The sequence below is a fragment of the Lepeophtheirus salmonis genome, chromosome 5, assembly GCF_016086655.4.
Source record: "Lepeophtheirus salmonis chromosome 5, UVic_Lsal_1.4, whole genome shotgun sequence".
In the NCBI taxonomy this organism is placed as follows: Eukaryota; Metazoa; Arthropoda; class Copepoda; order Siphonostomatoida; family Caligidae; genus Lepeophtheirus; species Lepeophtheirus salmonis.
The window spans coordinates 67799625-67943803 of NC_052135.2; the positions used below are offsets into that span (position 1 = coordinate 67799625).

The 144179-nt window shown below is 30.5% G+C and overlaps 4 protein-coding genes and 2 long non-coding RNA genes across 7 annotated transcripts; 3 read left to right on the forward strand and 3 right to left on the reverse strand.

Annotated features, from left to right (window-relative positions):
* Positions 1–16997: 16997 nt before the first annotated feature.
* Positions 16998–49554, forward strand: LOC121117608 (uncharacterized). The gene is made up of 5 exons (XM_040712050.2): positions 16998–17141; positions 26358–26395; positions 41620–41836; positions 42221–49159; positions 49234–49554. Exons 1-4 carry the CDS (start codon positions 17123–17125, stop codon positions 46297–46299), a joined length of 4353 nt encoding a protein of 1450 aa, XP_040567984.1. The 5' UTR covers positions 16998–17122; the 3' UTR covers positions 46300–49159; positions 49234–49554.
* A 7884-nt stretch (positions 49555–57438) lies between these two features.
* On the forward strand, positions 57439–59753 carry LOC121117951 (zinc finger CCCH domain-containing protein 15-like). The gene is given in 8 exon segments (XM_040712491.2): positions 57439–57612; positions 57614–57652; positions 58220–58433; positions 58496–58728; positions 58790–58912; positions 58982–59251; positions 59312–59471; positions 59532–59753. Coding segments are annotated over 8 exon segments (1161 nt in total). The 5' UTR covers positions 57439–57576; the 3' UTR covers positions 59618–59753.
* Cyt-c1 (Cytochrome c1) lies at positions 59700–61139 on the reverse strand. The gene is made up of 5 exons (XM_040712492.2): positions 60854–61139; positions 60632–60768; positions 60182–60577; positions 60000–60119; positions 59700–59946 (listed from the first exon to the last, which is right to left on the reverse strand). The coding sequence occupies exons 1-5, from the start codon at positions 60921–60923 to the stop codon at positions 59839–59841; spliced, it is 831 nt and encodes a 276-aa protein (XP_040568426.1). The 5' UTR covers positions 60924–61139; the 3' UTR covers positions 59700–59838.
* A 1893-nt stretch (positions 61140–63032) lies between these two features.
* Positions 63033–70571, forward strand: LOC121117953 (peptidyl-prolyl cis-trans isomerase E). 2 transcript variants are annotated; one of them, XM_040712493.2, is made up of 7 exons: positions 63033–63567; positions 63817–64057; positions 64112–64251; positions 69047–69487; positions 69558–69767; positions 69840–70289; positions 70357–70571. In XM_040712493.2, the coding sequence occupies exons 4-7, from the start codon at positions 69281–69283 to the stop codon at positions 70423–70425; spliced, it is 936 nt and encodes a 311-aa protein (XP_040568427.1). In that variant the 5' UTR covers positions 63033–63567; positions 63817–64057; positions 64112–64251; positions 69047–69280; the 3' UTR covers positions 70426–70571. The 2 variants fall into 2 exon arrangements, with proteins under 2 accessions (XP_040568427.1, XP_071745022.1); XM_071888921.1 differs by lacking the exons at positions 63033–63567; positions 63817–64057; positions 64112–64251 and having other exon boundaries at positions 69183–69487; positions 69558–70289.
* LOC121117954 (uncharacterized) lies at positions 66272–66883 on the reverse strand. The gene is made up of 2 exons (XR_005864286.2): positions 66701–66883; positions 66272–66636 (listed from the first exon to the last, which is right to left on the reverse strand). It is a non-coding gene; the product is annotated as an uncharacterized lncRNA (long non-coding RNA).
* On the reverse strand, positions 67380–68011 carry LOC139905522 (uncharacterized). Its single transcript, XR_011780367.1, has 2 exons — positions 67875–68011; positions 67380–67821 (listed from the first exon to the last, which is right to left on the reverse strand). It is a non-coding gene; the product is annotated as an uncharacterized lncRNA (long non-coding RNA).
* Positions 70572–144179: the final 73608 nt, after the last annotated feature.

The window sequence follows — 144179 nt, forward strand, 5'->3', positions numbered from 1 at the left end:
ATTTATACAATTGACTGCATCCAATAACTTTTTATATTATTAGACAGATTATATTGACTCACGTAGAAATGTTTCCTTATTATTGAACAATCAAAGGGATTACCATATGTTACCAAGTTCATCTCATATTATAAGAATATACCAATTAGTGTTGTTCGTAATATTCGTACGATCGTTGTACCAAGGTACTGATGCATTCATAACGGGGTTGAATTAAATAAAATAGACTTTGCCTAGCTAACCTCCACCCGAAAAAATACTCTGAGGAAAACCATGTACATATGTGGATGTCAATTATCCTCGGCCACAATATTCATAGTTTTTTAGTCTAAAAAATATCAAATAGTACTGAATACAAATACCTATATTAGCATCTTGATAAGACTGTTACCATTCAAGGCCCATACATTGTTGACATGGACACAAATGCTGAGACTCGGTAGGGACCGATTTTTTGGATTTGTGTTGTAAGTTATATATTCTACATAGATCCATAAGTTAATCATTCCCCAACTGTAAACTATTTTTCATTGGTCTTAGACTTTGGATCAAAAATTTTATTGGACTCATGTCGAAATGAGTTTCTTCCTATGACGTCATATAATTAATGTTTGCTTATTTAAAATTAAGAGGGAAGTTTTTCTCAAAGACGGGTCCAGCCCCTTGGTATTTTTATTGTAACTCACAACCTTCCCAACGAAAAGATGGATAAATATACTGTATGTCAAGAAATTGATATCCTCTTTTTCAAATACACATAAATGAAATGTAAATTTAACATTGCGGCATAATTTTAATTCCCAACATATCCCTCCTTAAGGTATATACATTTTTAATGTATTTGGGTATACAGGCAATTAAATTATCCAAAGTCTTATCTAAAATTTACGACCAGGCAAATTTTTCATTTTGCATGACACTGCATGACCATTTAACCTCATACTCCTTATTTCTGCAAGATTTGGCCTTTTTTTGTTAGACTTTTGGTGATGGTTATTTTTGCAACTCTCGAAAGTTGTTTTCTTCCTTCCACGTCCACCCTTGTTGTAAATGCTCTCCCAGGAAAGGTGACAGTTACGCCACCTTTGAATAGTTCGGACCGAATCGCCAAGGTCCCAAGCGACCTCACCGGTCTTTCCAGTATTCAAGTTGGCATTTGGCCTTGCTTCCCGTGCTTAAGGAGTGTTCCTTCACCTTTCCGTGACATCATATTTTTCAATAGTCATGTGTAAATTTCAATTTAGAAAAAAATGCATAAATGTCGTTTCCTTACCTTAAATTTGGGACCAATTAGATTTTAAAAGTCTCTAAGTCCACATGGTTTTTTTTGTTCTCCCCCTCTTCTTCTTCTTTAGAGAAGTGGCAAATTAAAGAAAGAGGACATCTTTTATTGACATATTGTAGGCTCAAAATCAGTTGATAGTTAGAAATTTCTTCCACATAGTGGAGTTAATCTATTTTTATCATGTTTCTTTAATTGGTCAGATGGAGTTCCCTGATCAAATACAAATACACATTACTGTATTAAAATTACTACACTTGAACAAGGAATTGCCTTTGTCCATTTCACTACGTCGCTCCACATCTTCATTTGATATTAAAAAGTTGTTTTAAGCTTAACAAAAGTTGTTTAAGTATAATCATTAACTTTCAGAACGTTAATAAGACGGGGATCGAGAAAATACAATGTAAGTTCTTATGTTTGTAAACACCATGGCCTAGGATCCAATTAAATTGATCAACATCAGAATATAGCAGCTTTGGTCTGGTCCAGAATTTTCGAACTGAATCACATCCTTAATATACGTATTAACATACAAATTTACAATGTATTTTCTTTCAGCTGTCAATTTATCTGCTTCTTTTCACCTTATCAGCGTTCTGAACGTTGATTGGTTGAATTTAAAGTAGCTCTTGTGAAGGTGATGTGATAATTACCAGCAATTATTTAGTAATAATTATTGTTTTAGAAGAATTGACCAACTACTAACTAATTTGAAGGTTTTTTTCTGTTTCTTTTGGATGAGAGGTTGTGATATACAATAAGGGTAAAGAAGTTATATGTACTTATAAACACAACTAGATTTTTATACCCTCTCAACCTCGACTGTCAAAAGGGATTTGAAAAAAAAGTATGATATCATCTTGCCTTTTGTATTGTTCTAGTTGTCCAATGTTAATAATTATTTAGAGAATAGTTATTAATTATTACATCTATTTAATTGATAATTGTATCAAAATAAATAAGTTTACATAAATTAAGAAAATAACCAAATCCTATGTCAAACACTTTTTGAGTTCATAATACGAAAAGTCAGCTGCTTACAACATACAAGGGTCAACTCATCAAAATGAATGAAAATAGTTGAAAGGAAAGTACACTGCATTTTTGTTTATTTCAAAAAGCTGGTCGTCATTGACCGTGATAGTACAAATCATATCATATCAAGTTTCATTATTATAAAGCTGTACGCAATATGAAAAAGTTAAATATGAATATCCACATGTAATCTTTTTACGCAGAATATTATGTATACATGAATGATCTATATGAATATGTATGCTTGAAGGTATCTATGAGTACGTGTGCACAAAGGAAGTACCTAAACTCGCCCAAAAGTTGGTAAGTAAGTAAGTATTGCATACTTACATATCCTACATCTCACAAATAAAGAAAGTTATTAATAATACAATAATTCAAGGTTATCTTGGTGATTTCATTTTAGAAAATGACTTGGTAACAAAATATACAAACCTAGTAGGGTTTATCATTTCCCGGGAGATACTATTAAATTTCGGGATCCTGGCAAATATAGGAATCCCATTAGTTAATAATCAAAACTATGAAATTCCTGTACAAAGTGGGTATTTTAAATCCAGAAAACTTAAGACCTCAATATCATGGCAACCCTGAAATCAAAGTATACGAAGTGTGCTCGTCAGGTTAAGCTAACAAAACTATATAAGAAAAAATACAAAACTATGAAATATCCTCCGAATACGAAGGATACGAATGATTGAGTTTCCAAAGCTGCCCTAATCAACTTTTTACGATGCTGCCAAGGCTTTCAAGGAGTCTGATGGCTCGAAAACATCTGCAAGAAAGACTCAGGATCGTTCTGAGAGCAAAAAACGCACTCAAAACTTCCTGAAGCCAAAGAACAAAGGAATTGTGGCCTCCTAGCTTGCCGAGTCAGAGCCTCTTGGACTACTATGTGTGGAGCATCTTGGAGAGAGAGTCCAATAAACGCACATAACACTGTTTACTCCATGAAGTCTTCCTTTCTCCTGGAAGTGGCCATTATTGACAAGGAGATCCTCATTAATACAAATGTCAGGTTCAGGGCCAGATTGGAGGCTTTAGTTGAAGCTAGAGTTGGTTGGTTTGAGTTAATGACTTCTCTATGGATCCCCTAATTCTAAGAGCAAAAGATTTTTGAATTGCTGTATTAATTTTGGAAAATAAATAGACATATCCATTATCCTTAAATTATCCAGATTTAAAATCCCCAGCCTGCATATCTCTTTATACTTTAAAAAGAAAGAATTCATTTTATTCTGAATATATTCTCAATGTATCATTATAACTAAAGGACTCAAGGGAAAGAGTGGACACTCCGTAGAAGAAGAACATGTTTTTTCCTTCTCTTTGCTGATTGGCTTAAAACTGTCAGCTGCCATAAGGTCAATTTTAGAGGGCTTGAAGGCAATTTATGAATTACTTGGTGGGCTTAATTTAATTATTTATTATAATTAGGCAATACTTATTAACTGCTATATATTTTTAATAATGGTACCGTGTAGGGCAGTGTATTTGAATAATAGATCAACTTCGAGTATAAAGTCTCCAGGGATTTCGACCATGGAAATGTTTAATTTTCTAAAAGACATCAGTCGAAGGAAATTGTCGATCAATGCCAACAAACGTCTGAATTGGACTCCCGCCAGAGGATCAAGAGTTTGTCAAGTAATATAATCAAATGGGTTGTTTATAAGGAAGTCACTGGACTCCAAATTCTAATTAATAATACTTAACGTGACGTTTGATAGAAAAATGATACAAAATTCCGACTTTATTTGAATATTCTAAGATAAAAAACAAACAAAACCTCCTGTTTAACCGAAACAAAAAAAAAGTGAAATTATACATGAAATTGTGCAACACAAATCTTGATTATTGGCCGTATTTAATTATAATTAATTATTTAAATGTATTATTTCCTGTTTATAGTGTAAAATTCACTTAAGTATTTTTATTTAAAAATAAAAGAAAGTTCTTTTTTAACTTTATATTTATTTTTAAAATTGAATATTTAATTGAATTCTTTAATAAAGATAATAAAACAAAATATTAAAAACTATTTTTTTTAAAATAACCCTATTAAATCATGAACGATGAGAGAAAAACAACTTTATATCAGTCGGTGCAATAGCTGTAGGTAAAGACCTTATATATTTTCCCCGTATTTTTGATGTTTATGTAGATTTTTTGCCTATTAACTCTTTCCCCGAGTCCTTTAATTATACCTAATAGTGTTCAGGTTGGTTTTGAGAGACAATGGCTCCTGTTTTTTGAAATTTTGTAACCCATTCTGACCCACAAGAAGACTTTACTTTAAATTTGGGTGAAAAAAGGGCCAGGAACGTATAAGATTGTTGTACTAGTCAAGCTTCATCAATCAAAACCTATTCTGGCTTCGTTGGGGGAAAATTTGCAAAACATAAATCGTAGAAAAATTTATTTAAAGGAATTATATATCAATAAATTATTCTTATATTATATAATGATTAAATGCAGAATTTGCCGGAAGAATAAATATTTCCCGGAAAGATCTAAAACCCTTTGAAATTCCGGGAAAGTGGGATCCTATGAAAAAAAAACTCTTCTACCTTAAATACAGTGTCCCACAAATATAAAAGTAATTTTTTTTTTAAATGCATACCCCTATTTCATTCTATTTGAAAAAAAAAAAAATATTTTTTTATGACAAGGACAACAAGTTCCGACTAGAGCTTAAACTGTAACTATGATTTTAGTGTAGGGGACACTGATATATTTCATACTTCAATGCAAATTACAGAAAAATTAATTATCAGAGGTGTTATTTAATTAATATGTATTTTAGTAAATAAATATAATTTTCTTGTATAAAAGCTTGGAACAATTTAATCAGAATGATATTCAATTAGTTGAACAAAACCTAAAGAGTTTCATTGAGTCATAACTTCCTTACAGTAATATAAAGAAGGGGTATTCTTTTTATTCATTATTATTTGGATTTCATCAAGATCTCAATTTGAGATACTGTTTGAGTATCGGAGTTTCCTATATTCGAAAGATTGGACTAAGTATATTTCTTTAAGACGATGTGTTGTATTAGAGCATTAATTACCTTTGAAATTTTGAAACTTATTGTTATTTGTTTGATTTTTACTTAGAAAACAACTTCTTGAATGGATTCTACGAATTTTAAAATCACCAATACTTTAAACATTGATTGAACTAATGCCAATGGAGCTATTACATAGCTTGAGAAAATTTGAATGAAAAATTCAGATATTGGCCTTTTGTAGTCATATTTATGAAGTTGTGTAACAGTTTACAGTTCCATTAATTCAACCAATGCGTAAAGATGAAGTAGTTGGGATTTGTATTCTAAAATTGCCCTCCCTACAGCTTAAGACTGGATTTTTTTCTGGTGAAATGATATAAGCCTCAAAATAGAAATAACTCGTTGGTTGTCATAATTACCTCCGAGAACAAATTTGAACGGAGGGCTTGTTTTCAACTGGGGTTGTTTGCTCGTTTGTAAGCAGGGTTACGGAAAAACTTATAGACCAATTTTAGTAAAACTTTTTTTGAAGGTTATATATGTTACAATAGAATAACATTACATTTTGAGATGTCATAGGTAAAATGTTATAACGCTTAATCATTCTTAATTGTGTGGAAATGATTTGATGTGAAGGTTTTGATTCTAACAACTGCCCATTCTAGTTTTTAAATTGCAATAAATAAATTTCTGTTGAATTGAGTTGATGAATCAATTTTTAAAGTCACTTTTGAAGTTCAAATCAAACAAGTATCAATATGTACCAACATTTCATTATTTTAAATTATATAAAATAATTAGTTGATACAACATCAATGTATATAAAATATATTCATTCCAGTCTTTTGAATATTGAAATAATCTAATATTCCAACAATTTGTGAGTTGGAAGTCTTGTTAAAATGCCATCACAATTCAATATATTTACTTAATAATACTTTAAGACAGTCATCATCAATTGAAATTCTTCACGTTTTGTACAACAAATCGAAAATTATTCAAATTGAACATATCAATTTTCTATGAAAAAATTTACATTCATTTACTAGAAGACAAATTAATTAAATTACATTTGTGAAAAGTAATTTTAGTGTAATTAAAGTATTAAATAAGTATTAAATCTTCTTCCGTCCCCTCTACTCTCAAACTATAACTAATGTTTAAGCTCAAATTGGTATCTGTTTTCCTTGTTTTAGAGGGTGAAATATCACATCTATGCAGCTCAAATCAAATACATTTTAGACTTTGAAGACAAAAAATTACTTCATATGTATTGGGACAGCCTAACAACCTTCTTATCTGAGTAAGTTGTGTTAAATCACTTAGTGATATTCTAATTATATTTAGTAAAAAAAGTAAGGTAAATGGAAAAAAAATGGGGAGTAGATGACTATATGGGGTGTGTCAACATAAAAACGATCTTGAACAAAAATCAAGGAAGGGAAAAAATCCCAATTTATTATTATACTTTATATATGCATACAACCCAATATTTAATATACATATTTGAGTCAATTATAGGCTTTTTAGAATTTGTGGGATGAGTTAAGATAGCCAAGAATATTAGCTAGAGTTTAAAGCCTTTACTTGATTTAAAATATTTATATGGTAAGTGTGAATCATTTGCTTAAAATATACAAATGTGCAAATAAAATTATATTATTTTTTAGCATTCCTATGTGCTCAATTTTGACAATATAGAAGAAGATTTTTGTTTATATTGAACCCTCCTTGAACACTTCGAGTCGTAGCTAGGAAACGCCCGTATCCATAATGTCAATGGGTAAAATTATACTAACCATAAAGTATAGTTTTAGACAAAGAGAGTGTATACAATTCTGTATCCAAGTGACAGATTTTCTAAGACATGGTTCGGGTAACTTTTTTTAGCATTACCCAGACGGAACTTGTAGTAGAATTAATTTATCCCAAACTAATGGCATTATCATTTATTTGTTTATTTCATTTTTGCTTCCCTCACTTAAAACATCCACTCCCATTATTCCAAAAAAATCTAAATTACCTCAAATGGGACAATTTGAAAACTCTGAACATAAATGACTACAAGTTTGAGTCTATATCGTTCTGAGTCAAGAAAAAGTTCCCATTCTCCGAGTCAAAGTCAATTCTGAGCCAATATGAATCAACCTCTACTTGATTATGAGTCCCCTAAAAATACTCAAACTGGACTCTAGAACGACATCTTTCGTACTGACTTTATAAATTTGAAAAATGGCCGTGTTCGATCAAAACTGTTCATTTTTGTCAACTATACCCCATAGAAAATTTTTGTCAAATCTGTTTCCTCGTGAAAATTTCTCATGAATGACCCATCTATAAAGTGATTTTTAATGGACGTGTATAAAGAAAGTCTAAGTTACCCCTCTTCTCCACACACGCACACCAACTAAGAACTAGTGGTTGTGATCTACTAAAATATAGGGTATCCTGTATAAGTTGGCCCGCACGTCATCTTTCTACCTTGAAGTTGGAGACAGCGACAGAGGAAAGATAAAATAAAGTTATCGCAACCTTTTAATAATAAATAAATAACTTCGGTACGTCAAGCGAAGGAACGAAAAGTGAAGAATATTTTACTATAACTTTGTGGATCCATTAACTGGAGCTCATATTCAGACGATTGAGTTTTTCTGGAGTCATTTCAAGGATATATCCAGAAAGTTAGGAGTAATGAATACCTCTAAAGAGTATATGGGGAAGAAGTGTCTTAAGGATATTAGTTCTTTTTATAGAATTTTTGACGACATTATAAGTCAATGTCCGATATGAGGTTCTTTCATATTTTTCATTAAGTTTTTTTTTTAAATTCTCGAATAAAATAACTCGAAAAAGGAGGGATCCTTCGCTACATCCGTTTAAGATATCTAAGATGCCTTCCATGAGTTCTTTAAAAAAATATATCCTTTTAAGGGTAAAATAAATTTAAAAAAACTCTTGAAAATATTATATTTAGTGCCCTTTATTAATGTGTACTAATTAAGAGAACACATAATTTGATCGATAACTAAAAAACCCATGAACATACAAATGAGTAAAAAATTGAGACACCCTTAGATATCTATTGGAGATTGATCCATATTTAACCTCTTTAAAATTATTTCATTATAGTCGATAGAGGGTTAAACAAAACACAAATTTGTGTTTACGAAATCCTTTTTTGAGAAATAAATTGTCAAAATATTCCATTAACTATACATATTTGTTATCAAAAATAGTTAAACTTTTTCATTACACAAACTGTTTTAATGAAAAATAAGATGGTTAATATAAATTGGTTAATAATACTTAATATCATTTAACTAAATATGTAAACTATTTAATTTAAAGGTTGTAGAATATATATAGTATACATTAAGCTTATTTAAATTATTATGTAATAAATGTTTCAATATTTGGTCTATCAACAAAATATATGGTTTACAATAGTTTCTAGAATGATTTCATACAAGTTTCTTAATGATAGAAAACTAACGTTAAACAATACCTGTAAGAGTACATAAAGATTAAGTTTCATTTTAATATCTCTTATTAAAATCTACCATTTATATAACGCATGTTTTGTACCTTGAACTGTCTGAAAAACAAACAATCAAAATCAACCTTTAAACAGTCTGAATTCAAACAATACCCTAGAATGTATAATATATTCTGTGCATAATAATGAAGTTGAAGGAATTTTGAATTGTCATGAAAAATTGTATAAAAAAGAAATAAGAAATTTCAAAAGATACTATTTAAAGAACGTTCTAGGCATTTCAGAATCAATTGAATGCTAAAAATGGTACAATCAATTCAACAAATATATAAGACACTCAAACTTGAGAGATTTATTGATGAGGCTTCTTAAGAGTTCCAAATTGAATTAACCTATTTATAGTATGTAGAAGAAGATTTTATAAATATTATCTCTATGTTACATAGATTATGTTTTCTAAGATTCATAGTATGGAATTAAATTACATTTTTCTTTTTATAAATGGAAAAAAACAAGGATAAATGATTTGAAAATAATACTTATAGATAATAAATCCCGTGAGTCTATATTTAAAACGTTTTGTTCCCTAGAATGCTTACTAAAGTTTGACACATCATTGTCCATTTCTTTACAATAAGAAATAATTTGATAAAGCTTTTGAGACATCTATAAACAAACAAATTGATATGGAGACAATTGATGCTTTTTTTTAAACTTGAAAGCTTGTCGGAGTCAAAGTTGAATAAGTTTGTCAAGAACTATTGAAAAAATTCCACATTTTAGAATCTACAAAAGAATTAAAGATAATTTAGCTTGTATAATAAATTTATTTAAAATAAAATAATTACTCATAACTTCATAAATAGCATCCTTGCAGCCTCCAGGTAAGATATGCCGACATCCCTGTACTGATTTGGGAATAAAACCCCTAAAGCAGAACAATATTTGATGAAAGCATAATTATGAAAATGGATTGAATGTATCATAATAATATTATGATTGACGTTATGAGGTCGTGTCATGAGAAAATCTATAAACTATGTAGACCCAAGAGATGGAAGTAACAAAGTTAGAGAAGAGCGTAATAGTCGTCTAATAGGTCAAAAATCAATTCATATTTCATCTATCTTGAAGGTACATATGTGGTGTGTCAACATAGAAATAACCTTTAATATGCTAATATTAATTTTTATTATAGAAATTAACAATAATTCGTCAAAAATACAAATGTAATCTAGGATCCATTTTGAGAAGAATCATTCTAGCTGGGTTTTGTATTGACGAGTCACATATGTCTTGCACTAATTCAAATAGAAGCATGAACTAAAATCAAAAAAATGCCCAATATATCATTAACAGAGACACTCTTATCAATTAAAGACTCTATATTCAAATTCCTTAGATGGATTAAGAGATATTTCAGAATGCTCCTTTCATTTAAATGATACTTTATTTTGCTCCTATTTGGCCTTTGAAATAAAATCTATCATATATTTTTCTATTTGTGTGTCCGTGGATAGTTACACTATTAAAGTACCATTTTCTTTTCCTCCAGAGAACTTATCAGAATAGTTTAAAAAAGAAATGAAACATAATTAATTGAAAATACATGTTGTTAATTTAAACTACATATTTTAATAAATGCTAATATTTAGGTCAAATGAATATAATGTATTAATTAAAATATAGATTTACTCTCAGTTTCGACAAAAAAAAACTTATGTTTGCTTAGCCATGATACCACCATTATGTCTTTATTCTAATATAACAATGAGAATATATTCATGTCTGTCATATGAACGCATTTTTTTATGATATATTTTTAATGAGATTCAAAAAATAATAAGCGACATATTTTAGCTACGGTTAAAATGAGTTATAGAGCCCCTTTCTACAACCATTATTTCATATGAATTCCTATGAGTAGGAGGTAAAAAACTTGTCATACTAATTTTAGATCTTGCAGGAGGGGGAGGGGGGATATTTATATAGCAGCATATTTCAAATATACCTATATTTTGACTCAGTTTAAGAGGGACTTTTTCAAAAAGAGTTTTGACCTTGAACTTAATGAAAATCTGCAGGAAATATAAAGCTATTAAAAAAGTTTTTTTGGGGAAGTTTTTTATACAAAGATCTTATTTCTTATGAAGGAGAGTATTTTTTTAATAGTTGGGATCTCATCTTTTATTAGATGAATCATGTGACGTCATGTGACAAAAATGTATCTATTATATTGAAATAAAATTTAAAAAGAAAAATATAAGGAAAAAATCCCTTATCTTGCCTCAAATTTAAAAAAAAAACGATAACTATTTTATAATAATGGAAAAATAACTGGTTAAGATGTGAAATAGCATAGATATCTACTTAAGCTTTTATTATAATATTATATTATTTCCCCTAATCCATCCATCAAGATTATATTGAAAGCGCACTGGATAAGTAAAAATTGTTGCATCTACTTTTTTTTTTTTCAATAATAACAATCTCTTTTGTTCATTATAATACTTATTATCATTTATAAGATACTAAAAAGCATGATAAAAACCTTCACTTCAAGGGAATCCGTCTTATTTTTCTTTATATAATTTTTTTTGATGAAGATATATGCAAAAAGGCGACTATCGTCATTCAATAAAAGTATCACTCTATGGTTCATTAAATACAAAAAAAATCCGTTATCATTTCTTATATAGAAATAAAGCTTATATTGTTTTACTACTTTCAGTTTTCTTTAAAAATTAACCCCATCCTCCATTTTGTTTCTGTCAAATTAGATATGTATAAAAAAAAACTCGAAGAATTTTTTTAGTTTCAGAACAGCTCTCCCCCAACCAAAAAATAATTTTCCTCCTGACACCCCTGAAAATTCAATAACCTTTTTCCTAAATAAGAAATTATGGATTAGCAAGTCTGTAGTAATCCTTGCAAAATGAGGTAAAGTGTTTTACTAATTTTTCTTTTCATCTTTATATGTATTTATGAAGCTTTTTATTACCTCAATGAAGTACATTTATTTATGATAATTTCCCTTGGGACATATTAGGTGTAAAAAAAGACTTTTTTTATGAAGTAGTTTAGTATCTTTATATACTTAAAATTAGGTTGCTTTAATAGGACTATTTTCCTGCCTTGATTTTTGATTTTTTATGATATTCAGAACTTATCCGTGCTAATTATCTAATCCAAGTTCTAATATATTATACAACAAACACTATTTACAAATATTTTTCACTGACTTCGATGAAGTTAGAAGTTTAAGCTTAACTAGAAGATACAACCCACCTATCGGATTCTTTTCTTTTTAAAACTTCACCACAAGTTGTGTTGGGGATGAGCTCCGATCCTCTTATTTATATGATGGTCTTTATTATCAAAATAACTTGTCCCTCCAGGACAAGGCAATAAAAAAGTTAGTATTACATTTTATCAAGACCTTTAGATATAATTCACTGTTATTGATGATCATGTTTTTAAAGAAAAGCACTTATAGAGAAGTGATGAATGAAATCAAATATATAATAAAGTTTACGAACCACTTCCAGCTTGGTAGCAACTTTCCACCTACGCTCAAAAATGTTATGAATTGAAGTAGGGATCTTTGTATCTGCAATAGTTGTCAACAAAATATTATGAAGGCTTATAACAAGAAAGAGTATTCTAGAATGACTTTTATAGTGAAATGGTTCATTAAAAAGTGACTATCCTTAATGAAACAAGTGGCATATGATTTCTTGTTTGTCATTTGACTATATAATGACAATTCATATGACACATTTCACTTATTGTGGTTATGTAGGACTTTCAAATAAAAAATGGTAAAAAAGATATTCTTGTTTTTTAAATGTTGCCCTCAACATTTACCTTTAGGCTGGTAAATGTAGAAAATATTTGAAGTAGATAGCTTCATTTTTGAAAGATATTTTTGAAACATATATTGATCATTAAAAAACTACATATTATATTTTTTCATCTCTTAATGAACATCCAATGTCCAAATTACAACATATAAAAAGTATGATAAAATTCTTTAAAAAATCATGTAATTATGAAATTTTATCAATCTAACGAAGCCTATCGTTATTATATGAGCACATCAATACCTACAGGTTAGGGCAACAAAACGTAGATTGTTAATTAAAGATTATTTTCTGATTACTATCAAAAGGTTTAGTGATTATTTTTTGATATTCTGTTTCCACCGTCTTTTTTACATAAACAAACTATACTAATCAGCAGGTCCAAGAGAATTTGGGTAAAATCGAACTAAGGAAAGAGATGATGTGATATCATGTATGAGTATCAACATGTAAATAGGAAGTATGTCTAATTATGTGTTAATACGTGAAATAAAGATTTTTTTTTTCCTCAACTAGGTCTTTATTTATTCACACATGGACACACATACACAACAAAAAAATTAAATATGTACAGATTTGTAAAATGAATTAAAGAAAATTTGTTTTTAGAAAAAAACATAAATAAACATTATAGTCTAAAAATAATTGTCTCTGTAGACCTCTAAAATCTTACAGATACAACAATTATACATAAAAACACCTCAAGAGATATGAGAAGACATAGTAACTAACATAAACTATTACAAAATGATAATTAAAAGGCCTCATAGTGAGACAAAGTATTACAACAAAAAATCCCAACTTTTCAGCCTGCGATGTTCTGACCGTGTCTGTTGTACATATTGATGATGGTCCTTAAAGTAGTTTCATATCTAATTGAAGAAGATGGGTAATATATTAAAAGATCCAAATCATAATTCCAGGAAGTACTATGCAGTGGGGGAATCTTCAAAGGAAAAGTTGCATATCTAGCAGAAGCATAAATTAAAATAGCTCCCAGATCCATCACCTCAATCACTTTATCCTCCGTAATACGTTGAGTTTTGAAAGCTTTACAGTTTCCAAAAGCACCACTGATGTCTTTTTATTCTTCCAACCGACGCGAATGGTGAGTAGGAATACCAAACAGAAAAAAAGCCTTTGCAAAATTTGGTTCAAAATCTCTGATGTAGCTATGGTTAAGTAAAATAATATTCCAAACTACAGTCAACGTAGGGAAGTCAAAAAAGGCGTCCATAACATTATCATATATTCCTTCACAGTTTCTGTAGGGTAGTCAGAATTTTATTATGCCAGTAGATATATAAAACTGGGATGTAAACTTTTTCACAACATTAATAAATAGATTTGTCTACTCGAAGTGCTTAAGGTGAATTTCTGGATGATGATCGAAAAATAATATTAACTTCATAAGAAATAGTACATTGATAAATGGTCTTATAAAACCTACTACGAAACTACAGGCATCCAATATAAGAATTTGGACATTGATAAAGGGTGTTGTAAACACTAGTGCGAAACTACAATCATACAGTATAAAAAATGTCCCAAAAAATTGAATATATTCCATGTATATATTATTGAAGTGCATAATTATCCTAAAAGTAACTAACTAAATTAGGATAATACATTTTTGGAAATAAATTGATTTTTCGTTGTACTAATAAATTTTCTGATAGAAGGAATTGATAAATTATAATGTGGTCTGGGAAAAATGACGTACAGAATATAGGTGAAGTTCTATATATAAAGATAAAAATGACACTTTTTTCGTCAAAATTAGCCAATTTCAGACATCTTGTACACTCCTAATTTTAAAAACATGTGCCAAATATGGTTGAAGATTTTTGTTCCACAGGTCTAAATCTACAATTAACAACCAAAAATTAAATGGTATTATGATTTTAAGAATATAAAGTGTTACATGTGTTGAATTGAAACAGTTTTTTACTTTTATAGACTCATATAAAATAAAAAACACATTTCAACATTTTGCCACATTTTGCCAGTAACAGGGAAAAATGGAATGATGGAACTTGAAATTTTGAAAACCGTCTTTGTCATACCCGCCAGCAAAATATTTCATAGTGTAGTTAAAGACTATTTATATCCAAAAAACAAGACACACTAATATTCAAAACATCAATGGAACTAACTTTATTCTTTAATGCCTATAGTACAACTTTAAAAACAAATTTTGTTTTTACAAACTATAGTAGGGCAACCATAATTTAATTTAATGCGATTAAAATGATTTTTTTAATATAAAAGACAATGAATTTATCCCTTAATTAACCACACATACAATTTTGGGACATTCTGTTAATTGAATTATAATTTTTTTAGATAAATATTATTATTCAAAAGACTTTTCATAATATTCTTTCTCATGAAATTTAATATTTTGCTAATTTTCGTATTATGGAATGCCATTACTATATATATATTTTGTTATAAAAGAGCTCCTTTTATATCGTTTTTTAATAAATATGCTTCTGTTTGAACAAATAGAGAAAAAAATTACCCAGTATTGTTTTTGTGAGTCATTACAATAGAAAGAATAAGTAGTGGACACCGGAGACAGTTGCGATAGTCCCCTTTTCTCTAATATTAAAAAAACTGCAACATAAAATTTACATCACAATAGTATAAAATAATGTCGACTATAAAAGGACATTCCATATCGCAACCATTCTCGGCTACAAAGACATTCGCAATATTCGAACATTTGCATCAAATTTGTCGTACAAATATTGGTTATTATAAGCTTTAAATATTTTTTTTTTATTATTTGACTATTCTAAGTCAAACCAACTTTGAAGAAATTGAACCCAAGGTCAAAAGTGTTGCAAGTGATCCGGTCTTCCCTACATTGTTTGGAATAATTGGACATTTATATTCTTATATAAATGGAGCATCTTTCATAAGAAAAACTATGATTCATATATATATATGGGGCATTCATTCTATGCAAACTACTATAACTATTTGACAATATGTATTTCAAAACCTGATCAAATTATATTTTACATAAGTAGTAAAAAAACCCAATGCACAAAAATGATGACAAAGGTATCAACTATTGCATTTGAAATAAACTTTAAATTAACTAAAACCAAGGTCATTCCTCTTGAAAATAGAGTCTAAAAATAAAATGTGTTAAGGTATGTGCGATGAGGATGATAGTTCATATTAAAACTCTGCAATAAAAGAATATTATACCTAATATATCTTCCAACTAAACAACTCTTTCTCCCTTAATTTAATAGACTATTCATATAAAAATTTGCCATTAAAAATGGTTTATGAGTTACTTATAAAAAAGGATTGGGAATCAGTAATAGGCTTCATTTTCAATTTTTTTTTTTATTTTTATTTTGAGGCAATTAGAGGCACGTCTTTTTAACAGAGCAATAATATCCCTCCGTTTTTAAATACTTCTTATAGTGTTCGGAATTTACATAAATCCCTACAGATAATATTTCAATTCTAGAGCCTTTTAATCATCAAATTCATAATTTACTGATACTGCGTACTTTTTAAGGGACTTTCAATCATAAAATAGCTCGATTTGGGATCTAAGACAACAAAAATGTATTGAATGAAAATAACACATAATTATTAATTTGAATCCGGATCCTCACTCACATCGATTAACCCCCTCCCCCCTTCCGGCCTTGAAAGTCCCATACTAATATATCAACCCTGGGCACGATTTACAGATAGTTTACTCACTGAATTTGTCCCATGTACCTTATTGCATGGAAATCAACAATTTGTTCCCCTAAAAGTTCGTCCTACCCTCCATGTTTTTGGTTTTTTGAACCTCTTGATGGTGTAGTGCTTTTGTACAATGTTCCTACATTTATAATTTTAATTTTCTTGAATTTAACAGCCAAAAATTACATTGCTAGACCGAACTTTTGCTTATTATTAAACTATTTAGTACAATAAAAACTTTTTTCATTGATATCAAACAGAATCTAAAATGGATATTGTTATTATATTTTAAGTACCTATGGCTAAGTATAATTTCCATGCTGAAGGACAAAACTTTTCTATATACACATTATAATAAAATTTACAGATTATGAAAAAAACGTTAAGTATATAAGAGTGTTCTAGTATTTGCCAGCCTAAAAATATGAAAAGCCGGTCTCATGATGCTTTTTGGGAGGTAAAAAAAGAATAAGTATATGAAAAGCAGGCCCTCAAAGGTCAATTATCCTTTTTCATCACTTCGTCTTCTTCTTTTTTTTTTTTTTTAAAAAAAACCAAGTATTTACTTATAATAGGACACTAACAACGCGTACTTCATTTTTATGGATATTATTTCAATCGGCGTAAGATCTTTTTAGCTAATTCTTCTTCCTGCGAATTCTTCAAAAAATTTGGTTGTTCATATTTGTGTTTGACCCAGAAGAAAGAGGATGATCCTCAATAGTATCGGTAGGATTTTTGAAGTTAATTTTAAGTTCTTTATTAATATATAAGTTTGATATTGTGTTTGTTTTGTTATATTGTATATATGTACGAGTATGGTATATTTGTTAAGTAGTTTGGAATTGCTTTAAAATACTTCAAGTATTTTTAAATTTAATGGAGCCTTAAATTCTTTTTTGAAGATTGTTTTAACTCAATTACACAATAAAAGTTAAAATAAAATGTACTATTCCTTCATCTGCATTTTCCTCCATGTCTGTAAAATTAATTATTAATTTAGGAAATCTTCATTTCTATGTATATTTTGAAATAAATGTCATGAAATGAAGCAGTTGTTGACCTTCCAGAAAAGTAGTCGCATTAAAGTTTGATTTTTAATTAGCTACCTATGTATGTGCCACATATGCTTTTCATTTCTAAAAGTAGAATCGGCCTTTTTGTATTGATTTTTTGTCTATTGATTTTACATCTGCAAATTATATGTACACATAAATATTCTAATAATATTCGTGAACAAATGGTAAATTGCTCCCTTTTTTTCTTCTTTGTTTATGAATTATCAAAATGTGAAATATTCCTATGTGGTGAGTTATCACAAAAACAATCTAGAACACAAATCAATACAAAAATATATATTCACCCTTTCTTTTTTTACATCCTACATAACATACCCCTACAGTCCACTAAGCCATATTTTGCTCAATTATATAGTTTGTATTCAATTTTCTGGGATGAATTGAGTTATTCAAGAATATGTACTACAGGATTTAACCTTTTTTAGTTTGAGAAGCATATATTAGTCCGGATATAGCCCCTTCCAAATATATAAAATATATCAATTTCGAATCTTTTGTTTGTGAGAATGTATTTTTGATAATTTAAGTGCAATTTGTGACGTCTCCTAAGGATTAATGCAAATCATTAGTTGAAAAAAACAATTCAAGCTTGTTTTTGTGTTAACGTGCTACATATGTAGTTTGTACACATGTCTCTAAGGTTGGGCATACCTATATTTCTATGAAATAATATTTCCTGAATTATGAAGAAGATTTCAAGGTTGTAGACGGTGAGTTTGAATGGATGATGCACTTATTCATACCTATGTATACACATACATAGCATATACCTATGTATGTAGTCCTCTGTTGACTTGTAGTTTGATTCGAAGGGCCTTTTGATCTTTTCAAAAAGTAGCAATATAATCTTAAGATATAAAATTTATAAGAAGGTCTCAATTTGAATTAAAGTTTCATTTACAAACCACATAATGTTTAAACGTTCATTAGTAATTTGTACTTAAAAATTATTGTATATCGATTTTTTATACAAAAATAATTGGCTTTGCCTTGTAGTTGGTTAGTGTTGATGTGATGTCTATCATGTTGCATGTTGTCAAACTCTTTATATGTATTGGAGGTGGTTGAATATCCGAATTTGATCAATCGATGATGGGGTCTATAGGGAAATGAACGACTATTTATTTGAGATTTTCAGGAAATATGAACTTTATTGTTAAATATTTTGTTAATTTTTAAGTATCTCCCATTTTTAACAATTATGGTGAGAAATATGAATCTTGGAGAAGCTTGATTGGTATTTTTAACTTAATATAATCAAATGGCTCAAGTTTTATGCCTATTGGAAAAAAATAATTTGGTTAAACAAATCAAATCTCGTATTGTAATATTTATGCATCAAGAGCGAAACAATAAAATTTATACTTTTTCCACCATAATCATTTTTAATAATCACAGGGACGTTCCCAGGATTATATATATATATATATATAGTTTTTTTTAGGTTAGGGAGGCTTGTTTTTCTTTAAATTAAAAAAAAATGATAGAATGAATTTTTTTTGGAAAAATTTTCAAATATAAAATTTTTTGAAAAAAAAAATTCAAAAATTCGTGGCTTTTCATAGAAAATTTAATTTCTTGGGAAAAAAATTTGAAAAATTAAATTACTTTTCAAATATTAATTTTCTTGGATAAAAATTAGAAAAATTAAATTAATTTTCAAATATTAAATTTTCTAGTAAAAAGCAAAATTTTCTTTGTTCGGGGGTGAGCTACAGCCCTCCAGCTCACCCCCTTGGAAGCCCCTGAATCATCAATACTTAATAAATAGTAACTCTTAATAAAAATTGTAAGGTTGATTTTGTCTCTCGGATAGTGTGAAGGGCGTTAATCATCCTCACAAAGAAATCAGTAATAAGACAAAAAATGTATTATATATATTGGGAAACAATTTCCAAATTATTTTCATAATTCTACACAATTTTTACAGATACTCCACTCTCAAAATTTGAAAAAGTTGAGCGAGGCCCCTCAAAACGGCCCCCTCTATGTACATAATGCAATTAACAACAAGTACCTAAATTTAAATGTATGTAATAACCAAAGATGTGAAAATGAGCGCAATTTTTACACGTGGTAGGTCATAATTATAGCTGGTTCAAGTTATTATATATATATGTATATCTGTCGTAACTTGTACAAGCAAACAGTACAATTGAATCAACAAACGCTTAAAACCCGTGCATTTTCACTTATCTAGTTATAACAAATAAATAAAAAACTGTCAGATATAATTTATTACATTTATAAAAAGCTGCAATATTTTTAAGAGTAACGAAAGTATCATTTTTATGGCTACAGAATGCTCAAAAATACCTAAATATGAGCACAGTAGTGAAAACTCAATTTCCACCTACTTTAGGGTTTATTTAGTTTACTATTGTGTTTCAATTATAGGATTTTTTACATAATAAGAATATAATAAAACAAAGGTATAATTTCTAATATAAATGTTAAACCAACTGTTAATGAAAAAAAGTATTTTTACTTTTTTTTTTTAAATAATAAATTATAAGGTGTTTTATTAGATTTATTACCGGTAGTTTGAAATATACATGTTTGTAATCTCTGGACCATAAATGATCAAATAGTGTTCAAAAATCATGCAAATTATAGCAGTTATTTTGCTAAGTAATTACATGGACCTTAAACTACATAGTTTTTAAGGGATAAAGACATTACTTCAGGGTAAAAAAGTAAGGATGAATTTAGAAAATGGCTACGGCTGGCATGTTTAGGTTTTATAAGTGTTAAATAGACGTTGCATATTTCTTTTTCAAAATTGGTATTCTTCATTTTACGAAAAAAATAATTTGATCTTGTTTTTAGGGGAGTGGAAATATGGGTAATAATCGGCAACTTTGGTCAATAAATTATTATTTTTAAACTCCCTAAAGACACCCGATCTACTTATCAATATATAATGTATACGTCATAACTTCTTTGTACACTTTTTACTTTATTAGAAAGAAAGAGAACACTAGGCTTAATATTAATGATACAAAAAAATTATTAAAAAGGAGAGGAAGGATATTTTAATCTCTATTATTTTTTTAAATACAGAAATATTCCGCAATACAAAGCTCCAGGCGGGTTCGTAACTTACGAAAGACTTTCCTGTGTGTGACTGCCAGAATGTTGGCCCATTCTTCTACCACCTTGGCTTTCACACTGCTATGGTAGTGAGCGTTGGTCTTCTTATTTACGGCGCTCCATATGAAGGGGTCAGTTGGGATCAGGTTGGGGGGAGTTGGGAACCCACATCTTTTTGGACCAAAATCCATCTGTCCCTAATTTGTTGATAAAATACTTTTGGGTGATCTTGGAAGTGTGGCGCGGTGCTCCATCCCGTGTCCATACCCAATTTCCAATGCCGTAAGTTACGTTAAAGGCGGGAAACACCTTCTTGGCCAATATAATTTTATAATCATAGGCCTTCAAGTTCCCTTTTATCCACACCGGTGGAAACACCTTACCGTCTGAACCAATGACATGTTTATGTCCAAAAGGATGAAAACTTTCCTGTTAGGTTTCATAAACTTATTAAGGATGATTTTCGATCGTTCCAGCCTCGTTTGTCTGTGTAAAGCTGTTAAACCCTCAACTTTTGTAACTGCCCTAGACTTGAAGCCCAAATCCTCTTTAATGATACACCGGACAGCCGTTTCGTGAACCATGAGGTCCTTGTCCATTTGCAGGATGTTGTTCTATCTGTCTTCCCCTTCACACTAGTTTATGAGGCTCTCTGTACGGACCGATTTTGGTCTTCCTGTCCTATGACGATCGACAAAGGATTCGGTTTCGTTGTAGAGCTTCTTGGGGTTGTATACAGTGGTCTTACTGATCCAGAAGTTACGTGCAATCACCGATTTTTTGACGAAGTTTCTCTATTACTATATTTTGGAACTCCTGAAAGACCTAAAGCTGATTTTATTTTTTTCAATAAACACCTACCACTTGTTATTTCTCCCTTTTTATGAAATGCGAAAAATTTAAACGTTATCATTTGTATAAAAAGTGTAAAAAACTTATGGTTCATACGGTAAGCCAAAGATCTTGTAAACAAGTTATTTTACATGCAGGAGTTATTCAACTTATAACTCCTAACATAGTGATTCAAAGACGATCCCTATCCTTTAAACATGTATAAATAAGTGCATTTTTCCGATTCTTTCAAATGGGCTTGTCTAATCTACAAGATACATATCTTATCGAATTTAACTTTAAATGAACTTATAGTTCATATTTATGCATACAATTTTAATATAGTACCCAAATAACTCGAATACAGATATTTATAAGCTAACCTTTCCACTAATGTATTTTTATAAATTCGGCTCGTCAACACAAAAACAATTGGGAATGTTTTCTCTCAAATTGAGTGTGGATTGCATTTGTACTCTTCAACGAATTATCATCAATTTTTATCAACAAATTATTATTATTAACCTTTTGGAAACGCAAAAATTGCACTTAAAAATAAATTTATTTAAAAGGCTATATTGGGGACAATATAAGTTTCTTAAATAGAATAATGGTTTTATATTATATTATGTTCAAGATTGTTTTTATATTGGTACATCACAAATATTCATTTACATCATTTTTTTTCTTATAACTTATTTGTTTTGTCATCCTGGTATTTTTTTCCTGCTGTCCAGTCAATTGCAATACAGAAAATTGTTTTATTATAAATCTGATAATTCGGTTTTTATCAATTATTTGATAATTTTATTGAATAAAAAGAGCCTTTTTTATAATACTTTATACCTGTTTGTCATCTCTGAACCTTAAAGGATCAAATAATGTGGTACTGTACAAATCAAAGAAAAGATTTGAAAGTTAAGAAATTATAAATTTTACCTTTAACATAGCGGGTTTTTTTTTTTTGGGGGGGGGGATATTTGGAGATGTTACACTTTAACATAATAAAAGTGAGACATAGTACATTTGGCCAGTGCTAGGTATTTTCTTTGGGGGGATTATGTTCAAATTGTTCAACTCTAATGAGAAGATTTGTATCGTTTCATTTTCCCCCAAAATAATAAAAGACCTTATTCATTTTTAATCAAATAACAGTTTTTAGAGAATAATGTGTTAATTTGTTTTTTATGACATTTTTTAGAAAAAAGTCAATCCTTTTTTGTGTCCCTTTCCCTAGACTCCCTAAACTGTGTCACTATTTAGTTTCATACAACCAACCCACGTGGATCTGCCTGTGCATGGTATATAATTAGTGTTGTATAAGTACTCATTTATTCGGTTCAGTCTAGTCTTAGGACTAAGACTGTCGGTCCTTTGTCAATACTAGAACTGTTTAAAAAAAGAATAATTAAAGTTAAGTGACATCATTAAGGACCAAACTTTATAAGTTTTTATGACAGTACGTAGGACTGAACTGGATTGAGCTGAAAGTGAACTTGACAGAACTGCAGTTTACAGTCCTAAATGAGGACTGGCATAACGATATATATAATATAAATAAAAAATCCCTGCATTTTTTATTTGCTTCCAGTCCTGCAACAATGTAAAAGGAAATCAGATAAACTTATTCGATGTGATCTATGAATATTGTTTTTATAGTTTTCTAAGTCAATAAATTAGTTTATAATATACATACATATTGAAAACGTATAAGGAATTGTGTATATTTAATTCAATGGGCACTCAGTCAATCTGTTGTTGTTTTTCTAGTGTTTTTTTGTATTTTTTCATTGGGTTGAAGGAAAAATATTTTTATGTGTTGTTTTTTATTTAGAGGGGGGGGGGCGATGAGGAAGCAACATCGATAGGTCGTATCTTTCTTATTCAATACAAAGGAAAAAACATTATTATTTTCATGAAAAATATGAGCATTTCCATATATATTATTCATATATTCAAAATAAATTAAAAATTTCCTTAAGGCCTATCTATGTACTCTTGAAAATATGGACATAATGTGTGTTTAATATCCTATATGGCATTTATAACGTTAGCTCAAATATCTGTAATTTATATATATATTTTTTTTATTATAAACAAGTCGTATATCTTATAATTTAATTAAACTGTACAAACATATTTTATGTACCTATAATTGCTAATATATAGTAAGGAATTGTTGAAAATATTGTATCCTTTATATGGAATTTGTTTCATACTGTTGATGTACGGTATATTGGTACTACCACGATGCTGGTTGGTGATGCATTAATGCTGTACTATACAAATTAGTATTAGAACCAGGTTTCTGCGACATTATGTTATAAAAATTGTCATCAAATATATTTATTTATTTTTCCGCCAAAATCTTTGAGAACCCATAAAAATGTAGATGTAACTCCCTCCTCATTTCAACAAAAATTTTACGAACCTCTTTGTAAGTGAATGTTCTTAATGACATTTTTTTAACATTTTAGCTGAAATAGTATCTAAAATTATGGAAATGCCAATAGCAATTTTAGTACCGGAACTGGTAAAAAAAATATTGGTATTGTAGGGCCCCAAGAGCCAGGGGGTCATGTAATTTTAAATATGTCATAAAATTAAAAAGTTTTCAAAGTTAAAAAAATCCTAGTCCCAAATATATATATTATATTTGTTAATTAATTTTATCAGTAGTATGTATTTATTGGTTTATTAATGTGAGTCACGCATAGTCCGTCTAACCAGATATCCCCACCAATTATCAGTTTATAGATATTCTTACAACTTTGAATAAAAAAATGTCAATTGGGATTTTATATTATGTAGGAATTACACATTAGGTTTGGTTTTAAGAAAAAAGACTATTACTTAGAAATGATTACTCAGTAACAAAAAAAACCATTCATTTCATATCTAATTTCCTTATTTTTACACGGAAAATTTTAGAAATGAAGGCGTCATGAACTCATGACTTAATTGAAGGCATTAATTGCCTTTTTTTAAGCTAAGTAGGTTTACTTATGTAACTGCCTTAAAAGTTAATTTTAGTATGTACTTAGAAAAGGAATATAAATGGATTATTATTGATTATCTTATAAACTACAGAGCAAGGAAATAAAGTAGAGACTATTTGAAAATAAGTTAATCCACAAAAATTTGTAATGAAGACTTCCAAACTCTTACTCAAATTTATGAGCATTTGTGACTTTTGGTTCTCGTGAGCCTTAGATGTGCGGATTTTGGACTATTTTTGTTGTTGTTTGCGTAGCGCTATTAAGGACAAATATTCAAATAATCATTATATATATATATATATATATATTCTAAAAAGTTAAAATAATATTGTTATTCAAATTAAAAATGTATTAACGGGTCGATATCATTTGATTTTGTCGATTAAGGTAAAATCAAATACTGACACTTTTTTTCAATATGAGTACAATATTATTAAAATTTATGACACATCTATATTGCCGTTCTTAAACATATTGAGCGCCCTGTAATGTTTTACAATTATTCGTTAAAAGCAGATATTCAATGTATGTTAATGAACTTTTATAGGATTAAAAGTTAAGATGCATTTTTTTAATGGATACCTACGTAATTATTAATAATGTATAATATTATTTAAATTCCAATGTCTTGTCGATAAAGCTATTATTAATTATTGTTCTTCTTGAATAATTAATTATATTATTCAAGAAAATGTATGCAAGACTCGTAATTACTTATGGAAAATCATCAATATATGAACTATTCTATACGTCATATATAATTGATGTAAAGACCGTATATAAATACAAAAACTTGGTACATTAAATGATTAACGACGTGATCTTTATTTTATTTATCAACCTATCCTCCAAAGAAATATAAGAAAATCCCCCACAGTTATTAGTTGGCTAATTCTTCCAACTACTATTCTTTTTCATTTTAGAGTAGGGAATCGGTCATTTGAATTAACATGGAACCAATGAACGCTTAGAAAATTAATATATAAGCCCGCAAATTCTAAGTATTTTATTGCTTGTAATATTTTTTACAGTTGACAATCTGAACAGTGTTTTTTATTTCACAAAACTTACAAAACTGTTCTCAACATATTTTAATTATTACAGAGAGAACATCTAAGAATAAAGGAACTACTTGTGCTCGTTTGCTCCTGAAAGATGGAGAGTCACATTTTTTATTTGTTGGGGAATTAGAAGTAGAAGTTCTTGTTAGATTCAAGGATCGATATCCTAGTAATTTCTGCATATATACTCGCTATATACGGAGTGGGATTTGGGCTTGTTTCCTTCCTCTAATAATTACTTGTAGATAATTTAATGAAACGTCATCACAGCTAAGTTTCTTTTTCACAAACATATTTCAAATTATCAGGGTTTCCATGTTCATTTTTTGTTTCTTTTTTTATATCAAATTTAGAAATAAAGCGCAATAGTAATAAAAAAAAATTAGTTAAGAAAAATATATCTATTATGAATTTATATGTTAGTAGGATAATAGTCTGGATTAGTAGTTTGTGAGGATAAAAAATGAAATTTTTAATTTTATTTATAAAATTGTGTAGGTCAATTAATTGTTTTTTATATACATACTATTGCCAGAGATGTGGAAAAGATGATTTACTCTTACAAGTTATTATATCACAAATGTAAATTGTACAATTTTATTCTCTCAAGCTTAAAGTACATTTACTCATAATATAAATAACTTATTTGATGCAAGTCAAAATATAAGCAATTGTAAATATATAAAGAGTCGTACAAAACAACAGGTTAAATAAATTTTATTTAAATATATAATATATAAGCAAACCTAAGGATCACATCAAGTACATATGGATGTAATCAATCATTCATATGGGAAACATGTTTTTCTTTAATGTGGGCAACATTTGTTTAATAAATATGAATTATGAATCCTTAATTATATATTTCAATTTCTATTCTAGCTTTCGGGTTATTTTGTTACCTCGCGGTTGTAGCCAAGGTAAGTTAAATGTCTTTTATTTATTCATTTGTACCGAAATTTCACAATCCTTTAAAAAATACTTTTTAATTAAGCTTCCAATGTAATATTTATGTATATACAAGGTATTTTATTTATGAAAGTCATTCTCTTGGACGACATGGCTTAACGAGTGTTCAGATAATTATACTAGATCTCACAATATGTATATGAGATTAATCAACAGAAAACCAATTTGGATGACACTTTTAATAATGATTATATGTATATGATTTATTCAACACTAATTATATTCATTTTTATTAAGAAGATATTATAATTAGATGCCACAAATTAGATCTTAAAGCCCCCAGTCACATTTGAAGAAATGTAACAATAGATTTTTTTTTATATTTGAACGGCACTTTAGAGCAGTATAAGCCACATAAATTAAATAAAGGATCTAGAGAAGTGGTGACCAAAATATGACTACTTGTGGAACGGAAAATACTTTTTGAGACATTTAAATTCAATCATCGTCACGGCACAACACAGTCCCTCCTCTGTAAATCCAATATCCTTTATATCTGGAGCAGATGTCGCCATGATAACCAAAACTTCACAAAAGTTTGTTGATACAACAAATTTTCTGCCAGCAAAAAAGAGACAGTATATAGACTTCAAAGACAATTTCTATGTCAGATGGAGTAATTGTAATACTACAATGTTTGCTTATACTCGATCAACTCTATCCAATTAAAGAAACATTTAAAAAAAGTCCATAATTGATCCGGATTATAATATGCTAATAAAATACTGAAGTGATTATATGTATAAAGTAAATAATATATTTAAAATCTTTCTTTTTTTTTGTAGTATATCGTTTAACTATTTGAAGAAAAATGACATTCAAAATACCCTCATAATTCACAAAAAAAGATGTAAAACTTTCCTAAGAACGTGTTCAATTATTTGTGGATATCCATATTAGTATTGCTTAATTTTTATAAAAGCCAATGTCAGACTTACGAAATAGTTAACCTTTACTTAGCTACATTCATTATGCAAAGCTGTAACTAATTGTATTTATATGTGCATTTATAAAGGAGGATTTATTGCAAGAGTTGTTAGTGTGGCTTCGTATAGTTTAACTGGGATATATGTATATATATATATTTCACTGATGTCTTCAGATATTAAATAATCTACCGAAAGCGGGATAATATAATATATATTTTATTTAATACTTGACTTTTTGGGATGTACATTCCGATAGAGAAGCCCTAGTAAAGACGTCCTTTGGAATATTAAATAAATAAAATCCCTTATCATTGAGGTATTACAAGTTATTTGCACTTAGAGATACGTATTATTTATTCATGCATTGAAGAAGATGAACAATATTTTTTAGAAGTAGAAACACCCACAAGGAAATCATAAGTTTGGCAACATTATAAATATATAAATGTACATGGGGCTGGCAGGATGGCTCTTAACAAAAACAGTATGTATCAATTTTACATATGTTGTACTAAACATTGAAGAAGTATTTTTTCTTTAATTTTTTGGCTATCATTCTTTAAAAATGCAAATATACTTTGAAGGACGTCAAAATAAATATTTAGATCCATTGGATTTGAAGGTCATTTTTCTTACTACAGAAATAAAAAGACAATTATTCAAAAAAGAAACACTCAGATATTTTGTACATATGTGATCTTTCAATACAAAAGTAAGCTTGAATGAACTTGATTTTATTTTTATTCTTCAAATAATCAATGTCCATAAATATTAATAAATGATTCCGATTAATCCTTTGTAGATACTTCAAAAATGTTATGATAGATTATTCTATTAAAAAAAGTCAATCAGAAAAAAACTTTGTTCTACATCAGTGGTTCTCAAACTATAATACTTACTATAACTTAAGAGATAGGTCTTAGATTTGGGATTTGAATAAAGAGTAAGACTATTAGGAACCATTAAACACACCATTATTTACATTATTGACACTCACTAATATAGAAATGTATACACAAAACCTTTGAGCGCATTTATACTTTATGCACTCAGAGTGTTAACATCAAAAACCTTAACTTTCTTATTTTTCCTAAAACCTAGTCATGTTTGGTATCAAATTAAGGGTCGTGATTTGAATAACACAGATATAAACATATTATGGAACAATACATGACTACTCAAATGGCAGACTTCAGTCTGAATCCAACCCTTTTGAGTGTATAGTTGGGCACAGGCACAAGAGGAGCTAAAAAGGGCATTTTTTAAATTGCAGGACCCCCGGAAATAACGGGAATAAGTACAGTAATAATTAAATAATAATACTATAAAAAATACAGTGAAATTAAATAATCTTTTTTATACTTAATAGAAAAAAGATACATTTGAGTCTAGTTTTAACTCCTTATCTTCTTTATTTTATCATTATCACGAATAAAGCACAGGTTGATGTTTAAGAGCCATTTAGGAATTATGTTATCCGGAACAAAAAAAAAACCTATATAGTAACTGATGAAGCTAATTTTTGGGGTTGTATTATTGTAAAATACACAATGCGACACGCTGGTTAAAAATCACCTCTGTATATGCAGGCAAACCTAGTTTAACGCCCACAGGTTTTGAAACGTGTCACTGCAATAAGTGGACATATCCAGTTTTAAAAATTATACTGGTTACAAAATATAAAAACTTGATTTAAGAGGACAACTCCATTGAGAGATAACTTTTTCAGTTTCCCTTGCCTGACAGCTTAATACAGTTTAAAGAGTATAATTATAATAATTAAATATCTTAAATTATGAAATTATTAATGCAAGATTTACTATAGGTGTGGAACTCATATAAATCTTGGGTAAAGGGTTTCCCGAGAGATAAACCCTATATAATACATAGGCATTTATTCAACGCTTTAATGAGTGTATGAACAATGAAATACACATTTCATACATAATATTATGAAATTGCACAAGAAAATTAACATCACGTTTCACAGCTATGCCTACACTGTAAATAAGCACTTAAATAAAAAATACTTAAAATATATTAATATTTCTTAATTTAAAAATATTAACTAAGTAGAACTGTTTAGTAGTCATTTCATAGCAGAGGGTTGTTATAACCTTGAAGGCAAAAATGCATGTGTCAAATATTGACACATGTAATTCTTTGTATGTAAGTACTAGGTTTATCATTTTCCAAGAATAAAAAAGTTTAAATTACGGAATCCCCATAGTAAATAATAAATACTGTGAAATTTAAGTATAGGTTTTATGATATTTTGGAGATGTTAGATATTTACATTTATTTTGGAGTTGCAAAATACGTCTTCTTGAGAAGGAAGAATTGAAATTATATTTTTGAAAGGATCTATATAATATGCAATAGGGAACTTTTAAAATAGACTCAAGGTTACTCTACTCTTGGACATTCTTCCTTGTACACATTTAAGATTACATGTCAATTACATGTCAAATTTGAAACCGATAGATTGATGTTTAAGTAGTGTTGTATTTTTAACTGAAGATTTAAAACGCGGAGTACCTAAGACATACAATACCCATTGGAATAGGTTTTTTTAAACTATCTTATCTAAAAAGTTATTTTTTTATAGTTAAAATATCAAGTTATTCCGCATCAAAGCTAATCACTTCACTACTCATTGTATCATAGACACAGTTCACATTGGGGACTCAAGCAAACAAAAATTAAAAATGGTAACTCTACTATGTAAAAATTTGCGTTATTCCACTTACATACAAATGTGTCAATTTTTCTGACTCTTATCGGCTCATCAGAGTTTAAAAATTGATTGCTTGAATGTGAATTATACTATGGTAAGTTGTAAACAATTACCAACTTTTATATAATAATTCCATAAATCACAGATGCAATAAATTGGCTAACTACAATCAACTTTTTTTTGGCCTCTTTTTAGAGGATAAGTCGCGATATATATAACAGAGGTAAAGACTTGCCTTAATCATTAGAAAATCTTGCGCGACAAATGTTAGTTTTCTAAATATCATCAGTTAAATGAGATATGAGTACTGTTTTGAAGTTTAGTTTTCTTGTAAAAGTATAATAATTCGTTAAAAGATCAATATGACAGAGTAAATGTGCCTGAAATTTGGCGTTGATGTTTATTATTAATGTACATTAATTTTGCCTGGAAAGTGTAAACACATGAATATATTTTTTTCAGTACATTCTCCTTGAATTGTACATTATTCATCAGGTCCGGTTTTTCCGTGAATAAGGCTCGAAAAAAAGATAAAATGCAGGGTCCTTAGACTAGAATTTTTCATTTGGGATAACTACTTCATAATTTTTGTTTATTGAAATTTAGAATGACTACTTTAAAATGTTTAATAAAAAATTTGACATTTTTTGATAAACTTGATATTTTGTAATAATGTTCTGATTTTTTTTTATAAATGTCGTATTTTTTATTCCTATATTATGTACAAAAAAAACCTTTAACAAGTTATTATTTTCATTTTTTAACATTTAGTATAGTATGCAAAAGCATTTCGAATTTTGACGAAAAAAATTTGTATGAGATCCTATATTTTATGTTAAAGCGTGGGACACAGGACAAGTATCCTGTGGCCTCCGAATTAAGACTATGCATAATTCCAGTCAATTACTATTGTTCTATGTAACCTAGCATTGCTTGTATATTCACTAGATAGAGTTTGATCAATTTTCTCGAGTTTTGAAATCAGGATATACAGAAAATATAATAAGTATAGTTATATAAATTGTATAGATATTATTGATGCATGAATATGATAATAACACAATATTTAACAGAAAACAAAATTTGAAATATTTGATTATAATAGTTTAAAAATACCAGTCAAGTTTCTTCAGGAATCAAATCTCTGATCAAATCGGTAATAATATATTAATATAAATATTTATATAAAACAAAAAATATTTGTATATAAAGTTTCAACTGAATTGGGGAACCCCCAACATTAATTGTCCTTTAATTTGACATGTAATAGTCTTTCAAGGTATAACCAGTTTTCCAATGCCTTTACATCATCGGTCTCTCAAATTCTGATTTTCAACCAACTCTAATATTCACCTTGATGAATGAAATATTTTTTTCCAACGCATTAATAACTATTTTATTTGAGATACAACAATGAAATATAACGTCCTTCAATTGTAATGTAAAAATTTGCTTGAATGAGTGGCGTGTTGGCCTTTAGTTAAAAAACTAATATATATGTCTTTCATTTAAAATATGTGACTCCTTTTTCCCCCTTTAATTGTTCCAGTGGAATTACACTGATCAAATATAAATAAACATTATAGTATTACAATTACTCCATTTGATCTAGAAATTGTCTCTAAAGTCCATATACATATTGTATATTTTCATCGTCTAGGAGTGAGCGAGAATCAAATACATTGTGTAAAGAATTTCATTTCTTCAGAGCGAGTAGTTCATTGAGCTACATATACTTTTTTACATATTGTACATCTATTTAGCCAATCAACACAAAAGTTTGTATTCTATGACAAATATTGTGAATTTGTAACATCAAATTATTCTTTTTAAACCTCTGGAGGCAATGGAAACTGTATTTTAATTAGTTAAATTTATTTTATTTATAAGATCATATTGAGGGCAATATAAGTTTTTAAATCAAATATATGTTTCAAACTATGGTTAGCAGTCTTGGGTATCTTAACTTATCCCACAAATTTGAATACAAAGCTTATAATTGCATCAAATATTTCTATAAAATATTGACCTATATGTGTATATATGAAGTAAAAAATAAAAGGATTTTCTCCTTATATTTTTTATGTTCAAGATTGGTTTTATGTTGATACACCACATATGTAAGTATGTACGTACTTTTCATGTGCAAATTTCAAGGACAGTCATAAAATTTATATTCCATCCCCTACCTAGATATATTCTTTATTTGCTATTTTATAATATTATATAGAGGTCAACAACATAAACCCATCTCTGGTGTCTCAAATTACATTTTATGAGAAAAGAAGGTAGATTTATCTATCGGTTGATTGCGATTACGACTTCCTTGTAAATAACATATTGTAGACATATACTCTGCAAAATGATTAAAGATGAGTCGACCATCCTCATATTATTATTTTATTTCCGTAAAAAAGCATTTGTTCATTATTATTATTCCTGTTAAAATATTTAAGAAATATTTGTTCACTGTAAACTCATTAGCATCGGGAAGAACAATATTTATTGTTATTGATTCAGCACATTTTGTAGGTACATACATAATCATGAAATAGTTGGCCAAATCCTTATATTTAATTCTTGGAACCAAGAGGAAGTTTAATAATAATATTATTGTAGAGACTATGTGGAGTAAAATGAATCCAGGAAGCTATACGCATTTATTTTTTTTGAATGGATAATAAAGTTAATTTTTAAGGATGGACTTCTTCTTCTTCATTTTTGCAATGACCATAAATATTTAATATCACATACGTCTCTTTGGACTATTTATGCGTAATAAATTAGATGTAGATACATTGTATCAACATAATGGAAATATATATCTCATTTATCTTAATACAGGGGCTTCAGAATTAGAGTCCCATTACTTTAACATGATTAAATTAAGAGTATGGAGATTTCATTACAGCCGTTAGAAATATTGCAACAATTCAAGCCTAGTATGGTCAAGGGAAGGTCAAGTCATTTCCAGGCTAAGCGAGGACTTCCTGATGGAAGATGTTGTGCGTACTAGCTGCAAGTCAGTGACAATGCATCTCCACCAAGTTGTTCTGAAACAGGGCAAGCACATTGAGATGTATAGAGTTGTAAATTGTAAGCATTTTGGTATGTAAAAAAACAGCACTGAAAATTAACATGCTTACCCTGATAATTTGAAGACTGTTTGGGAGTAGAGCAGCTTAGCTGGTATGACGTTTACCTGGATTAACTACAAACAGCTATGAAAAGAAAGGAAATAAAAACAAATTCCAATTCATATCAAGGAAGGACATTGGCTGGAAGTACTCCGATGTCGATCTTAATCCTACTCTGAGTCTAACATGAACTTACACATATAATTCTGCAACAAATCACCAATATTATTCTACATCTTTCATGTTCACACCTGTAATTACTTTATACTTAGCTCTTTTCTCCTCAGAAATTAAATAATATTGATAACAGCTTTAGAAAAATAAAAGTAAAACCCTTTTGAGGTTGCCAACGACAATGAAAAACTAACACGATGAAAAATCCTAAGATTTACAACTCTAGAGATTTATGAATATATTAAACATGTAAAAATAAGTTATTAAATATTTCGATACAAAGCATAATCTTTGAGTAATTTAATATTTTTGATGGCACTCGAATTCATGATCAGCATATTCTACATGCATACAATATGCAAATACACCAAATAATTCAAATGATCATAAAAAGGATTTAAAAAAATATGCCAAATAATATGTAATAATGTTTTACCTAGGTGTAAGATGTAGGTTGATATTTTTTTTTTTTGAGTAACAATTATATCAATAACAATTATCAATATAACTTATAAATTGTTAAACCTCTTCTCTAATAGAAAATTAACTATAACCAGGCTTGGAAGACAAGCACTGCTCATTTTTTATCCCCAAAAAGACGGAAAATTTAAAACATTAGAAGTAAAAAACAAACAAATATCCAAATTAAATTCACCAATGAATGTGCTGCCTCTCCTAAAAAATGACATTGACTAGGGATGGGACTTTTAGTAGAGCGCCTGGAGAATAAAACAGTAACTTTTCTATACAAAATTCAACTCTTAACAAGGACGTGATACAAAAAATATTCTTGATTTAAAACCACAATCATAAGTTAGAGTTATAATTTTTTTCTCATAGAAAATGCTTGAACCTCTTTCCTTCGAGGCTCTTTAAAAGAAAGTGGTGAAACGGGGATATATTTTAGTTGGCTACGAGCATAATTTTTTTCCACTATGGAACTCTCATGAGTATCTCTATAACTTACTACGCAACGTCCATGAATTCACAAGTTGAATATTTGTATAAAAAGAAGAAAAATTGCATTAGTCACGAATAAAAACGATAAAGTTACGTCATTTGCTGTTTCAAGTCACCTTGTTCCGAGTCCAAAATCAAGTACTACTACTCTGAGTAGATAAAAATTAATAAAATAAACGTCCTTTCCTAAATTTCTCACAACATTTCTTTCTTAAAATCAGAGTTATTCAAAAACAACTTTGATTAAGATTGGTATTTATCATCTGTATTATTTAGTACTGATATATTGCGAGTGTTATCATATTAATATGTGCTTATGAGAGTATTTAATGCACATTCTCCTTAGATGTCAGTAGGACTTCACTTGCAGTTAAAGATAGTCCAATAAAGCCTTATTCTAGGTTACAACAATTTATGGGACTATCTTTTTAAAATTATAGATATTAAAACAGAAATAGAAAAATTACTTCATCCAGACCGATTTGACGGAGATCCGAACTCTCTAGATACGGACAAGCATTGGAATTAATAGAAGTTTACTTCTATGCCCCTTTTCTTGAGTCCTTACCAGAGGCACCAAAAGAGACCAAATTAATACTAATGAAACACACTATGAATTATGAATTTATTGAAGCACCTGGGTAACAAATCATGTGAAAAAAATTTAAAAAAAGTATCAGAAGGTTCAAGCCCGAATATAGGAGATCATTCTTCAATGCGTTTACACTGTACAAATTATCAAATATTAAACGAATATATATTATTTTTTTAAGAAAACAACATAAATTGGAAGTATCAATCATCACATCTGACCATCACTTAATTACATATACTTATATATGTAATTAATGAGAAACAATACATTTTTAAATGATGATGAAACGAATGATTTACATAAGTAGTACGTGCACATGTTTCCTGCAAGGAATTAACGTTGAAATTGACCTCGTAACATTGGGTGGTATCTATGTAGATATGTAAAAGTAGAAGTGGGAAGAGGAGCACTGAACTGAAAAATATTTAGGTCAATGCCATTAGTCTTACATACATACATTAGGCATATTGTCTGTGTCGGCATACAAAATATGTATAGGTAGATATAAAAGGATTAAACATTATATGGATATAAAGAGATTAGATCCGGGTTGACTGTTGAAGTGAGTATGTACTAAACTGTCCCGTTTTCAAGTTAATATTTTGCTGTCCCAAGATTTTTTCTACTGAGGATAATCAAAAAATGTACTTTAGCGAAGTTTAAGGACTCTCAGATCATTTTTGGCGTAGGCCATTGCGATTTTATAAAATAATTTTTGTGGGATGGGGTCAATATTAGACCTCTTCTACCGTCCCATATATAATACTATGAGAAAAAGAATTTACTTTTATATTTTTGACAATAGGGACTGTTTAATTTGATGTAAAAAAGTAGCCAATAGGGCGTCCTATATCCAATCAAAATTTGACAGGATCTGAAATTTTAGACACTAAGAGGAATTCAAATTTATGTCCAAAAATTCAAATTATACCGTGGTATCATTTTCTTGTGATATAAACTTTGCATTGAGTAGGGATTTTTCAGATTTCATTAAGTTTTCAATTCTATTGAGTTTTTCTGCAATATCTGCGGGGTTTTGCTGTCCGTCCACAGACGTCTGCAAAAGTTAAATTATTCTTATTCAGTGTGTCAGTTAAAAATATTGTGGACCTGGTGTTTAATCATTTAAGGGGTATAAGCTGTGCTGAATAATGTGCGAATTCCTTCTTTTACCAAACATAATAGAAGTTTTTACCTTTTCGTTTAACAACTATCACTTCAACTAGAGTTGGATATTGATATGTTATACTTGATATAACTGGGCACATCTGATATATATGATGTGACTAAAGCAAGATGTAACTCATAGAATATTGTTATATATCAATAAAAAAACTAATAAAAGCTGAAAATTTCTTGGGAACATTTACACGATTAATAAAACTTTTAAAAAAATAACTGAAATATGTATAATTTCAACCTTGAGTTATATGGCCCTAGTTTACTAATACTACAAATCGATGAATGCAAAAATACATAAATAACCAATTGTTTAGAGGGGTATGTTTGTGATATAATATGCAGATATTTATAAACAAATTAAAGATAAATTGCTTAAAAAGGAAAAAATAAATTAACAAGAGCTTATTAAAGTTTCACCTATCACACGGTGTTCTCTCATTTACATAGAAATGTGCTTTGTATTTGGCTTTTAGCTGTCAATTATCCTGCATACTTCTTTTCAAGTTAGTATTTTGAACGTTAATTAGTTGAATTTGAATTACTTCTTATTGAGCTGTGAGTAATAACAAAAAAATGTAATTAAGACATGGATGAAGATTTGGCCCAGATTTTATTGTAAAAAAAGTGTGGAAAAAATATTAAGAGTAGAAAATAAAGAATGAGCATTGCTTAATAAGTATTTTCTAATGTAAAAATGTCGGTAGATTATGTTTTTTTTTAAATTTAAATCCTGTATTTTGTGTTGTTTAGCGAAGAAATTTGAATGTGTGACCAATTTTCACCAAAAGTGAAAGTTTCTGCGTGACAAAAATTTTAAAATCCCAATTTTGTAGACTTATAAAATCTACAATGTGCATTAAAAAAACAATTATTTATGTTCAAATGGTAGATAATGACCAGAACTTTAGAATAAAACTGTTTGTATAATTGTTTCTTCCATAGCGTTTGTGCCGTGGACATTAAAAAAATATGTCTCAAGTTATAAACAGAATCAAAAATTCACACTTTTAGATAAGTTCCTGGCATTAAGTAGCCAAATCTACTGATAAAAAAGGACCACAGGCTTGATTTACATATCATTTTATTGGAAATTTAGTAAGCTTTAAATTGATACCTAACTTAAACTATCAACTGATTTTAAAGCTTTGTTCTGATATAAAATAAAAGTAACAACGTTATAGAAACAAGGGGATGGAATGATGATGTCAAGTGAAAATGCTTTAGGACTGTGTTTAGATCCAAAATTATGCACAATTTATAATTTTTATGTGATATAATATTCGTAGTAATAGCTGTAATTGAGCTCAAACTTGGACATTTTGTATAATATGCATAGAATTATACATATATTTAAATAAAATATTTATTAAATAATGCTCTTGGTCGAAGCATTGATATATGATACTACCATTGAATGTGTTTCATTAATCATGAATACTCATTTTAAAATAAATACCTGTAACTTCATTTTTTTAATTATAACATACTTGTATATTTGAATATGGTTACATTTGGATTCGTAAATTTCAGGGTAAAAATAATATTTTTTTTATATTTTCATTATGAAAGTCGGCCATCTTGAAAAGTCATAAACAACCAAATTAATTAGGAATTATGTCCTTTGCTCTTATACCTACAACAACAATTTAATTTCTTAACCCTTTATTACTTTATGAAGCTGTTTAGAACTCCCAATTTTTGTAAGCAACGTGTGTATTTTCTTATTCCAACTAACATTCCTGGGTTTTCTTCATTATTAAGGGAATATGTCTTGTTTGTCCTAGTTTTTCTCAAATATTCTCGGAGTTATTATAAACTCTTAATTGTTTTCATTCCTTCTGATTGAGGTTTTGTGAAAAAAAAAATTGGAAGTGTTAAATTATAAGGAACCTTTGATGTTGAAATTTAAGAAAGAGTCCAGCCAAAGAAGTATGGAGAACAAAATACTAGAAGGAGGACATAGTCCTTATACTATAAGTTTAAAGTCATTGCACACAAGTCCAAGTCCTTAAATGTTATATTTTCATAGGGTCTAGTTCGAGTACTTAGATTTATTTGAATTAACTTCAAGCCCATAATTATTAGAGGTTTGTTGTTCCCAAAACTTTCTCGCTTCATCCTAAATTTTAAGAACGGGTTGCAATCGAACCAAAGAGTTGTCCTTCAACAATACAGTGACGTCACCAAAACTCAATATTCTTTCAATTTTAATAAGCTGAATTTTGAGTTTAATTGTATCTAAATGAAGTATAATGGCAAACTTTTCTCGTGCATGATAAATATTTAAAGTTTTACTGAACTAAAACTATAATTAAAAATTATTAAAAATAAGAACTTTAAAATTTTGTACCTTTTCTAATAACCAATAAAAAGGACAGAGGAAGACTAGACTGGACGTGGGACGGGATAGATTTTAAGTACCAAATTAAGAACCGATTCTAATCATTATAATTAGGGGCTGCATCGTTAAGGTCTTTCTTAAGTTTAACTTCCAAGTCCAATTCAAGTCGTCAGTCTTAACCATTTCCTACAAGTTCAGTTTCTGATAACAAAGTCATTTTTTATATCATTTAAATATGTATAATCATACATTGCGTAAAAAGTTTGTTCTGGCTTGACCAATTGACCAAATACTCCATTGATAATTTCAAAATATAATTGTTTTGATCTGAAGACTGACGTAATGTCGATTAATTTAATATAAAAGAATAATTGCATCAAATGAACCTTAAATTTACATCATTGAATAATTTTAATAATGATCATCCATTTATTAATATTAATTGAACTAATGAAGATCCAAAAAAAAACTAAGAAATATATACCAAATTAAATACTCGTATATCTAACTAAGTATGTCAAGAGTCCTTTTAAAAAATGAAACTAATTCCCTATTATGATTGGTGTTGAAACATGTATTTATACTTTTTTACAGGTTTAATACACAATCCAAATGCAATATTTTTTTAAATGACATGCATTTGTCCTACTTATTGTATTTCGATTTTTAACCATTATAATTTAATGTAAACAATTATTTAACGAAAATGTAAATAAAAATATGTAAAGCCAACCAAGAAATAAGAGCATCATAACTTAAAACATGGAGCAACGCAAGATGAAATTCCGGAGCTATCCACACGTGGAAATTCACACTCAGAGATCTCTAAAGTGCTGGGCTGTAACTGTTGCACTTGTATTGGGTGACCACGAGAGGCACACCAAACGCTTCCACAGGGTCCAGATCAAGGGTAAAGAGACCAAAAATAATTGGTTGAGGCAGTTAAAGGTACTATTGAAGGCAGAAGGGCAATGTAATAGTCAATGGCCTTGCTTGGGAATTTGACAGCAGCTACACCACCATGTGCCACTTGGTGAAGCAAAAATTGAAAATTAACCCCTACAAGATAACTCCTCTTCAGGGTTTGAAACTTTTGGATCGAGGAGAGTGTGTAACACGGTGCAAAATTTTCTTCAATATGCTGATGAAGAAACCTTTTGTCCTTCCCAAAGCCCCGACTATTCTCCTCTGGACTTTGGCCTTTTTGGCACCTCAAGTGGAAGCTATCAAGAGTCCAATACACAACAAATGACCAGCTAAAGGCCACCGTAATCAGTGATTGAACCAACCTAGAGTCGAGCTTTGTAAAGAACTGCTGTGCAAAGTTATGCACATGGCTTCAACTGGCTATTCAGGCAAAAGGAGGCTATATAGGTTTTTATGAATTAAATTTTCCAAATTTGATGAGATTTTTTCAAATATATATATTTTTGCAAAAAGTGCTTCACTTTAGACGGAGGAGCCGGTATTGAAAAATTTCTCAGTCAATGTGATTGCCCTTGTTCTTTACTACTTGATGTGCAGCTAGTACACACAACAACTTTCAAGTTATTTTGCATACGTGATCTCCGCGACTGCCATTAGGAAGACTTGCTGACCCTGAAAACTGCATTGGCCATATATGATCTCTTTATTACAAATTCAAAAGAGATAATATCAGGTGAAAATGCTGACCAAAAGTGCTCAAAATTGTCTTTGCATCATTCTTGCACTTCATTTCCAGTTTGTACTGCGTCGCATGTCCTGTTGTAATATTTATATCTTTGGTAACAAAATCTCTACAAAGCAGTAGGTTAAAGTTAATGGTAATCTAATTCAGGGCCACTCTATCATCACTGTTACACAGGAATATATTTTTAAACTACTTGGTTGCTACTAAGTAGTCATATGTCTTAAATTTAAGTCATGTTGGTACAAACTAGCCTAAGAGTATGATTTTTAATAATGAAGAATTACTGGAGAAATACGATTCAATAAAATACATCTACTTACTTATAATACAAAGCTCTCATAAAGATAGTGTACAGAGTCTATTTAGTTATCATCAAAGCTATAAAACAAATTGACGGAAGCCGAGGTGGCTACAAAAGATTTTATGAACTATGAAAAAACTTTACACCCTTGCATGATGTCGCTTTTGAGATACTACAGATGACATTACTTAATCGCTTTTCTTCGTAACGTATGCATTTTTTTTTCTTTTACAGAGTGCACCTTTCTAATTCAATTTAAGCAGTGAATTTATAGAGATAACATAGTGAGTTATAGAGTAACATTCATAACACGCTCAGCGCCCATTACCAAAAGTATTCTATCGTTGCCTCGTCCTAATGAAGTCTCGAGTATCTTTGCTTCGTAATAAAACTCCCCAGCTCTAATTCAGTAATCCTCAATATTATAATTAAATCATAAGAAAATATTTAATTGTGCATTGAAAATGATAAGGATAATTTAATTTGAACATAGGGATGTTTGTGAGTGCTTCAAGTGTGAATCTTTTTACTTCTAATCCGAGTCGAGTTTGAAATCGTATTTTATTTATCTAAAATGCAACTTGAGTACGCTTTTTCACATCTCACATCATAAGTTTAATCATATCATATTGAATATATTATGGGTACCATAGCTTTGGGTAAATAAGCTCGAAATAAAAGTGTCCTACAGGGATTTTTGTTGACACTACTTTATAATTACCTTACATATTCACACAATAAGTTACAAGAATGGGGGAATGAAAAAAGAGTTATTGCTACCACGCACTCTGTTTTCTAATTGGGTTTCTATTAACGTAAAAAGCTGAAAGACAGATGATCGTAAGGAGGATATAAAGTTTTTTTCCTTTTATGGTAATCTATTTTAAATATATATTTTTCCTCATAATTGATTTCATCATGCGACTAAATAAATCACAAAGCAAAAAATATGAAAGGATAACCTTCAAGAAACAATTAAACATGAATCAATTTATTGAATTTTTAATTGAATAGAAGGATATTGTGTAAACTAATGCATAATATTCAGGTTTTAAAAAAATTTGAATTTTAATGATCCCAATGATTTACGCAAAGTAGAAAGAATGCAAAGTCATTTCATTCAAGTAATTTTTTTTTAATATTTTAGGCACAACTTCCATCTTATGGTGCACCAAATTTACCAAATGAAATTGATCAAAGTTTAGCTGGATCTGCTCAAGCACCAACTCAAGTCCAACCTATTGGAGGCAAAAACAGCGTTAATACTCCAACTAATGATGGCGGAGCTTCACATGATGATCAGGGACATGATCATCATCACCATCATGGCAATCCACTCGATTGGTTAAGAGACTCTGTTCCAGGTGATTAATCATAAATAATAATTGTCTTTTATATGCTTTTGAGTAATTTTCATGAGAAAAGGAATGTCTTATTTTCTCGGAAGTTTATACTAACTATTTCATAAAAGGAAAATAATATTTTGCTGGAATGATGATTATATTAATATTATTCTTCAATATCACATCAAATTATTTCCCAGACCTTTAAGTTTTACTTTAAAAAATCACATTTTTTCTATGAATCTTTTAGATCAATATTTATAAAAGCACAAATTAGGGATTGAATAACACAATGCTTGATTTTTTATTATATTGTGAAAATATTTTGGGTTCTAATAATCACAAAAATATTGTGGAACTTAAGTTTATTAAAAATTATATCTATATATTTATTTTTTTAAATAGGTGAACCAGGTGTTGATTATCCAATATTTGGAATTGTTCCACAAACTTCTTTTACTTGCCAAGATAGAATTGATGGACTCTATGCAGATATTGAAGCAAGATGCCAACCTTGGCATACATGTTTTGATGGTCAAATTTGGTCATTTCTTTGTCCTAATGGAACCATTTTTGATCAACAAATTTTTACTTGTGTCTGGTGGTATAATTTTGACTGTGATTCAGCAGAACAATATTATAGTTTAAATGAAGGTATATACATTGAGGGTGTTAATGAAGGAAATATTCGAGATCAAATAACAAATCCATCTAATGTTCTTAACACTCGTCCTAAAACACCTCTGCCATCAGGCCAACAATTTTCTAAGTCTTTACCTCAATTTATAACCCCTAACAATCAACCTCAGCCCCAACCCCCTTTGCAGACTCGACCAATTCCTGCTCAACAACCACAACCAACAAGAAAACCTAGACCTACAACAGTAAGGCAGCCACAGCCAACAACTGCAAGGCAACCTAGACCTACAACAGTAAGGCAGCCACAGCCAACAACTGCAAGGCAACCTAGACCTACACCATCAAGACAGCCTAGACCTACACCAGTAAGACAGCCGCAGCCTACACCAGTAAGACAGCCGCAGCCAACACCAACAAGGCAACCTAGTCCTACACCTTCAAGACAGCCTCAGCCAATACCCGTAAAGCCGAAACAACCTACCTTTGGTTCTGAATTTGATAATAGCCTTCCAGGATATGGAAAACCAGCTATTAACTTTTTGCAAAAGTCACAAACTCGTTTTCCTCCACGTGAACCAAACATTGGAATTGTAAATGCAGGAACATCTGGTCAAAAAAATGAACAAATTTCTGTTCAGCAGTCCAATGTTCAATCATCAGGACCATTAACTGGCTCTTCATTTACTTCCTCCTCTTCAAAAAGCTTTTCTACTACAACACAGGCATTTAAGTCAGGATCTTCAACTACCAAAGGTCAGTACAAGGTCAGTAGTACACCTGCTCGTCCATTTGTGAGCTCTTCACCATCAACTAGAGAACCTTTAACATCTTCAAGACCGATTTCTACCGTTTCAACTAGTAGATTACCAGTAATTTCAACAACTACAGCTCAATCTCCACAAATTTCCTTTACAACTCCTACCCCAATAACTAGTTTCCAACCAAGTCTATCAACAAATTATCAAAAAACAAACCAAAGGCCTTCGCCCACTCGAAAAACTTCTACATCCAACTTTAGCAATAGCAAAAATGGATTAAAAAAAGAACAGACCGTCCAGTTCACTGTCTCAACAATAGATACATCAAATCCATCAACATCATTTCAAGCTGATACTGGAGATGACCTTCCAGCATATGGTTCCAAAAATAGCTATGATTCACCAAGCGAATTAAAAAAGTTCAGTGACGCTCAGCAAAATAACTTTCAAAATTTCAGTGGATCTCAAAAATTAACAAGTCAATACTCTCAAAAATCAGTAGCTCAAAACCAAAAATTGAACTTTGGTCAAGCACCATCTAATCTTGGACTAGGAAAGGAAAGTTCTATCACTTCATTAAAAAGTAAAGCACAAATAAATTTAGGAAATAAAAATGGAATTCAAATTACTGGTTCCAAATTAACAAGAGTACCAACAAGTCTTTTTGAAAATAAAGGATCTAACAAGCAATCATCCTTCTATAGTACTTATTCCCAAATATCTCCAGGAAACAATGCTGAAGTAGCAAAATCTCAACAAGCATCTTTTAATAATTTTAGAGGTCAAGCAACAAAAAATCAAGCAGGTTCTCAAATAACAAGAGACCAAGAAAATGAATCTAATAAACAATCATCCTCCTACAGTACCTACACACAAACATCCGAAGGAAATCATGCTGGAGGGTCAAACTCTCAGCAAGCATCCTCTAACGGTTTCAGAGGTCAAGTTGGGTCTAAAGACACAACAATTGCCCATGATATAAAAACTTCCACTTTTATTCAAACATCAAATGAAAAAAATGCTGGAGCATCTAAATCTCATCAAGCATCTTCTAATGGTTTTATAGGACAAACAGGTTTTCAAGGACTAACAGGACAGGCAAGCGGATATAACAAACAATCTTCCACATACAGTCAATCATCAAAAGGAAACAGTGCTGTAGCATCTAAATATCAGGAAGAATCTACCAATGCCTTTGGAGCACAAGCTAGCGGGTCCAACAAACAATCTTCTAGTGGCTTCAGGGGTCAAGATGGCTCTCAGTCTACAAGAGGACAGGCCAATGGATCAAAAACTTCATCTTTCAGTACTTTTACACAAACAACTCAAGGAAGTAATGCTGGAGCGTCCGGATCACAGAAAGCATCTGCCAATGCCTTTGGAGCACAAGCTAGTGGATCCAACAAACAGTCTTCCTCCTACAATACTGACGCTCAATCATCATTAAGAAATAGTGATGAGAAAAATGAGTTTCAACAAGGATTTTCTAATGGTTTCAGAGGACAAAGTGTCTCTCAAGGAACAACAGGACAAGCAAGTGATTCTAACAAACAATCTTCTTCCTACAGTACTTACACTCAATCGTCACTTGGAAACAATGCTGGAGGATATAAATCACAGAAAGCATCTTCCAGTGGCTATAGAGGTCAAGATAGTTCTCAGTCTACAAGAGGACAAGCCAATGGCTCAAACACTTCATCTTTTAGTACTTATTCTGAAACAACACAAGGAAGCAATGATGGAGCGTCTGAATCACAAAAAGCATCTGCCAATGGCTTGAGAGCACAAGCAAATGGATCCAACCAACAGTCTTCTTCCTACAGTACCAACACTGAATCATCAAAAGAAATTAATGCTGGGGGATCCCAATCTCAAAAATCATCATCTAATGGGTTTAGAGGTCAAGATGGCTCTCAGTCTACAAGAGGACAGGCCAATGGCTCAAAAACTTCATCTTTCAATACTTTTACTCAAACAACTCAAGGAAGTAATGCTGGAGCGTCCGGATCACAAAAAGCATCAGCCAATGCCTTTGGAGCACAAGCTAGTGGCTCCAACAAACAGTCTTCCTCCTACAGTACTGACGCTCAATCATCATTAAGAAATAGTGATGAGGAAAATAAGTTTCAACAAGGATTTTCTAATGGTTTCAGAGGACAAGGTGTCTCTCAAGGAACAACAGGACAAGCAAGTGATTCTAACAAACAATCTTCTTCCTACAGTACTTACACTCAATCGTCACTTGGAAACAATGCTGGAGGATTTAAATCACAGAAGGCATCTTCCAGTGGCTATAGAGGTCAAGATAGTTCTCAGTCTACAAGAGGACAAGCCAATGGCTCAAACACTTCATCTTTTAGTACTTATTCTAAAACAACACAAGGAAGCAATGATGGAGCGTCTGAATCACAAAAAGCATCTGCCAATGGCTTGAGAGCACAAGCAAATGGATCCAACCAAAAGTCTTCTTCCTACAGTACCAACACTGAATCATCAAAAGAAATTAATGCTGGGGGATCTCAATCTCAAAAAGCATCATCTAATGGGTTTAGAGGTCAAGATGGCTCTCAGTCTACAAGAGGACAGGCCAATGGCTCAAAAACTTCATCTTTCAATACTTTTACTCAAACAACTCAAGGAAGTAATGCTGGAGCGTCCGGATCACAAAAAGCATCAGCCAATTCCTTTGGAGCACAAGCTAGTGGCTCCAACAAACAGTCTTCCTCCTACAGTACTGACGCTCAATCATCATTAAGAAATAGTGATGAGGAAAATAAGTTTCAACAAGGATTTTCTAATGGGTTCAGAGGACAAGGTGTCTCTCAAGGAACAACAGGACAAGCAAGTGATTCTAACAAACAATCTTCTTCCTACAGTACTTACACTCAATCGTCACTTGGAAATAATGCTGGAGGATTTAAATCACAGAAGGCATCTTCCAGTGGCTATAGAGGTCAAGATAGTTCTCAGTCTACAAGGGACAAGCCAACGGCTCGAAAGCATCATCTTTTAGTACTTATTCTGAAACAACAAAAGGAAGCAATGATGGAGCGTCTGAATTCAAAAAAGTATCTGCCAATGGCTTGAGAGCACAAGCAAATGGATCCAACCAACAGTCTTCTTCCTACAGTACCAACACTGAATCATCAAAAGAAATTAATGCTGGGGGATCCCAATCTCAAAAATCCTCATCTAATGGTTTTAGAAGTCAAGATGGCTCTCAGTCTACAAGAGGACAGGCCAATGGCTCAAAAACTTCATCTTTCAGTACTTTTACACAAACAACTCAAGGAAGTAATGCTGGAGCGTCCGGATCACAAAAAGCATCAGCCAATTCCTTTGGAGCACAAGCTAGTGGCTCCAACAAACAGTCTTCCTCCTACAATACTGACGCTCAATCATCATTAAGAAATAGTGATGAGGAAAATAAGTTTCAACAAGGATTTTCTAATGGGTTCAGAGGACAAGGTGTCTCTCAAGGAACAACAGGACAAGCAAGTGATTCTAACAAACAATCTTCTTCCTACAGTACTTACACTCAATCGTCACTTGGAAACAATGCTGGAGGATTTAAATCACAAAAAGCATCTTCCAGTGGCTTTAGAGGTCAAGATAATTCTCAGTCTACAAGAGGACAAGCCAATGGCTCAAAAACATCATCTTTTAGTACTTATTCTGAAACAAGACAAGGAAGTAATGATGGAGCGTCTGAATCACAAAAAGCATCTGCCAATGGCTTGAGAGCACAAGCAAACGGATCCAACCAACAGTCTTCTTCCTACAGTACCAACACTGAATCATCAAAAGAAATCAATGCTAAGGGATCTCAATCTCAAAAAGCATCATCTAATGGTTTAAGAGGTCGAGATGGCTCTCAGTCTACAAGAGGACAGACCAATGGCTCAAAAACATCATCTTTCAATACTTTTACTCAAACAGCACAAGGAAACAATGCTGGATTATCTCAATCTAAAAAAGCATCATCTAATAGTTTCAGAGGTCAAACAGCCTCTCAGACTTCAAGAGGACAAACAAATGGATCAATTAAACAGTCTAACTCCTACAGTACCTACGCTGAATCATCACTAGGAGACAATGCTGGATCATCTAAATTTCAGAAGGCATCTTCCATTACCTTTAGAGGTCAAGCTGGCTCTCAAGGAAGTAGAGAACATGCAAATGGTTCAAAAACTTCATCTGTTAATACCTTTACGCAAACATCAAAAGGGAACCATGCAGGAGCATCTAAGTCACATCAAACATCATCTAATCTTTCTAGAGGACAAGCAGCCTCTCAAGCAACAAGAGAACAAGGAGATGGATCTGGCAAACAGTCTTTCTCCTACAGTACCTATACTCAATCATCACAAGGAAGCAATGTTGGATCTTCGAACTCTCAGAAAGCATCTTCCATCGACTTTAGAGGTCAAATTGGCTCTCAAAAAACTAGAGGACAGGCCAATGGTTCAAAAACTTCATCTTTCACAACTTTTACTCAATCATCATTAGGAAACAATAGTGGATCATCTAAATCTCAGCAAGCATCATCTAATGTTTTCAAAGTGCAAGCAGGCTCTCAGGCTTCAAGAGGACAAACAAGTGGATCAAATAAACAGTCTTCTTCCTACAGTACTTATTCTCAAACTTCACAGGAAAATGAAGGAAGGTTAGATTCTCAAAAAACAGCTGTTTTTGACAATACACATTTATCTCGTGTTCAAAAGTTGAAAAAAGTAGGGATTAATAGAAACGTTGTCAAAAATACTCAAAAAATATCAAATTCTAGAGTTACCTCTAGAAAAAAGAATCGTACAGCTCATAAAAAAAATAAAGATTTTTTAAACAATTTTGAATTCGGTAAAAGGATAAAAATTAAAAATATTGCCAGAAAAACTACATCAGGATACAGTCATATAAGAAGTAGACCCACAATTCTCAGAAATAAACCCATAAGAAAATCTAATATCAAAACCAGCTTATCAAACAGAAATAAAATAAAAAGTCAAACCCAGCGTTTTAATCATCAGTCAAAAGATGGAAGTAATACAAAACAATCTATTATTACCTTTTTTTCGGAGTCAAGCCCATCATCAACAACAAAATCCAAATCTGGACGAATTTCATTTGAAAGAGTTCATGTTAAAGATGGAAATGTTGGAGGTAGAGAATCAGATGGTACGCCATTTTCTTCTTCCACTTCATCTTCATTTAACAGTGAATCCTTTTCTGAATTTTCTTCAACAGACGGAAATGCAAAATCTGCTCCAAGTCTCTATCTTGGACCTCAATCATTAATATCCTTTGAAAGAGAAAATACAGACGGTTTTGCAGAAGCATTTGGGCCTATCCCTACAAGTTTTTCATCCAGTGAACATAGTACTTTAGAATTTACAAAAGGTATACCAGATACAATTGAATTCATTCCAACAACAAGTCAACGCCCTATCTTGTCAACTACCTTTGGTCCAAGTTTTCCCTCCTCTGTTCGCCCCTCTACGCAAATCATTAGCATCTTCTTTTCAATCGGAAAATGTACTTACTGAGTCCAAAGGAGACATTGGTCACAACTCACCTTTTGGCGACCATAGAGGCAACAGTATTGAGACCTCAACCCTAACTTCCTCCTCTGCCTCAAATTCTTACTCATACTCATCAAGTGGAAAGAAGACACAATTAAAGCCAACTGCTTCTGCTGCAATATTAACCCTCGAAAGTCAAATCAACGAAAAAGGTTATAGTTATCCAGAGCCACCAAAAGATATACAGTTGACTTTGAGTCCCAAACCAACTAAGGAGACTGAGGAAGAAGGTTATGAATACCCTGTTCCTCCAATCGATAAACAACTACAGTTAAATTTCTCTGAAAAAACTAGTTCTTCTAATATAGACGAAGTCGCCGAATCTGCACTTCCACTCTACGGAGCACCAAGATTTTGAAATGATTTAGGTATACAAAATATAACCATATTTATTATGAGATTTTCATCTTTTTATATCTAATATTTTTTTCATTGTTTTCAGATCCGAAGAATGGATTATAGAAATCAACGTTAATAGTCTTTTAAAATATGTGTTTATCAAATTGTTTTTAATATTATTAATTTATGCAACGCAAACTTCAAGATATTCTTGATATTAAAACTTTGTTTAGGAGGTTATTTGAACATTTTAGCCGCAATACATTATTTTTTTATTAAATTATAATAATTTATATCCAATGATGTCCTTAGAAACCCGAGAAACTGGATCGCCATTTATATTTTCATTATTCATTGTTACTTAAATATAATTTATTCATGTCCTTTTTAATATTGATAAACAATAAAGTCATATCACTACACACTTAACTATTTTATTATTTTCAACTCAAATCAATATTGTCTTACTTATAATTATGTTCATAAATAGAATTATAAATCCTACGCATTTTTAGCAAGCGAGATTTTTTGTAGTTGCCAACCCGAATAGTATTTTTTCCTAAGCTGTTATCATTTTTTTTTATTATTGCTGAGACAACTTCGTATTCATCTACACAAGTATATAATATAACACAAAATGTATTCTTCTACACGCCGTTGTCTTTATTATATCACACAACCTTACCTTCAAAAAGAAACAGAAAAAGGCCAAAAATCATCTAGTAGTAAGCCAAATCAGTCAGTCGTACCAACCGCTATTTATATCTTATTAACTCGCAGACTATCACTGTCATATTATTTCTGGACCATTTTTAAAATAAATTATATATTATTAAAATCTTTATAGTATTTTATTTGATCCTACATTATAATATTGCTTAGTGATCTTTACTTAAAAGAGTAGTTATGATTAGTTTTTATATTATTTCTATGACGAAATAGCCTAAATTCCTACATAGAACAAATTTTGATTCACTAAAAATCATCGAAAGAACGAATCATTAAAAGAATTGATTCGCTAAAAGAACAAAAGAACTGAATCCTTTACAGATTATTAGTATCTTATACATTAAGGTAGGAGTTCACATAAGTCTACTCAAACTATTCAATGAAAAAATTAGTCAACAGCCGCTTCCCTGAGCATCATAAATCCCATATAATATCCAAAAATACCATCTAGTCCAGGAGATGTACAGGTAGAGTACTGAGCCTAATATAGTTTAAACTCCACCGCCGCAGTGTTTCTAAGCATCAAGGATATCTTTTAATATGTCATAACACACCTCGGTCTACGGTATGTGCATGTGAACTTCTGGATCCGAGACAGGGTGAATTCCCCAGATGCTGCTTCCTTGAGCATCAAAGACCTCTTGTAATATCCGAAAATACATCCCTGCCACGGGAACGCTTACATCAATAATGGGTTAACTAGAGGACAAGTTAAAGATGTTATATCATTATTCATGCTCACACGTACAGATGGGATTTGTTTAAGAGGGCGAGAAGAAGGTAGGAGTGATACATATGGTGTTACTGAATTAAGACCATTATTAATAATAGCTGCCTGTTATATGATTGGGGGGGGGGAGAAAATTAAAAAAGAAAAGAGGAGAACCTTCGACATTTAATATATCATTAGTGTAGAGAAAATGTTTTAATTATATTTAAATTCATATATATTTATTTTATTATGCATTTTTTAATCAATTTATACAAAAGATAAGCGAGAATTCTTCTTTTAGAGGAGATGTTAACACCCCAACGACTTATTAAATAATAAACAAAAAATATCAAGAAGCACACGCATCAACCATTTTCCTTTTCTAATCGATATAACACGCAACATATACATATTATATATTTATAAATGTCTGGCTCCAAGCAAGCGCTATTGGCAAAATCACGATAGTAGCACCCCCAACCGTTCAGTTGGGTATCCGCAAGACAGATAAGTAAATATATCGTCAAAAAATTGCATATTTCAAAAAACATTAATAATGCAAGTTGGTTACAATAAACTTTAAGCCCCCAAAAAAAAAAGACACTTTAATATCCCTTAGACATTTTAATAGCTTGATAAAGCATTTCTCTACTTCGTCAGTACTATATCAATAATCATGATATCCCTATCAGTAATGCTCTTGTATTCTATGTCTGGGATAATAAAGAGGGATGAAGTACGCCAATCGACCTATATAATTAATAACTGGATACTCAATAGGTAAAGAAAAGGACAGTCAAGCGTCAGCTGTCGGCAGACATCTTAGATACCTATAGTTTGTATATGAAGATATATAGGAGACTTCTCTCTCACTTCGAACATAGGAGGCACAAGGCTTAAGATAAGGATAATATTCAAGTTCTTCTCCTTGGCCTTTTAATCCAAATTCATTTATCGTCATATGTCGTCTGTTAATGCCTATCATCGGAATCCTTCTATTAGTTAAAGCACTCTTACACTTTCAACGTTCAGCTCCTACACTCACTTACATCTTGCTCCGTGACCTTATCCTTCTCATTGATAACAAATGTTATACAATGAAGTCAGTGTTCTTTGAGAAACCATGTTGCATCAGAACCAACAATAAACTAGAATCATTTTATTACAACAATCTTTGCTACTATTTATTTTTAGAAAATACAAATATAATATACATATGATATTTAAGACCTTTGAATCATTGATTCTGGAAAAGAATTTGTTTCCAAAGAGACTTTTGTATAAATTATATGACTTCTGATTCGGTCCTGTTGTTCTTTGATGTTGTGAAGAGTGTAACAGTATCATCGAATCTTATGCAATTGCCTCCGCCGTCGGAAATATGATGTCTGACTAATAGCCGCTTATAAATGGAGGAAAACATTGGACAAGTTGGTTATTATTATTCCCTAAATGCGATCGTATGGCACAGAAGAATAATTCGATATGATCCTGAAAAATAATTAGGAATAAATATGGTTTAAAGTGAAATCAATATGTATAAATAGGATGAGCCGACCGTACCGGGTATTATAAAAACGAAAATGTATTTAATTTAAATACCGGAACGAACCGAACCAATAAAACAGCGCTGGTGATAGGGACTAACCAAACCGGGTACCCGGCTGGCTCCTGATAGATATCTACCTGATATAGTTTGTTTGTTAAAAGATGCTTCATCATCTTCGATTTTACAAGGGAATCGAATATGCCACTAATTGAAGTTATGGATGCCATGAATCCAACAAAAGCTGTTCTTTTCTTCGTTTTCACCAAAGGATTTCCAGATTCATCTTTCAAATCGTTAATATACGATAGCATTTCCTCAATGATTGGTTTCCAAAAGACTTCATTCCCAGTACAAAGAGGAGATTTGAATCCTTTGGTCAAAGGATTTTGGCTGTCGGTGAAATCAATAGTCGATCAAATCTTTGAATGAAGTCAACAGTTCCTTCCAAATTTTTGAATTCTGTCAATTGAAGGTCTTTATCGCAAAATTTTATCGTATCTACTACAGACGAGCTGAGAAGTTGAGTAGCCAAGTTTACCTAATAAAAAGTTAAAAAATACATGTTTATATATATTTTTTTAAATACATCATGTTTTCATATTATGGAAGTTAATCTGTGTATGTTAATGTAGTCTGACCTTATCTAAGAAAAGAACCCATAAGGCAAAGAAGTATATCTTAAGGGTCATATGTTGGGACATTGTTACTAAATGATGATGGAATTATGGAAGTGGATAAATGTTATTTTTTTTTAAATCCGTTCTGTTCATTGCACGCAGGTCCCATGGAACACCGATCAATTTTGCGCTCCATGAAATAAAATATTGTTCATTCATTAGCCAAATATAATGCTTTTATAGTATAGTGGATAATAATGGCCCCTTTCGTAATTGGTTGTTCTTGCCGGTCTGTAGTTCTAGTGTTAAATAATGTTTAATAGGAGAGCAGATTAGCTGTAAGGACGTTTTAATTGATCAGCTAGTAGAAGTCTTGACGAGAGGAGAGAAATAAATAAATAATAACATAGTGTAGAATTACTCTGATTTTGATCTTCAATTCTACTTTAAGTCCAACAGGGTGCAGGGGTGTCTGTAGGGGGAGGCTGTACCCTCCCACCTAAACTAAAGATTTTTTTGGTTCTATCTAGAAAATTTAATATTAAATATATTTTTTTAAATTTAACATTTGAAAATAATTAAATTTTTCAAATTTTTTCCCAAAAAATTTAATTGTCTTTAACTATGGATTCTCAAATTTTCCTACGAAAAATTTAATATAATTTTTTTTTTTCAAAATTTTTATATTTGAAGCTAACTTGAAACTTGAACTTCTTCGGTTACTCTGAGCGATTAAGCCTTCATTCCTTCCCTCTTTCATTTAGCTTTGCTTCAATCACCTCTCTTGGAGACAGTCTAGAATGTGGGAAGGGAGATTTAACTTTAGATAGTGAATTCACTCCCTCTTGATTCCCGAGATTCGAGAGGCACGATTGGCTGCAGAGTGTTGAAAGTGGGTCGTAGATAAAGAAAGAGCGGAGAAGATAAAAAAGAAAAATGAGGAATAGAATAGCCCAAAACTAAAGGGAGTAGCCAGTAGCAGTAGACAGCAAGAATGGCTTGTGTTACTAAAAAAAGGTAGCAGTTATATTTCGTAGAAGATATTTTATTTTTTTACTTCCAACGCGGCACGTTAATTTGTAATGAATTGAAATATTAAATTTTTTGGAAAATTTATAGCTATTCTTATAAAATTAAAATTTCTGCAAAAAACATTCAAAAATCCAGAGCTGTTCTGAAAAAACTGAATTTGAGGACCTTGTTAACAGCAATAGAATCCCTTTTTGGAGCCGCAGTACCTGACTTTAGAAAAAGGATTCAAATATTAAAATTTTTGGGATAAAAATTTCAAAAATCCATAGTCATTCACAAAAAATTCAATTTTTGGGAAAAAAAAAATTCAAAAATCAAGAGCTGTTCAGAAAAAACTGAATTTTTTTGAAAAAAAATATCTAAAATTTACCTTTTTTTAGAAAATAATATGGATATATTTTCTAGAATTTTACTTATGTTGAAATACATTAAAGATATTAGACCCTCCTTTAAAACTTTCATTATAAAAAATGAAAAAAGTGTGGCAAACAAAATATTATAAAATAGAACGGGGATGAGTCAGTATCTCCGAAAATAGCTAATCCTAAATGAACAAAAAAAACCTCTAAATATTTCAATTCATCATAAATTAACGTGCTGCGTTAGAAGTAAAAAATAAAATATCGTCGACGAAATATAACTGCTACCTTTTTTTTATGGACTCGAAAACAATGTCGATGCCATTAGTCGACCTAAAAAATTAAGCCGAGAGGAAATGATTAACTTAGAATTTCATACACGAAAAATATTTGTATTAGTTAATAAAACACTAGAATTTACAGTTAACTTCCAGGGAATTGTGATACGATAGAATTTTGCGATAAAGACCTTCAATTGACAGAATTCAAAAATTCTGAAGGAACTGTCGACTTCATTCGAAGATTTGATCGACTATTGATTTCACCAACAGCCGAAATCCTTTGGCCAAAGGATTCAAATCTCCTCTTTGTATTGGGAATGAAGTCTTTTGGAAACCATTCATTGAAGAAATGCTGTCGTATACTAACGAATTGAAGGATGAATCTGGCAATCCATTGGTGAACACGAAGAAAAGAACAGCTTTTGTTGGATTCATGGCATCCATAACTTCAATTAGTGGCATATTCGATTCCCTTGTAAAATCGAAAATGATGAAGCATCTTTTAACATACAAACTATATCAGGTAGATATCTATCAGGAGCCAGCCGGGTACCCGGTTTGGTTAGTCCCTGTGACCAGCGCTGTTTTATTGGTTTGGTTCGTTCCGGTATTTAAATTAAATACATTTTCGTTTTTATAATACCCGGTACGGTCGGCTCATCCTATTTATACATATTGATTTCACTTTAAACCATATTTATTCCTAATTATTTTTCAGGATCATATCGAATTATTCTTCTGTGCCATACGATCGCATTTAGGGAATAATAATAACCAACTTGTCCAATGTTTTCCTCCATTTATAAGCGGCTATTAGTCAGACATCATATTTCCGACGGCGGAGGCAATTGCATAAGATTCGATGATACTGTTACACTCTTCACAACATCAAAGAACAACAGGACAGAATCAGAAGTCATATAATTTATACAAAAGTCTCTTTGGAAACAAATTCTTTTCCAGAATCAATGATTCAAAGGTCTTAAATATCATATGTATATTATATTTGTATTTTCTAAAAATAAATAGTAGCAAAGATTGTTGTAATAAAATGATTCTAGTTTATTGTTGGTTCTGATGCAACATGGTTTCTCAAAGAACACTGACTTCATTGTATAACATTTGTTATCAATGAGAAGGATAAGGTCACGGAGCAAGATGTAAGTGAGTGTAGGAGCTGAACGTTGAAAGTGTAAGAGTGCTTTAACTAATAGAAGGATTCCGATGATAGGCATTAACAGACGACATATGACGATAAATGAATTTGGATTAAAAGGCCAAGGAGAAGAACTTGAATATTATCCTTATCTTAAGCCTTGTGCCTCCAATGTTCGAAGTGAGAGAGAAGTCTCCTATATATCTTCATATACAAATTATAGGTATCTAAGATGTCTGCCGACAGCTGACGCTTGACTGTACTTTTCTTTACCTATTGATTATCCAGTTATATACGTCGGTTGGCGTACTTCATCCCTCTTTATTATTCCAGACTTAGAATTCGAGGGCATTGCTGACAGGGATATCATTATTATTGATATAGTACTGACGAATACACTTTAACAATATTGTGTTATATAAATCAGGGAGCACTATATACATGGAGAGTGAACTTCTTTTCAGAAAATACTTAAGTCGACATAAACAATCACCTTTAGTATATCTACTTATAATCTTTTATCCAATCAAACGCCACGTAGATATACTAAAGGTGATTGTTTATGTCAACTTAAGTATTTTCTGAAAAGAAGTTCACTCTCCATGTATATAGTGCTCCCTGTATAAATTTAATTAAAAATAAATAAATCCAGAGCTATTAGTAGCAATACATTTACAATAGATCCACTCAAAGTAACTAGAAATACAATTATAAATAGTATTTCTAGTCACCTTGGATCCACTCACATAGATTATAATTTATTGGTTTTCAAAAAATACACTAACGTCATAAATTACATTATAAATAATTGAAAGCGACGTCATTTTGGAGATCCCGAGTTTATATTTTTACTACATAAAATGCACAAATATCCGATAAATCTAGATATAACGTCATCCAACGACTTTAGGAATAAAAAAGAGTTTACACCTCAATTGAATCATACTTTATAATAAATCAAAATAATATGTTCTGATAATCCCTAAACTATGGCTAATTTCTACAAAAAAAAAGGTTTTTTTGAGAATTCGTTATCCATCTAATTTATTTAAGAATATAAAATAAACATGAATCGATAACACTAGGTGAGAAAAAATGCACTAGTTAAATTGTAGCCATATTAATTAAATCACTTATAACTTATAAGTGTATATTCTACAAAGGACTATTTATGAAGAAAAGAAAATATGCGTTTAAAGAAAAAGTGTGCGCCTTCCATTTTTAGTCAAAGTGTTCTTTAGTAATCCTCTGTAGCTGCCAATTCTGTATGAATAACGCGGGAGTTTGAATAGGGAAGATCGATACATGTTTTTACAAGAAATGGTTGTTAAAATAAAATAACTAATAAGGAAATTATAGTACTTATCCTAAAATAGAAACAGTATAACTAAATTATCTAGACTTAATTATTGGTTGTTAATTTATGGTTTGTGTTATTTTGTAGGGATGAAAATTACGATTGAGTATTGATTGTCATCCTTCTTGTTCTAGAGAAAACTGAAGTGTGAAAATTGAAACCTTTGCTTATTGTACAAATTTCTTTCCCATCCATGACATCAATGCTCATGGTGTTCAAACGTTAACTAAATATACACTCTAGGGTTTCTCATTTCGCAGGAAATTCTCTTAGAGCGGGATCCCGTTAGCATATAATAAATATTGTGAAATTTAAGTATTTTTCGTTATATTTTAAGAAAAATTAATTAATTTTAAGCTATTCCAACCCATATGTTCTTTGTAAGACGTATTTCTAAATTAATATTGATTTGTAATGGATAGATTAAGCTTAAAATGAGAATACCGGTCTCGCCTACTTAAATTCAGCATACAATTATTTCAAAAAAATAAGAAAGAACTGTTGCGTTCTACTGACGTCATATCCTTCGGTTGACGTCAGTGGTGAATTGCCCAATCCTGATATTTCTACTCATGCTGTGATTCGGGGCAGCTTTTTCGATCCTTCCACCTTTAATTATAAATCCTCTGAATAGATTTACTTCCATCATTCAAGATGCCTCCCAAAAAGGTTACCAACAATAAGCCAAGTAAAAAAGACTGAGCTAAAGAAGAAGGAAAAAGTCATTGAAGTAAGTAAAAGTAACTAAAGTTGTTGCCCGTCAACACAAAAGCAAGCCTGAATTATGTCTCTCAAAATGGAGTGTGGATTATATTTGTATTCTAATACGAATCATCTTCAATTCCTATCGAAAAATTATTCTTATTAAGCCTTTGGAGGCGTCGTAAATTGCACTTTAAAGTAGACAAATTGATTGTCATAATGAGAAATGCATTATCGGGGCGAATAGACGTTTCCTAAATCAAATAAAGGTTTTAAACTATGGCTAAAATTCTGGGGTATTATAACTCATCCCGCAAATTTGAATACATATAATTGACTCCTATGTGTGTATAAACTATTGGCCTGTATATAATATTATATACGTACATATATAAACATGTATATAAGTACATAAATATATATGGATTTATCATTTATGTTTTATTTTTTAAAATGATTCTTTATAATATGTTGACGTAGCACAGTTGTAATATCTTTATCAATTAGCGTATATAGTCGTTATATGCCTATATATATCGTCGATTCAAATGATTATAGATCATATTTACTTATTTGTATATTATATTTTTTGTAGGACAAAACCTTTGGTCTGAAAAATAAGAAGGGAAATAAGCAACAAAAGTTCATTGCCCAAGTTGAAAAACAAGTAAAGTCTGGAGGTGATCCCAAGCTTCGTCAAATCGAAAAGGAACGACTTGAAGAGAAAAAACGGAAAGAAGAAGCAAAGAAAGATGAGGAGGAAAAGAAATTGCTTATGAAACCAGTTGGATCTCAAAAGATCGATGCTGGTAATAATCATTACATACTTATCTTTTATCCGATTATAATTACTATTCTTTGTAATATGCAGGTGTGGATCCCAAATCCGTTTTTTGTGCCTTCTTTAAGCAAGGACTATGTAAGAAGGGAGAGAAATGTAAATTTTCTCATGACCCTGCTGTTGAACGAAAATCGGCTAAAAGAAGTATGTATGCTGAATCAGAAAAAGAAAAGGAGGAGACTATGGATGAATGGGACGACGAAATGTTGGCATATGTTGTGAACAAGAAACACGGTGCCGAGAAAACAAATCAAACTTCCATTGTAAGTCAAAGTATCATTTAGTAATTTGATTTTTTTTATTTGTACATATTTTCGTCCACAGATCTGCAAATATTTCTTAGATGCTTTGGAGAATAACAAGTATGGTTGGTTCTGGACGTGTCCGAATGGTGGTCAGGATTGCATTTATAAGCATGGTCTTCCACCTGGTTTTGTTCTAAAAAAAGTATTTAAGGGATAGTTTATCATTATTTCATTTTTATCTATCATTTTGCTTTTGTCTCCTCATTTCAAGGATAAAAAACGTCTAGAAAAGAAGGAAGAAATTTCAATTGAAGAACTTATTGAGCAAAAACGCTCTGAATTGAGTTATCAAGTTGACCTTACCAAAGTGACCATTGAGACCTTTATTGCTTGGAAAAAACGTAAACTAAAAGAAAAAAGTATTAAGGAAAAGAAAGAGAATGATAAAAAGAAGAAAGGTTATCAAGCTGGTAATACGATTGGACTTTCTGGTAGAGAAATGTTCTCATTTGATCCTTCCATGGTGGGAGATGGCTCCGAGGTATTGTGATGTACATTTTTTTTTGTTTGCATTTTCATTACGCCTATTTATATTTTAAAGGATTATGAAGAAGGTGGAGAGGCTATTGATTTCAGTAAACTCGAATCCGAAGAAACAGAGGATGATAACGTTAAGGTTCATGAGATCCGATTTGATCAATATGGTGTAATGATTGATGGTCTTGATGACAGTACTGATGATCAACTCGCAAAACTTAACGGTATACCACTATTCTTGTGCATCCTATAAATGTATCTATTTTATCTCTTTAACTTTTCAGGAGCCTCTGGTCCAATTGATGAAGACCTTTTTGACGATGAGGACTTAGACGAACTAGAAGAAGAATTCGAGACTTTAAAGGTCTGAATTTCAACTACTCTTCCTAATGTGTCTAGTTAAATAACTAAATGTTGTTCACATATTATTACGCATAAAATAAAATTCATTCTTATTCTCATAATAATTTATTACTACATGAGAATATTTAAATATTTAATAACAATACGATCCATCTAATTAAAAGTTCATAGTTCCAAACTGTTTTAGTATAAATTGAGAAATGCTCACTCGTCCGAAGCAAGACTCGACTAATATTTCTTAGGGGTGTAGACAAATTTTCTGCTCTTCAACAGAGAAAACTTGTGCTTCGTCAAGTAGTAGAAAAAGACCGTAACCATAGCTGAGATTGACATAAACTGTAGATAGAAAGGGAATTAATTAAGTTACAGAATGTTTCCGATACTAGTACCTTCAATCCCATCCTTTTTCGTTGATCGTGTTCTGGTGAGGCAGACCATGTCAAAAAGGTAGTTACATCCTTAGCCAATTGACTTTGTGTGGCAGGTGTACCGTCTTCGTACTCGATAACCTAAAAATGAGATGATTAAGGTTGAAAACTTGATTCGAGTATTATTGATATGCATTCAATACCTCATCGTAGAGCGGTGGAGCCATTCCAATAGCTCCTCCTGGGTAGTAAGGATTAAAGTGCTGGCCTTCACGTAGATCAATACCCCCTGGTGCGTCAACATAGCCATTAAGTAGATGGTAGATGTAGTCCTCAGCACCATGACGAGCCAAAACGATGTATGATAGATCTGGGGGAATAGCTCCATTGTTCATGGCTGCTGCAGCTTCATCGTTGGGGAAAGGACTAGGAAAGTAGTCAGACAGCTTTCCAGGTCGTTCAAAGTATTCTCCTTGATCGTTAGGTCCATCCTGGATCATTACTTCTGCGGCCAAGTTTTTAACCTCTTCCTCTGTATGACTCACATTGACCAAGTGACGGAAGGCGACATACTTCATGGAGTGGCATGCAGCACAGACCTAGAGAAAATCAAGCAAGGAATTAAGTGATAAGAATGACATCAAGGGAGTCACCTGTTTGTAGACTTCATATCCACGTCGGATAGAGGAGTGATCCAGAGAGTCTAATTTCCCTGTATGAGACCATTGAAGACTTGGTGGATGTAGCAAGAGATCTGCTTTGACAGATTCGTCTAAAGCAGCAAGAGTGGCTGAAAGAGAAAAGGAGAGAGAAGTGGAATGACCTTAGTAATAGCTGACAACTCGTCAGATCACTTTAATTCATATAATAATTACCAGCTCCTCCAGTTCCAATACCAGCTCCAAGAGCTACTAAGAACTTCTTTCCAAGTCCCCAACCTGCCATTAAATATACACAAGGGATTCCAACTATTAATTAAGCTCCAGATAGAAGTTAAGGCAATTCAGAGCTGCTAAGGTCCCAATCAATGTCTTGATGTGAACACAGAATAATAGGAGAGTAGTAACTAGTGATGCTACTGGACTTTTCATACACTTTTCATATTTGAACTTGTTTCTGTTCCGATAAGACCGTTTCACTTACTGACATCATGAGTAAGGAGCCATTTTATTTTTCAGCTGATTGCGACACATTCTATATACACTGTACATACGTTACGTACTTACTTCTAAGAATAAAAAATACTCTCTGACGTAAGTACGTTTCCAAATCAGATCACCATACCTTTATTTAGTGATGTGCCGCGAACTAAACTTTATTATTCGATGATTTCCGAGTTTATCGAAAAATAATTCGAGTAGTTACGAGTTATACTCGTTACTCCCCTGATCACTTTTCGCTCACTAACAAACTCGTCAGTCAAAAAGTCATTCAAAAATTTTCATTTAAAGTTTGTTTGCGTAATTTATGATCTGCAAATTAGCTTAAAAAATAGTTTCATCCATTTGAATTGTGTTCATTAGCGTATATCAAGGATTTATATGAATAATAATTAACGCATCAATCTTTTACTATAGTAGGGTTATTATTACCAATATATTTTTAGTGGCGCTAATACTTATTAACTACTCGTTACTAGAGTAGACATTATTAACACCGTAATATAATTACTTATTTAAATAGGTTTATTTTTTAAATACATATATGATACAAAAAGGGGCTAGCAACGCTACTGCTCATTACATTATTGTGTCAGTGGTCTCCAGATATGTCAATCTATGTTCCCGTGTAAGTTGTTTTTTTTCAAAAAATAAGTTAAGTTTTATTTAATGTCAATTCATCAAACGGATCTAACTCTATCTCACCAATTAGGGTCACTTTTAATCCTTTTGTTTAAACTAATAATATCTAGACTCTATTCAAAATTAAAAGCCAATATCTATATTAAAACAGATATGAGCGTTTAGAGACTGGAAAATTTGTGGCGCATCACTACCTTAGCCCTACTCCAGGCCTAAAAGTATCTTTTATATATTTTTTCGCTTTTTATAATCTTTACTCATTGTATAACATGAGGCCTAATTTTTTTTTTTTTTTTTTTTGAATGATGTATCTATCAAATGGAAAGTATAAGGATAAACATTTGATATCATTATTATCAATAGGACTGACTAAAGAGACAAGACTATAATATATAATGACAAGCTGATTGAAGGTCGATTGAATATTAACTACGTTCTGTTCTTATTATATCATAAATTTAAAGCTAATATAGTGGTCTTTTTAAAAAAAAAAAAAGCTAAAATGACCGACTATTCATTTTTAGAAAATAATTATTATATAATTTATTTGTCTTCACTGAATATTTTTTTTAAACCAAATTGTAAGCGGGAAATTATTTTGATCTTATATTTTTATTTAAAAATATAATTAATAAGATTTAATAAAATAAATGTTTAAATAATGTTAAATTAAACATAATATTTAATATTTTACTGAAACATTATGATTGTAAAAGGAAAAAATAATAGTGTAAGCTGTACGGAAATTAGATATAACGATAAAAAGTAAGATTTTTGCAGTAAAACTATTTTATTAAGCATATATTATTAAATTTCAAAGTTAAGAGGATAAATTTATTAGGCTATGGGTTCTTAAATCACATGATTTATTAATATACTATCAGGTTTAAATTATTACGTTCTATAATCTTTCGAGTATTTTCGCACCATTTATAAAATTGTAAGGATACACAGAACGGTTGCAGCAGTTTATTTAACTTAGTGCGGATATTGTATAATATAATGCAGATTATTGTGAAGCAATATCCTTGTCCATTATTTTTGTCGGTGTCAGGAAAGCTCGGCTAAGGAAATTTTGTATTTCCTGGAATTATTTGTACTGGGAAAATTCGTATATGATAAAACTAGCCGAGTGGAAGAGTGGCCTTCGTTTATCATTAATGAAAATAATAATCTCACTTATATAATGACTAATGTGTTCGAACCAGAGACAGAATATGTAATATTAATAAATATAAAAACAAGGAAAAATAAACAAACACTACAGCAATTCAAATGGAAGAAGTGCTAATCACTTAATTATCCGTTTTCAATTATAATTAGACTGAATACAAGATGAATGACTAATATTGAAAAATAATCATGGATGGACGAACAAGTATAACAGTTAACATCAGATTAGGCAAGAGCAGCGATTTCCTCTTCGTTATGAGCAAGGATGTATCTGTTGAAGAGATGGTTGGATGCTTTGGGGCAAATCAATGAGAGGATCAAAGTTCGGGTCGTACGAGAGCACAAGGTAATGAGAGATATAAGTGAGGAAAACTGTACAGTTCAGTACATTTGGAGCAACCTAGAGTTGGAATAGAGAGATGAGAATGATGTTATTTGTCTCTTCATCAACCTTCTTTCTTATTTGAAGAGTAGGAAGTAGGTTGCACCACTTGGCCACTCAAAGAACACGAATACTCGGAGTTATATATCTAGAACTGGGAATTCATACCTCCAATGGATCTCAAGCCAAGTTATGATAACCTTAATAAGTGACTTATTCAACTAATTTTTGAGTATATTTTCTTTTTATGATACAATGACATTTGAATTAACTTCCTTTGTAAAATAGTATTCAGTTATATTTATTAAAGAATATTAATGATACAACTTTATATATTCAATTCAGAATGAGAATCCGGCTTCATTAATGCGTATAACTAATATTAATATTAATTCCTTTGTCAATGTTTAATTCCAATAATTAATTTTAATAAATGTCAATGACAACTATTGATTTATTTTTAAAACTATATATTTTCTAGACTCGGAGTCAGGTGATCATATTTCGAGAGCGGACTTTTAGCTAAAAACATTTTAACCGAATGACATTTCGCCGATCGACAATTTGCTGTAGGACAACTTGCCAAATGTGCATTTTGCCAAATAACAATTTACCGGACAGACATTTCGCCGAATGACCATTTGGGCAAAAAATATATTAAATACATTGATATATACGATTGCATATTTTAATTCAATTTAAAATGATTATATGATAAATAGGTAAGCATCAAACAACCCTTATAATAGTATAAAAAAATACACCTCGGACCTCAGCTTGTACAGTTGAAGTATGGGACCTTAAATCAATTTAAACTCCAGTGCCGGCGCGTTTCTAAGCATCAAGGACCCCTTCCATTATGCTAGAATACACCACGGCCAACGGCTTGTATAGTTGAGCTCTTGCAGAGACCCAGGTATGTATGATAAATTATTTAGTCTTCTTCTTCCCTGAGCATCCAGAAAATCTTCTAATATCCAAAAATACCACCAAGCTCTGAGGTTGTATAGGACACCATTGTAGTTTAAACTCTAGCGCAGTCGCGTTTCTAAGAACCAATGAGCCCTTATGTAATGTGATATGACACATCCCTGCCCCACGGGTTGTGCACCATTTACTTCTATGCAACTAATTTGGACTTTTTTGTACAATGTTTATGTGAGGAATAATGTTAATTAAGAATGTATACACTTAGAAACATAATAAGTATGTATTCGTTATTATTTATTGTATTTATGAAGTATTATCCATATCAGATTTTAAGAGATGGAATGTATTCACCCCGTAGGTCAGGGTGGATCATACTGTATTAAAAGAGGTCATTGGTGCTTAGAAACGCATCGGCGGGAGATTCGAACTACATTCGAACCATATACTACTATGTTGTGTTTATAAAAGGGGCATTAATGAATAAGAAAATATTTTTTTTTGGAAAAGAACACTCATTAGTTTACCTATACGACATCTATAGGTTATCAACAATACCTATTTATCATACTATCACTTTAAATAGAATTAAAATATGCAATCGTATATATCAATAAAATCATTTTTAGTTCAATTGTCCCAAATAGTCCTTCAACGAAAATGTCTGCTCGGCAAAAATGTTTTCGGCCAATTATCCTAGAACCATTTTTAAGAAATCTTGATAAGAAGAAAGTTAAGAAAGTATTTCCTGGATAACATTATTTTTTCTCCCAAATGTTTTACTCCATTTATGACCTTGCAAATAACATTAATATATTAAAATCTTCGGAAAAAAGCAATTTTTAATTTTACCACATAAATTATAAAAAAATACCAAGCTAGAAAATTCAACAAATTTATATAATGTATAATAGATTACATATACAGGGTCGTTCAGGTAAATCCGGACCACTTTTAACTACATCCTGATCAATAAGGGAAGCAAGTAGAGGTTTGAAATTTTATTAACAAATTCTAATAACAAAAATCATTCAATGTGTCTGCCATCTTCGCCAATTAATTATATATTACAATATCTGTGTTACCAGGCATATATCCAATGAGGGACTAGAGTTTTCTCTCGGATTTTTCTTTGCAAAATTGACTAGCTCTATGGAGTAAAAGTTTATAGTTTGTTAATTTTAAAAACGTTTTGGTTAAGAACCAAGAGATCAAACGACCTAATATTGTCTCTGTAGATCTTTTAATTATACGAGTGACTCTATATTTTTTTATCGGAGTTAAATATTATTTAATAAATCAGAATTATTAAATTTATCATTAATCTTTTCCAAGATCAAAAATATTTCAGTCGTTTTATAAGATAAAATTTATTCTTTTTTATTATCGTATTATGAAAGTTTGATAGTGTGACATTCTTAATATTTAACATTACATAGTTTGAAATTAAAAACTTCAACACCGAATCAAACGAAGAGTTTTTGCATAGATATACTTAATATATGTATTTTATATGATCAATTAAGTATTAAAAGAAAAAAATTATCAAAGAAGATATGGACGGATAACAAAATGTTAATTTCATTGAAAAATCAATTACCCAACGATGGTATTTCCCCTTTACACTCAATTATTATACTCTCTGTAAGAATTTCATTATTTTCTTCAAGAAGAATTGTATACCTGAAATCTATGTCCCTGCATATATTTACAAAGGCTTCTTTACCAATCTTTCCATATTTCACGAACTAAAGTAACTCATATGAATAGGACAATACACTCACGAGGAGTATCACCAAGTCTTATAATTTTTCTTCAAGTTTTTGATTTTACCGGGATCCATTTTTTGGACGAATATCTTCAAGTGATAATGAATCATATTCCGACAGCCTCCATCCACATAATTTTCGTAACTTTTCAAAAATCTGCGAAACAATCTCATTATTCACACCACACTTCCGTAGCTTCCTTCACAGTAAATTGTCGAGGCAAAAAAAAAAAAAAAGTAATACATAATTCTTTAAATATATTTCAGGAGTATTTCAAAGAAAGTTCCATCTACTAGATGAAATTACTTTTTACAATCTTCTTTAGGATAAAACCATTCGTATTCATCTTCTTGTAAGGAGTGCTTAGTTTTTTTTTCTAATAACAAAATTGTATGGCACATTGGACATACTCTTGTAGTTGGTAGAAGTTCATTTGTTTGCAACCATTTAATAATTTCAATGTATTCACAAAAGAGAAAAGGGCCCATGGCCCACAGGCTTAGATCCGTCGATGACGACACTTATGTTTGATCAAAATAAGAGTCTACCTTTTTTGAATAGAGGAACTGGATCTTCTTCATGTCAGGGGTCCAACTTTTTAGGTTCTAAATGATTTTCAAAAAATATCAACTTTTTAATTAACACGTTACAAATTGAAATATATTTTACCTTCTCTTTAACATGGCATCAACGTAAACCATACATTTAAAATTATGAGTGAAAAATAGTAGATACCATGACTTTTTCTCTAATTAATAATTATTACCTCTCATTAAATACTGCCAATCCACAGTACAACTGGACTTCAATTAACAATTGAACATGAAGTTAATTGAAATAAAAACTAATTATCAAAATTCTCTGAATAATAATAAAGAATGTTATGATTCGTGTTTGTTATTATCTCTTTCCATAGTGAACTCTAATTTTAATAATGTACTAGAACATTAATGAGGCACTCAGCCTCCATTATTTATTCATTAAAGGGATGAGATTTTTATTAAGGACTCAATTTTCTATAACTTTTCCACTATTGAATTATATAAATATGTTAAAAATAATGTTAACAGAGGCCTCAAGTCAAAATACTCACTTAAAAATGGGTTTTATCCAAACAACTTTCTGTTCTTTGTAAAAAAAATATTTAGAAGAAGCTATTACTTAACTCATATATGTAGCCCGTCATGATAAAAACAAGCTAGATATATTTTTCTCAAGATTGAGTGTTGATAATAATAGTGTACTTCGATGAACTATCTTACATTTCTATCAACAAATTATTCTTATAACACTTTGGAAGCGCCACAAATTACATTTAAAGTAGCCAAAATGGATATTCATAATAAAATAATGAGACATTGATAGATTTTATTTCAAAGGCCACGTCGGGACCATTATAAGTCTACTAAATAAAATAAAAGTTCACAACAATAGCTTAAATTATTACGTATTTTAACTCATTGAACAAATTTGAATACAAACCCTATAATTGACTCAAATATGTATTTGACATAATTAGTATGTACAAGTATACAGGATCGTTCAGGTAAATCAGAACTATCTTTAACAATACCCTGAACAATAAGGAAAACATTTAACTCAGTTATTTTAATTTTAAATTAAATGATTAAACGTTAGCCTCAAGTTAGTTGTCCAACTTTTATTTAAAAACAAGTATTTTAAATGGAGGAGACCCGGAGGAACACCATCATCTAATTAGCTTGCACGGGATACAGCCCAGCTTACATCAAGAATATCCTCTGGTATCCAAAGAGCACTGTCTACAATCCCTAGAAAGAGTATAAAGAAAATACCATGAATCCCGGAGTGATAAAAAACGCACTCCAAGATTCCTGGTAGGCCTGAAACGGTCCTTAAATATATCTCCTGTTACTCTGATTAATCTTCTTTCAAAAAGCGCCAAGTAATTCGTGCAACAGTCTCCAGGGTCATAAACACTGACCTGAGGATGAAGGCATACCGCCTCTACAAAAGACATTTCCTACAGACAAAATGAAGGACATCCGGGCTGCACACGGAAGGAAATTGATGTATGATTTGAAGTCCCATGGCAACCGAATCATATTTCTTCGGATGAAAAACAATGGATTGTCGACAGATCCCACAACATCCAGAACAACAGATGGTTTGCCACAGAGAGAGTTTATATCCTCCACGTCTTTAGAAATAAGTTTCCGGCAAGCATCATGACCCTTGGGGTCATTAGGAGCAATGAAAGTGTCATACCCCTATCTTCTTTGAGCCAAAGGAGAGGGTGGATGCGATAGGTACTGCACAATTCTGTATGACCAAGTAATACCTTTGATGAAAGGTGATGACGAGTTCATGTTTCAAAAAGACTCCCCCCTCTCATAAGGCATGCAAGACCCAAAATTTGTTGAAAGAAGTGGTGCCATTTTTGGATCCCCAGAACTTGCCCTCTAACTCCCCCAATATGAATCCCTTGGATTTCTTCTTTTAGAGAGACTTAGAGTTGAAGTTCTTATACAATTAACACAACGGCATCGACTCCTTGAAGGATTCCATCATCAAGTACTGAGTCAAAGTCTCCTCTGAAGACTTGAGCTAGGCCTGCAAATCCTTTAGGCCTCGTATGGAGCGAATGATTGGCGAAGATGGCGGACACATTGAATGATTTTTTTCTTTTTAGAATTTGTAAATAAAATTTCAACCCTCAACTTGCTTCCCTTATTGATCAGGATTCAGTTAAAGGTGGTCCGGATTTACCTGAAAGACCCTGTTCTGTATATTATGAAGTAAAAAAATATATTAGTATTTTCTCAAATTTCTTTAATTTTTATTCAAGATTGTTTTTAAGTTGACACATCACATATGTGAAATACTGATAAATTTACAAGTAAGGGATATTGTGCGAACTCAATAAATTTTTACTATTTCGATTAATTATTAAAAAATACGAATCTCCCGACAGGAGGTTCAGTGTTTACGACCGCTTTCGTTCCCAAATAGTCACCTTGCTTCGTTCCATTTCAGATATTTATTATTGTTTAGAGACGATCAGTGATGTCAGTATTAATTGAACTCGTTCTTCTTTATATCACATGACTTTGTTGTGTTTTTGTACAAAACTTCGCGTATATTATTGCATATGCTTGTACAAACGTAATGCTATCTCTTCCAGGTGCTATAACTAAAGAAGTTGTTTGGGATTTGTTTACAGTTTAATCCAATTTTATGAATGTCGATTGAAGGAATTTCTAAGACTTAATGGATTACGCTAATACTAAAAAAACACTTTATGTCGGAGGATTGGCCGAGGAAGTGGAGGAAAAGGTTCTCAAAGCTGCATTCATCCCTTTTGGAGAAATAACTGAGGTTCAAATCCCTATTGATTATCAGACAGAAAAACATCGTGGATTTGCTTTCATCGAATATGAGGAGCCCAGAGATGCTACCGCTGCCATTGATAACATGGTTTGACTTACTTTTTCATTCCTTTTCTTTTTTATAATCAAGTTTTAATTATATATTATCAATAATTTAGCATGATTCGGAGTTGTTTGGTCGAACATTGAGGGTTAACTTGGCCAAACCTCTTCGATTGAAGGAATCTTCTTCCAAGCCTGTGTGGGCGGATGACGAATGGTTACAAAAATATTCAGGACAAACAATATCAAAACCCAGTGAAGCTTCTGATGATAATGGAAATGAAGAGTCCTCTGGTGTTAAACGAGATGCTGTGGCTGATTCAGAGGTAATCATAATTACTGAAAATCGTGTTAATTCAAAAAGAATGTTTTATATAATGTGTTCTTTCTTATTCAAGGAACCTGCAGAGAAGAAATCAAAAAGTAATCCTCAAGTTTATTTCGATGTACGAATCGGAAAGACAAATGTGGGACGTATTATAATCCTATTACGTGCAGATGTTGTCCCAAAGACTGTAGAGAATTTTAGGTGTTTATGTACGCAAGAAAAAGGATTTGGATACAAAGGATCTAGTTTTCATCGAGTGATACCGGGATTCATGATACAGGGAGGAGACTTTACTAACAATAATGGAACGGGTGGTAAATCCATTTATGGTAAAAAGTTTGCCGACGAAAACTTTAAACTAAAGCATACAGACATTGGAACATTAAGTATGGCTAACTCAGGGCCAGGCACCAATGGGTCACAATTCTTTATTACCTGTGATAAAACGGACTGGCTTGATAACAAACATGTAGTATTTGGTAGAGTTATTAGCGGAATGCCAGTCGTTAAAAAAATTGAGGTATTTTCTCAAATCTGTTTGCCTCATCCAGAATTTGCATATCTATATTAAAATAATTATTTTTCAGAAATTTGGAACAAAAACTGGTAAACCTTCGGAATTAGCGACAATAACGGACTGTGGGGAATTGGTGTAGTACAAGAAAATGCAATTATTACTCTATTTGGAATTGTTGTGAATGTTCAATGAACATTTTATTATCATATTTAAGAAATACTTATGAGGGAAACTTCTACATGACTTATAAATTACTTTTTCGTAATAAAAGAATTGTTTAGGGTGTATTCATTTTTTTATAGTCTGAACCATTGCTGAAAATATTTATACAACAATTTTAAATGTTAAATGAAATTAATACTTGTATTAAATGAGTCTTGCAAGGAATCGATCGTAGTAAGTGGTTTTGTTCTTGTGATATTTTTATAATATCAACTAAAAAATATTTAAATAGTATAACAAGTTCTAGTACCCAAGTTATAATATTAGGTTATTTCTACTTTTATGTCGAAAAATATAAATATGTAATCGACATTTTTACTGTGTACCTATCCATAGTTCGAATGAATTTTTCATTTATATATATTAAATATAACTAATGAAACGCAGCTCATTAACAAAATTTATACTCAATGTAACAAGATTACATTTCTTTTTACATTTCCAGTAGCAGATTTTGAAAGTAAGAAGAGTATCCATGACTAGTGATATGGTATTAGTTTTTCTTTTTTTGTATCATAATGATTTTCCCCGATTTTTGTAATGGGGGGTTACCATATCTATCGTACGTGTACACACATGATAGCTGTGGTAATCCGCCTTTGGAGTTATAAGTTGTGATGAAAATTGTGTATATAATGGGTATGTTTAGTGTTGTGTCCGTCCTTCTTTAGAACTGAAGACTGCACTCCAGTTCAGTCTTGGTATGGTCAGTCCTAAAACTTATAAAAGTTCGGTCCTTGAAGACTTCACTCACCTATATCTCGTATTTTTCCAATCAGTTCTAGCACTGACAGTTCGAAGGACCAATGGTCTTAAGGACTGTTCCATAAGACAGATAGGATCGCCCCTAAGACTGAACTTGACTAGACCAAATAAATAAGGACTTTCATAACACTAGGCATGTTTTAATAAAAACAAAAACCGAAAATCAATATGGTAATCCTGACAATTTCTAGAATGTTTGGAGGATCAGCTAATCAAGTTGTTGGTTGAGAGCCAAATTATTGAATCATCCTAGAAGTATAATATTTAATGTTAATACTTAAAAACAGGTAAGTTCAGACTGTTGAAATGAATTTGTAAGATTAATTTTATTGTACAAATTGAATCCAACATTATCAAAGCGTTAGTCCGCTCTAGAAATCCAGAGCGCTCTCTCGCTCAGCTATTAATTTTGTGGGCGCGCTCCTGCTCAATTAAAAATGAGCGGCTCTCATTTTTTGGACGTATTTTAACTTGACTTCAAATTCAATTTTTTTCCTCTTAAACCTTTTTTATCTAATAGATAGTCGTAAAAAATACATTTTGATACCAAAATCATTTCTAGCTTCAATATTAAGGAAGTTATGACCAATTTATGGTCGGAATTTCACGCCTTTTTTTCGTAGTGTTATATCAGTCAATGTTATAATAACCTACACAAAAATCTGTGATGTAATAAAATATGATATTTCAATAAAAAGCTTGATGTTGACTCAATTGCTACTAAATCCTCAGGATTATCACAAATAACCTCAGTTTGGGATAGAAGGCTAACTTTATCCACTAAGACTTTTTTCATAAATTCTTTTATTTTTGGAGGATCATTAAAAAATTCAAAATCTTTAAATAATGGATGAGTAGCTGTAGCTAACAAGTGGATCTTATCTTTAAAAAGGTCCCCAAATCTTTTTTCGATTCCAGTTAATAGTGCCTCTACAAGAGCCTTGCAAAATTTAAGACTGGGCATCACAATTTTGAGTTTTTTCCTTAACACTGAAAGTCAAGAGAAAATGTAGCTAAAAAACATATTCTTTACACCTTGCAAGGTATGTAGTGCAGCTGATGTAAATAAATAATTTGTAATAAGTATACTTATATTTAATAATATAGGCATTGTAATATAAATTCTCTAATAATGTAATGAATAAAAAATTATATACAATATTATATGCTACTATAGAATGCCGTACATAATTTGGAAGAAAACGTGTATTTCCTGATTTTTGCTTTTATTTTTTCCCCTCAGAGTCAGACTTAACAAAGATAATCTGCTTTATTTTGAAACATTTTAGATGCCATGTTTCACTAATATATAATTATTCACAGTAAGTAAATAATAATCAATTAATTTGAATATGAAACATCTATTAACTTGTTTTAATCCCCTTACATATAAATTATGTAATAATATAGACTCATATATAATTTTTTTGTCGGAATATTATTGTAATCTATGTTCACGCAACCTAAGCAGCTTATTATTTTAAAATTTCTTAATAAATATTACAAACAGAATTGACCAACAATAAATCAAAATCGACTGTCTTGAAACGCATTTAAAAAAAAACCAAAACGAAATATAAGGTCTATTCTATAAGTTCAGCTATGATATAAAGCATTTGAAGAAAATTAAAAAGATATTAGCATCGAGTAAAATGAGGACCTTACTTAGGTAAGGTCCTTCATTTTACTCGATTTTTTGGTGTTTATATACATTTTATATTAAATTTAATCAAGATAACGTAACAAATAGTTCATTTTTTAAATGCTGAAATGTTTTTATCAATTTATTATTTACTTTGATTTTCATATATATCGCTTTTTCATGTCGAAATATGACACTGAATCTTAGCTATACCTTAAAAACTTAATTTAAAAAGAAAGAGTTTCAATGCCAAACCTTTATGGATCGAAATTTTTAATGGTCATATTTGTATTCAACGGGTTCAATAACAGTAATAAATGTGGGTTTCAGCTAGTGGGTCAAAATGCTGTTGCATGGTGTTATTCAGACGAATGTATGTATAAATCAGTAAGCAACATTCGTGCTTGATTAGATCTAACGGCAATTCTGCCAAATGTTCAAATTACTATTAAAAACAATTATTAAATTGATAGAACTAATATTATCCCAAGCTAATCAGGTAATATTAAGTGCTAATGGGCAATGGTTCCCAAACAGTGTATCTTGAGGCAAGTTCAAGTGTGCCGTGCGATTTATGACAAATTTATTTGCAATACCTCATAATTATCAATATGATTATTTTAATTTAAATAGGTGTGTCAAGAAATGTTTATTTGTCTTGTGGTGTGTATTGGGGGCAAAAAGTTGGGGAACCACTCGTTATTCAAAACAAAGAGCGTGCTCCCACTCTCGCTCAAGAACTAATGCTTTGACCATGATTGATAATGAAGTAATAAAGTTTTCAAGCTTTGTTGTTGGATACACGTGCAATGACTAAGACATCATTCAATTTTTATGTAGTTTTCCCAAAGGGTTTCAGAAAGATTTTTTTTTTCTTACTCTATTTTTTAATTAAATATTCCTGACTACCTCCATTAATGGCTAGCAAAAAATGAGTAAGCATATGTAGTATACTTCTAAGGTATAATCCACAATTCAAAATTCAGTACCGTGGGGTGATTTTGTACACAATTGTATGTAGAGGGGTTTCAGAAAGAATTTTTTTTTCTTACTCTATTTTTTAATTAAATAGACAATTAATGTCACATGTATAGGTTCAGTATTCTTCAAGCGGACTTTTTTATAAAAATGTAACAAGTTAAAAACTACTGAAATGTGCAATTGTTCAATTGACGACTGAAAACAAAATACATTTTTATATTAGTGAATTAACGCATTGCCTAGAAAGAAAATTCCAAAGGTTGCCATTTCAAATGGATATTTATTATTTTTAACCCTATAATAACGACAAATTAATATTTTTGCAAGATTTTCTTGAGGCAAACTTTGCTTTCAATCACTATTTGTATTTTTGAATATCCTAAAGGACCTTTCAACAACAATACTTGTAAATGAACAACAATTAATATTTAATTTTCAAATATATATTGCCAGTGGCGTCGCTAGTTCCTTTTTGAATCCTCCTAGAATATATATTTATATATCTGTTTTTGGGTATATCACATATGGAATCAAAAATGGTTGAACATATCAGTCTAAAATTTAGCAAGTAGACGTATAAAGTAACCAAGCATGTTCTTGTGGTATTTTATTGGGCCTCCGAGGTCATTAAGAGCCTGTTTTTGACCGAAATAAAACCTCATTTTCTTCGTTCTTTTGAATTTCTATATATCATATTATATATACCTTTTTTACATAGTAATATTTTTAATATAAATCTAAAAAAGTCAATGCGTAAATGTTACAAAGTTTTCCAATTGACAAACCTATTAGACATGACTGTAATCCTTACTGGATTCATATGCCTTTTCCCTCTTCTTTTCTTTCTTTGTCTCTCTTCTTCTACGTTCATTCCTTGTTTCTATTCCCCTCTGATCAACCCTGCAACGTATGCCCCCTCTGCTAGTATATATAAATAAAATAAACCTATTTGCATAAGTAATTAAATAATGGTGTTGATAATTTTTTGTGGCTCAGCCCCTCCAAGTGACGAAAGCTAGCAACACCCCTGTATTATTAGCAACTTATATTTTACAAAGGAGCTAAAAACACAAGCAACACTTCTTAAAAGTGAAATCTTCGGATTTATTGACAAAACCGATCCCATTTTAATTTTCAATTGATCCCTTTTTTGACCATGAATGATTTGAATGAGCCTTTCTACTTCAGCAAATACACCTAAAAATTTGTAAATTAATATCCCATCTTTCTTGAGTTTTGTTTTGGCTTCCATTAAAAAAATAAGTTTTCTTTTTTTCAGTGCAAGTAAGCAGAACTAAGAATATGAATAAAAAAGTCATAAGTTACTACATTGTTAAAATTTAGGCAAAAGTTACAATTTTGATTAAAAGTTCGTAAATGTCAAAAAAAATTCTTTTCTGTTTCTTGAGTACAATTTTTTTTTTAAAACTACGCAAATAATAATTTTATGTATAATGTAAGGCTTGTAATATATTTAATAATGTTTTAAATTTTTTTTTACTGATAGTTACGATAAATAAAAACAAAAAATGTTAATTGTGCCTTGAATGTCTAAATCAAGCATAAAAGTTGTTTACTTAGCATATATTTAGTTGAATTTATACATCAATATATTTCATATAATAAAAAATTAAATGATATGATTATAATATTATTTTCCCTGAATAGTTTTATGCTGAACTGTCTTCGTGTCGGAAAATTCTTTGCGCTTCATAGTTCTGCTCTGTTCACGCTATCATGTTCCGTATTTATGTTTGTTAATTTGATAACTGTCCTAGCTTAGGTGTCTTGAGGTTCCATTAAATTAGCTTGAAATAGAGATAAACCCAATTTCGTATCTAGCAATGTTATAGGCAGGAATTACAACAATGTCGATCATCAATTCTACTCCGAGTACAACAAGGACATAGAATTATAACTCTACTACAAATCCTCAGAAAAAAGTGTTTAATTTTTATCAACTTTTTTTTTCAATCCAACATTTTTAAACGAAATGACCACTACGCCATTATTTTTTGTCTAAATTTAGTCAGCTACAAAAAAAATTCTCGGAGGGTGTCCATTTTTATATATTCCAAATGACGTTGCTTAATCGTTTTTTCATGATGTATGCATTTTTTTTGGAAGAATTCACGTTGTAAATTCATAGGGGTTAACTTATGAGTAGAGATGGGATTTTGTAGAGTGCGAATAAGAAAAGGCTGGAACGATACTTGTGATATTACTGAATTAAGACTTTTACTCATATCAGCTGCTTGTTCTATTATTTTTTTTTCGGGGGGAGACGAAAAATAAATTACTTTATGAGATGGAGAATCTACTACAATTGAATTAGTATTAGTGTAAGGAAAATATTATATAGTTAGATTTAAATATAGGTAATTCCATTGAAAAATTTATTTATTTTTGTATTTTGTATGTCAAATAATCTGTTATTGGGAAATTTAAAAATGAAATATCATATCTGGATCTAAATCCAGCTCTGAGTTATAAGCTCCTTTTTATAATGAATTTGATCAAAATTGTCTTAAAGATCCTTGCATTTTGGATTGTTGTTCGTTAATTGTGCAATTTTTTAAATATACCAAAGGTTAGCAGGAATTCTTCTTGCAGAGACGTAACAACTGTTTTTCCTTTTCTAATCTGTAAACTGTCTTATGCGATACCACAAAAGACGTGACTTTATCATTTTTTCTTGTAACGTAGGTAATTTTTTCTTCCTTTCGAAGAATTACCTTGTTATTCCTTAATTAAAAAGATAATTTAATGGAAGTTTTAGTTAGTTATATAGGCATTAATATTAGAATTGAATCAGGCAAAGAAATATCGGGCTTCAGTCTAAGTTGGGCTACGAGGTCTAGGAAATTGGGCGAGTCTGCGGGCTTTCGGGCCAAAATATGAGAATCTTTACAATAAATGTAATCCAATATTTACCCATGAGAGCTAAATATATTTAAAACATCAGCATGTATATCTAATTGATGAAGTCATATACCGCACGATCAAATTTCATAAAAACGTATTAATTTTGAATCTTTACCTATTGATAAACTTATTTAGATTTGTCTATCACTTTTGATCTTACAAACATCCCTATTTTTTCAATTTCTAATATTTGAGGTTGGTCGATTTGTCATTTAACGTGTTTAACGTATGTCAATACGAAATAAATCACAAAATACGATCTAAAAAAGAGTATATATATATATTATATCTAATAAGTCATACTTTAATTTAGTGTCACTGATAATATTTTAATTAATTAATCGATATTGTAATAAAGTCATATCTTTAATAATCATTTTTTATGAGTATAGGTATTGAATTTTTTTGTGAAAGTTGGTTATAAGCTTTACTCTAAGTTTAAATGTAGAACGATAAGAATTTTCGCATTTTCATCGAACAAACTTTTTTTTTTTTTTTTACATATAGCATCCTTTCTAGAGGGACAAACATTGCTGATGTTCTAAATATTTGATAGCAAGTCGAAAAATAAGAGAAAATCTTATTCATCCTTCGTAGAGCCACCACTACAGAGAATTTGAAAGTTTAGCCTAAAGTGAAATTTATTAGAACTCCGCAAATTTTTACTATTAGTTAGATGAAATATTTTGATAGTTTGTGTTATCTAGGGGAGAATAAGAGTCCTCGAGATCTATTGTATTGTAATTTAAAAATGAAAATACCACTTTATGGTTTCATTTCTTCATATTTTTTCGTCATTTCGGATGACAGTAATGAATGGATGTTATCAATTATCATTATCAACGCTTTCGCCATGATGCCGGTAAGGAATGCATATATCCTATAGATATCTATATAGCTGCCGAGGCTGCTATACATATACCCATGTTTTGTAAAAAATAAATAAATAATAGAATTACAACACTACTATTTCATAAGAAAATTGAAGTCCAACGCCCAATTATACCATTTAGATTGAGATTAACAACAATTTTCCCATTATTGTTAAAAAAGTGTACTCAATCCCCTATACTGAAGTCTTTTATCGAATATATGAATAAAATAAAAATTAATTTAAATATGTTTGAAGTTATCAGAGCTTTGAACTTCAGCTGAAAAATGGTTTACTTATCGTAAATTATCCGGTACTCTGGAAGTTAGAAGTAAATTTGACAAAAGCAAGAGTGGAGAACGCCTTTTTTCCTGTATAATGGAAACTACTGACTATTTCTTGAGGGAATGTAATTTTTTAAATGTAAAAAATAAAGACATTCTTTCAGTTTTTGATAACTCTTTCGGGTTAAAGGTCCAAACGGATGACTTCTTATCTTTTTTAGCGAGACAGACAGTCAAAAAGTTAATACTGTGATAAAAAAGGTATATACTATTTTATACGCCCTAAGGTCAAGGAAGGAGAAATAAACTGGAGGAGTTTTTAAAGATTATAAGCTATATTTGAGTGTTTTAAAATATTTATTATATTGTATTTTTTTAGTTATATTATGACATGGGGATGTTGATGTTTTTGTTTGTTTTTATTAGAAAAAAAATTAGAAAAAAATATCTTATTTTCATTAATATTAAGGAAAATAGTGAACTATTTCATGCAAAAAGATACCAACAACTAAAATGACTTGGCATTAATTTTTTATCAAAAATCTAAAAACATCACTGGAAAGAATAAAATATTTTTCTCCAAGTATCCTACTTTTCTTGTCCTTTATATATCCAACATTTTTTTTTTCTACAAATCTAGCAATTTGTAGGAATTTTGAATAAGTACTTCTTTGATTTAATTCAAATCTCAGTGTTTCTCAATGGCATCAAGTAGTTTTAATCCAGGCCTTTAGTTTGATTTATTCTTAAAACCACTTCATCAAGTTTCATCAACATAGATAAATTGGAAATTTGTCCATTTTATTCAGCAAAAAAGAAAAACTCGTTTTCAATTATGATGCAATTTATGACGTCAGTATAAACGTTTTATTAAAATATATATAATTCATTTGCGTATTATTGAATGCATTTATTGTATGTAAATAATTTACAAAATATATTAAGTATTTTCTAAGGGATTGAGACTTATATTTAAATTTTATTTATAAAGATGCTCAACAGGGGCGTTGCTAGCCTTCATTATTTTGTGTGTGTGAGGGGGGCTTAGCCTCAAAAATGATCAATGCTGTTATATAATTAATTATAAAAATAGTTTTATTATATATATATGTATAAGAGGAGAAGAAAAGAATAGAATATAGTAGAAACTAAGAATGAAGGGAGAAGAAAAGGGACAGAGAGAGAGATTTAGAAAGATGCACTAGGAGAGGAAAAGAGGGAATAGACAGAGAAAAGGAGATAGATATTGAAAGAGAGAAAGAAAATAAGGTTTTATTTCGGTCAAAACAGGATCTTAATGTAATACAGAATTGCAAAAAATATCCTAGGAGCAGGTTGGGTTATTTTGTACGTATACTTGCTAAATTTCTGACTCACATGTTCGACCATTTTGGATTCCATAAGTTATAACATCAAAAACAGACAAATAAAGATAAATAATATACGATAAAAGAAATGAAAGGTGGGGGGAGGACTTTTGAAGCTTTTAGGGAGCTTAAGTCCCCCCTTCCAAGGGGCTAGCGACGCCACTGATGCTCAATATACTATCAATTTTGTAGGAAGATATTTATCTTAAGGTAACGTAATAAAATACCTTATTCTCATATCAAAAACAAACAAAAAATAATAATAGATGTAATTATTTTATGAGTCAGTACACACAAATAATTATTATTAAGGGATGGGATGACAAAAAATAAGAAAAGCTAGTTTAGGAAGAGTAATTGTGGTGGTTCCTAGATAAATTCTATTAATCCAAAAATCAATGATCCGATGTAAAACATATTGATAGTGCTCAATAAAATAATCATTATATATATGATAAGCACAAAAGCTTGGCAGCTAGACATGCATCATCTGAATAATGAACGTAAGACATTTCTAGCTATATGTACTCTTCTTCATCCAGATGATTTTTATAATTTGTCTGTGGAGGCCTCATTTTTGAGTGTGTACGAACGTGTGTAACTTAATTTCAGCACATCATTTTGAAAAAGAAAAGGGCAGTATATATATTCCATATATAATTTAAACTGTAACAAAATAAAAAAGTTCGGAATTTTGTATTGGAAGATATTTTATATTTTGTTCGGCTAAACAAGAAAATACTCTTCAATCATCCGAAAAGAAGGTCCTTCATGAACGGGTTTTGATTTGAAAATCTATAAAATATATATATATAAAAGAAGATTTTTTCATGTAGTTCCTTTAAGATTGTCGATTGAGTATTTTGGCCTTAAAGAGGTCACCATTAGATAAATATACTATTTTGTTACTTTTTATTACGCTCAAATATAACTGAATTTTACTATTTAAATCTCATTTTTTCGATACCAAGTGTCCAATATATTATTATCAAATCTACCTCCAAAATTCGTTTTTCCCAAAAAAGAAACATTGACTCATTAATCACTTTGGACTATAAAAATAGTCTTTTGAAATTTTATTTATTCTCCCTTCATTCGTAGGATTGATTAGTTGAGCATGACATATATTTTTATATTTTATAATCTTTTAAAAAAGAGTCAAAAAAGAGATTACCAAACAAATAGAAAATCAATTGGCTGATTTGAATCCAATGTTAATTCTGGATTTTCTTTAATATATTTAAAAGTTTGTCCGTAGTATGCTACTTTTTTTTTAGTCTGCTGTAAACACTTTATAATCAACTAAAATGTTTTTAAGCAGGGACAACCTGTATGCAAAAATAACATCTATTAACTTGATAATAATCTGAATAATCTTGATATAATCTGAAATCTGCCTGTTTTTCAAATATTCATTTTGCTCTAGTCCAATATTAGAATAGGTTTTATTTGCATTGCAATATTCTGCAAAGATAATTTAGAATCGATATTGCCTTCCAATGACACAATTTGGTTCAGTTAACCTATTTAGGCATAAAAGCATTCTTACCACATGTCAGATATAGCCTAGGATTGCTGTTGCTCTCCATATTTTATTCAAATTAATAATTTACCATAAAAAATGATTTAAAAACTGGCGTCAGTAAAATATCGTATTTTTAGGAATTTAAAAGACCGTTTTGTAGGTTAAAATGATACGTAGATATAACAGTGTTTCTTTTTTGGGACAGATAAAATTTGGAAGAATATTTAATAATAATATATGGTATACTTGGTATCAAAAAATGAGATTTGAGTAATAAAAATGAAGAAAGAAATCAAAATATTTGCGCGTAATACGCGGTACCAAAAGAGTATTTTATTTTCTTGTGACATCTTAAGGGCTGAAATAAATACTCCTACTTGCCTTTATTAAATAAAAAAATAATTAATGTGACTTTAGATGAGGTTTTGAAACGAGCGTGTGTAGCTAGAGCTGACTCATGTAGCGCTCTAGAGACTAAAGTACTCCCAGGCTCATAACGGCACATTTATATCCCTCCAAGCTGTTATTATTACTACTCATTCTTGAGGAGAGAACATATAAGTACTGAGGTGTACTCCTGAAAAACAGAGAGTGCCACTGATGATTTTTTGAGGATTTATCTTCTATACTATTAATGTAAAACGTGGTAATTTGTCGACGTCTAATTACTTCAGGCAATGCAGGGTATTACCGCTAGTGCATCTATGTATAAACGAAAATAATTTGTATATATACCATAAAACCCTCATTAACGGCTGAACTTCCTTAAGAAAAACTTTGTCCCTCTATATATTCTCTATTTTAGCATACCTCAAGAGGGAAAGGAATGATAAAGTGATGCTATCTTTGGTATCATTAAAAGCGATAGCTTGTCTGTAATAAAGCAGTGATGAAAATCCTCTGAATTTTTTAGCTGACACGTTTTTTTGAAATTGGTTATTTAAAGAATGAATTTTCTTTTCCTTACCAGTTGTCATTATTATTTAATTCCTGAGTAGTAAACATCCTTTCCTAGCTAATCCTCATAAAAGACAGAGCATACCCCTGAGGATTTGTTACTTTTTGGACTAAGAGCAGAATTGAGGATCGACATCTGAGTAATTCTTGCCAATGCCGTTGTTTATGACGACTGGTGTGGTCTATTATTGTACCTTTAAATCAGAAAATTTCGCAACATCCTCCATATATGGGGATACTTCGCAGATCAATGATAAATATTTTGACCATGAACAAGAAACAATTCCAGAATCTGGATATGTAATTTAGAAGGAGTGTGAGGAATATCCCAACAAGTAAAATAAGATATGATTTTTCGCGTAAGTATTTTAATATTAGCACTAATTTAGTTCTATATGAATATTTCTATCATAGATCTGAAGGAACTCTAAGGTTTTTTTGACTTATCCTTATTAAGGGTATTTAAATTTGGGATGATGTACACTGTGGTAATTGTATTATAGTATAACATACTTACAAATCTTATTCAATTCAAGAATCAATAGTTCAATGAAATTAAAATCCGAATAATCTTCTTAATCCATAATTATTATTTTGAAAGGCTAATTATAATTATATTCAAATCTAAAAATTGGAATAAAATAATGAACCTAGTAAAATTATGAAATATTTAAATCCATATAATTATGTTACTAAATTAATACCATTACAATAAACAGGTTGCTATTCCACATTTTCAACCACTAGGACACTTTTAAAAATTACAAAGAGTACGAAAATATTTAAATAGTATTATTACAATTTGAATGTTTTGAGCAACTTTTTATTTTCCAGTTCGAGTCTTCAAGTTTATTTTGTGTTTATTGTATGTCCATAATTATAATTTAATCCATAATGTTAAGGCTTTCTTGAGTTCACTCATACTAGCTTTCAAGTACAGTTCAAGTCGCCAGTCTTAGCTATCAAGTCCAAGTTAAGTATCGAGCCTTTGATTGGGAGATCACGTCAAGTCGCAATATTCAAAATATGAACTTAAGTCGAGTAGAAGGTCTCGAGTCGCAAGTCCCCACTTCTAGAGAGTAAGTCAAAAAAATTAATATGGTTAGTACTCAGTCCCATTCAAATTTTCAACTACTGGGATATTTCCATACTTCTAAATAGTAAAAAACCCATTCAAGACTATGAAAATAATCAAATAATAAACTACTTGTTAGATATTTAATACTAAATATTTCAAGGTATGATAATCAATTCCAAAAAATTAAAATAACTTGATTTCAGTGATGTCAATATTTCTTAGATTTATTTGACAGAGATGGAGTAATCCAATTTTTTCTACGGAAATTCTGACTTTATTTTCTCTGCCTCTTTAATAATCTCCAACAGCGAAGTTAGACGAAGGTTATGTTTTTGTCTTTGTTTGTTTGTTAGTCACTAGAATTACGATAAGAAAGACAAACTCAATTTGATTTTAGATAGAGGTTTTTCACTCTACTGAGTGCCCATTTTAGTTATATAGTATGCTTTTTATAGCATAAAATATTGCATAAATGGTTAATGTCAGTTTCATGAAATTTAACCAAATGATAATTGAAACATTTTAATATGTGAGAAAATTTCAAAAATTTAATTACTTTAAAAAAAAATAATAGAAATCTGAAATGTATACCTAGTATTATTTCAATTTTGAAGTTTAAAGAAAAAAACTTTCCTTTTCTTCAACAAAAAAAGAAGAAAATATTTCTTCTTTTTACTATTCTTTGTTATTTGAAAGACATATACCTATATATTGTTAAGCCCTATAACTTTTTTAATGATCCGTGGAATCAAATGCCTTTTTACGCCTGATTGATTATTTTGTAAAAAGTTATCAATTTTAATAAAGAAACAAAAATAAAGTTACTGCCCTTACGGCTATTTAGACAATGAATTATTATAGCTAAGTATATGTATAAGGGCACTCTTTCAATAATGCTGATAGTGTTATATAGTTTTGGATTCGAGTATTAATCGAACTCTAGAAATACGTCGTAATTAAGGTAAAACCTGGTCTAAGGGTAACCTAATTTAAGCTTGTCAGTTGAACTAAGCAAGAATTAAATAACACAAAACATTATAAAAAGTGTGTCCCTGTAATCCCTGGCCAGCAGTCACACATATTATTACATAGCTAGGTGTTTGGGCTGGGACTGGATATCACTGACCGATCTGAGATCATAATGATATTTGTTGGACCGAACTAATTTGGTCCTTTGAAAAATTTCGGGCCAGCTAGATCAGTCTCATACAAAAATTCGGCTTAGATCGATACTAAGAAACAATTCGGTCTAGATCGGTCCAAAGTAGCTAGTCAGTCCAAAAAAAGCCGGTCATATGACATCATATGTGTTTTCAAATTGTGAACACTGTTCAATGACGAAGTCAAAGCAGATTTATCTCAGAGGAATTTTCATCCGGTCATACCTCCTACAGAACTCCAAATTTGATAATCTCTTGAGATGGATGATCAAGTAAAAAGTATCCTACCTTCATTTTCCTTTTATTCTAGCTCTTGGCCTTAGAAGCTGTCAAATTAAAAGTACATCTAACTTTCAAATTGTTATATATTTTAGTTTTATGGTTATAATTTCATATTGTAATTTATGGATGAATAGATTCTGAATGTTATATTTATACAGTATTTGTTCTGGAACATATCGTGTACTTTTTACATTTTCAAGGTTATTCATATATTTATAATGTATGTGAGAACTTAATTTAATATAATGAAAACCTCAATGATGGTTGATATAGAAAAAAAAAATGATGTCTTTCACAATATATGAGACAGAAAAAAAAATCTGCCCATAGAATGAGACGAAAAAAAAATCTGTCGTTAGAGGAAAACCAAAACATGAGTCCAAAAAATAGAGGTTGATAGTGTGAAACCGCGTTCTGAATTCGGTGATGGAACGAGTTTCAACAGTAATACATACTACATAGGTTCATAGATGAACCTGATTTTAACGGCCACTTTTTAAAACTGACATGGTTTTATCAAAACATTCTGAAGCCGAAAAAAAGTAAATCACTGCTGTGACTTTATTTTTTCGATAATCTTCTTGTATCAGTACTGTATTCCTACACTTTAAAAACCCTTTCCAAAAATTTATAACAGATTATATTTAATATAAATTTTTCTCCTACCAAGTTCGAAAGAAAATTTATATTTTGCCTACGTTATAAGCTTTTAATATCTTTAATATTAAATTAACAATTTATAAATATGTAATTATATATATATTCAAGTTTATTCCTATATGTGTAACTTTTAGAAATAATTTGTAGCAGAGGAGAAATGTTATATATGAAATGGGTATAAACATAAAATGTTAGCAGATAAGATACTTACTATATGAAATATTACTATTTATGTTTTAAGTGCAATGAAATATTCCTCAGAAGATTTGTCTCTCCTTTTTTTACAGAGCAGTTTCTTGTATTGTGAAGAGGGTGTATGTTTTGGGCAGTACTTTCAAAGATTATCTTCCAAATGAGACCTCTATTTTTCTATATTCCATGTAAAGATATAATCCCAAACATTTGTGAAAGAACTGCCCTCCTCTTTCAACTATTCTAAAGGCATTAATCTTTTTGACCCTTTCAATTGCCAAGGCTTTTTTTTCTGTTTCTGAACCTTTCCTTCATAATTTAATTCAAAATTATTTTTAAATCTCGTATCTTTGTTGTCTCCTCATCAAAATTTATTAATAATACATCTGATCCCTTTCTTAACTTTGAAGTATCAGGCTTTGACCTTCAGCTTCAAATTTTTCTAAGGCGATAATCTACATGTCCGCACATTTTTATCCCAGGAAACAGGATACTAAGTATGGAATTCATCTCTTTTTTGTCTTCCTAAAACAATCTTTATCTCTGGCATAAGGAAGTTCTACAGACAAGGATATTCACTCACATATTGTGATAAAATGTTAGCTACAGGTTGTACTACTAGCTCTGAACAGTTTTTTTTTCTTCTAAGAAAAGATGACTGCTTATGAAATCAAACTAGTGCTCCTTGAAGTTGTAGAAATCAGCAATGATAGTTTTTGCCCTCTGATAATGTATATTCTTATAAAAATAATTTTAGACTTGAGTTTGTTGCTTCTTTTGACTTTGTATCAGCATTAAATGGGTTAACCAAGTCGAGCCCAAAGGCTGGACTCTAATATTCTATCCCAAAATCCTCTTAAAGGTAGTCTATTTCTATTATTTAAATTGACAATTAAGAAGTCTTCTAACTAAGAAAAAAAAATTATAGTGATTTTGATATATAAATGACAGTTTCTCTTTAAGACTAAAAATAATTTTATCATCTCAGTAAACTAAGAGAACAAAACTTGTCTTGTTCTTGTTCTTTTTAGATGAATTGGGCCTTTATTTAAAGCCAATTGATCTGTGTTCTGGTTCTTGGCTTTATCTGTATCTGCTACAATAAACAAAACTTTTCGATCTGATACTTAGCTATAGCAAAATAATACATTTATATTGTTTAACTGTCGTTGACTTGGGCCTCAAATGACCTCGACTGTCATTTTAAAATCAAAATGACTCATACTATGTTTTTCTTGTATTGTAACATCTAGAACATAAATTCTTTCTTATTTTATCCCTAATTGTTATTTTGCAAATGTAGATATATAATTTTAATTTTTCACAAAAAGATAACGATGATTTCAAAACAAAAACACATTTTTTTCTGAAAAAGTATAAAATTTCAAAACTTTAGGGTCGTTGAGTTACCTTGTAATAGTTGGAATTTAGCCAATGATATCTATAGACAAAAAGTAACATTTTGAGAAACTAAGTATATCATATTTTGAACATTTAAAGAATAAGCTCCACCCTAAAATACATGAATTTTCATAGACTTTTCATAACATCCAAATATTTAGTTCATTCACTATAAAAATTATTGATCAAAAATACACTATATTGATCAATAATTATTCAATAATGTATCAAAATTAGCTTTCATCGGCCTTATATTGAAAATAAACAAAAAAATAATAAACATGTTATTTATCAATACTTTAGTGATACTTAATAAAAGTTTGTCATGAAAACATTTATATATTTGTACAAGGTGGTCCAGATAAATTAAGAAAATATGAAAGGCTTATAACGGACGAAGAAAAAGGGGTTGAACCGTACATTTTCTATTAATTGAAGGTTATATATAATGACATTCAATTACACTATGTAACATAATGAAGGTCTTGGAGCGCCCCAGGCTGAAACCCACATTTACTATTGTTATTTAAGCCGTAGAACACGAAAATGATCATAAAAAATGTGTATAACCACCAAAAAGTTGAGTAAAATGAAGGGTCTTATTTAGAAGCTAATATCTTATTATTTCTTCTTCTGGCTAGGTTGCGTTGAAAATTAATTACTACAATATTAGGGGATTAAAACATGCTTCATATTCAAAATAATTGATTAATATTCACACACTGTTAGTTATAAATTTATAATCCATTCCACTTTTTCCCCTGGAATATTATTACAATCTATATTCAACGACAAAAACTGGTCCAAATTGAATAAACACATTTTGATAAAAATGCATGATTGGAGACATTTGAACCTCCAAATACCCAGGTAGTTCTTTTAGTTTGATATAAAGTGGCATCAAATTCAAAAAATTGGGGGAACTAATTTTAAATGAAGAAAAGTCTTGGCTAGAAAAACTATTCCACAAGAGCATATATCAATGCTCTCAAATGACGGAAGAAGTACTTAGGAGGTGGTCTAATTGTTTTAGAAAAAGTTATGCTAAAAATGAATAAAAACACATTCATTGATCTCACAAAAAGTCAACATACTGATTGGTGAATTGAAAGGATATATCTCTTCAAAGGGAGGTTTTAAGTGGATTTTGTTTTGTACAACCTTATCGAACAATCGTATTAGTGATCTATCAGAATCATTGGCTATAGCGGGAAGAATTCTGTGGAGAGGTTCTCCAGTGTATGACTCGATTTTAACAGTGAAAACCATCCACCAAAATTATAAAAAGAAACACTTCTTTAAACAACAGGAAGATGCAGTGGTATTGGTTTTGGAGTGGGAAGTTGTGGAGAAAAGTTTATTTATGCCCATACCGCTTTCTTGGACAATAGTTTCTCAAAAAAAAAAAAGTTATTATTTCCGTTATTAAGAAGCTCCAAGCAGTACCAAGCACCTACACTTTGGTCAGTAAAATTAATAGGGAGAAACTCTATTACACGAACCAATATAGGTGGCTTAATAATATGTAAGAGTACTGAAACTCCCAAAAATCTAAGCCGAACGAATACTAATACATGGGAAATCTTGGACAGTCGTAAATTTACGGCACAATTACAAATTTTAGCTGAATGTTTTCTTTCATGAACCGTGCAAAGAGTGCGGGAAGGGGTATAAATTGGTCATCTACGCATTCGCCGAGTGCCCCCACCTGAGAATAGTTTAACTATTTGTATCTCTCAATTTGAATGGTCTCATAAATACAAAGTAAAGTTACCTATCGGCCATTATTCTTTTTCTATTAGCTGCAAGAAGGAATTTGCCTCCAAAAACCAAGGCACTTTACTTTAGATCTTTAAATTCCAAGGCATATATTGCCAAAACTCACTTTGAGTGATCCGATCTGAGTTGAAGATTTTAGAGCCATTTTAATAGACGCCACAGAAAGAATATTGCTTTTAGTATCAAAATACCTAAAGTCTATGTACAGTTATGTGACTTTCCATTTGAGATAGTGAGTCTCATATCCTCTAATCAGAATATCATCTGAAAAATCTAAAGCATATTGATAGTATTTTTAGAAAGCATCATCGTCCTTCAGATAGGTTATAGCTGTGTAAATTTTTTGTTACAGTAATTTTTATTATATCTTTTAACGTTTTCTAAGTATTTGTATCTATTTTTTTTTCAAAATATTTTTGTTTAATGTTCTTTTCTTGTATGGTTATTATGGATCCTATTTTCAATATTGTCAAACGAATATTTCATACTTTTATAGAATTTTTGAAATTGAGACATAACAAAAATGAATGGAAGTCTATCTTTGGAGGTCTAATTTTAAACTAAAATGTTTATTTATATTTTATAATACCATTCCTCCAGTTATTTTATTTAATTATTAATTGACAATTAATTGTAGTGCAATGGAATAGTAAATAAAAAAAAGACAACATCTTAAAAATAATGGTATAATAATTAAAAAAGTCTTGAGAGCATTTTCAAAATAATATTTAATAAGTTTAGCAAGTGTAATAAAAAAGTTCCAGTTGAAAAAATAAAGGCTTGATGTTATGAGCCTTCATTTGATATATTGCCCCTTAAGAAAAGAAGCAAGATAATCAGGATAGTAGAAAAGATAACTTATAGGTATTGGTGTTTAAGTCTGCCTGATCGTTTAAGTCTATCCAACCGGAAATCAAATTGGAGGCATTTTTTCTCCAGTTGATGCCACAATCCCCAACATCACCATAGAGACCGGATGTTTGGCCCTGGTGACTGTGCTAATGCTTTTTGTCAGCCTTGGAAAAGCATACCACCCAATTATTTTGTTTGTTGTACCCGGAGTCAACGGTAAAGGTCTATTCATCGGAAAAAAACCCGGTTATTGTTGTGCTTCAGATCATTCAAAAGTTGTTGACATTGGCCACATCGTCCATTTTTACAAGTAAATCGGCTTCTGATTATCTTTTTTCTCATTTTGTAAGGATGCTGTAGAAACCACTGATAGATAGAGAAAGTATGACGTATGACAAACTTATACAGGATACCCCCTCAGAGCACTTATTATTATCATGTTCCTTCGCCTTGCCCACATTAGACCAATGCACCTTCTTCTTTTTGGCGTACTCTGATATCTTCATCGTTGGGTTGACCTTGAAGGCATCCATGATGTCTTCGGGCTTCACTTTAGATGGTCTTCCGCTCTTGGGGTTGTCTTTAAGGTTGTCCCCATCAGCCAAACGATTTCTGACCCGACAAAATATACCCTTGCTGACGTTTAAGGCCTTCATGATGTTCGAAGTTGTACTCACCGTGCGGATTAAATTGCCTATGATGGCTCTTTTTGCCTCCATCGCGACATATACATAATTTTCGTTTACAATATCTACATCAATCAAAGGCTTAGAATCTAAGTTATTCAAAAATAATCGGAACTTTAAGATTTAATCAACAACACCTACTCAAAAGGGTATATTTAGAAGGTCTCATAGTGTCATACAATCATTCTAAATTAGTACAGTTGGTTTAAATTGCGTAACTAAAACCGGATTTATTATGGGAAAGCAACACTTAAGATCTGTGCAAAGTCGTCATTGACTAATTACTTCACCAAATAATCATCAAAGATTATGAAATACAGGGTGGAACAATCAAATTGTCGCCCTAGAAAAGACGACATAATTCTATTTCCGTTTCATGGAAATCGGTTTTCTTTTTTTGTAGTAGATTATCTCTGGTTGGTAATTTGTGTATATATCCCGCAGTCGATAGGACCCTTCTATCATGTCTAAAAGATACATTATGTTCAACGAACGAGATATGAGATGCGCCGCTGTAGATCTAATGTTCTCTACCGATCTATGTTATGACAACAGGACCATTTCCAGCACCCTCAAAATACAAATCCGGACATTTCAACGCAGATGCAACGCAGTACTTGGCGCCTGACCATAAGTACAAAGTGGCCCAGACTTGGCTTCGGAAGGAGTGCTACGACTTTGTCCCTTTTTCTCACTAGTCCCTTCTCCCCTGACTTGAACTCCGTGGACTACTTTGTTTGGTCATACGTCGATGACATCACCAATATGGCCTCCTACAACACCAAATTCAGCCTGGTCGCCGAGTCCACCGATTATTTGCCGAGCTCCAACCGGTACTTGTGAAAAGTCTTACTCCCGGAATCGTATCAAGGTTGTAATTGAGGCTGAAGGCGGCTACATTGAATGTATATCAGATCTATTAAATTATGAAGCTACCCATAATTATTTTTTCAATACAAATTTTAAACTAAAGCTGTAGTGTTGTTTTCTTTAAAGCGATAATTTTATAATATATAATGTAGAATATGTGAATAATTTAATTTGCATTTTTTTAAGAAGTACTATTCTTCTAAAACCTCTTAATGAAAAGTTATTTAAATAGAGAAAAATATGAAAATACATCACTAGATATAAAAATAACGTAGTTCAGTTAATTCAATTTATGACGTCACCTATCTGATTTGATTTTCAAAACAGTTTAAAGCAAAATTTGTTTTATTTCCTTCTGGAAATTAGAAGTAATGCTGCCGCACACGGTATTATAACAACTGATGGCAAAGTCATAAATAATTTAATTCGCATAAATTAGAGGAAAAACAATAAAAAACTGATTGACTTTGAAAAAAAAAATGTGAAACCGTCGTTCAGGGAAAAAACGGGACAGGGAAGGAAAAGGAGATAAATCTTTTCCTTTTCTTTTTCTTCTTCTCTCTTGTTGACATTATTTTAAAATATAATTATTATCAGAGACAGGAACTGAACAATAGATGATTAGAAGCTGTACTAGTACTTTGAATAATACTGTATAAATAATATTTTTTTGTGGAAGGAACTTATATCAAATGAATTACTACTTTTTAATAATACTTACAATGTTTGTAAACTCATATAATAATATAATTTTATATCATTCATTAGATGTGTCATTAAATATGTTATTACGCTCCAAAAAATGTAAAACAAAAAAAGTTTCGTTAATTTTCCGCAGTTTCACCCTGGGAAGTTTTGCCCTGCAGAAGTTTCGCCCGGTGGAAGTTTGGCATTCATACATATATTATAACATAAATGTAGCTTCCACTTATAATTTAAGATTTAAAATTAGTCTCCCTCCAATTGAAGTCATTTGTAATGCACTTTTGCATTCAGTACTGTAAAAAGAGTGCATTTAATTCAATTTTAATATATTTTAAAATAGAACATATCAAACGGTTCGAATTCATTATAATAAGAAACAACAATTATTTCATATTAATTACTCAAATGACATAATTTCATAATTAATTACAAGGGGTTTCAAGTTGAAGTAAAGGAAGACCTTAAATTATATGTGGAAGATCCATTTATATTATAATATATGTATGCCGGCGAAAATTCCACAGGGCGAAACTGCACAGGGCGTAACTTCTTGTCACGTATGCCACAATATAAAGTTCAAATACCAACAGTTATGTTACTCATAAATATATAATAACCCATAACTATGTTATTTTAATAGATCAAAATAAAATGATTGTATCAATTAGTAGCTTAAAATTAGTACGACCATTATTGTACTTAAATAATGCATATTAAGATGAATAAATGGCAACTTTTAATGCCTTCATAAGTTGCAGACACTGCAACTTCTACAGGCATACTAACATTAAAAAAAAAGGAAAAGAGATAAAAAAATACCATTTGGCTGTATAAAAAAAATAAACAAAAACACTTTACAAAACTTTAAAACAGGTAAATATTTTGCCATTGCTCTTAACTTAGGCCTAACTAAAGTCGAAATGAGGATGATTAAACCAATAGAAAGAGTAATTAAGAATGACGTCATTGATATATATATATATACATATGATGACGTCATTTATCAAAGATTGTTCTATGGGATGGTTTTCATTCAATTTGAACGCATCCTTAGAATTTAGTACGGGATCGAATGTCAACATTTTGATGCCTTACACATCCCTATGTAAATATGTGTTTTGTCTATTAAAATCCATCATAAAAAAAACATTTGATTGCTTGATAACTCTATTGTTCTTATATGTATATCCATTGGCATTAATTATATTAAATTCATGAATATTTATGGTCCATTGACTATATTTCTAATAATGATTTAAATTTAAGAGGAAACTCCGTATTTTATATATGTATTTCAAAAGTATAATTCAATCAAAATTAGCTGAAGAAATCATATTTTTAGCTAATATATATATTTAAAATAAAGGAATTTACGTCATCATTGTTATATTATTTATAAAATAAATATTTACAAATGTATATTTATCTACGTCTATGGATGAGAAGGTATTTAGTAGGGGAGACAGGGAACAATTTGAACACAGAACAGGGGTTTCGTGTCATTTGAAGTATTTTATTATTTTACCATTCGTTCCCTACAATTTTACGAAATTTAATTCCAAGTCAAACCAACTCTGAGTAATTGACCGTAACACAAGCAGTGTGTCAATTGTTCCCATCTCCCCTAGATAAAACACTAAGTTGTACATATATAGTTACTTGTTTATATTAAGTGATATTCTAAACATTTCAATCCCATACTATTCGCTTAATTGCTATAAATCTTACATTTCTAAATTATCCAAGGGGTGAAAAGGAGTCTATATCTCTCACAAGCGTCGTTAACTTTGATTATATATTAGAAGCTTTTCTCTTAAAAAAGAAAAAAATAAGACCCAAAATCATATGTTAATTATCCAAATAAATAAATTATACCAACTGTTTTTTATCTTTTAATTATCATACTAATCAAATAATGATTAACTTGGGGGTATTCTTTAATGAGAAAGACGTATTCCTTGGACCCAATTCAAAACTAATTCTAACTGAAAAACGGGTTGTAAGTACACTTAATTAAAAATCAGGAATTAAAGACAAAACGTCTTCATAGAAAATCAACTAGACATTGTTTTCTATCTTTTTGGAAAGGGAGCAAAAGTAGAATATATTGATTACTTTTTTTTTCAATCAATAGTAATTTATTTTTTAATATACATATAACGAAAGAAAATGCTTAAAAACACACGAATGAACATCATTTGTTTAAAAAATAAAACTATATATATAAATGTGATATATATAGACCCCATTTACCTGAAAAAACAGTATAAGAACAAAGTTTTTATACTGCAAGCTCAAATCGAGTCTCAAGTATTTACTCAAAAGTCCAAGTGCCATCATATTTTCGTCAAGTATAGCTTTAGTCCTTAGAAGACAAAATAAACCTTAAAGATTACTTTTTCACGAGTGAAAAAATTGAAATCCAAGTATAGTTGCAAGTCATAACTTTTTAGCCTTTTGATGTCTTTAAATGTCGGCTACATTAAAAAAAACAATAATAGTAGTACATTAAATATACATTTTCATGTATTTGCTTTTAATAAATTTCATTAATCACCTCCTATTTTGCTCGTTTATTATAAATAGTTTAACAATTGGGAAGAATAAATATTCCTATTACCAGCTGGTGAGCTTTTTTTTAATATTTCGATTAAGAGATGAAAGGAATATCTCTGGAGAGCATTGTAACAAAAAAAGAATATTGATACACATCCTAACTAATGGCTTTGCTAAGATTTTATGCATTCAAATATACATTCAATGATGTCATAATCATCATTATATAAACTCTTTGTAAATTTAAATTATGCATTGAGCTGTAAATTGTAAACATATTTTATCGGATGACTTTTGTTGTTGAATGTTTTTTTTTCTCAAAGCTGCAATGATTTTGCTTTAATTTTTGAGAAAAATAGATCTATGTATAAAGTAACTACGTGTGAGTGTGCACATTAAAAAATGAAGAGTCATTTTTTGTGAGAACGTATAAGTAGAAGTCCTTGTTCGACTCAGAGTAGAATTAAAGATTGACAACGGAGTAATAATTCCTGTGTATGATACGGAGTGGGATTTGTTTTTATTTTCTTCTCTGATAGCTGCTTTCAAATAATATAATGAAATATCATGTTAGCTGAGCTGCTCTTTTCCGAAACTTTCATATATTTTCAGTTTCAATGTATGAATACAGAAAATGTTTACGATTTACAATTTTGCTTATGCTTTTATACAGAACAATATGACTCTTTGAAAGGAACGCTTGGATAGGCGTATGATTGTTTACCCTTTTCTGTATTGCAGATTCGTTTACAAAGTGGCAGGAGCTAGTACTTTGTCGCATTGGGTACTAGGTTAATTTAAAAATAACTGTTTAATTTGTTATTATCTTTAAACAGCTGTACGTACACTGTTAAACGATAGGTATACTTGAGTACAGTTTATACTTTTTTATAACTCTTAAACAATTATTAACAGCTTTATCGTTAAAATTAAAAAAATGAATTAATCTACTCTGTTTATCTAAGTGTCTTCTTCAAAATTCCCTTCCTTTTTCTTTTTTGATATTCTTGGAAATATTTACCTTTCATCTATACATACTTACACCTTACCTACGTACATAGTAATAGACCTTGGATCAGTGTAATCCATTATTGTTGTCAAGGAACCAATAGCAATGAACTTTATCTCAACTTATGTTCAATTACAGATATTCTTATAGTTGTTCATTTTGTTCTCTGTAAATCGTGCAAGTTAATAGTATCTACTCAAAAGCTAAGACAGGTACTTAGAAGGACGTTTTGCATTCGTTAAAAAATTCTAAATTCTGACAGAGACAAATATGCCACTCTTTATATCTAAATCAATCTTTCAAGCTCAACATTGAATTGCAGACATATATTTTGTACGAGCATTCAATTATATTTAAAACATGTTGTATCAATTTAAATAAGTCTAAGAAAATTATATTCGACTTTTCCATGAAGGAGATTCCCTTGATAAAAGTTACCGATATTTTTTTGAATGAGAAAGTTGCATTTGTTCTGAAATTCACAGTACAATCTTATGCAATTAATTTCAAAAATTTGCGACTATCAACATTACCAGAATTTGGTCAAGCAGGGAAAATAACTCTTACCTTCAAAAGTACTAGGTATTTACTAAAGAAAGATTAATATCAATCTGATGAATATTGGAGTTGTTTTGTTTATTAGTTATACGATACGTGTATAATATTACCTATATAAAAGAAGAATCTTAAAAATCGGAGGGCCATGTGCTAGTTATGAAATAGAGGTTCTACATATTTATATTAATTATGTTTGTTTTTCATTATTATTAAATCATTATAGATTGTAGATATAGTTGAATAAAGCCTAAAATCGTTTACAACAATCAACTCCTGATATTTTATAGTAGAAATATTGAAAAAAATGGAGTGTAACTAATAAGCGTTTAGAAGAATAATACGACATACAGCAATAGTCATTCCAACCTCTCTCCCATAAAGAGAAAGCAAAAAGACCCGAAATTATATGGTAGTAAACCAATTACCTACACCATTGTCTACAACTCTTTTGTAAATATCTATTTAATTGGAGGGACGTTCACAGATAAACGAAAATAAATTTGATTCCAAATTTAAAATTAGCGTTCAGAGCAGCAATACACCTCGGTCTTAGTATCTGCTCGCAACCTCCTCTTTCAAAAAGGAAAATAAAAATTCGAAAATATATAGTAGCTGGCCTTCTGTATTTTTATTTTACCGAAAGAGCTATTTAAAGTTGAAAGGACGTCTCTGTATATTATATTTAAAAGAGGACGTTCCTATAGGAAATAGTCAGTAGTTTCCATTATACAGCAATTCAGACATTCTCCACATTTGTCTTTATCAAATTTAGTTCAGGGTACAGAGTAATTAAGGATAAGTTGTGTGCAACGTTTTTCAAATATTTAAGATTAGACTTGTTTATATGATCTTTATTATGACATAGACGATAGTATATTGTTTGTTAAGGTTTTTGCGTGTTTCGCTTTGTGTATGTTTCTGTCTTTTTATAATTTTAGTTAAAATTTGAAAATATATAAATGTAAAGGTAAAGAAAAAAAAATAGTATGAGATGACAGGATTATTTTGATACATCATATTTAATTTATATAAACGAATAAAATAAATAAATAATGAGTAATACCCTTTTTGAGTTCATCATATGTAGAATAAGTTAATTTAAACCTGTTTTCATGAGCAAAATCATGAAAACAGCTGAAAGGAAAATGAATTATTTGTTTATTTGGAAAATCAAGTAGTAATATATGCTAAAAATATATAAATCAATAGTTAGAAAATATATCAATATGTGTTTAAAAGCGTTTAAGAGATAGGATGATTAAGGAGCTATAGTTAGATTTGCATAAAATATGATTTAGAACGTGCACAAGAATTTTTGTAGTTGCAACTTGAACAATGTTTATTATTATTTCCAAAGCTGTTATCATAATTCTTAAAGAGAGAACATTTAATTATAAAGTAATTGCCCGTGCGTTTGATTAGACAGAAGGTCATATTTTATACAACTCTTGCTATAGTATACCATCGACAGCTGACCAAAAATACATGCATAATATATTTTCATTTTATTAATGTAATAACGGCATATTTCAGTAGTTATTTATTTAATGGATTTTACTCTAATATAATTTTATATCTAAATCAAATAAAAAGAGTACTTTTTGAAAATACATTAAGCTAATTTTTAGCAATAAGTATACAAATGAAAAATGTATCTTTATATTTATATATATATATAAATAAATAATAAAAACATTTTTGTTATATATGAGTTAAAAATAAATTAAGTTATTGAATATAGGAAAACAAAAACGTTATTTCTTGACAATAATAGTTAATTGTTTGAAAAATATTCATTGAAAAAATAAAAGATACAAAAAGGTGTAAAAATATTTAAAACGCAGATTCGTATATTAAAACAGCCATAACTACAAAATTACATTGCAAAAATAAGTGGTGTAATTTTAAATAGCCCGTTATTTCGGCCAATGCCACTTTTGAAGCTCTAATTTGTTTACATTTGACAGGTACAAACTACGCCATTAATCAAAATGGAACAATACACACTTCAACAATTGAAATTAATAAAATATACTATAAAAATGGGGAAAACCTGCCCAGAGACAGTTCGTAAAACTAAAACATTTTTGTGTCGTCATGAAGCATCTTGTCGGACCGTAATACAGAAATTGGTTGAACTGTTGGGACAGGTTAGTGATGTGAAGAATAAACCCGTGTACGTCGCTCAAGAACAACTGAGAATACTACTGTTGTATCCCAAATTGTTGAAGAAAACCCATGTTTGTTCATTCCTTGTCGTTTTTTGGAATAGGGTATTCCACAAACGTCATTACACCATATTTTGCATAAAGACTTGATCCTTAAGGCTTATAAAGTTTAGTTAACACAAGAACTCAAACCGTTCGATTATCAACAACGTCGTGTCTTTGCTGATTGGGTCCTTGAGATGCATGAAAATGATCCAGAATTTCATCAAAAATCATCGTGACTGATGAGGCCCATTTCCACCTCGATGACTACGCTAACAAGCAAACCCGTCACATCAGGGCTGGAAAAACCCAAGATTTATGATTGAATAGTCTCTCCATCCTCAACGTGTAACTGTTTGGTGCGGTTTATGGTATGGCGGGGTTATTGGACCTTACTTTTTCGAATATGAGTTTAGAGGAACAGGTACAGAGAATGGATTGCTCTATCAAGAGATAATTAATGATTTTTATGGCCAAAATTGGATGGTATTGATGTGAACAATGTTTACTTTCAACAAGATGGCGCAACGTGCCACACAAGCAACGAAACCATCATTATTTTACTGAAGAAGTTTCCGGACCGTGTTATCTCTCGAAGAGGGATCTTATTTTACCCCCGAGATCTTGTGATTAAACAACTTGCGACTTTTTTCTTTCGACCACGTGAAAGATAAGGTCTACACCAACAGCCCAGCGTCGATTCATGACCTCAAAGATGGAATTCGTTAAGCTATTGAGGGCATACAAGAGCCATTTTGTGATTTGGTGATGAAAAATTTTATAAAAAGGAGACGGTCCAGTAAGTGTAGCTGTGTCGCCTATTTGGCTGATATTGTTTTCCATTATTAATTACATACATTTCTCTTTGCACTAAAATAAACATCCGCTCATTTATTTCAAAAAATTCAATTTTTCTTTGAAATATGCAATAAAAATTGATTTGTGTATGTAATTTTTTGGATGAGCAATATTTTTCTTATAACTTTTTTCGAATACTTCTTGGAGGTTGAACAGTGAGAGTAAGACTCATTTAGTTGATATAGAGGATCGTGTACTACAATTGGAAGAAACTTTGACCACATACACATCCTGAACAAATGCATTGTGACCTTTTTTTTGGTTTTATTTAATAGCATATTAATTTTCAATATAAATTATTACCAAGAAAAACATTAATTTTGCATAAACGGTCCCAAAGTTCGTATTATTTTAAATATGCAAAGTTTTGAATAAAAAAACCTTTACATTATCTAGCTTAGCTTTCCATTTTTCTGTGTTGGGATATCTAGTACCATTTGAAACCGTTGGTAATACTAATATTTTATACTATTTCAACAGCCAATATTTGCATTTATAGGAACTTATAAAATAAAAAGGACTGTAAACATTTTACTTCCTAAAAAAAGCTTCAAACTTGACAGGGTTAATTCTAATTATCCTATGTTTGAATGACAAAACATCAAATGAAACTCTAACATATTTATTTTGGGAGCTATTTACGTTTAATTTTTTTTGAAAATTTTAAATTAGCAAAATACTACTTGATGTTCATGTTTCTCCATTTTGAAATTTGACTAGAAATGGAAACAAACGGAATTTTTTTTTTTTAATTTAGTTAACTTTTATATGAACAGGAAAAACTCGCCTATTATGCACTTATACAAAATAAAAATAAGGTCAAAATTTGTTCCAATTGAAGTACAAGATTTATACTGTTATCAAGTTATTTTGTTGTTATCAAGGTAGCTAGATAATGAATTTTATTCGAACACAAAATATGTATGAGCGTATTTCTGTACATTTTTTCATATCTTTGCTGTACGTTACGTAATTTAATTGATGAATTTTTTACTTCCAATTGTTGTAATTGATAAACGCTCAAAACTCCCTCATTAAGGATAAATAGGAGACATTATTGTTGAGGATGTGAATATTCCCTAAGTAGGGGTGAGCGTATATACAAAACAAAAGTACATGTTGGAAAGAGCAATATATGAATGTTTTTATTAATTATTCCTCCCTATTTTGAAAATTCTAACGTATCAAACTTTGCTACATTTATTGTTCTATACAACTAGTCAGAATTCATCCTATAAGAAAACAAGAAAAAATGGACAAAATCTCTTTAAAATGACTCCTAAACTAACATTTTCATATTATTTCTCTTAAATGAATTAAATATAAAGGATTGGGCAGCAAAACGCGTACTCTCGAGCCTTCTGGCCATCATGACCTCTTTCAAAAGGTGACGTGGGGTCATTGTGCATGAAGTTGACTGTTCACTGCGTTCATGATGACGAGATGAAAAAATATTTTTATAATTTGTTTATGCACAAACAACGGCTAAACCTAAATGTCAAAAAATAATCACTAAACCTTCCTATATTTATGAGACAATTAGCAGTCCACGTTTTGCTGCCTACCCTGTATATATTTCATAATATAGTATAAAAAATCTTATACATATATTATTTTATTCAATACTTTATTATTATATTGCTTAGTATTATTTTTATTTGTATTTGATAGCCAAAATTTCTTCATATAAATAATAAATGGCATATATTTATATATACAACGAGGGGTCAAGTAGAAATGTATTCATGTCTTTTTGGAGACGGAGCATAAATATAATTTTATTATAATAACTGATTACTTCGATTATTTATGAAGAAGAATAGCCATGACGTATCGAGTGAGACAAGCTAATCGACAGATGACATCAAAATACACCGGATAAATCTGTGTTCCCGAGGTAACACTGTGATTAGAGAGCTTTATAATTTATACTATAGTTAATTACATATTTTTTATGATATATTCTCTCAGACGTTGTTTTTAAGCTCATCTCAATTTGTCCTATATTAACATCCCTAGTTATGATATTGTTCATTATAAAGAAGATTGTCAGTATCAGGAGTGTTGCAATTGTACATTCCTTTTTATTATTTCATGTAAAAATTTCATTAGGATATAGTATAGTCCATGGGTCATGCATACTAATTGATGAGCTAGGGTTTACTTCTAAGACTTTAATGGAACAAAGAAAAGTTTACGGAGTCAATAGTTTCACTCCGTTATTTTTTAAAATGTCCCTACGAAACAAAAAAGAATTCAAATATGACTCTAAATATTTACTCATTTAACAAATCTAACATCCACATATTGATATTCGCATTTCTGTATTATATATTTATTGAATTTTGTATTGTTAAATGCCAAGGCTGTCATTGCATCAAAGCTTACCAAGTATGAAAATATTTCTAGGCAAGATTTAAGGTAAATAATTATATCTGCCTTCGTGAGTTATTTTGTACTTTATCTTAAAATCCCAAACTTTGAAGTGATTCTACCGAATCCTATGAAATCGTATTTCTGAAAAAATTTGAAAAATCCACAACTATTCAGGGAAAATGAAATTTTTTGGAGAAAAATTTAAAAAATTTTCTTTTGAAGAATATTTACAGTTATTACAAAAAAAAGTATACAAATTTTAAAATGTTTTTGTATAAAAAAGGTAGATTATTCCTTTAAATTTTGTCTCATTCCAAAAATTTAAATTCTAAAATGTTTGTTGTCTCTTCGAAAAAAAATTATTTGTCAAATAAAAAAAATCCTGGCGAAATTATAAGAAAATCCAAAGCCTTGCCCCCCTCCCTCCAAATAAAAATACAACCTCCCTTGATGACGTCACTATTATGTAATTTACTTCCAAATATATTCTGACGCCGGGATATCCCACCTACCCAAAAATTGAAGTGAGCAGAAAAAAGATTTGAATTACATGCTAATGGGTTATATAGATATGATGATCATTAATGAACAAAATTATTAAAAAATATTACTCATAAAAATGACAGACATTCATTTATGTACTTAGATATATAACATAAATACTCTCATATATCCCTTTAATAAATTAATATATCAAAGAGAGTGTGAACGATATTTAATATAAATTATTGTATAATGTATTAAACTATTCTTAAATCAATATATTATAGACTATTTTTTTTGACGTAAAAGCTTTATTTGAAACTTATCTAAATACTTGCTCCTACAAAGTTGTAGAATTAAGCAAAATAATCGTCTGAGCTGAGGTAGTCTTATTAGGTTACGTATTGCTTCTCGACAAAACTTTCCAGTGTTTCCTACATTTTACAAACTTCCCTTGTCGCACTTGAAGCGTTCTTGTCCTTGTTACACTCCAGCCCGAGAGTATGCAGAGAGAACTATTACACTACTCCATAATTCCTTTCACGGGAAATAACTCTAAACTTTTGATCTTTCAAAATCAGAGCAACATTAGATGGAATAACACATACATAGTATGATCCAAGAATCATAAAAAATGTATATACAGATAAACCTGGTGTAACAACAATTTATTTGTAGGATTTCACTGTACAAATTTAGAATTGTTAAAGAATAGAAAATTTGATTTAAGAGATAAAATGCACTAAGAGATCACTTTTTTTGTTGTTTTGACATTTTTACACTTAGAGACATGGGATTAAAAACAAAACTTGTTTATTTTGTATCAGCTCTCGTTTGGTTGCGTAGTAAACATTGTGATGAAAAATAACGCGAATAAAATTGATATTCAATGCTACCAACAATTTTGGCCCTCCCCTCTGTATAATAAACCTCAAATATAACTGAAATAATAAATGATAAAATTAAGGTATATTTCTTTAATATCATTGTTTTTCTATCAAATGAAGGCAAAATAAATAATATTTATTTACTAAGACTTCAACGGCACTATCTACATTAAGCATTACTAATGAGGAGAAAAGTGTTGACAATTGCTTTCCTAAAAGTGACAATTTCTCAATTAATATCTTTAAAATCTTTTTTTTCATGAGATCACTTCAAAACTAAATACAAAGTGTGACTGTAATTACAAACTTATAATTGAATATTTTGGACTCCAACTAACATATCTAGATACAAGATAGAAAAAAGCTCTTCTAGTAAGGATTTTTCATTGAATATTTTTTTAAAGAAAAGAGATTTAGATATAAGCCATTTATGACGGATTATAATCCATTATTTTTACTTCAGTATTTTTGTTATTTTATAATTCTAACAAAGAGGGAAACGTAGTAAAAGATCTAAAAACTACAAAAACATAATTTAGAAGTAAAAAAAAAAAAGAATTATATAATAGAAAAAAAAGAGCTCTGGTTCTTTGCAAGATCTTAGATAATGAGTAGAAAATATCCACACAAAAAAAAAGAAACCTTAATGTAAAAAACCTGGAACTACAAATAAACTAACCAGAAATCCTTTTTAGTCTTTTAAAATATCAATTATTTTACTTTCTTTGCTTGAAAAAATAATGCAACTAAATGAAGGAGAGGTACAAGTCCGTTGAATAGAAAACGGTTCTCATATAGAAATATAATTAATATCATGGGCAGCACAACAGAAGGGAGCGGTGTGCAGGGGGAACGATTTATGTTTAGTATATAGCTAAGGTGTCCATATTTTAATTGCCTAAAAAAACAGGACATGTGGGCCAATTAGTTTCAGTTTGAGGGGGACTGCATATATATGTTATAATTAGGGAAAAATAAGGTTAAATTTGATGTTTGATTATAATTAGTTTGTTTTAGAATTTAAAAAAAATTGATTTTTATTTTGTCATATTTTTAAATTGACTTTTTTTTTTTACAAAAAATACTTTGAATATCATTATAAGTTAATTTTTAATTTTTTTTTTAGTAAGAACAACCGTTTTCTTTTGCTCCAACATGTCCTCTTTTTATATACTCAAAATCGATTTGATCCATAAAAAACCATATATTTTGTGAATTTATAAGAAAATCACCCGGATACACTGAACAAGACGTAAAAAGGGGACATTACCGGGATATTGAGTTTGGCTCCTAAATATATATATGTATAGTGTGTCATTGATATTACAAGTTGTACAGTATGCTCAATGTTAAGAAGGAAAAAAAAAGAATGAAATTTCAATTTTGATAACTTAAATTTTCTTAATTTTTATGCACGTTTAGCAGCTTCTCAGTGAAAATATGAATGAATTTGTAAAAATTGTTTTTATTATCCTTCAATTTCTATGGTTTTATGTGTATTTCATTATTTATATGGACTTACCATTACTTATTTATTGAAAATAATTATGTTAGTTTGTTTTGGTAGAGAATAAATATATTAAGATAAAAAAGAGAGAAAAAGGCCTAGCTGTTAATCCGTATGTATAGGTTCTTTTATAACAAAATTGAAAAACTTAAAAAAAAAAAATCTTAAAAATATTTTATATAACTGCTATAAAAATGGGCAAAACTAAACTATTGAAAAGTAAAATGCCTTTCAGCAAGTTGTCTGCGGAAAGGCCCAAGAAAGGGAACTCAAATAATCGAAATGATAAATTTTCGATTCTCCATTTTTGTTAAAATTTGATTGTTGATGTTTCCTTTAAGGGGTCTTCCTAGAGAAGAAGTCCTTTTATTGACAGAAGTCAACAAAATTTTCATATCTATAGAAGTAAAATCAATGCAAAACACACAATCTCAATCCAAAGGGGGGAAAGAGTGGAAATTTTGTCGACAAATATACAGAGGTGGGCAAAAGTATTTATATTAATTTTGTTTTAGATGTACATCTTTATGATGTGCTTTTTTAAAAATCAATTGTTGCTGTTTTTAAGTAGCTGCAACAAACATAAATAACATTTACTCATACTTTTTTGCTCTTAGTCTTCAAAATGAAGGCTCAAGAGCAGCGACACAAAGTATCCAAAATATGTATTTTCTCGGCAAAAATACAAAGGATATCATCCGTGTTACAAAGTACAAGAAGAAGACGCTTTACAATGTTGTGAAACGGCTAAAAGATGGCAGGAGAGTCAAGCATGCTCCATGCGGACCTCGAAAGGCCAAAAAATGAACTATAACTTTTTGGACTGACTGAAGAGGTCCATTTTGGCAAATCCAGTTGTCTCTATTTCAGTGCCCGCGAATAGGAGAAGTTTAAGCAGGATACCTTGGGCCGATCCGTCAAGGAGGTCTTAAACCTTTCCTCCTACGTCAGAGGCCACCGACGCTTCCTTATAGAGAAGATGAAGCAAATCAGGCTGGAGAGAGGGATCAAATTGTATCGTATCTGCAAGAAAAATCCAGACTCACTTGTCTAATAAGTAAATTGCTTTCTTGACAACTACTTGTTGTCTGAACTGAGGAAGATGGTTGATTAGACTCCCATAACAGTCTCGTCTCCCTAAATCCCTCCATTAAGCAAATAATGGTCAATTTTAATACTATGAATATACCTACTAAATAGATAATATTTTAATAATTGGAAAGGAAGAACTTCTTCGCTAACTGGGATTTAGCTATGAAACTTTTTTCTTTCTCTTTTTGAAGGAAAGGTTGAGAGATAAAATGATGATAGCTGCGTATTTGAGGCATGAAGTAACAATTAATATTTGGGACCTAAAAGTATATTTTCAAACTTATCAATGTATAAACCTCTAATAAGTAAGATGTAAACAAATAGTTATGTTTCCATCAAAATCAAGGCTTGATGTGACGTTATATATCTACTGAATTTGTTTCTACAAATCTAAAACTTAAAGAGGTATGTTTGTCATTTAAGAAATAATTCATTGTCCTATGCTTTCCATTCAGAGACTACATAGTAAAATAAGAGCACATATTATCTGCATATCCACTCAATACGAAAATGCATTTGTTTACATTGCATATAAATAAAATTTACAGAATATACCCACATATATTTAAAAAAATTTTTTATTATAATAAATGGACTGACAGAACATCATCAATTTGACAAACCATTGCAAAACATGCAAATATATTTATTTATATGTCTGTAAGCAATTTACTATTGAAATAATATTTCTCTTTTTGGTGATGTAGATTTATTTTTTATGATTATAGTTATACAATCTTAATATGTTTTAGCTTTAACGATATAATTTGTTCTATTTGAACAGTTGATTACTATTCACATAAGTTTTTTTTTTTTTTGGAGAGTGACAAAGAAAAGGTTAAGGGTCAATCAAAATATCTTAACAAGAAATAATGTAGGTATGAGTGTCATTTATTACATATAAAATATAAACTTTTAAGTTCAAAGTATTTATATTTATAAGGTTTTGTATCTTCTCTTGCGGTTAAATAGAAAAAGTTATAAAAAGAATAAGGTTTTATAAGAGTTGAAAAGATAATAAAAAATGTCATAGTTCACGATGACGATAGACAGATGTTTATTTCGACAATCCTACAAATATTTCTATGCTCACCATTACCATATGAACACTAAAGTATGCTGACCTTTGATATCTACTTTGTAACATTCCAATCCTGAGTAAAAAATTACAGGATATCTGATAGCGTTCGAATGCAGAGCAGTAATTATAAACTATATACTAACAAGTGAATGCCAAACTTTAAATAGATTAATAATAAACTCATGGGTAAATAACGCTTGCATATTGATGTAAAAACGCTTTGCAAACATGCTGTCTAATAGTTGACATTCTTCTGCTCTATATTTGGTTTTAACATACTATATAAGATTTTTTTTTGCTTCAAAGTAACTCTTAGAAATATGTTTTCTTTCATGAAGAAAGATTCAGAGTAATATTGCATTTTACTAATTTTTTGGGCTATAAAATGAGGTTTGAAGACTTGAAATGGAGTGATCATTGACTAATTTTGTCAAAAATATAACATAACATTAACATATGTAATATACATCCTCTCAAACAATACGAAATATCAGCTATAGTCATAGGCTAAATTAACATAATTATATCAATTATTTATTTTCTATTCAATTATTTTTGACAGAATTTAATGCTTACAATATGTAAGTTATATTAAATTAATAATATAAGTTGTGATATGTATAACATTTTACATAGAAATGTACGTACGAGTATAAGGGTCATCAATTTATACCTCAATGATGAATGCATAGCTATGCTTTGAAATATAAATGATTTTGAAAAAAAAAAATCCTTTTTCACATCTTACTTTTATGAAAATAATCATATTTAATGCTTAATACTTTATTCAATTAGTATATTGTGTTGAATTATCACACAACAGAGAGTGGGGATACAAAACATTTAATTACGATTTTATCCCCCTTATTTTTAATAACGAGGTTTCATTATGCAATCAAACTAGGGCTGAAACAAAAATGAACAAGTATTCTTTTTATCCCATGTCTCTAAGTGTAAAAATGTCGGAATAACACCTCAAACGAGAACACGTGTAGTATCTCCTTAGCACTGGAGTCAGTGCTAAGAAGGCTGCAGATACCGTTGGCATCTTAATTTGGACTGCCAACAATAAAAAAAGAGAATTACAGAAAATAAAGCCCTAATCTTTATCAGCAGCAATATGACTGACTTTATCGTCAAGAGGTGCATATTTATTCGCCCTCGTGTCAAGACTGTTATTGCAATTGAAGTAGAACATATAGAATAAAAAATATAGGTAAATATGGTTTTTAAATATATAACAATTGGGTTGTAAGTTGTCTTTTCTTGATTTCATAATAATCACGTTTTTCGAAATTTAGTCATGATAATGAAAGTTTTGGGGCCCCAGTCAATACAAGTCAGAATGGATCGAACAATCGGTTATTGATTTTTAAGAAATTTTCTGCCTAAAATAATGTCATTTTTTGTTAATTTAAGATATTATTTTAGGCAGATGTTTGACATACAAAACATTTATTTCAAGTTGTTTTGGATGATTTTGAACTATCAAAATATAATTTGAGATATGGCTCTCCATTTGTACAAAGTTATGGCCAATTTTGCACTCTCAATATTTTGTGTCACCTTGACCTTTAATATACAACTCTTTAAATTTAAATGCCTTTACTGTTAACATACAGGGAGCGGGGATCAAATTGTCACCTACTTTAAACCTTGATAAGTTGAAGACGACATTATCAAATAAAAACCGGTTACCAAATAGGAAAGCTATTTCCGTCAGCTGACACTACGTAGCTCAGTTAGCATCATGCCGTCATCATATGAGGAGATAAAGAGCTATAAGTGGAACGAGGAGCTTTCGAGGTCCGCCGTAGTCATGGCATTGGTTAATAATGGAGGTAAAATCTCCAATTCAACGATTGCTTCAACCTTACGAGTGAATTTACAGACTGTTCAGCGTATCCGTAAGAAGCTAGAGGACACCTGGGATGTTGATGCCACCATAAAGAGGGCACCCAAGGAGGAGGGCGCCGACAGGAAGGTCAGGGACACCGACTTTGTCGACAAGGTGAAGAAGATGGTTGAGGATGACCCTACCAGGTCCATGAAGGCCATGGCGAGGGATCTGGGCTGCCCTGGGTGTGGCAACAGGACTCAGCACCCTGCCATGTGCCCAAAATCTCCATGCAGTGGTTAACCGAGAACTATTATGACGTCGTAACCTAGGATTTGTGGCCTCCTAACTCTCCCGACCTTAATCCTTTTGACTATTTTGTCTTGGGCTATGTCGAGAGACATGGCCCCAGACCTCCCCATAGCACCAAGGCCAGTCTGATGGACTCCATCAAAGAGGTATTCGGCAACATGGGTAATGAGATGGTCAGAAGAGCCTGCGGCCGGTTCAGAGGCCGTATTGAGGCCGTTATTGATGCCAACGGTGATTATATCGAATGAATGGCTACTCTATACCTATATACTCGTCATAGTTTTGATTTTCAACAAAAAAGTTAAAAAATGTATATTTTGTGTTGTTTTTGTAGAAAAATATTTTGGCGACAATTGGATCCCCGCTCCCTTTATATAATCTTCCTACAAAGTTTTACTTAAATCGTTTAGTAACCTTATCTATAAATCAGCTTTAAAAAAATTACTTATTGTGTGACCTTGACGTCTTAGAATTTATGGTCATACTCTTAACGTAAATAACCATTAACCATTCTAGTAAGTGTAACCAAAAATAAAGAATGCCATATCGAAAGAGTTTCTATATTCTAGTAGTATTGTTTCATTCAATTGTACCTAATTTATCAATTTATACTCGTATTTTGTTACCATATAGAATATATGCTCATCTTTAAAAAGTAACATAATTCTTTTACTAAAAGTACGTGGGTGGGGTGTACAATATTTCTCCCTGGTGATATTTTTCTTTCTATCTCAAAATTGAAGTTAGTGTTAGGGAAGAGGTAAAATTCAATCATCACAGCCTTTCAAACGTGAGGGAAGCACTTCTCTATGTGACACAAATTATATATTATTGAAGACTGAGAGAGACGGATTTGCACGTTACAAGGTGCAAATCTAGATGTAATTATATTGCCATGGTTTTGATAGATACAAGAAAATAACCTCAATACAATACATGACGACTACATTGACGTGTAAAAACCATGAAGAAGCGATCCATTCAACCACCGAGATCATCCATGATAATTTACAAGTGACCAACCCCAACCTTCTACACATAATGAAACCTTCCATATACTTTTCAGATCCTTCAAAGTGCTAATTCTCCAAATAACTCGAAAAAGTCAAGATCCCTACTCCAATAATATATCATTCGTTTCTGCATTTTAAGCATTATTCTGGAAAGGTTGCAATAATTCAATCAAATTTCCCTTACACTGTTTCAAATTTTGAGATTAAAAGATAAAATAAAAGCAAAATTGTTAATCATAGAAAAAAAAATTGTCTTTATTTTTTTCAAAAGTTGTTGATTAGCACTTCGAGTAATATTAGAATCTGATTAGAAATTAAAAAGATTTTGAAAAAGTAAAATTTTGTTGACTCGTGTAATTTACAAACTAATGGGTTCTTAAAACTTGCTAAATTTCTAACATATTTTGGAACAGTCAATTTTGACAACACACGGCGTTAACTGACTAAACTAAATTTTTTTGCTGTATTTTGTTATCGCTTGTCATTTTTTCTGCTACTTTTCCCCTTATCCCCGTTCTGAACGTTAATAGGTAGAATGTGAATAAGCTTTTTAAGATGGAAACAATTCCTAACAATTATTTGTTAATAATTCTATATTTCGAGAAAATAAAAATTATTTGTTATATTTAAAAAATGTTATAGATAAATAAGGAATGAGTTGTAATAGTATTTTTTATATCAAACAACATAAAGTTGAAGTCCACTAGTAGACAGTCATACTAGGACTAATATTTCTTAGTATTTTAATAAATATTTTTCGCATTCAAATATCTCTTACTTATATAATTGACTACATTTCAAAATTTGAAACAAACAAGTATTTTCAAATAAAGAGAGTTTTCTAAATTGTTTTGTACTAATATAATAAGAAAAAATATATCAAATTTATGGATTTAATAATGGACTCGTATTGGTTTGTGTATGTTTCTTCAACTTTTAAAATTTAACAATTAAGGTATTCATTATGCGTGTACTGTTTATCAAAGAAATTGTCTCGACCATGTTTTAATTTGAGTGGACTCTTTTTGATACTTACATTAAGAAGTTATTTTTTAATACTATTTGGGACGAACTTCTCTAATAATACTCAGAATGTGGAAATACGTGTTTTACACTTTTCTCTTATAATCACACTAATTATATAAAATTATCTGTTCATCAAATAAACTTTATTGTACAGTTACTTATTCATTTTCATTAAGTAATTTGACTTCGTATACTGGCCAGATGTACTCTATTTTTAAAGTAATTACATTTGTTTTCTCATGTAAGAATTATTATTGCTTATACAAAAAGGTCTCTCTTATTTTTCATTTTGTTGAAATGTCTGAGTTACCGGCTCAAAATCCGTTCGTATTGATAAATAAATACAATTGGCAAAGTTTCAGCGAAATTGACAAAATATTTAAAGGTAGCACAACGGCCTCAAAGTTTTGAAAATTTGAAAACAGTTTAAGATACAGCTTTTTATATTCTATAATTTTTTAAGGAGAACAAAATTTACTATAAGATATACCAATGTTTTATATGGGTAAATAATTTTAATTTGAATTATAGTTATAAATAGTTGAAGAGAAAAGTAATACATATAGAATGTGTTGCGCGCTTTGTTTTGTATTTTTTTTCCCTACAAAACATTCAAATTTCATGACATAATTTCATTTGGTTGAATTATTAGAGTTTTAGAGTGACAATTCGTTTTTATTTATTAAAAAGAATACCATAGATAAAGTGTATGATTAGAGCGGTTTTTTATATTGATAATTAAAAAAAAGAAAATGATACTCAATTATCCTTAATAATTATTTATTTTGCTTTGTGTGAAATATATTTTATAGTCCATTACTTTATTATCGTAAGATGATTTACATCCTAAATATAATAGTTTCTACTCTATCAAGCATTAGTATACAATTTGAATATTAATAAAGGGTTATCCTTTTTTCTGAGTAATATATCTAATATTGTAAGGTATCCTAAGCACAGATATACTTTGGTAATTTATTTTTCCACCAGGAGATTCCTTTCTTATAGATTTCTAGTAACAGTTGCTTACACAAGGGAAAAGATTCTTTTATGTATACTCTTGAAGTGTTCTTTAACTTTGGAAACAGAAAAAAATAAAAAATAGAGCATTGACCACATGAGATTTCCCATCAAAACTCTCCTAAGTGAGGTCTTAGGAGGCTATTAGTATACTTTTTTAAAATGTTCAATTAATTGATCCGACGAAGTTGCACCGATTAAGTATAGGTGAACATGATAGTACTACAAATACTCCATCTGATCTACGAATTGTCTTTACAGTCCAAATACATTACATATACTTCCTTTTCTAGGACCGTGAATTGAACCTAAGCATATTCAGTTTAAGCAAATGTTTTTTTTCGAGTTTGTTGCTACGTACCTCCATGTACCTTCTAATATTTTGAGCGTCTTCAGACTTAAAAATCTAGGGGAATAATTAATTATTCACCTAAATATATCAAATTATACATTTGATAGTACAATTTAACGTTTATAGGTTTTTATGAAAATCCTTGAGAAGCGTTCGGATTAATACTGGGCCCATGCTAGAATTCATGGTTAAGGTGGTATATATGTATCGTAAGAGGCAGATAGTTTGAAATATTTCTTACATAAATTTGGGACTCAGTGAATAAGGAGAAAGTCTTATAGCGGCTCTGTGCAAGAGACATACAAGTCTCCAGGTCCACATATAATGGTATAAAATAAGGACCCGGCTCTTTTAAAATTGAAAAGCTTAAAAATTGTAAACTGCATTATTGTATTTTCAAGTTTGTGGAAAAATTAATTGATATAATAATTATTTCATATTGGATTGTGTATGTTTATTCCATTTTTCAAATTTACGAGTAAAACCAATATCATTCTTCCAACTTAACAAGTTAGATATGTTCAAAATATGGAATAACAAAATTATTCCAAAAAATATTTATTTGATGTGATTTATCCCTTTCTCTGAAAAAATAGTTCATCACCTGATGGCGAAGAGAGATCATTTCCTTTGGTTTGGGAAAAGAAACTATATATCCGACAGAAGATTGACTACCCCCACATCTTCTTTGAGAAAGTAAGATTAGTTGATATTGAGCCATTTCGGTAACTTAAATCTGGGATGGTTTAGGATAAATCAAAGATATAGGGATACTGAATATCAAGCTTAATTCGGAATTAGTTTACATGAAAATATTTTTGAAGGTCTTACAGAACTATTTCAAATCACATAGGGTATTATTTCATACTGGAAAGGATGACAAAATGTTGAGAAAAACCTACTCTAAAAATGCTAAAACGGAAGTATGAACAGGAAGCATTGAATTGCAAAATATAGAGAAAGTGGAGACAGGAAGCATTGTGTCCGATTTTTTTAATAATTTTAAAATGAATATTCTTACAAAATCATCGAAGAGAGCAGTATTAGAACCACCGACTTTTTCAAAAGAGTATTTTAGTAAAAGAGAAAACATTACAGAAGGAGGTTGTAAATTATCGGTTCACCAAACTGGGACTCTCCAAAAAAACGATCAGTACCTACATTACTTTTCGAATTCCATTTAATTCAACATAATTTTCGGCGTTATCGAATCCAACATCATCCCTATTTATTCACAAGTTGTGCACTGAAGAAAGAGGCAAAACTGGCTCATTCTGGCAAAACAGTATTGAAACTTTGACACACTTACTGTATCGATGTCCTAAAGTAACGTCAGTACTACTAATTTGTAGTTTAAAAGTTAAAGAAAGCTTGAAAGCCAGGATAACAGAAGTTGACTGTATCATAGGAACCAGTACCAACTTTTAAAATGCTTTCAAGGTAGAAGCAATTCTGAGCAAAGTTGAAACAATAATTTACTTGGCTAGATGCCATTACGTTCCAATGCCAATACATATAGAAAAAGTTGTATAAGGAGAGGTGAATATTTCGGGAACCTTTGTAGAAAACGGAAAACGTTTACTTATTACCTAACATTTTCAAGAAATATAAGTTTTTATAACCAATACAATAATTTAATTCGCAAATTAACACATTATTTTTCCATCCTTCTCGAAGTCAGGATATCAATGATGACATTTCGAATATTTTTTACAAATACCAATTTGTGATATCACATAATTATGTTAAGTTTTAATAAGTTTAATTGATAATTCTTTTCTATATCTTAGTAAGACAGACAAAGAACATCATAATTATTTATGAAAAACTTCTCCTTTGACAGCAATGCAAGGCTCTAATATAGGCCTAAAGGCCTTGTATATTTTTCGAATATACTCTTCTGACATGTTATTCCATTCTTTTACAATGGAGGTCTTTAAGCACTAAGAATTTTGATGATAAGTACGACATTCTCTAGTCTTCAGATACTGCTGCTATATACTGAAGTCAAGTGGATTCATTTTTTGGCTTGATGGTGGACAAAATCCACGTGACTTCATTTTCTTATCTTGTAGGCTTGAACTGTGTTGCTGATATGTGCGGGAGCACCATCTTGCATCTCCACCAAGTTACCTACACCATTGGTAGCCTCCAGGAGTGGAATCCCTTTTTGGATGAGGAGATTGTTGTAAGTAAATACATTTACTGTGTCTCTAATAAATATGGGGGGGGGGGCATTTCCATCAGAGCCAACATAACCTAACATTACGACTCTGGCAGGTTGTTTGGGCTTCGCCACTTACTTTTATTCTGGTGGAGTAGCCTTGGATAGAGGACATAGGCACATTCTCAGCTATAAGCATCTTTTCATCACTAAATGTGGTGATTTTTAGCGTTTGCTGATTTTTGAGAAAGTTTATAATCCGTATGCATCTTTTAATTCATCTCTGTTGTTTTTAGGTAGTTAATATTTAGATTCGGAACATCCTAAAGCTTTTTAAAGCCACATTGATCTTTACAATGTACCTTATAGCCCTCTTGGCGATGTTATTGTATGTTGCAAGCTTCCTTATGTTAGTTAAATAATTGAATTACAGAGTTTATCTTCTTGATCTTGGCCTAGGTACGGACTGTGTAGGGCCATCCACTGCTTTTGCCTGTTTTAAAGATTCCAGTAGCTTCAATTCGTTTTTAGTGTAGGTGAAAGTATTCACATAAACTACAATGATCCTGGCTATTACAACTAGTCTATTTTCATAACATACCAGTGCATATTTTTTTTTAGCGTAGTTTGGACATCCTGAATAACAGAAAAACATGGCACATCTTATAGATTTATAAATAATACGTAATATTAAGAAGCCTTATTGGAAATTTAATAAATTAGGATTCTTATTTAAGTATAATATAATTGCAAAATAATAATTTATAGAATAACAATATGATTGAGTCAATCATTTTCATTTTAAACTTAAATTATATAACCGATTCAACTTTTCACTCCTCTGATTCACTATACAACCGAAGTCATAGTGATCGGGCTAATTTAGGAAAAAATAAATGAAGTTTCTGTGTACCATAAAGTGTTGGAAGTGATCCCAATAAGATGCCACTCTGAATTTTGGATATGTTTGAAAACATATACTGATACATGTTCTACGAAAATTAAAACAAAATCAGGTTTGCTGTTTGGCAAGGGCGTCATTTTGAAAGCTGCACCAGATCCCCAAACTTTTATTTTTGATTAAAATAAGGTTATGGTTGAATATAACTTAAAGTTTGTGTTCTTTTGCATCTTTTGACGTAATTTGTCTTAAAATATAGCCACTATGAGCGAAATTATGGCCTTCTAAACAACACAGTTCCAACGCATCAGTCCCGACTTTGAGCGGGCCTGGAACGGCCCAGGTGAGTAACAGAACCCTAATACTTCATAGACTCTCTTATTTTATATAGAAAAACCAGCTTACCAAAAAGTATCAAAATTGGTGATGGCCATATCGTGAGGGTGTGTACACTTTACGGGGAATGACCCACATACGGTACTTTTTTTTTTTTTTGGGAGGAGGGTCAAAAACTTTTGAAGGCTTGACATTCTCCCCTCTTCCAAGGGGCCAGCAATGCCACTACTTTCAAGAATTTCTAAAAAAATAATTGAATAATAATTCCAGAGTTGGGAAAAAGTTTTCCCGAATAAGCTAACTACCAACTGATTTTGTGCCTTTTTTCGATTTATTTTTGGTGGAAATGTTGCGATGTACAATCAAGATAGCGTCATGTCAAGTGTTGATTTTTTATGGGATATTTTAGTCTATCTTTGATAACTGGCGCGTGTAAAAATAACTCGCATATTATAAAATCAGTACTCGTTCGAACAACAAAAAATTGATATTATGGATGTTTTGTTGTATGATGTTTTTGTTTATTTTCATTAAGTATGAAAATGAGGAAGATGGAGTGGCTTGTTTTAGGAAGTTAGTAAAAATAGGGGAAGGAACTTCTTCATACTGATCTAACATTTCATAAATGGTGTTATTTCCTTAGTTATTATAAGAAATAATAAATACTCAATGTAGAAATTATATGTCACTGTTGAAGGGAGATATACATATTTGGTAAATTCACTAACTGAGGCAGTATATTTTTCTAAAAGTATTGATTTGTAAACAAATCTAAGAAAAGTAGTAAATGATAACTTTATAAAATTTTATCAAAAATCTAACAAACATGCAAATTTTATATTAATAATATACGAAAAAATTTTCTAACTAGAGATATATCGGTCCCAATAAAAATTAACGTCCCGTTTTGTTCTATATTTTAATATGCATCAAATTAGGACGAAAAAGACGTCTTATGTAACAATCTTTACTCAATTACGTCATCATTTATATGATCTAGTGTCATCATTATCAATATCTCTTGGAGTTATTAAAATCCAATGTTTATAAGATGCTTAATATATGCTTTAATTAATCCTAAATTAAGAATAATGACAAAGTAATATCGTATATTAAGGGTATTTGATGTTTTACTTAACAAAATCATTTATTAATGAACTTTAATTCAATAGTGGAAATACAGAAGGCGTTTTAAAATATTGTACTTTTTTAAGAACCGATAAGAGGGACTTAAAATGACACACCGGGACCAATTTTTCGTCCCATACTACGGACAAATTAAAACTTATAATAAAAGAGTTATTTTATAACTAACTGCAATAAACAATGAATTCAATTGATTTGCAAATTCTGTAAGACTAAACATAAAAAAATTTACTCATGATTTCAATATTATGGGTCAAAAACTGTCCTATGATTAAAGTTATAGAAAATGTGACTTATAACGTGTGGCAATCTGTGGATTTTTTTTTTCATTTTTTAAAGCTTTTCCAATATTTTTTAATTTTTGAAGGGGAGAACATAACAATATAAAGTTATAAACAGTGCATGTGCTCATGAATGATAGAAAGTAACAGAGAAAATTTGCTTGTAGTTTATTTAATAAAACGTCATGTAAACGTTTAGTAAAGTGGTAGGTTTTATTCTTAACAATTTTACTAATTTAAATGACATTTTATGTAAAAACTTTGCTCATTTGTTTATTCATTCACAGGTGAGCTGTACTTGGTATTAGATTTATTCGGTCCTTGTTGCATGAAACATTATTTTATCATTATGTTTTAACACAAAACAATCTTTGATAAACTATGTAATTATAAATTAATCTTTTATAATTTTAATAAGACTAATTTAGACTTTAATTAGCCCTGAATTAAGAATAGTGACAAAATAATAACATGTTTTAAAAATTCTTAAAGCTCTCTAAACTAATTCAAATTGTAAACTAAGATACTTTACTATAATATTAGAAAAAATGGTTCCATGTAGAGGGTGCTTTAAAATTTGGGGCCGATAAAAAAAGACAAGATGGAACTGATTTTTTACGTAGGACGGAACCAATTTTAAATCCTAGAGTGACTGCTGCGAAAAAATCTTTACACTTGCTTTTTGCTGGTTCTAGGATGTTACGCCCTGGGAATTTTCACACTGGGAAGTTCTGCCCTGAGAAGTTTCGCCCTGCAGAAGTAGTTTCGCCCTCAGAGATATATTATAGCATAAATGTATCTTCTACATATAATTTAAGATTCAAATGAGTCTCCCCCAATTGCAGTCATTTGTAATGCATTTTTGCATTTATTAGTGTAAAATGAGAGCATTTAATTCAATTTTAATAAATTTTAAAATAAAACATATCAAACTTCAATGTTGCATCTTTTTATAAAGAGTTCGAACCGACTTCTTTAAAAACCGTTATATTTCTGATGAGAAAAAAGAAGAAGAAACTCTATACACAAATAAATTTATAAATAATCATGAGAGGATGTCTTAATTTATCATATCGTGCAAAAGCTTCCTAATGGGAGGCTTTTTGGGAAGGACCCTTACCAATAAGAAGAATAACAGATCTGTGACCAGGAATCGCATTATGCCCTTCTTAGTAAACCATCAGATCGCCATCAGTAATCAGATCAATGATTTGGATTGCCCCTCAGGGCCTCTACAACAGATCCGGTTGTACAATTTCTACGTGTTAAAGCTGAAGCAGGGCTTCTTGAGACTATTAAGAAGTACTAGTCCAGTAAGTCCTTGGGCTTCGCTCAAGGAGGCTGTGTCTCTTTTAGGAAGAGAAAATCTTGGTGGAAACCAAGGTGTCACATGAACGACAGGTGGGTTCGTAGAATCCCGAGGATGTACTTCTCATAGACAGAACTAAGTAACTGGCATCTGTGAACATCCTGTTCGTCTTCATCCAGGAGGGGCATTTTTTTCTACAAGGGTTTCCGATATATTCAGCTCTCTTTATACAACATTTCTACATGTATTGGCATTGGAACACAATGTCATCTAGCCGGGTAAATTATTTTTTCAACTTTACTCAGAATGTATAATGACTTATTTTTAAATGCTTTTTTTATTAGTTTGTCCAATCCAGTTATAAAATCGTTTAAATAGAACTATCGTTATGATCTGGAAAAAACAAGTAAAAAATGCTCGATGACTTAGTGTGGAGTTCGATTTAAAGTTTTTTGATCAAAAGATGTTTAACTCCACCGAGTTGGAGTAGCCGGAGACACGGAGCTTAAAATTGTTACTGTGAGAGTCTTTATGAATAAGATGGATACTTCTGTTAAAATCGTAACAAACCTTGTTTTCATTTTCATTGCTCTACAATTGCAAAAGTAATAAGAATGAAGGTGTAGTTATTTTCTTTTCATTCAATAACTATTAATATAGTTTTCTTCATTTTCCTCATCATCTTCAGATGAATTTTTGGAGCATTTTGACTTGCTTATTGTATAATGACGTTTACGTCTTATTGTATTAAGATTTTTTTTAAAATCTATCATCAAAACATGATTTTTCTTTACTTTTATATTTTCAATAGTAATGTATTCAGCTATTTGGGGATCCTCTTCCACTGTCTAGCTAATTATTTAATTGGTATAGTTTCTGATGAGGGCCTCCCGTAGTAAATAATGACGAAAATTATGGATGTATTCCTCGTCAAGGAGACACTCAACTTCTTCCATAACTTCCCCTTGGGAAAATCCCAATGAATCGCACAGCATGTAAGAATTTTTTTAAAATTCTATCTGAAGGTGATAGACCATATTTCTGTAAAATTGCCTTTTTTGCACAATCATACATGAGTCCTTCTTTTTTAATACGAATAGACCTAAAAACTTCAACAGGTAATGTGAAGCCATCAAACAATATTTGGTTTAATCTTCATTGATCTTCCTCATCAAAAAATCCCTCTCAATTCTTCGAAACCAATTTTTTCGGATCCATCAACGAGAGTTTTGGAAGACGTAGCTCTGCTACAGCAAGAGTTAAGTTGCTGACCTCTTCCTCTGCGTACTTTTGTTCGATCTGAGGGGCATTGTGCGCATGGTCCTGACCATCAAAATGAGATTGTTTAGGACGCATGATATCACTTCGGGGTAACCAATGTTAAGATTTAAATGTCTTTATTTTAACTCCAGAAAAATGATCATTCTTTTATACGAAAATAAAAAGGAAAAAAGTATACAAGGTACGATGATGAATATTTAATATCTTCTAAACAAGTCAAACTCCTACATGATGGCTAAAAACGCTGAAAAAAGGTGCCTTGATTGAGTTGCGAAATATGAAAAATTGAATATTTTATATTTCTTACCAGGGATACGTCAAAGGGATTCCGATGATGATATTGCAAGTCTCATGTTATTTAATTTAAATATTTATTAAAGTTTTTTCTACGTAAATCAGGGTTTTTTTTTAATGTAGTAAAATTGTTCGGGTCAAATACTAAAAATAAACAAAAATGAAATAGGGGAAAAAAATCTATATCTTCCTAAGTATCTTAGAAGCTGAGAAAATGCCATCGGAACGTGATCGGTCCGCGCACTTTTGGATGCTTTCCGGACAAAGAAAAGGTGGCCTCCCTACTCATTCACTTTTTGGGTGCATGTTGAGTCCAAGGCCTGTACTGCGCGTCACCCTATACCAACAACCCCAAGAACACCGTCAAATAGTATTTGGATGCCATGTCTCAGGACTACATCTACAATGTTGGAAAGGCCTTCCATGGCCGCCTGGAAGCCATCATTGGTAGCTAGGGGGACTATAACGATAATAAGGGTGGCCAAACATCATATTTGTTATTTTTATTTTATTAACATACCCTATTACAACCGGTTGCTAAAATACACCCTGATAAAGTTCTAGATTGAAAGTGTAAAGATTTTTTCGCTGCACCCGGTATTAAGAACTAATACATCGCTATTATTTTGCAATGAGAGACCACTGAGGCTCAATCATCCGGAAGGATACTTTCAGTTTCTATGGAATCAATTTATTTTATCCATATAAAAAATATGATTTTTACTTTTTGACTGAGATATTTACTCGTTAAATCATATGATATATTATATATGTACTTATAATTTTTAGAAAGAGAATGAGCAAGAGTTGAATCAAAGTAAGAAAGTAATGGATGCCTCAATATCATTTCTAATTTGTCCAACAAAACTTACCAACAGATCTTCATTTATCAAATATACGCAGGTATATATGTATTAAACGACCAATGAGGGAGAAAGATAAACACATATATAAAAGCACTTAGTGGCCATAAATCATTGCGTTTTTAATCTCTTTATTCACTCTCCAATATAATTATTTATTCAGGCATTTCTATATTCCTCCTCCTTTAAGATAGTTGTATGCATTATAATAATCTTTATATATTTAAGAACATTAGATTAGCCATACTAAAACATGGCTGAAAAGTCCTGGGCTTCACACTTAGATGGCGCTGTTTTTTATTTCAACACATTTTCAATTAGTAACTACATTTAAACGACAGCTGTAAAAATTTCATTAGAATCTGTTCTTTAGTGTGTGAGTTATTTCCGATGCTAATTTGTAATCAAAAGTCAATGTCAGCTTAAAAAAGTGATCCTTAAATACAGGCTTGTAAGCGTTCCACTACTTTGGCATTCCGTTCATCTTTGTTTCTTCGTTCAAGGAGTGTCAAGGAGTCCTCATTTGAGAACTATATAGGTTTTAATATATTTTAACACACTAATTGGCTGAATATTAGAGTTCAAATGAGCTACAACCTACTAAAATCGGTTCATTCATCGTAGAGATGTAGGCCATAATGCAAAGTGTAGCCGATTTGATTGCCGACCAGCACAGCAAAATGGCATGAAAAAATGGATCCTGGAGGAGAGTAATATCTCTCCATTAAGGGCAACTTGTTTGAAGATGTCGGGATTCCTTTAAGAAAAGTTTATATGCATTACATGTAGACTGTTGAGATGGTAACATCTCTCTTTAATAGAATAATAAAAGAATTTTTAATAATTCTTTTGATGTATTTTTTGTTGACAAAATGCATAATAAATTTATATCATTTAACGTTTTAACATCTCACTACTGCGATTTTAAAATCCTCCTTAGTGCAATAAGACATTTTTATCTATCTAAAATCAGACAAGAGACAACTGATGAGAACTCAGGGTCTTAAAACAATAATACCACAAGTAGAGTTGATAACTATAATAATTTAATAACATATGGAAATTTTGTTGAAGCTGAACAGTGTTTTTTAAAAAAAAAATTCCATAGCTTTTTCCATCATTGTTCTTTAGTTTTTTAGTTGATAATATTTATGTGCGTGTGTTCACGAAATACTGAAAAGAGAGTAAGACTGAAAATTTGTAGGAGAGCTATAATTGTCAGTCTTTCTTGACTCAGATTAGAATTGAGAAACGAAATGAGAGTATTACTGTCCTTGAGAGATATGGAGTGGGATTTGGGTTTAGTTCCTTCTTTTTATAACTATTTGTTGCTAATTTTATAAAACGTCATGACAACTATACTGTTCTTCATCAAATATACGTCCTGTTGAGTTATTACTGATGACATAACTAAATCCTTTTTTATCGTGTTGTATGTAACTACTTCTTTCTTGCGGTGGAATTCTCCTCTATGAAAAGAGTGAAGTCATTGAGCTTATATATAGTGTCATCAGCACCCCTATGAATTTAAAATGTATTCTTGTAACACAAGAAATCTGTACAAAAAGAAATTTTAGGATCATTGTTTTACACCTTGGTTCATCACGGCCATACTTCACTAACACTAAAAATTGACACCATATTTTGTTCTTAACTCTTTATTTTTTCACATTTCAGTGTTCTAAACGTTGATTAGTCGAATTTGAATTAGCTCTAGCTAAACAGTGACTAATTAGAAAAATCCTTGAAATGTTGGGAAGAGTTCTGCAATTCCCAACTGATTTTGAACCTTTTTTCTGTTTTTTTTTACTGAAGGAAAAGTTGTGAAATATAATAAAAGTTTAGGTTTTAAGTTAATATATAATTTTTGGGATTCTTTGTTTAAATTACCATATTATTTACAAGTGTAGCTATAACCTTTGTTCGTACATCGTAAATACCTATAATTACCTTTCCCAAATGTTATTTTATGTGAGAAAACACTCATACATAAAACAAATTACTCTTTAAATTACTTTTAATAACTTTTTAAACTATTGACACATTTATCACTTTTATTATGGCATAAAGTTTTTTTTTTAAAGAACCTACTTTTATTCTATGTGTGCTTCTTTCATTTAAGAATGAAAGAAAGAAATCATTTCATAAAATTTCAAGCGAGTAGCATACAGTTTCATAAATTTTTTGTTGTTTTTATTCTCACTATATATAGCTGTAGATATTGATACATTCACTTACATATATATTGTACATAATAATATATCAAAGTAAAGTAGCAGAGATTTGTTATTTAATATTTCCAAGCGTCTAAAGACAAAATAAAATTGTGGGGGATGAATAATTCGTTCTTTATTCATATAAGAGCCCTTTGTGTAGAGCCAAGAACTCCAACTTACAACAGAAGTTGGTTTTAAATTAGAGTGTGCAATCCATAGATAAATAAATACATAGAGGCGACAAGATGACCGAATATTTGAGGAAGGGCATGACAAAAGAGGTATTATATGACGTCATACGTGTTTTTCTAACTAGAACAATGATATTCAGTTCTAATTGACTCTGATGGTGTATAAAAAGTAAACCAATCAGCTTATTATTCTTTAAGCTAACGTTTTAAATATAATCAAGGATGCCATTTTTGTAAAGAAAACTTAAGGAGAAGGTGGAAGTGAGACAAATACAAATACTGAATTTATACCCTTCTTAATATTAGCCACCTGTTGCATAATGTTTTTTCTGGGAGGGGGGAGGCAGAAAATGAATTAGTCCTATAAAGAGGAGATAGTTCTACGTTTACGTTTAAAATATCATTAATTGAGGGAAGATATCATAATTATATTTAAATTCAGATATAATTATTTAATTGTGCATTTTAAAACAATTTACACAAAAAAACAGATAAGAATCCTTACATTGGAGGGAGAAGTTAACATCACGACGACCTTTTGAAACTTAATCCAACTAGAGAAATGATGTTCAACTCTGATTGTCCCTGATGGTGTAATAAAAAGTGGATCAAATCAGTTTATTATTGCTTTAGCTGAAGCTCAAATTTAAATACACCTATATACACAGAGATAAAATAATGTACATTGTCATACAACTTTAATTTGTTCCTGGACCAGAGTTCGTTACTCTGAGCAATTTATCAAAAAAAAAAAAAAAAAGAGCAACTTTAGACAAGCTTGTATCTTAATATAAAATTGTATCTTATAGCGTTTGTATCTCTCGGTATTACTGTATACTGCCACAGCTTAAGTTCATTGCTGCAAATTGAAAGTTTTAATCTACTACAGCCATATTATGTCGAACTGTCAATCAAAATCCTTTTGTCGTCTCTATGGCCCAATTGCTTATAATTTCCTTCATCTTACAACCTGTGAGAAAGTCAAAATTATTTTTATAGTAAGATATAAACTCAGAATATATTTTGTAAATAAAAAAAAATAAGATTCAAAATATATGGTTAATAAAAAAAGAACAATAAAAAAAGACGTTAACTTACTTACACAAAAGTTTACATGGTATTTTATTGTCAGTTGTCAACTTTTATGCTTTCAGCCATCGCATCATTAGAGCTGTATTCGATTCCATCTTTTTCCAAGTCCAAGTTTTCATGGTTACGAACCAAGTCTAGTCCAAGTGCATGAAAAATGACTCGAATCCGGACTCGATTTCTACAGCTCTATTTATCAGTGTTCTGAACGTTGACCAAGATAATTCGAATTTCCTCTTGATAAGCACTCAATTATTCCCTACAGTATTTGAATAAAAATTCCTTTATTGAGAAGAATAATTGATAAAAGCTGATTTTTGAGTCCTTTTTATGTTCCTTTTTTTAAAGAAATGTTGCGATACACAATAAGGATCGTGACGTGTTATTTCATCAGTAATAATTTATTAATTTCAATGTTTAATAAAAATTTTATAAGGAGCTATATAACACTAAACATATTATGCAAATATCAAATTTATATTTAAATCATTGGGAGATTCATGAAACAATATAAAATGAGTATTTTTTGTAAAAAATTTATAATCTATGTTTATATTTTTATTTGCCACGGTTTTGAATTTTCTTAAATAATCTCTTATTCATATTTTTTTTTTTGGTCATCAGTACTGATTCAGAAATATTAGGCCGAGTATCAGCTATAACAAAATCTGTATTTATTGTTCAATTAGCATTTTTTATATTTATTTCCCCTGAGCAATGCATAGAGTTTTTCGTAGTAGTCGGTAAGAATAGTGTTAACAGCTGAGTGACTTTCTTGTAGTTCATTATTACTATCAAATAAGCACTCCTACTGAGCTTGTTGGTTTGCAACTATTTTGAGTAGAGGGTACTCTTTCTTCCTACTTTGCTCAATTTCCTTGAATTTTAGCTCTAATATGTTGTTCCTACAATTTTTAATAATAATTTCGGAGATCATATTTCTAGAGTTTAATTATGGTGGGGCAAGTAGACTTTTAATTGTGTTTTTCTTTTGGGTGGATTTGGTATATGTAAATGACTTTGCAATCCTTTTCCAAGTTATTTTCATGTTTTTTAACTCCTTTGAAATCTTCAGTCTCTGCATAACCCGAATCTTAGTGTTGACAATTACATCATGCAGTTTTTCCTTGCATACACTATCTTTCAGAATGGTACTATTCAGAATCCATCTTTTATTGTGTCTCCTTTCCTTCATAATTGCAAATTCTATAAGGATTGATTTACGATCAAAGATGTTATTGATATTGTTTATTCTACGTTCAAACGGATTTGACTCAAATTTAGTATTGAGTATCATTGATATTGTTTATTCTACGTTCAAACGGATTTGACTCAAATTTAGTATTGAGTATCATTGATAATAGTTCCACATATAAATATTTAATCCATAATTCAAACTAACTTTGATATGTGCGGTAGAAACTTTAAACTCATCTAAGTCTCGTAACCCCTCAAAATCAAAGAACTCTTCAAAACTTGGGGTTATCTGTTTATCTTTTTTGAGCCTGTTATAACATTTAATTCTTCCTGCAATGATTTTCTTTCTCTGTTAATTGTAGAATTTATGTTTTTCCCAGAGTCATGACTTTTTTGAATTCCGTACACTTTATTCCATTTTGTTTTAAAGGTAATCTTTGTTTGAATGGTTTATGTCTTGTGGGAGTACTCGACATTGCTTGAAATTACGCAATTACTTAAGCCACTCTCAAAAGTTCTCCACAGACCGATAACATAAAATAAAATTGTCTATATCAATATAGATAAATGAATATATTATTTATAAAGACATGAGGGAGGGGCCGCTATTAAATATACATTCGCATGCTCAAATTTGATTTTCTCTCTGCGAGATACAATTTGGCTTGGCGTACCCCTTGAAATTTAAGCTTAAACTTAATCCCTATTCCTTTTGTAGCGTTTTAGTATTAGGGTATTAACTTTGTAACAATCGTTATATTTTTTGTTTGAAATGAATTATTGGCTAAAGTTTTAATATGTATTCGTATTCAATAAATAATAATAATAAATTCACCATTAAGAATTTTAATGATGAGGAAAGTAATGGTGAAGTTGATGACATAGGTGACTCTAACATCCATGTTTATCTTTTCGAATCTCTAATTGAACTAAAAGGTTGGGAAGTTGTAACCTTGAGCATTTTATACCATTTATACTACGTTTTATGGAGATCCTTCCTCTCCATCTTTCTATGCTCTATATATTTTTAAGCTAATTAATAGCTATTAATGATGCATTTTACGTGACTAGCATTACTTTAATTTTGGTTGCTAATTTCTTCTACATAAGATCTTGTAACTCAGAATCTGATTGAGTTACTTATTCTATATTTCATTTCTGAGTAGGGATTCTATAAATGATACCACAGTTAAATCAATTTCTTTGTGAAAATTTCTCCTATTATTTGTATACAGGACTTCACTATTTGAAGAAGAACCACCCAGAATCTTTGAAGTTCATAAAGATATACAAAACCTCTATGTAGATAGATAAAAAGAGACAAATAGTATCAAAGATCAAACCGGTTCACTACGTACAACACGGGCTACAAAGAACATCAAAATTATACGAGAGATGATTCGTCGAAATCCAAAGAGGAGCCTCCGTGAAATGGCTATAGAGTTAAACTTGTGAAGAAGAAACTGAAGATGTTCCCTTAGAGTCATCTAAAGTGACAGCTCCTGTCAATCAAAACAAAAAAAAAAAGTAAATCGAAGTAAAAAACTCCTAGTCAGACATGGCTCCTATATTATTTTTACTTATGAGAAAGTTTGTTGTGTTGAGGCTAAATGCAACCCTCAAAATTATAATGATAGGGTTTTGGTTGTTAATGGGTTTTATAAGCCCCAAATTATACATAGGGGACAAAAAACCACAGTCAATGATCACCTAGGGAGTTTTCAAGCAGATCAAGTAAGCCCACCATAGTTTTGGTACATTTTTACTACCTGAAAGGGGAAAACGCGTCGAAAGTGACCAAGAAAAATTTGTGACGCAGCCAGATACTCTTTTGGCTCGTGTTGCAAAATCATTTGAGCAATTTCGTTCTGATGTAGTGGAGGGAATGATGTACCTAGCACTGGAAGACCTGTCGTCGAAAATATCTATTCCTGTCTATTGCCAACGCGAAAGGGGTAAAAATTTGGCCTCAATGGAGATATGTGAAAATTAGTTGTCTACGTTTTTGGCCAATAGGGACAAAGGCCTTTACAAAAAGGGCCATATGAAGTTGGTTTGACGTAGACAACAAGTTATCGAAGAGAACATGGTATACTTATTTTATATTGGATGATGTTAACCCTTCTTGTAAAGCATTGAAATAAATCGAAAAATGCAAAAATTACCTTTCCTTCAACCTAATAGATGAAGATATATTTAATAAAAATTGATAAAAAACGTTCAAAAGTTCAAAATATAAATTAGCTTTAAGTTATCTTGAATATAATTCATATAAAATGTGTCTGTGTATACAAAAATCCAGTAAAATGAGGGAATATATATGGAATTTAATAACTTTTTCAATTACTATATAATATAGCTAAAACTAAAGAATAAACCTTATATTACAACTTCAAAAGATTTGCTGTCAAAATGAAGTTCGAATTTGATTGATTTTATCAGTTTAAGCTTTAATTTTCTTATAATATATTTATAAAATAAGCAATAAGAAACATTGCATGAAAAAGTTCCAAAGTTCAACATTAATTGCTAATTTGATTATTTAAACTACAATAAATATTGATAAAATATATTGTATATTTAAAGTGGGATTAATCTCCTTACCCATAAAATATTAGTTACATTTTTTCATTAGTTAAATAATCGACTTAATTATATTTAATTTCGTAATTTTTTACATAACCTTACATTGCATATTTATAAAGTATTACTTATGAGAATGAAAAGTTAGACTGTAAAAATCAAATCCATTTTTAAAAGATATTTTAGGCTTTAATTGTCACTTTCTTGTTAGACTCCTTAAAATACAAAAAATAGATATTTATTTTAGCAAACAGGACAAAATTTTATGGCATAGTGTTATAATTCAATGTAAAAAAAGGGTATGCGCAGATTATTTTGTACTTCTTTTTTTAGAAAAAGTATTTAAATTTGACTGTGTGGGTAATTCCAGGAGCACTTGTGACATTACTAGGAATCCAAAAGATCCCACCCTGAGTGTTATATATATATGGGAAGGTCAAAATATTCTGAATCTGTCATAATGGCGTGAATAATTACAAGTGATGGAATTTTTTTCCCTATAGTCTGGGTTTAGACCCTATGAATAGCATCCAATACATAGGTGTGTTGACCCTACAATGTTTTTCCTGCTCTCAACTGCGATCAGGTTTGGAATTGTGTATGGACACAAGATGTGACCGCATATTATAAATCAAAAGTCACTCAATCCTATTTAAAATAAAATTAGGGATTTTGGTCGGAGGAACATTGATCTTGATCATTGTCAAACCTGAATCACCTTGACTAGTACTGAAGCTCATTTTACTAAATCAAATTTGATAATTCTTTACATAATTCCTAAATGTCTTAGAATTGACACCGAATTTTTTTTTTTAATATCCTGTTAAAATATAAATACTATAGTACCCTTAGACTTCGTTGTTTGCACTTGTTGAGTTCGAAGGAAGTAATACCTAACACTACCTTCTTTCCTGTTGTTGGTGTTGAACTGAGGGTATGAGTTATGCACTAGAGTGATTTTCTCTGAATGGTGGTTAATTTCCTGAGATACAGCTTTATGGAGGCTTCAGAACTCATCATGTGGCTCCTCTCTTCTCCAGACGCAAACCTCTTGGACTACTCTATCTAGTCGTGTCTGGAGGAGAGGGCATATACAATTCTTCACACCCTAATTGAAACACCCACTAATAACCTAAATCTTAAAACAATAATTAGTCTATCATAAAAAAGAACCCTTGGTATATGTGACACCCCTTTGATAATGAGACATGAACTAAATGAAGTACTTTTGGTTTGAACAGTTTTGCCTTGGGACATTTCGCCAAATATAAATAAATGAGTTTTATACTTAGTGATTGTTTGGTTGCTTAAAAAGTTAATGGCCCCTTTGAACTTTTTAATCAAAATATGTAATGTTTATTACTATAATCAGCATTAAACATTTGTTTGTTAATATGATGGTCTATGAGTAGTACCTCATTGAGTTCCTCTTCTTTTTTGTAAGTTCCTTTTCTTGATCAGTCTTAGCATATTTGTTGTACAAGATAATAATACATAATACTGTAGTTTATATTTTAATACTTCGTCCTTTATTCATTTACATATATGATCATACCAGATTCAATTGGAAGAAGAAGTACAAATCACTTCTCCGTTATTAATGATCATTATACATGATGGATTGTTCATGTTAGAAAAAAAGCATGGATTAACGTACATGCATGATATGAAGGAAGAACATCATTTTCCTAACAGAAAACCACCATTTAATGCGTTGTATAGTAATACACATTACATATTTTGATTTAAAAAGTAAAAGGGGAAATCAATTTCAATGTCGTATTCATATATACAATAATAACGTATAAACTTCGCTTACTTATATATTAAGACGAAATATCGTTGAGGCAAAATGGTTTTAAGAAAAATGTTATGAAGCAAAATAGTTCAGGGTGTAAATACCGTGTATGGTACTAAACACTACCAAATTATAGCTAGCGTAAGATCTCTGTCGAGGAAAACTCAACAAAAATGTCAGGCGTAATGTTATGTTGCTAAAGATCTAGGAATAGAGCGGAGAGGAATATTACTGCAAAAGGCAGAATTTCTGAAAGTAATATTTCTATATACATATGTATTTAGTTAAAGAATTATTAAATAAAAAAAATATTATGGATTAAAAAAGTAATTAACTTTTTTGTGATTACGGAACAAAAGTGTTAGAGCGACATTGAAACGCAATAGCTTGGTTTTTGGTGGAACATCGGACAAAGTAGAACTAGGCTTCAAATATTGTCTTTCTATGATTTTAAACTGCAAGGATTTTTAACTGCGAATTCTAATATTTTTATAAACTTTTATCATGTGCCTCTTCTTTCCTAATTTCAATTACTAATCAGTAGGAAAGTAAAGGAAAGCAGAAAACAATCCGCAAAATTATCTTTAATTAATTTATTTACATATGTGGTTTTTTAAATAGATTTTCTTTGGAGAAATTAAGTAAACCTTTCTAATTTATTTGAATGTTTCAATTAGTTCTATTTATTGCGTTTTTAAGACCTATTCTCAGCTGAGTAAAAAACAAATGTATACTTAAGGTAGCCGAAATAAAGTATAATAGGTGGAAAAGAATGGATTAGTAAGACAATGGACATGGATTAAATTCATAAGGATGAAAGTTTTTTAATGTTCCTTTAATTGGTCTGATAGAATTGCACTGATTAAGCACATGTAAACCTTATAGTGTTAAAATGACTCTATCATACATAGAAACAGTCTTAGAAGGAACATATAAAAAAATGTAATTTAAATATTACATGTTGTTATTGATTCAAAAAGTTAATTATAATAACATGTTGAGTAATATATGAATTAGGTGGGAAATGATTTTGTTTCAAAGGAATTTAGATTAATTTTTACTGAAGGGTAATTAATATTTAAAGTGAATATATAAAACTTCAAGTACCCCTCGCAAAAACTATTGCTCTGAACTATTTTTTGATGTTTAGGTTCCTTGGATGTATTGGATACTACCCCCGGGAAACTGGCAATCCAAGAGTATTTTACTATATTTTAAGAGGCCCTAAGCTATTTATCCACCCCCTTCTCCTCCTATTTTGCCATAATATTACTCACTTTTAAAGGTACTCCCTTTGTGGATGGAACAAACAAATATGTTTAGATATTTGTCATAAATAACATTAACCCACTTTATAATGTGTTATTATTCATCATGAAGTTTGATCAAAATACGGGGAATTTTCCTAACTAGTAATTTTCTCCAGGGCAATCTTTCACGGGTAATTTTTTCACGGCAGTGTCCCTAGTACCCGGCAATTCATATTATTTTCACTTTATACTCTGACTTGTATCCATGCCGTGTCAATTTTCATAACAATTAGAATTTGTCATATTTATAGAGCAAACAGTTGAAAAAGTATTATTGAAAAAATTATTTTACAAAGGGATATAAATATTTTTTATAACTTTTAATAGATTTATATCGTATGAAGAGATGATATAAAGTGAAATCGATTTTGTTTTGTTAAAATTCAATTTTTAGTTAATGTTTGGTTTTTAAAGTAAAATAGCATAATCAATAATATTTTTTATAAAGTATAGAAAGGGGAAATTAATACATTTTTTTTTTTTGAATAAATGAACTTTTTTTCTCTTTCAAATCTAAAATAATCTATAGATTTATATTAAAACAATTACATATGTACATAAAATTTAAAATTAAAGTCCAGGTAATCAAATAAATGTATGCTTTACGTGCCTTAAGCTTATAAAATATTCATATGTACATTTTCTAGCATTTCATGCTAAAGTATATAATACAGATAACAATGTCTTCATTACTTCAATGTACTATTTTGCATATGCTTGCATTTTTTTTACTAAAGTGTAAGAAATCAATAATCTGTCTCTGAAAACTTTTTTTTTCACTATTTATTACATAATTAAGTTATTATTAAACACATAAGTATTTGTAATCTAAGAATGAGTAATGGGACAATTCAAAAAAAAAAAAAAAAAAAATCCTTATGCAGTTCTAGTAAAGCTTACCGATGCTGATTCTATAATATTTTCAATAATACTTAAAATAATACAATTTTGCTATCGGGCGCTTCCACAGGATTATAAATATATATATATTTTTTTGGTTTTTAAATTTTTATTGAGAAAAATTCCAAAATTTATTTTTTTCTTGGAAAAAAATTTCAAAAATTAAATTGAAATATTAAATTTTTTGAAAAAAATTTCATCAATACGCTCTAAAATAAAGTTTTTTTTTCAAAAATCTTTAATTTTCAGAAAAAGTTAAATTTTTGGAAAAAAAATTCAAAAATCCATAGCTGTTCACAAAAAAAGTTCAAAAATTCACAACTGTTTTAAAAAAATAATTTTTTTGGAAAAATATTTAAGTATTAAATTTTTAATTGATAATTTTGAAAAAAAAGTTACACTATTAAATTTTTGGAGAACAATTACAAACAATATATAGTTATTTACTTACAATTAATTTTTTTTTGAAATTTGAAAAATTAAATTAAATTTCAGATATTAAATATTTCTAATAAAATGCTAATTCCTCAATTTTGGCGGGGGACTATTTTTTTTTTTCATAACTCCGAAAAGTAATAAATAGTTAAGCACTAGTAATAAATAAGAATCATTAAACATTATTTTCCCAATAAAGATCCCGATTATAGAAAAAACACCCGATTTTCCGATTAATCTTTCCCTCACTATTAGGAATCAAAAATAATGTTTAGTGCTTTTTGCCAAGAAGTACCAATTTAATTATGTAACTTTGAATAACATTTTTTTTAAAGAATTGATACAATAAGATCCTATGGTTTACCTTATACATATATTGTTTATATTATATTCACTTGACATGTCTATTTTGACATATCAAATAGCCTCAATAGATTATAACTTCAAAAAACTTTCGGTATGTAAACAAAACAAACACCAATATAATTTGAATAATCCTTTGGTGGAAAACAACTTACCTTTCATCATATTTAATAGAATTAGATGCAAGCAGCCATGAGAGAACTGAACAAACACAAGTCCCATTTTGTATGAAGTAAGGACATAGATAAGAATGACTCCAATGTCGATCATCAATTCTTCTCAGAGTCCAACAAGGACTTAAACTTATATAAATGATGAGCACATACACTCGTGTTTAATTTATTTTTGGATGTTCTTTTCAGAAGAAAAACTGATAAAAGCTTTAGAAAAAAACATAAAAAAAAAAAAAAAAACACTCGACAAACAGAGATAATTACAAAAAATTTCACATTCAAGTCAATACATATAATTTACAGGTACTGTGATTGGTATTACAAATATGCACATAGTTATATACAATATGTATATTGTATGATCTATTTTTTTTTCTGCTCGTTGGTATAAAACCCATTACCCGCAATTTTTTGTCTTTCATTCCTTTTTTTTGTTTTTGACCTTGTAAAATGTCCAATTGTTTAAATTTTGGGTATATTTGGACGTCTTTTATAATCCTAGTTTTAAAGATTAGGGGCAAATGTAAGAATTTAATTATTATATAGTTATCGACCAAAAAGTTGAAAATTAAAGGTGCTTCATCAGTTAAAATAATATCCTATGGCTCATTCCACGCCAAAGCAACCACGGGAGAATATTCCATATATAAGGTATAGTAAAAAGAAATCTATTTTTTTAAATGGATAAAAAAAAAAAGAAATCACTCATCTTTATTTCCTTGGCAATTAAAACAGTGATTACATGACGGTCGAACTCGACCACTTCTATTATTTGATCCACGTTTTGAACAATTGCCGTTCTAGAGGGTAGTACATCTTTGACATCGAAAATTGGGCGGGATTGTCTGTTATTGTATTAGGACCATAAACACTATTCGCATTTTTCGCCGCCTGACTTGTGCTTTTGCTTTTTTTTAAAAGAAAAACTGTACAATTTGGCATATTTTATTTTTGCTGGTGTCCATCTGTGACTCACACTCCAACAATACCCAGCCCAACATTCACAAAACTATCTATTCAACGTGGGATATACATAATTAAAGCCATCTTTTGGAAAATAAATAAATTTATTTTTACTACAACTATAATAAGAATGAACTAATTTTTTAGAGGATGTAAATAATACTTAATTTAAAAAATACTGCAAATTTTAGATCAATCAGTTCACTAACTTCTGAAATACAGTAATTTAAAGTTAGCAAAATAAATTATATCTCCCCCCCCAAAAAAAAAAAAAAAAAAAAAAAGACACCGAAATCTGAGTGTACTCTCACTTTAACATCGAGTACTCCCTCATTTATTATTCAATTATGCTCAAAATTTGTGTTTATTCATTTAAACATAATAAATCCAAAAAAATTAAATTTTTTGTAAACTACAAATACTCAGTTAGGCAATAATAAAAAATCAACTGTTTTAGTTATTCGGCGTTTAAGCATAGCCTCTCATTCTATGGATTCAGGGTACGGAGTTTGTGCTAAAAGATGCACTTTTTAATCCTTTAAATAAGTTTAAAGTAAATACGATCAACTGATGGATAGTAAAAATTTACCAAAATATATTTTGATTCTGTTTGGAGGTCGTGTTTAGAAGACAAAGGAAAAAATGTATGATTATGGCAATAATTTTTTAATTACAAAGTACAACACAACTTTCTTTTTTCAAAACTTAATAAAATATTTTTTATTGAAAAGTTATCTTTTTATTTAAGAATGACAGTATACATCGTTTTTTTTCTTGTCCTGTATTTGTAGGATTAATTAATTTTAAAAATAAATCATGACATTGTACAACTACAACTATATAAAAAATGACATTGGTAGACAGACATATGGAAAAAACCATACAGAAGCTACAAAGTTACAGATTACTAGCATTGGTTACACAAACAATCCATAACATATTCTTAAAGGAAACACAGCTAAATACTCAATAAAACACAAATATATTGCTGTGCAATATTTAATAGTTCATTAGAGTCAATTTTCCTCTGTATTCTCGTCATATATACAAAAAAATTGGGCTTTTGCTGAAATAGCATTAATCTTTTCATTCCTCGTGTTATTAAAAAAGGTTAAAAAGTCAACTTTATCGGTGTTTACATCCAAAGTGATTCTCCAGTAAAATTTCAACTTTCATATAGGCATAATTTAATATCGAATAATGCCAGAAAAATGGTATGTTGTATTTAATGTTCTGTATAAAAGGCATTCGCCTCGCTTTTCTTAAGAAAATTTGTCTCCCGCTTAATGAGTTCCAGAAATGTTTCTATGTACGAACCATTTCTCTGCAGACGTGCAGAATAAAAAAAAAATCTTAAAAGCATTTATACACCCATAGATGTCCGTTTTAATTAGTCCTTAAAAGGGTTTAAAGTTGGGCAATAAAAGATCCGTCTAGACATCGATATAAAAGTTTTTGATCAAGCTCTTTCTTAATTAATAATGATACAACTCCTTTCGAGTGTAAGAGGTCCTTTTTGATTGAAAAAAGGGATAAGTACAAATTAGGTAAACAGTATTGCTTCTCTAAGCAAAATCCTGTGTCTGACAATATTATGTCATGAAAAAACTCAGTAATCGAGACATAATATGTTTTTATATTTTCTGTCCAGACTCCTTAACGATTTAAATTTGTCAATTTCTAACTGTTTTTCAGATGCAGGTCTTTTTGCATTAGATCATGACCTAGACCTAGATGGTTGTATGTGTCCCTAGATATGTCGTAGGTAGATTTCTGGGATTTTCTTGATTACCGTGAACTATTTCCGTGCGCTTTTATGTTATGATATCACATATTTACTGTTTTGTTTTACAGTATTCTGTTAATCATACCAGATTGTCCATGCACTGAATAAACGGAACTTCGGTATTTTAATACCTGATGATTTTAATTTATCTTTCCATAACTTTTCATTGAGAGATTTTCAAGGGATAATTATTTTATACAAAAATATGCCAAATTTTATAAACATCATGTCTGATGTTAAAATTGGGGATGATTAATTAATTAGGTTTTGGTGATTCTTCAAAGGTCTTGAAAATGTTGGGTTTTTCAGCATAAATCTGGTTTCAATTAACCGATTTCGACTACCTGAAACAATTTATAATACTTTTATGACACTAAATTTGAAAAAAAACAAAAACAATTTTAGCACTCTAGTATTCTTATCCATGGAGTCATTTGAGTTCGAAGAGTTATTCTAATTTTAAATTGTAAAACTGAATGGAATTATTTTTTGTATATTATAAATTGAGGGGGGAAAAAAAATCAGAATTATAGTCAGTTCAATTTCATAAATTATTAGGTTAAACCATTTTTTGGCAATATTTATTTTCGACAGCAAATGCAAGTTCTTCACTACTCCAGCACATGATAGCGACTGACTAGAATGAATCCACGACCACCCAAATTATGTAAAATTTACATCTTCACTTTTGTTATTTTTTGGTGGCTCAAAAAATTGTAAATGATTCATATTTATTAATGCATTTTACAAGTCAGAATTTCATCTTAAAAAAGAGAGAAAAAAAAAGTTCTTCTTAAAAAAAAAACCATATGCTAAGATATTTTCCTTTTCTCTTTAAAAGGAAAGAGATTAATGTATCATAAATATTAAGAGAGGGATCAAAAAGATTTTTGATAAAGTAGACATAGAGAAATTATACGAGAAAAGTAGGTATATGTACATTAAAAAAATCAGTGAGCTGAAAGTAGAAAAACTGTAACATGAAAATCAAAGTAACTGACAAAAAGGAGGGAAAAAACAAGAAAATAATACTGCAACAAATATTCTTTTTTAAGAACACATTAAAAGACTCACCATAATGGGATCTTCCTTTCATCTCTCAACCTTTCTTATAAAAAAAGAAAAAACAACAACTTGTATTTAGTAACCAACTATTTAACTATTGAACTACTTCCTTATTTAATACATATGAATTAGAAATATGTTCTCTAATTAAAAAAGTATAATTCGAATCATGGTATATAGGTTGGACATAAATACTGTTATAAATGTTTAAACTTATATAACTTATAAAGATTTATATATATCATTGTAAAAATATCCGCGGTAATTAAGTAATAAACTGTCAACAAAGTTCGTTTTTTTTTCTGATCATTTCATTTTGAGTAGCGAAGGTAAATGTGATACTTTCGTCAAACTTCACTGTTTGGGAAGATAAATTCATAGGTTTTTAAGGTAATTAGTATTAACAAAATCTTCATAAACACATCTTAGACGAATACAAGGAGATGAATTGTGTCAAAAATGGTCCTCGAAGTGGTTGACCGAGAACAGCAGGGACTACGAAGAACACCAAAATCATATGATAGAGGATTCGACAAATTCCAAAGATGAGCCTTTCTAAAATGGTCATGGAGCTGGAAATGGGGCACACACCATTGAAAAAGGACCTAAAAATGTTCCTTTACCGAAGAAACAGCTCATTTCAGTCAAACCCACAGACAAGAGAGTCAACCAAAGCAAGAAACTCCTTATTCTATTGTTACCACGAATGACTCCGAACATTATATTTCATGTTTTTTATATTTTAGCTAAATTGAACTCTCAAAAGGATCGGGGTTTGGCTTTGAAAGGATTCGATAAGCCTTGTTGAATCTATCAGAATCAAAAACCACAGCCAGGGATTTTTGGAGAGCTGTCAGCAGATCCAGTGAACCAACACCACATTTTTGTACCCTCAAAATTAATAAATTATCTAGTACGTAAACACTATCATGGAGAAAGGTCTTCTTCCATAGACAATTTCTCATTACAATGAAGAGACTTAGACATTTCAGCAAGATAGTTTTCCTTCTCATACTTTCATTATGACGCAGGGGGGGTTTCAAGACTCATCTCCCTCCTAGCAGTTGGAGCTGTAACATTTGGCATCATTCCCGTCCAGATTTGAGCCCTATGGACTTTGGAATCTTTTACATTTTAGAGAGCAGGGCATGCAAGAAACCTCATTCAAATTTGGCTGCACTGAAAGCCTCCTTAATTCAAGAATGGGACAACAATCCGATGTAGATGGTCCTTACCTACTGAGATGCCTTACCTAGCAGACTCCAAGCTATAATTTTGGTAGAAGGAAACAATTTTGTATACTTTTTTAGCAACTTATTTAAAATTTTAGGTATCTAATAATATATCAAAAAGTCACATACAACTATTCATTTTAAAGTACTTATTCAGGGTCTACCCTGTATATTGCAATGTCGGTTGCATACTTTCATAATAAAACTTGGGATTAGATTGTCTAAATCCTCAAGTGTATATTGCAATGTCGGTTGCATACTTCCATAAAAAACTTGGGATTAGGTTGTCTAAATCCTGAAGAAAATGAAAGTAATTTATTATTTTTTTATTTTATATTACTACCATTTATTTAGGTACATCTTTAAATTGATATAAACCAGCTATAAAAAAGTTAACAATTATAAAGTACGAATAGAAAAGTTCTTACTACATTAAGAGTGGAAGCACAAGAATAATTTTATCCATCTTTACCTTAAATAAAAACTTCAAAGACTTCTTTGCGAGATAATAATAATAGCAAAAAAATATCAGCGAAAAAACAACAGGAGCGATGAGAAAGCTAGTGTGTGTGTGTAAAATAAATATTTTAAAATTAATGAAATGGTGTAATAAGCGATGTGCATCAAAGAAGGGTCATCATGTTAATATCATTTTCCAATGTGTTTACTAAGAGTGGCGTGGGACTACTACTTCTCTGTTCATATTCATAAATTAATAATAGGAGGTCTGTTATGGTGCATTCCAGCTTCATATTTTCCTCCAACGCCGGATCCATCATGATGGGCCAGTCACTCTCCGAAATCATCACTCCAAAAGGACGGAACACTAAACCTACTGCTGCCTTACGGAAGGGGTCCCCCTAGGGCAACTATAGAGTTGATGGCGAGATGACTCTATTTCTATTTTACAGAATGTACAGTATTTCTACTGTAGGTTCCTAGTCTTATTATTTGTAAATAATGACCCAGTAGCTAACCTATTTTTTTTTTCGATTTTGTGAAGGGATTTTGAAGAATGATTCCCGCATTATTTAGAATAGGGTTGTTGGGGGATATACCTAAATGGTCCAGACGTCTTTTTATCAAATATCTCGGGTTATTCTCCAGGACTCTTCCAGAAAAGGCTCTCCTGACTCTGCTGATGCTCAATGTCGACAGCACAATTATACCCAGTGTGTAGGGTACCAATTTCAGGTAGTGCTGATGTGTGTCACGTCGTTGCTTAATCGCACGACCTCTCACCAAGAAGTTGTGGGAAGTCAAGGAGGGCTTCCTACCCTTTAATTGTCCGATTGATGTGAGTTGATCTTATATGTATAGTTCTTCATTACTAGGTATTCATAAATTCTAATTTAGGGTCTCGTTTGGGCCTAATAAAGAAAGGACTGACGGGGAAATGGAGTTCCAAGAGTGCACTATTTTGGCCCTGAAGGAGTCTAAAGTCTTTATTGGTTTTGTGAGTTCTAATGGACCAATATGAGTTCTTTCTTTTAACTGATATACTGTCCGTATAAAGAAGTGATTTTTTATCCTTAGAGCCCGAAGATCCTCCTTTTTCAACAGCTTTGAAAACCACGAGTAGTTTAACGATTTCCATAGGGATTCAGTGTAAAGACATCCTAACCCCCAATCGTGAATGGAAGCCTCAATTCTACATTTTGATGTGTACGTTGTTATTTTACTCCAGAAGAAGTCATCATGAATACGATCTATTTGTTGACAGGTGCCTTCGTTATATGGAATGAATCTCAGCAGATATATAACCTTGTGCATAATAATTGTATTCCAAACCTTGACTTTGTCCATCAGCTGAAGGGACGAGTAAAAATTTTCAGATCTTCTAATTTTGAAATGACTTGTGTTTCGTTTCTTTCTACAGCCGCATCTCCCCTGAGACGTCAATCTTTAAGACCAAAAGAGAGGAAAATTGCGAAATCTTCAGATGTGGAAAAGTAATTCTGAATACATCCTCATCAGACGTAAGGACCTCTGTTTTCTCAAGATTCACTCTTAGGCCTGAGTAATCTTTAAATTTATCTAGTGTTTGGAAAGTTGTAATTAGAGACTGGATTAAGTTTTCTGGAGTACTCTCAAGGATCAGTGTGAAGTCGTCTGCGTATCAAAATGATTGGTAAGTTTTGTTTAGATATCTGAGACGTTTAATCTGGTCATTACTCATTAATTCCTTGTGTAAGCTGTAAGCTAGTAAGAATAAGGAAGAGGATAAACAGTCTCCTTGTCTACAGTCTCTTGATAATGCATCCTGGAGGAGTAACCTCCTATCTTTATTTTGCAGGGAAGTCGACGAAGGACAGTGGCAATCATATGAACAGACTGCGGGGGCAAATACATCTCTGATTAAACGCCAAAGTATATAAGTCTGAGAAACTGAGTCAAACTTTTTCTCAAAATCTATCAAAGATACAGCAAAACCTTTTTTCTTATTTTTTAATTCTCTGATGGAATCCTGAATAATGCAAGGAATGTCTTCGGCCAGTCTTGTTTTCATGAATAATTTCTTTTCGCTCGTAATAATGCTTGGGAGCACTTTCGCCAATCTTATATTTAGTATGACCGTCATTATTTTATATGATGAGTTTAGTAGAGTAATTGGTAAATAACTACTTATATTTAAACATCTGTTCCTTTTTTAGGGAACAGTACCAAAGTTCCTGAACTAAGAAAATCTGGAACACCACCTTCATCAAAGATCTCCTGGTAGGCACTCTAAAGGAGCCAATTCGGAAGTGAAAGTCATATAAAATTCGACAGGGAATCCTGATAACCCTGGGGACTTACATTTTTTTTCATTAGTCGATAATTATTCTAAAATTTCGTCGGTTGCCGGAAGCTAGGACCAGACATACTTGAAAAAATGGTCAAAGAAGGCTACAGAGTAACACTTAAGGAAACTGACCATCTTTTTTTATGTCTTCAGAAGTGGTCGAAAATATGAAGGTAAAGTCTCGAATAACTGGATTTCTGTTCAATGTTTACAGAAATTGATGCTCCGTGATCAAGTTAAGCATTATTATATGAACTGATGGAGGAGGAAATATGTGCATTTGCACTCCTCAGTTAAATTGCCCAAATGTGATAGATATTTAACTTATTTTTACAACAGGTTGTACCAACCATTGCTCGGATTTCTTGAGCGTCAACGAACCGATAAACAAACTTTGCTTTATCAATATAGAAGATAACTCCCTAATAAATCCTCAGTATTACCATCATTTTTTTATGAATGTACTAAAAAGAAGTTACTCAACACTTAGCAGTTCTCTTCGGAAGAATACAATAAAATGATAACACCTCGAGAAAATAAAAGACAACATTATAAAATCTCGCACGGTAAAAAAAAATGCTTCAGATTTACTGTCTTCAATATATGCATTTCCCTTTCTTTTTCTTTTTTAATTAGACGCGTTGTGCTATAACTGCACACACTCGTTGTTAAAAACGAGTCTTCCTCAGACAAACTTTTCTTTATAAGTATGAAATTACATATTTTAGCTTCTTTTTTTATAAACATATTTTTTTTTACATTGAGAAAGTACTTTTGATAGATGTAGGAGAAAGTAATAATGTGAGATATAAGATCTAATTTTGAAATATACAAGTGAAAGGAGAAAAACAAAAAGAATACTCACTCATAATACTAACAAGACTCGCTTTTTGTAATAAACAAAGATTCATTGTATTTTCCTTCCAGCTGTTTTCATAAGTTGATTTTTATATAGTAGCTGACTCTACGTATGAGTATAGCGTACTCAATATAGGGTATTACATATAATGTTGATTCAAATTTAATTACATAAACTGGGATCCGTTTTTGAAAATTATCTGTTGTATAGGGTATGTGTAACTGATTACATTATAATTTGAGAATGTTTTTGAAAATAAATAAATATATATACAATAGTTATATACACGTAAATATGTTAACACGCCCTTCAGGATATATTATTAACATTTATATATATATACAAACCACAATAATTGCAAAAATAGTATACATTATGTGTTTGGGGTTGCAGTAGTTTTTAATTTAAGAAATTTATCATTTCTTATGTAAGTTTTTCCATTAATAATAATTTCGTAGGAGTACAAACTAGGAGTTATAAAAGTTATGACTCCTTCCCTATCCCATCGCTTGGTTCCTGTATTTTGAATGAACACGTCATTTCCAATATTGAATTTCGTAGATTTGGATCTATGCATCATCGGTAAGCTACCTCTGTTGCTTATTCCAAACATTAGCTCCTCAGGGTAAGCATCCTTTCCTTTAAGTACATTTTGCTATGCATTTAATTCTTTTCGAAGTAATGTCCAACATCCATGACATTTATTGAGTAAATATTTTGCATTTTAATTGCAGTATGGGCGTGACTGTTACTCTCGGGATGATATGGCGAAGAGGTCTCGTATACGATTGAATTATACTTACAGAAGTCGGTGAATTCTGTATGAAATTGGGGCCTGTTATCTGAACGAGTATACATCGGGTAACCAAAGTCCATAAACCATTCGTTGATCATTTTGATGATGTTACTTAAAGTTGGCGAACATAATTTTTCAATAAAACGAAGTGTGGGGTCATCAGTCATTACAAAGTAATTTTTTCCTCCTTAATTAAAAAGGCCTCTACATAATCGTTCCATAGGAGAAAAAGCAATGCATTTGAAGGCAAAGGTTGTTGACGTTCAATACAGTTTTCCAACATCCTTCGTATTTCATTGGACATACCTGGCCAAAAGTACAATTGATTGGCAAGTTTTTTTGTGCAACTAACACTTGATTGTCCAGCATGTAGTTTTTAAAGTATTGATTTTCTATATTTCTTAGGGATAATAATTCTGTCATCGTATACGAGTAGACCATTTAAATAAGTTATATTTTCCCAAATTGATGATAGTTGTCAAGTTGGATATTCTACAGGTAATTGATGAAGACTTATCCAATTTAGAAATACCTCAATCATTTAATTGTAATAAACATCGTGTGTAGCAGCATCAACAAGAGGTTCAAGTAAAGGATCTTCAACTTTAATAAAAAATTAGAGTATTTCTTCTTCTTCTGGTGGAGAGAAAATTGGTGAGCGAGATAAAGTATCTGCTTTGATATGGGGGGTTCCTTTACACCACTCTAACTTGAATGAGTAGTAAGATATTTTTTCTTTAAATCTCGTAAGCGTTGATTAAGGATATCAGATTTATCGAAAATTCCCCGGAAGTGGCTTATGATAAGTATGAATTGTACATTCATAACCATGTAACAAAATTCGGCATTTTTGAATAGCTCAAATGATTACTAGGGCTTCTAATTCAATTGTAGTATATATTTGTTTGGTTTACGTAATTTCTGATGTCTTCAATTTGAACCAAAGCATATCCTATGTCATCCGCAAGCAAGGTAATTTCTTTCGTATTATCAAAATGTAGACACTTGCATCAGAACCAAGAATTTCTTTGGTCTTGTTGAACGAATTTTTATGTTCCTCAAGACAAATAAAAACTACTCCAGATTTTATTAATTGTCTCATTTCTATAGTGGGAGGTACAATATCAGGATGTCAAACTAATAGTTGATTGGCTAATCCTAAGAATCCTGGTAATTCTGAAATGATGTGAGGGTTATAAAAATTTGAAATTGAATCAACTTTGGGAGAGTCTGGTTTCACTGCCTCAATACAGATGATGAATCCTGCAAATTTCATTGTAGATCCAATGTCTATCTTGTCTTTAGATAATGTAAAGCTATATCATCCCAATACTTAAAAGTCGAATGCAAAATATTTCATTCAATAGATGAGCAAATAATTCCTACAAAAACTAAATTTTCTAAGATAAGGTAATATTAGCTTAAAAAAACCAGGCAAATGGGGATTTAAAAATATGGCAAGTGTTGTAAAATCTGGTTTCATATATGATTTTTTAAATATATTTTGTAAAAGAAACAGAACATATGTACTTCTGATTATAATTATTTTTCTCGGTCTTCACAATTTGTTGCTCGGTTATGTATCCATTTGCCAGAAAATGATCAATTTTTTTAATTTTTTGACAATTGGGTTACCACTCTTCAGTTATTGCTTTATTTAAAATCAAATGACTTAAAATAATGGGCACTTTAAGATCAAATCGCTTGAAAGTGTGTCCTCTGAAACCCCTTATACAATTCAAGAAGCAAGTAAGAAGATTGTTCAACTACAGAACTGATAGCAATTCAGGATTAATTATAGTAAAATGGTTGGAAAATAGTGTGGTTCAACTGTGATCAATTTTTTTTTTGGTGTCCATCTAATTAAAAATATAGATAGTTGGTTCAAAGCTACTAAGGAAATAAACAGTATAGATTGCCTGATAATTGTATCAATGTACAACAAGAATAAGGGTGCTGTGGATTTAGCAGACATCTTGATCAGTTTATATAGTACTAAATTTAAAATCCGACGAGGGTACATAAAAATATTTTGTCATATGATGGATATTGCAAAAGTGGCTTTTATTAAGTAGGCATTACAAACTTTCATAAGAATCAGAAATTATTAGCAGAATTTACAATAGAAATATCTGAAGTCCTCATCCAAAGCCAATAAAAATCCTTAAACGTAAGTAATGAGGGTCGACCAAGAAG

What these genes read in the sequence shown, in the direction of transcription:
- Cyt-c1 (XM_040712492.2), bottom strand. Translation starts at nt 60,923, where the DNA reads ATGGCAGGTTGGGGACTTGGAAAGAAGTTCTTAGTAGCTCTTGGAGCT. An exon ending in GATATGAAGTCTACAAACAG is followed by an intron (nt 60,578 to 60,631) that starts GTGACTCCCTTG and finishes GATTTTCTCTAG; the next exon opens with GTCTGTGCTGCATGCCACTC. An exon ending in CTCCACCGCTCTACGATGAG is followed by an intron (nt 60,120 to 60,181) that starts GTATTGAATGCA and finishes TCTCATTTTTAG; the next exon opens with GTTATCGAGTACGAAGACGG.
- LOC121117608 (XM_040712050.2), top strand. An exon ending in ACCTCGCGGTTGTAGCCAAG is followed by an intron (nt 26,396 to 41,619) that starts GTAAGTTAAATG and finishes TTAATATTTTAG; the next exon opens with GCACAACTTCCATCTTATGG. An exon ending in GTTAAGAGACTCTGTTCCAG is followed by an intron (nt 41,837 to 42,220) that starts GTGATTAATCAT and finishes TTTTTTAAATAG; the next exon opens with GTGAACCAGGTGTTGATTAT.
- LOC121117953 (XM_071888921.1), top strand. Translation starts at nt 69,281, where the DNA reads ATGGATTACGCTAATACTAAAAAAACACTTTATGTCGGAGGATTGGCC. An exon ending in CCGCTGCCATTGATAACATG is followed by an intron (nt 69,488 to 69,557) that starts GTTTGACTTACT and finishes TCAATAATTTAG; the next exon opens with CATGATTCGGAGTTGTTTGG. An exon ending in CAGTCGTTAAAAAAATTGAG is followed by an intron (nt 70,290 to 70,356) that starts GTATTTTCTCAA and finishes ATTATTTTTCAG; the next exon opens with AAATTTGGAACAAAAACTGG.